Here is a 124,714-nt window from a genome sequence, read left to right as displayed (position 1 = left end):
CAGCAGCATGGGAAGAGCTACTTGTAAAGGTCTCTGCGGGTCTGCAGTACCAGCTGCTCTCAGTCCAGGATAGCCCTTCGCCCTTCAGCCCTGGGCAGAGTGGCACCCCTGCAGAGGACTTCCAAGCTCTGCCAAGGAAGCCTGACTTCCAATCTTGCTGCTCCACTTCTTAGGTGGGTAGCCATGGACACATCACTTGGCCTCTCTCTCCTTGTTTTTCTCATTTATAAAATGGAAAAGACAAAAAGAGCATCTCCTCCACTGGATCGTCATGAGGGATAGGCAAGTCAGCACATACAGAGTGCTTGGAGTTGGGCCTGGCCCCATGGCAGGAGCAAGGTCCCTGCTAGCTGGTTATTAGGTAGAGTTACACCCTCCACATCCCAGGGGTTCAGATGAGCGGAAGCCAGGTAGTGATGGTTCAGTACCCCCTGAGGCTTCCTGGTGATTCCAGGACATTATGTTTATTATTCTGAGCAGAATTATATTTTCCTGCTGGATACACAAATGTAATGGTGCATCTGGAAGAGCAGAGTGGTCAACAGGGACAGATTTATGGTGGATCACTCATGGGGTACCCTGCAGGTCAAAGCCATTTCCTTTCCTCCCTGTAGCAGTGCCCAGAACCCCACCATTAGGCAAGCATTACCTTTGAAAAGCAGATTTATCCCCAGGGAGGTAGCACATGGTGTCAGCACACTGGGGGGGTGGGGGATGGGACTTGAATGAACAGATCATTCATTGATCCTGAGCATCCTAAATGGAATCAAGGATGGAGAATAAAGTTGTAATCTGTCCATGTGGACCAGGGCCAGGCTTGGCCTAAGCCCTTGTGACCAGACAGCCATGCCATGGGCCTCCTGGCAAGCTGCTGTCCCCAACAGCCATACCTACCTTCCTGCAGCAAGAAAGCCAGGGAAGTGCTGGGATGGAGTCCCACACTGGCAGGGGGAGGTGTCTGCCTGTGGACTCTGGAGAGGAGGAGAGCCTCCTGAGGAGCTGCAGGCCCATCTCCTGGGGCAGACCAGGAACAAGTGCAGGGGCAAGTGAAGTGAACTCTTTGTCCTCAGCTCCCCTGGAGCTTCTTCAGGAGCCTCAGTTCCTCTTGTGATGCCCCCTGATTCCTGGTCTTGCCCTAGCCCACCACAGCCTCAAATCACCCTCTCCTTTGTTCTTCAAGAAAACCTTTGTGAATGAGATCCATCTGAAAGCCCATTGGGGACTAGCTATAAAGCCTGCTGTCCATGGCAGGGGTTCTAATAATAGGTAACTTCTGAGCCTTGGTTTTGCAAAGTGTATTCCAGGGGATGTTAGCCAACCACCACCACCTCCACCCATGATTCTGTGAAAAGGTTCCTGGTCAAATGAACTTTGGAAATGCTGAGAACTATATCGCCTTCTTAGAAATGCATAACAACAACAACAATAAAAAATAAAATAAAAAAAGAAATGCATAAAAAGAATTCCTGTTTTTAAAGCTCTGAAAAGTCCTGCAGCAAAGAAGCTGGACCTTAAACCCTGGGACCCTTTTACCCACAGCATTTCACTCCGGCACAGTGTTTTGGGAACGCTGACTTGTTGCCATACGTGTGCAGAGCATTTTTTCAATTACAGATAACAAACAATATAATTTAAAACTCCCATTTCCGAGCGGGATTTCTCGGTATATTTTTTCCACAAATGAAGAGTAACTGAATGGATTAGTTTACATGTGGCGTGCAAGACTGATAGTGACTATATTCATTCTACTGATCCTTCTTTTTCAACGAAGATGCACCTGTACTCAGAGGCTATTGAATTTGAGGTGCTCATTTCCAAACCCAGCAGATATTCTGGGCCAGGGCCTGTCTCCCGGGCCTGCACTCAGTGTGGGTGTGATGGGGCAAGTCGCCTGCTTCATATTTCTGTTCCCTCGGCCTATTTCAAGGCTAAGCCATGACAGGAATGTTACCCCCCAGCATGGACGAGGCTGTTTGGGAGCAGAATGGAAGAAAACTGATCTTACACAGAGGAGGGGTGGAGTTGCTGGGAAAGACTCTCAGAACCTCAGAAGGCAGCTTCTAGAGGTGTCATGAGAGAGGGCTGGCTAAGCTGTGAAGCGGGGAGGGGGCTGATCTTGAAACTTAAGGAAAGCTTGCCCTGTGAGAAATCCCAGTTCATAAATGGGAAGCATCGTGCAGTCACTCCAGCGGGGGCTTTGGCCTCAGTCCTTGGTTCAAATCCTGCTCCACCACACCCCAGCTGTGCGACTGTGCAGCCTCTATTTCTTCTTCTGCAAAGTGAGGAATGAGGGCTGTGAACCGGCGTCACAAGGAGTAGCTAGATGGAGCAGGATCTTAGCACAGGGCCTAACACCATAGGCAGTACTCGTTCTCCTCCCTAATTCCACGTATTTATACCTGCGTGTATGACGAGGTAATGATCCCTTCATTAAAACTCTTGCTTTCTAAGAGCTTGAACACTGACATCCCTCACACAGCCCTCAGATTTGAAGATCACAGGAGGACTGATTAAAAAATACAGATTCCCGGCCCCTCCCCCTTCAAGATTCTGGCTCCGAGGCCATGGGCAGGGCCAAGGAATCTGTATCGTTACAAGGTCCCCGGGTGAGTCACCTGCAGGTGTTTGGCAGGCACAGTGACAAGCCCTGCTTCTTTCATTTGAAGCAGGATCCATTTTAAATGTGTGTTCACCCACGTAGCCACACCTGCACACTCTCATGCAAAGCCCAATCCATCTCCACAGGTGGTCAAAGTGCAGGCGAACCACCTACACATCTCTCTGTGAGGCTGTGTTGGCCCATGCGTGCTGAGCCCTGTAAGAGAGGTGTCATGTTCTCTGGAGCAGCTTCGTGGCAGCAGAGGCATTTGGGCTAAAAGATGGTAGGGAGTGAAGTGGGGGCGGGGGGGGAGCATAACAGAGAAGTGACTGCCATGAGCAAAGGCGCTAGGCAGAAAATGGTACAGAAGGTTGGAGAAAGTGCCTGCTGACAGTGGAAGGGAGGAGGCCAGGGAGGGAAGGTTGCTAGCTCAGACTAGAGTCTGTTGTGAATGCCTGGAAGGGCCCCAGCAAGAGGATCATGGGAGCCAGTGCAGGTTTCTGAGCACAGAGTGATGTGGCCTGAGACATGGGCCGGGAAAAATTCAACAATACAGCTATTGTTGGCAGGACAGATGGAGGTGGGGAGGAGGACGCAGGTTCACCTGTTCAGAGGCTATTGTAATAAGGAGTTCTGGGGAGAAGCAGTGAGGGATGCGTGTCAGGGCCAGCGAGTGGCCATGGGATGGAAGGGGAGAATGTGAGAGGCACTTAAATTTAGGAGACCTTGCACTAGACAATGGTCGCGTGACACTCACAGAGGAGGTGAGGCAACAAAGATGGAAGTTTGGGGAAATGGGGGAAGGATGATCCTCAGCAGGGCTGGATGGAAGATTGTGGATTTGGCTTAGGCCTGTTGCATGTGAGGTGGCAATGCAATGACAGCCAAGGCCAGCAGGCCCTCTCCCCAGTTGCCCGCTGCCACCCTGCAATGGCTCGATGTTATCCGCTTCGTGAACCTACTAGCCCCCAGGTGCTGGGGAGGGAGGAAGGCCTGGGCTGGGGCTGGGACTTAAGGAGCACCAGGCTGCCACAGAAGCTTTTGAAGCAGGGAGTGCTGGTGCCCCCAGGAGGGAGGGGAGAGGAGGGGAGGGAGGGGGTTCTCTCTAGTTTATCCTCCACCCCACACACTCCCCAAAGCACAGGAAGGTCTACATAAATACAGCTAGGCAAGTCAACACAGAGGAAGCGTACTTCCCGCCACTCATGAGGCCAGGCCTGGGTCTTGAATCAAAGAGAGGATAATAGGCCTTTTGTCAAGTACCTCCTCTGTCCTGGAGCTCTTTCCAGTCTATGATGGAGAAACCCTTTATACACATGAGGAAACTGAGGTTTAGACCTGGTCAAACACTCAGCCAACCCCCTAGGGCTGGTATGAGCCCAGGAAGACTGAACCCGGGGAGGTCTGTCTCCAGAGTCTGAGACCTTCCAGCCAGGAGGTGGTTCCTGGTAGGGACCAGTGGCCCTCCCCATTCCTGGATGTCCAAACCTACCCAGCAGCCCCCAGACACCCAGTATATTTGGGAAACCTCTAATGCCATTTCTTCCCAGTCATCTGAAATCAGGCTTCATTTTTTTTCTCAATTCAGCATTCACCCTAAGTTTCTCCCACTGCAGAGTGGATGTCACTGGAGGTGACTTGTTCCCATCCTCCCTGGCTGGGTGTGGGGCAGGGTGGTTAGTCCCATCTTTGTACAGAGCAGGACAGAACTGATGGACAGAGCAGACCTCCCAGCGCCAAATCTCCCTCTTGAACAAGCTCTTTTCACTCACAATTTGTGATTGATTAGAAATGCAGAAGTCGGGGTATTTAATTTTGGCTCACTGGGATGACACTTGTTATGTAAATGGACCCAACTGGAAGCTGGGGCTTGAGAAGATGAAATAGAATTGAACTGGACACAATTTGCAAGAACTTTAAAGATCTGGGTATAGATTTTCTGGGGTTGGCCCTCACTTTAGCTGTCTCCTCGTGCTTCTGGATCACTAAGGGTTTGGAGGGTGAGGGGGAAGCACTAGCAAGACCTGGGAAGGTGAACAAAAACCCCACCTTCTTTAGGATGTGACAACAGAAAATGCACTCGGCCAATCAGAGCTCCTGTCAAGGCTGGGGACACGGAATGCATCAGTCTGCTCCTGTCTGGAAACAACCGTGCTAGACATTTCATACGGAGGGAATTCAGTCCAGGGAACTGCTTATGCAGAAGCTGGGAGAGCCCAGAAGCCTGGTAGGGGATGGGGAAGCAACTTGGAGCTCAGCAACAGCAGGAAGCCGCCTGTACCACCTGGGATTCGGGAAGGACAATGGTGTTATCAGAAGCCAGGAGCCCGGATGGCCAGGTAGGGCGGGACCATGGCAGGAGATGCTATCAGAGGAGATGCAGGCCCCAAACAACCCCAAAATAGAAGAGGGAGGATGAGACAGAGAAGCACCCTGGCTCCTCCTTTCTTCCCACTTTCTGACCTCCGTCAGTGTTCCCACGGGTAGAAACTAGCTCGAGTCCTGCTGCCAGGGAGGCTGGGAAATGTTCCCTGCAGTGCAGCAGAACAGAGAAGGGTGAGGAGGGTGTCCCATAGCAATCGGGCCCTGAGGGGCACTCAGTCCCTGTGCTCCAGGAGCTCCTGGTCACACTCATATGGTTGCAAGGATGCATGAGAGTGAGAGTGCAGAGACTGAGGAAGCCCAGAGGAGGGCCCAACGGCAAGGTCTCCTGACCTCAGTGTGAAAGGCTGAATCTAAATTTGGAAAGGCTGGCTCTGAAGTGAAGGGAAGGGAGGGGGTCACCCTGAGCCAGCCCCCCTTGTACCCCACGGTGTACCAGGTGTACCTTTCCACAAGTGCCTTAGTTGCCTTCATCTCTAACCCAACCTTACACGGTAGTACCACCTCATCTTCACACATGAGGAAACTGAGTCTTGGTAGAATAGGGAGGCCGAACAGGTCTGGGGGGACAGCCAGGCCATGGCAGGGCCAGTGCTCGGGGCGCCTCGCAGAGCCCTGTCTCTTCCAGGCGCTCCCACTGCAAGTGGGTGCCTTCCTCCGCTCCTCCAGCCCTTGGGCAAATGTGGCCTCTTCCAGATGCAGACAAACCTGAATCCCAATCTTAACGGACAATGAAGTTAATAAAAGAAAGTGCTAATTGAATTGGAACAGAACAGACTATTTGATTAGTTTTAATTACTTTTAACTCCTATTAAGTGTTTAAAAGGTCAATGGAAATGTTTTCTTTTATTAAGGTTTATTGTTTTAAGCTTCAAAAGCAGTGAAAACCTCTCTAAAACTTCTCGATCCTTGGCTAACCACAAGCCCACAGGCTGGAGCACCGGGCACTTGCTCTCACCTGCCCATAGTTGGGTGTGCTTGGGTGTGAGTGTGTCTGGGTGAGTGTGTGGGTGACTCTGAACCTCCACTTCACAATAGTTTTGTGCCTTCAATTATTTAATAATTGTAATTCTTGTTCTTTGCTGTTCCCATCCTCCTAGATCACCAACTCCTCAGGGCAGAGGCGGTTCTGGGTTTTGTCCTGCTCATAGCATCTGATGCCTGCTGGTGCCTCTGACACACAGTCAGACAGGAAGTATTTATGGGACACACATCAGTACCAGTGCCTGTGATAGATGCCAGGCATTTTTCTTCATTGACCTATGCATTCAAGGAGCATTCATTGATCATCTACTATCTACGCACCAGGTCCAGTGGCCTGGCATTGAAGAGAGAGTGGTAAGCAAAGCAGGCATGCTCCTCCTCCTCACAAATTTGTTTCTGAGCCTCACAGCCTTGTAAGGCCTGTATTATTACCCTCATTTTGTAAATGAGGTTCCAAAAGAGTGACAGGGATATCTAAAAGCAGAACTGATACGTCCAGGACTCTACTCTTTTTCCCCAGCCCGACACTGCATAGGGCCGGAGGCAGAGTGAGAACCCATGAATTAACTAGAAAACCCAGACCTTGCTGCTTCATGTGTTTCTCATGATAAAAGAAGAAAATAAAAGGCCCTGTAACCCAGGAGCCACAGATAAACAGGATCCTGTCTCACCAAAGCCCTTAACACAGTGCCTGGCATGTAGCAGTCCACAGTAAAGACTGGCCAAAATGACAGTCTATGATTACTTTTTTTTCAAACCAAAATGGGATCATTTTGCCCCCTAGGGATATTTGGCAATGTCTAGAGACATTTTTGGTTTGGTAACTAGGGGTGGGGTGCTAGTGATGGTCGGAAACCAGAGGGGCTGCTAAATGACCTACAACACACAGGACAGCCCCACAACAAAGGGTAACCCAGCCCCAAATGTCAGTGGTGCAGAAGGTAGGAAACTCATCTAGTGGGAACTTTTCTTGTGTCATTAACATTTTCAGTGGATACAGAGCAATTGATGACATAGTTGATGATCTAGAATAAATTAGAAGACTCTTTTCTTCTTGTGACCCAAGTATAGGATTGATTTGCTTTACCCTGCCCCCCTGCCTTCCAGACTTCAGAAGATTTTCATTTGCCTGTGAGGTTTCCTTCATAGATCAGCTATGAGGTGTTGCCATATTGACTCATTCCACATCCCTCCCCATCACACTAGTTCTCTCAGGAAGCATGGAAGAGTTGAACAAAGCCTACATCTTTACAGAAAAAGTCAAAATTCCAGAGATTTAGTGAATATTTTTAAGTGATCATCCTCTCAAAGTTCCTTCTCTCTCCACCACAAGCCTGGAGTCTTCTTATGACCTTTGGGGAATGTTAACGCACTTCAGTAATGGGAGCCCTGGAAGCCAGTGCCATGTGACATGAGCCCAGCCAGATTAGAGCTACTTCAAGTCCTTTTAGACCTAAGGAACAACGGCCTTGTTGGAAATATCAGGATAATTAGGAAATAATTAGGGATAATTAGGGAAAAAAATGCAAAGTAAAAAAATAATTGTTTGGAATCTTTTATTTCTGTTCTCTTATTCTACTTAATAAGGTCACACTGTACCTTTTCTCTACAATGTGAGGATATAGAGGACCTACAAGAATCAAGGCTATTCCTTATTACTCCATCTTGACCAGAAGTGGATGTCCCAAGTTTATTGTTTGTGCCAGTTACACCTCCATAAACCCTTTTTCTTTTTTTTTTTTTAAGTCAAGACTCCATAGTGGGAACCTGATTATAACTCAATAAAACTCATATATAACTGGACACATGAGGGGCCTTAGTAGTTATCCGAGCTGTTACTCAGCCACAGTACTCCTATTATGTTCCAGAGCTTTCTCCACTCCTCTGGCTCCCACATTTATTGCAGACACAGAAATTCTAAAAGGCAGGAAAAACCCCAGGTTCCCCAGATATCCCTGATGGGGCTTCTCCAAGTTTGGGAGACTCCCTATAAAAAAGATTAGAGGGGACCCTGGCAAAGAGTGGCAGATGCTGATGCCACTTGTGACATGTTGGCCTGGAGGGTGGGTATTTCAATGGCTAGAGGAGCCCATGGCCTCTTGCTGGCACCTAGGAAGGGAAGCCTCCTTGTCAAAGGCACGAGGGTAGGATGGATATTCCTTGGCTCTAGTTCTCTCATTAAAATAGAATAAGAATGAGAAAAAGTCCACTTCTTCCTACAACCCCTGTTTCCAATCTCTTATTTTGTACCAAACATCAGCAGGGAAACTTAGAAGGAACCACATCTTCCAATGGACAAACACTTGCCTTAGGAGTCAACATTCTAGCAGGCAGCCGCTGGGCCCGTCTGCCCAGATCTGCTCAGATGGCCTTTGCCAAGGAGGGGAGCTGCCCCAGCCTCTCTGCCCAGAAATGTCCTTTCTCTCTCCCTTCTCCTTGTCCCCTGCCTGTCACACCCACACTGGAAGGATATTGTCATTAGCTGATAGTAAGTAATCTTGGTACAAAGGGCACTAGAGGTGGGAAGGCAAAACATGAAAAAGCACAGCTTGTGGGTAGGAAGCAGGGATGGTGGCAGGGAAAAGCTGGGAGCCAGAGAGCAGTCAGTTGGCAGCTAAGAGCTGGGGGTGGGGAGGAGTCAAGCACCAAAGTCCTAGGATGCACAGGTTATGGAATTCTCTCTGAGAGAGTTGTTACATACCAGTAGTACACACAACAAACTTGCTCTCAGGCCATAGGATTCCAGACCATAAACAAGTGCTGAGTGGGCAGGGAAGGTAAAGAAAGTCCTGCTGCTGTTCCAACACCTGTGTGACCTTGTATTAGCTTATTAACCCCTCGGAGCCCTTTTCTGGCAAGTAGGTAGACAAATCCTTGCTCACCTCTCAAGTTTGCCATGGATGTTTATAAACCTAGAGGACATCACAAGTCCTGAAAACCTGAGAATGCTTCCCGAATGCCAGTGTGAGGTATTTATTTGTTAGAAGATGTTAAGAAGTTGCTCGCCTATACCCAACCCATAGGTCCCCCCTGCCCCCTTTCCAAATGAGTCTCAGATTTGTTCTGGGATCTACCCATCTCTGGAGAGAAACTATTATTGGTTTGGGGCACCCTACATTGCCCAGTCAGGCTAAATGGAAAGGTTTACATTTCATAGTCAGGGGAGACTGAGCACTGGCCCCCACCCTCATGAGGAGGCAGGTACTTGTCGGTTCCCCTGGCAACCATCTTGAGACTCTGAAGGAAACCATCTTAGGAGGACGTCCATGCAAGGATGGCAAAGCTGAGACATAAAGACAGCCTGCATTCTTGATAACATCATTGCACCACCAGTAGTCTCTCACCAGAGCCTGCCTTACCTTTGGACTTCTAGAAGGATAAGAAACACACCTGTTCGGGGGGTGGGAGTGAATGGGTGACAGGCACTGGGGGTTATTCTGTATGTTAGTAAATTGAACACCAATAAAAATACATTAAAAAAAAAAAAAAGAAACACACCTGTTGCTTGCAGCTTAAAGTGTCTTAACTGCCCATGGTGAGTTACCAGCTCACTTGGCTCTCTTACCAGCCACTGAATCCATCATGGAAGCTGCCACATTTGTCCTGATACACTAGGAAGCAAGACATACATACAAACAATGTCCTCTCACCACCCCAGGATCAACGGACACTCTCCAGCCCGGCTGTCATTATGTTGGATTCTTTCCAACATTTCCTACTGGCATCCAGAAATTCAAAAAGAGGACAGAGCCAGAGTACTCTTATTCCTCCTCTTCATTTTCATGGTATCTGGTTTCACGGGCTGACTCGCATGCCCACCCAGGGGCCATCTCTAGGGCATAGAAGAACCTTGGTTTTGGTCCTGAAATGCTGCCTCAAATCTGTTTCCATTCTGCTCCTGAGTCTTCCCTACACATGGACTGAACCCTGGGCCCTAGCCCATGCAAGCCCTCAGAGCCTTCCCTGAGGGACAGAGTCCTCAGTTGGCCTGCTCACTTTGCCTCCGCTCAGACCTCTGCCCAGGCCCCCAGTGATTCAAAGGGACCCTCTGTCATGCAGGAAGCCCTGCCTATCTTCTGTGGTCAGCAGCAAACACTGAAGGGCTTCAAGTAGTACAAGAGATATGCCATAAAGCTCCATTTTTAGAAAGACTCTACTGGAGGCTGTGTGGAGAGTGGGCCCAGTCAGTCGGAGCCTTGGCTCCAGATTCTAGAGTCTGCACAAGACTGAGGGGTTGATGCATCCTCTCTGAGGTCCCAGCTTTGACAGTGAGCCACCATTTTGAAAGAAATTATAAGTATATAGTAACAAAGATTACCATTTTGGAGTATTTAGCAATGCTAGGCCCCTCTCATGCATTGGCTTATTTAGTCTTCATAGTAACTCAATAGGATAGGTACTGTTTTTCTCCCCATTTTACAGACAAGGCATCCTGACACTAAGTAACCTAAGTCCCCCTAGCTGAGAAGCAACAGAACCCACAGTAAACCTAGGTCCAAAAGCCCACCTTTCTCGGAAGTAAGTGCTGGTCCATGTCCTATAATATGACCATTATGAACACTACACTGTGCGGGAGAGCAGAAGTGCTGACTAGTGGGGCTTTCTCAGGAACTCCATGTCAAACAAGCTTGCATTTGTTCAGTGCTCACCGAGTGCAAAGCTATCCCTGTACTCTGGGATCTGAGCTGCCACCCAAGGTAAAAGAGGCCTATCCACGAGGAGGTCTCAGTGGCCTTCAAATTCTGATTCCCCTTGGGCCCTTCTTTCTGAACTCAGGGCAATGAAAAGGATACATGTGGGAACCATAGGTCCCCTTGTATTCAAGTCTGTGCTCTTTTTTCTGGGTGGGCAGTGGGCGGGGGTGCGGGGGGAGGGGAGGACGGGAGGACCGTAGACGTCATGATGTCAAAGAAAACTGAGGTCCTTATGTGACCTAGAGACAGTCCCTGGGAGGGCTTGGAGATCAGTCCATGAGACCAGATGCCATGAAAACAAATGGGAGGAAGAAGAGCATTCTGGTTCTGTCCCCTTCTTGCATTTCTGGAAGCCAGTAGGAAATGTTGGAAAAGAATCCAGCTGGACTTTGATCAGTCATGTTGAATCTCTAGATTCTGAGATTTTGCTCACATTCAGTTGTCTTTCATTTTGGCCCACACTGCTTTGGAAAGAGACCTTTAACTGATTGCACAATGCCTCTAATCAGCCAGTCTTCCCAGTCCTGCCCTGCATCACCACCCCCCACAACAATATTTCCTCAGATGCAAAGTTCAGACAGGCCACCCTCCAGCCTGAGAAATCACTGGAAAGGGAGTCTCGCCAAGCCGCCAGTTCCCAACCACAACCTTTCCCCTCCCTGGTTTCAATGTTGTTAATTAAGAAAGCAGACTGGGCTGGGTGTGAGGGAGACTATTATGCCTGCCTCTCCAAAGCAATGGCACCACTGTGAGAACCAGTTGGCATGGCGACTGAGCCAGGAGGACCCTTTCAAAATGGGCAATTTAATTTAAAATGATCATTGCGTTTTTCACTAAATGTCACATTCCCATAATTGTGAGGACAGCTAATTGGGCAGTTAATTGTTTGGAATCTTTTATTTCTGTTCTCTTATTCTACTTAATGTGTGAGCATGCATGCACACACGTGCACACACACACACACACTTGTCTCTCTCTCTCTCTCTCTCACTCACAATATGGGGCAATTTACTAATCCCATGGCTACCAATGACGAAAATTATGAATAACTTGGTCTCAATGCTTGAATGTTTAGTGGTTGTGGATTAATTAGCGTCATCACTTCCTAACTGTGTTCAACCCAACACATAGCCCCTGGAAGCTCCCTCAGTCCTCTCCCTCCCACACGTGAGGGTCAAGTGAGGGTCAAGTAGTCCCATGCAAGTGCATGCCCGCTCTGCAGGTAAGATTTACATGATGAGGGGTTTCTGACTTGGGAAAGTTATGACATGGATCCTCATGCATTTTTCAATTCTGAAGCCCCTGGCTTAAGCACACACCTAGGTTCACTTGTATATCCATCTTTCCTAAACTTTAACCTCAGTATAAAATACAGACATTGTCATCTGAGGCAGAAATTGCCTGGAATGCATGCAGATGTGTTATTTGCTCTGATTAATCCTGAATTCCATGGCCACATGCTTGATGTAGGAACTGGAACTCAGCTCTTTGATTTCACTGCTTTGACATGCTAGTTGCCATAAAATATTTTCTGTTTTAAACATTTTTTCCAAAACCAGGATCTAGTGAGCAATCCCATTTTGCTGGCTTCCTGTATTAAGCTGACTTCAGAGCGAATGTTTTCGCTGCACCCTAGGACAGTCTGTCCCTCTAAAGACAACATGTAAGCCTGGTTAACTCATCTTAATTATTTTTAAAATCCAAATTACTGTTCTGAATAAACTAGAAGTAACCAAATGTACTCCACTTGTGTGTCAGCCCAGGGCAACAGGCTGACTCTGCTGTTTAATTGAGCCGAAAGCCAGAGATGAAAAGCTGGAGACCCAGGGCCCCTCACCCTGCAGGGGGTGATGGAAACCTTATGTCCATCTCAGATGCCATTTTGACCTTTCGTTACTGATTGCAAGCCTTTTGAGCGCAAAGCCTTCCCTTTTGTTCTGATTTCCTGACAACTGTTTAATCATGTTCTATTCATAGATATTACAGTAAAATTCTCTTGTTTCCCACATATCAAAGAAGAGAACGCACAGGGAAGTCAAGTTCTGGAAACAAATAATTGAGTTGTAAGACTCCCACCAGTAGTGAAATCCGAAAAGTATATTGAAGGCTAGATTGCAGGTATAGACTAGAGGGCAGGGAGGGTGTTTATCCTTACATAAACATTTCCAAATAAATTGGCCCTCAATCCAAGATCCAATCATCAATAAAATGGAACATCTAATTTTAACAGCACCATGAAAAAACTTTCAAAAGGGAAATGGAAATGTATGGAGTAGCTTTCACATATATTCTTTTATCTGATGCCTACAATGACCATATAAGATAGGTTCCATTAACCCCATTTTATACAAGGAAACTGAGGATGGAGGGGAGAAATAAGATTGCCTGGCCAATAAGTTGGGGGTTCTCACTCTTTCATGGCTCCATTCTGCTTTCCAAAGCAATTTTTCTGCCACAAGTCTGGTGCTCCAGCAGGTATCTACTCAGCTGGTCATGGGGAACTCCAGGTCAAGCAGCTAATGCTAAGACACCCCAAGGGCCTGGGGCTGCAGAACCATCCAGAGGCCAGGCCAGCTACTCGTTACAAAGCAAATGTGACCTGGCCACATTCTATCTGGTCTATTTCCTCCCAGAGTACTTCAGGTAACTTGAAAGGCCCCTGAGCTCAAGAAAAGCAAAAGAGGGTATAGTTTAAAAAAAATAATAAAATAAAATCAATACATGTATTATGTGAAAGGAAAAGGTAAACTCAATAAAGAAAAGTGCAGAGAACAGGGAAAAATTAGAAATCCCACCGTGAGACATGAAAGCTATTGATAACATCTTGGGAAAACACCCTTGTGGGCACTTTTATGAACAGAAGCCCATGATCACAGGTTTGCAGAGCATCAAAGAGATTTTCCTTTATGTGTTGCTCCATAACCTAATTATTTTTACTCAGAAATAGGAAACATGGATCTCAGTCTCAATTCTCAACACTCCATGCAAATTCTATGGTATCAATTTCTACCATTTACTTAACCAATTTATGACTATATGAATCATTTTTGTTTACTCTTATAAACAGTAGTAGAACAAATATCCCTATTATATATGTTGTTTTGTTTGTTTGGGGCAGTTCTTTGATTTTTGCCTTGAGCATGAATTCCCCAAAGTAGAGAGTTAATCAGAAATCTAAGCCTTTTCTTTCTTTTCTTTTTCTTCCATTCCTATAAAAATCTGGTGAACAGCCAGCTGGACAGAAACAGCTGCCTCAAAATGACCAGAGGGAATTTTCTTTCATTTCTTGGGTTTTCTTCTAGCTAAGATTCTTCATCTATCCTTTGCCTTCTACATATTGCTTGCTTTCATACTTGTGATGCATTCTTTTTTTATTTTGCTCATTATAATGGAGGTAACTCTGAAAAGGCTTTCTTTATGAACTCTCACCTTCCATACCCAAAGCCATTTTTCTTCTCTAAGTTCCAGAGGCTAGGGTGATGCAAGTCTCTCCACTTTTTTATATCCTGATGGTGCAGTAGGGAGGAGAATTCATGTAGAAGTCATGTGGAACCCAGAGCCCATGTGGACTTTGGCTCTCTCTCTGCGGGGATTTTATTAAAGCCAGAGGCAGCTCCCAGAGTTGTTACAGCGGTATCCCTATTCAGAAAGGAGCCCATGAAATGGTGAGTCCAACTGTCAGTGAGACTCTAGAGTTGTTAGGGACTTCTGCTTGAGGGGTTTTTTGTTTGTTTTTCTAGTTTTGTCTTCGTGTTTGTTTGTTTTTAGTCTTCTACAGAATATCTGTTCATTACCTCAGTCTAGCATCGCCAGATTTAATCAAAATAATAATAACAATACAATACCAGGACTCCCAGTCAAATCTGAATTTCAGCAAATCAGTTTTAGTATAGGTATATCCTCCATATTGCATGGGGTGTGCACTAAAGAATTATTTATCATTTATCTGAAATTCAAATGTAACTAAGTATCCTGTATTTAAGCTGGCAGTCCTCCCTTAGTTCCTCTTGCTCTAGTCTGGGGCATAGTTTTGTGAGTTCTCGGAATTTTTTTCACTCACTTCCATCTGAGTGGCTTATGGGGAAAGTTTACAAGTCATGACACATCTAGTCAGACTTCTCAGTCTCATTTCCTGACCACTGTGTTTTGAACTGTATGGCACAAAGTTGCATCCTTTTCCTTGACTGGCTGCCACTAGGAGTGTCTGTTCCCTTGTTTGCTTTTGTTTTTGTTTTTGTTTTGGCAGAAGGAAGCTTGCTTTAGTTTTGTGATTCTTTCATTAACTATTCCAGGATGGTGAGTTAGTGATCCCACTTTATTCTCTCTCTAGAGCTCAGGAATTGCATTCTTACTTGAAGCTTTTGAAAAACATAAAGATAGATCTAATCTATACCACTAGTAAATCTCCTTGGAAGTTTCTTTTCTCTCTTGCCTAATTCTCTTACACTCTACTTGCTCTGAAGCCCCTCACCAGCCAAAAGGTCCTCAAAATTATGTCTCTCTACCTTCAGCCTTCTCAACCTTTTTTTTTCTCTCTCCTCTCTTCTTTCTCTGAACGCTTTATTCTGCAGACTGACCTCCTCCCCCAGAGGCCAAGTTCTCCCTCTCTTTCTCCCCCCCCCCCCCCCCCCCCCCCCGCCATTGTCTTCTTTTGTCCTTCTCTACCCAATTAGTTCTACAGAAACAGTTTCAAACTCTCCTGGAGTGGAGGTGGGGTGGAGAAGGATTGAGGTAGGGACAGACTGGAGCCAAGTAGAGAATTAAGAGGAAGGGAGGGTATTCTCTTTGGTGGGCTGGGAAATGGGAATGTCTGAATATTTCCATGCCAACAATGGATATCCCATGATATAATTCAGTGGTGGACTTTACAGTTTAGTGATTCAGAGAGTCAGAGAGCCTGACCTTGCCCAAGGTCACATAGCTAGCTGGGGATACAGTTAAAGCTCAATCTTTGGATCCCAAAGCCTGGGCACTTTCTAGCTCATGGAACTGCTTGTCTCACATTTTAGGTGTATTTGAGGTAGAGATATTAGTACAACATTCCTTACCCGCAGGCGTAGTAGTGGTCATGGCAATTGACTCCCCAACACCTGGTCCACCACTTTTTTGGTTTGCTAGGGCTGCCATGACAAAGCACCACAAAGCAGGAGGCCTAAACAAAAGAAATGTATTGTCTCACAGTTCTAGAGTGTAGGAGTCTCACATCAAGGTGTCTGCACGGTCAGTCCTTCTAAGGGTTGTAGGAAGAATCTGTTCCCTGCCTGTCTCTTAGATTCTGGTAGTTTGCTGGTGATTTTTTGGCATCCCTTGGCTTCTGCTGCATCACCCTGGTCTCTGCCTTCAGCTTCACATGGCATTCACCATGTGTCCCTTTTTATAAGGACACCATTCGTATTGGACTAGGGGCCCTCCCTACTCCAGAAAGACCTCATCTTAACTAATTATGTCTCTGGTGACCCTATTTCCAAGTAAAGTCACATTCTGAAGTAATGGAAGTTAGGGCTTGAACAAGGAAATTTGATGGGCGGGGAGTGGGGACAATTCAACCAATAACAACACTCAAAGGTTGCTATAAACCAATTATTTTCTTCCCACCTTGTGGGTATGGGTTTAGAAGTGGCTGTATAGTTTAGGAATAGCCCATGAGATGAGGGGAAACCTTCCAGAATCTTGTAGGAAAGGCTTCTGGGTTCCTAAATAAAGATCCCAAGAATAGGCCCCTTCCTTGCAGTGTTGACAAGTCTTGAGTGTGACATCTAGGACTGCTGCATTCATAATACCCCTATCCTGGAGGCAAACCAACACATAGGGGCATGCAAACAGAATCGAAGAGCAGCCACATGACCCTGATGAACTGTTCCCAGATGTACCCACCTGCGGAATTCTTGTCATGTGAATGAATACATTTTCCTATTTCTAAAATCCATTTTAGTCAGGATTTTCTACTGCTGACAGCATCCTAAATGATACCAACTAAGATGGCACTACCAAGTATATATAGTATAAATGCTGTTCAAAATTCATTCACTTGCCAGCTTTGAAATGATGCAAATTGTGATGATATATTTATTCGGGGGGATTTGTATTATTTCAAACTTGATGCATAAAGTAAGACCACTTAATATATTGTATGACGCTATTTTAAATTCTCTATGCTCAAATTTGCAAAAAAAAAAAAACAAAAAACAAAAAAAAGTACAACTGTTCTCAAACTTGAGCAGGCATCAGAATCACCTAGAGGGCTTATTAAAACAGCTCACTGGGCCTTTCTCTAGAGTTTCTGATTCAGAAGATCTGAGGTGAAGTCTGGAAATTTGCATTTCTAACTAGTTCTCAGATACTGCTGGTCAGGGTGCCACACCCTGAGAGCTACTGGCCTAGTAAAATAAACTAAGTTGTATCCAAAACACTCTGGGATATGTGATCTTTTCCTGTGCATGAGGTCCTAAAAACAACTGTAAGAATAATCATTATTTATGGAGCATCCACCATGTACAGAGCACTGCACTGGATGTTTTGCATTCCTGCTTATCCCCTTCCCCCATGACTCCACCAGGTAGGTTTATTAATCTCATTATTCAGATGAGAAAGTAAGAAACACAGAAGCTAAGTCACTTGTCTGAAGGAGAAGAACTGGGGTTTGAACCCAGGCCTAGGTGACTACATGGCTTGGGGGCTCTTTGCTTTTCGTTTTTTTTTTTGGAGTTTTTTTAGATTTTATTTATTTATTCATGAGAGACACAGAGAGGGAGGCAGAGGAAGAAGCAGGCTCCCCACAGGGAGCCCAATGCAAGACTGGATCCCAGGACCCCAGGATCATGACCTGAGCCAAAGGCAGACGTTTAACTGCTGAGCCAGCCAGGCATCCCCACTACATGGTTTTTTAACAAAGTATGTGACCATCAGAGACAAAATACTGGCCTACCTACAGCTCAGGGCTGATGCAGCTGGCCAATCTGGAAGCTACTATGTAGCAGGGCTTGAAAACAAGGGACTTGTCTGGTGGGATCAATCACCTTCAGCCCAGGGAACTCAATGGCTCTCATTTGGCTCTTTTCTCTGAGGCCACTCAGCACCTTAATTGAAGGATGGCTTCTCAGAGGCTGAGGTCACAAGCTCAATGGTGGTGTCTACCATTTACTCTTCATGCAGTGGGTGCTGCTGAGCTATGGGGGGCAGGAGCTGTATTGAACCTGTGCAACCAGTGACACCTCCTGAGCTAGCCTCACCCCTCACTTCCACAGGAGTAAGGGCTGGTGCCTCATTTTTCACTGCAGTGATCAGACTCAGTGCTGGAATCTACCGAGTCTGCTGTGCCAAGGAAGAGAACAGGCCAGCACCTCTGGTTTAGAACACTCAGTGACCCTGTTCTGAGAAATGATCTTCCTCCAAGAAAGGACAGTGCCTCCACCCACCTCATAACACTTTGCTGGATAGAGAGCTGAGCAGGAGGGGAAATAGGAACCACTCTGAACTTACCATCCTTCTCTAGACTCTAGACTGACTCTTCCCAAAGGCCCCCTTTCCACTCACAGCTGAACCACAAGCCCAGGCCCAACACCAAAAGAATCTCGCTGTTCCCTGAGACTTTCATAAGCAACTGCTTCTTGAGCTCTGCCGTTTCTTCATTCCTGGTCTAGAACCCTTAGAGTGAAGGAGCAGAAACTGGAGCCCAGAGCAATCACCTGGCCTAAGCCCTTCATTCTGAAGAAGACGTCCAGAGAAGGAAGGTGACTTGCCCAGGTCACGTAGGATGTCCGTGGCCAAGGTGTGCTGAACTGAGGGCTGGTGCTGGGGTGAAGCTGGCCAAAAGACACATTTTGACCCACCTTAGACACATTTGTGCTTACATTTCTTATATAAAAGCAGCAGAGAGAAGGGGCAAGACACATATCAATGAGAGGCAAAGGGAAAGAAACCAAGAGGGAAGGAAATTAATCTTCAAAGAGCTATGCTTCTATTCTGAGTATGAGACACTTTACCTATAACTCTAACTTCCAACTTTCCTTGGGAGTAGATTTTTAATCCCTGTTTTACAGATGAAAAAAAAAAAAAAAAAAAACAAGGCCCAGAGAGGTTAAATGACATGCCCAATGGCACACAGCTCATCCCTAGCAGACCTAAGATGTGAAGCCAAGCCTCTGTTCATACTTGATGTTTATACTTTGTCTCTAATACCCCTGGCCCAGGGTCCCACAAGGTCAGGTCAAGGTTATAGCACCCACCTTCTTTTTTTTTTTCTTTTAAGATTTTTTTTATTATTATTCATAGAGACACAGAGAGAGAGAGAGGCAGAGACACAGGCAGAGGGAGAAGCAGGCTCCATGCAGGGAGCCTGATGTGGGACTCGATCCAAGGTCTCCAGGATCATACCCTGGGCTGCAGGCGGCGCTAAACCGCTGCGCCACCGGGGCTGCCCAGCACCCACCTTCTAACATGTATACCACCCTGGGGATCTCTGCAAGTCAAGTCACCTCCACATCACCACTAGATTATCTTTCCCAGAACACCTCTTATGTGCCAAAATGCCATATAAGTGCAGTTACGTAATTATGTGTCTACCTTCTTTCACTTCACATGTTTTTGGGATTCACCTATGTTTTCCATATTTATTCCTTTTTTAATTGCAGCATAGCAGTGCATTATGTGGACATACCATAGTGTTTCATCCACTCACCAGCTAATAGGCATTTGGATTGCTGCTAGCTTGGGGCTATTATGAGTGAAGCTCAATGAACATTCACATACAAGCCTCTATGGAAACATATGCTTTCATTTCTCTTGGGTAAATACTTAGGGGTAGAATTTCCAGAATTTTGGGCAGCCCAGGTGGCTCAGTGGTTTAGCGCCACCTTTGGCCCAGGGTGTCATCCTGGAGACCCGGGTTCGAGTCCCATGTTGGGCTCCCTGTGTGGAGCCTGCTTCTCCCTCTGCCTGTCTCTCTCTCTGCATCTGTCATGAGTAAATAAATAAAATCTTTTAAGGGATCCCTGGGTGGCGCAGCGGTTTGGCGGGCAGGCGCCATCCTGGAGACCCGGGATCGAGTCCCACATGGGGCTCCCTGTGTGGGGCCTGCTTCTCCCTCTGCCTGTGTCTCTGCCTCTCTCTCTCTCTCTCTGTGTGACTATCATGAATAAATAAATAAAATCTTTAAAAAAAAATTTCCAGGAGTTCTGTTAAGTGTATGTTTCAGTTTATAAAAAATTGCCAACTGTTTTCCAAAGTAACCTTACTGTTTTGCATCAGCAGTGTATAAAGGTTTTAGTTGCTCCATATCCTTACCAACCAGCTCTTGGTACTGTCTCTTTAATTTTGGTCATCTAGTGGGCATGTGGTAGCAGCTCATTGTGTTTTTGACTGATGATGTTGAGCATCTTTTCATGTGCTTATTTGCCATCTGCTTAGCTTCTTTAGTAAAGTGTTCAAGTCTTTTGCCCATTTTTTTAAAGATTCCTTTATTTGAGAGAGAGAGAGAGAGAGAGAGAACGAGCAGGGGCAGGGGAAGAGGGAGAGAATCTCATGCAGAGTCCGCCCCTGAGCACAGAGTCCGACACAGGGCTCGATCCCATGACTCTGAGATCATGACCTGAGCCAAAACCAGGAGTTGGATGCTCAAGTGACTAGACTACCTAGGTGCCCCTCTTTTGTCCATTTTTTAAATTGGGTTGTTTATCTTCTCATTATTGAGTTGTAAGAAATCTGCCATGTATTCTAAATATAAGTCCTTTGTTAGACATGTGTTTTAAAAGCATTTTCTACCAATCAGGGGCTTGCTGTTTTACTTTTTTAATGGTGGCTTTTGAAGACACTGTCTTTTGATGAAGTCCAATTTAATACTTTTTCTTTTATGACTCATGCTTTTTGTGTCCTATTTAAGAAATCTTTGCCTAACCAAAGATTACTAAGGTTTTATTCTATATTTTCTTCTAGAAGATTTTTAGTTGGCTCTTACATTTAAGTCTATGATCTATTCAATTCCAATTCCTTTCATGTAGCATCACGTTAACAGTCAAGAATCATGTTTTTGCATAAAGATACCCAATTGTCAGCCCTCCTATTATCGAGGCTTCTGTATTCAAAAAAAAGAAAAAGCAGCAGCAGCAGCTATGTCAAACCAGAATTTTAAAATATTGTCAGATACTTTAAATGTTCGCATTTAATAAGCTAATCCCCCTAACCCAAAGGTACACTGTTTTGAAGGCACAGTGATTGCATACATAATCCCATTTGCTCAAATGATCTTGAGGTCCCTAAAGACAGACCCCTTTGCTATCTCGTCCCCAGTCCTGCTTTTATCAGCCAACATCTGATTCTCAGGGCCTGAGCTATCATCTTCACATTCCCTGCCTACCCCTGGAGGACTGGACAGCCTGCAAAGCCTCACAAAATGGCCCTAACACAACAGCTGCTGTTTATGGTGGGTCTTACACTCTCCACTGTTGGTGGTGATACCCATACCCATATGATATGACATGCACAAATGGAACCCTTGGTTCTCGAAACAAATAATACATTACTATCCTCATTTTACAGTTGTGGAAACTGAGGCTCAGAAGTGTTATGTTCCTTAGCCTAGGTCACTGACCAAACAGCAGAGTAGCTGGGGTTTAAGACTAGATATGCAGAGACCAGAACTCTACTCCTCATTGCAACCATCTCTCCACAGATCCAGGCTTGATACCGGATCCTGTTAATGTGAGTTCCTGAATCCCTGGTTATACGATCATTTCAGCAGGATGGAACTTACTTTTGTCATTTTAATGGGAATAGAAGGGAAGAGATGTTTTCTTAATAAACGGAGGATATAAAACAAGATTATAGGAGTAGTTTATCTTCAGGCTCTATTTTGAAAAAATTCAAGCATACAGAATACTGAAAGAGGAACACTGCTGTATTATACACCGACATTTGACAACTGGTAACATTTTGCCACATTTGCTTTACTCTGTGAATGTTTCTTTAGAATTATTTGAAATAAGGTACAGGTATCAAGACATTTCACCCCTAATACTTCAGTGCCTATAGAATGATACTACCATTATTACACCTAAGAGAAGTAATAATTTCCTGGTGTCTAATATCCAGTCCAAATTCAAATTTCAAGTGTCTCCAAATGATTTTCACAAACTTTTAACGTCAAGACCCCCACCGGAGATTGACACATTGTATTGGCTCTTATGTCTCTTTAGCTTCTTTTAAACTACAAAACTCCCACCACTTCTGTGTTATGACACTGCCTTTGTAAAAAATCCAGGCCAGGGATGCCTGGGTGGCTCAGTGGTTGACTGTTTGCCTTCGGTTCAGGTCGTAATCCTGGGGTCCTTGGATAGAGTCCTGCATCAGGTTCCCCGCATGGAGCCTGCTTCTCCCTCTGCCTGTGTCTCTGCCTCTCTCTGTGTGTCTCTCATGAATAAATAAATAAAAATCTTAAAAAAAAAAAAAGATTCCAAGCCAATTTTCTGGTAGAGCATCCACATTCTGGATATGTCTTGAAGTTTCCTAATGATATCCTTTTACTTATTCCTCTCTCTGTAGAGGAAACCATTCTCTACCTAACTGTCCTGGCGCCTTTTAACAAGTCTTGTTTGCATTCATTACTGTGGGAAGGAGAAATAAGTTGTGCCTACACTTTGGTAAAAAGCTCTGGATGACCACACTAGCTGAAAAGTGAGATGCTTTACTTTTAACAGTAGTAAAACTATAGCAGTAATCATAACCTAAAGATTTACCTTCCCAAACTAATCCTGACTGCCTGTAAGGGTGTTGGTGGCAGAGAGGTGACACAGAAGGCCACCCCTCCAAGACACGTGTCAGAAGCCTGGCCTCCCGCCCCACTTCCAGTGACTGGATGAGCCCCAGGAATCAGAGGGGGAAGGAAGGGTGGGGTTATGGGAATTTCATGGTAAACAAAGACCGAGAAGTGTGGAGAGACAGCCTGGTGCCTTGGCAGAGAGCAGGATAGGCATTCAAGAGAACTGGCTTCTAAGTCCAGCCAGCCCTAACAGTGGTTTGCCTCCTTGGACCTCATCCCCAGGGTACAATGGGGATAGTCTATGCCCAGGTGGTCTCTACAGTTACCAGATACGACCTCCTGGGAGGGTTCGAACAAGGATGGGGCATGTGACAAGACACACAGCCAAACTGAAGGCAACCCCCATGGCCAACACTGGAACAAATTGATAAATAAATAAACAAACATTGGATCATTATCCATAAAATAAAGTAAATATCCATGATTCCATACCAATAAACATTTTAATTGCATAAATAAATAAATGGGGAAGAAGGGACAGCCCTTCCTTGCAGAAGAATTCCAATAAATAAATGCAAAAGAAAGGAGGAAGATTTAAAAAAAAATCACCATTTGGCAAACACTATAGTAATAATTATGGGCCAATCTACCAATGATGCTCAAATTAGTGTGGGAAAGTTTGAGGAGAAAGAGTATTTGCATAGTCTCCCTCAAGACATTTATTAATTTTAAAGGGAGAAATAACAATTTTACAGTGGAGAAACTCAGCAGACACCACCTTAACCAAGTGATCAAGGTTAATTATCACCAATAATAAGACATATTGACATCATGTACCCCCCGATATATATGCTGAGAAGGTCACATCACTCTGTGGTATTCCTGAAAAAAATCCATAACCTCAATCTAATAGTGAAAAACATCCAACAAACCCCAACTGACAGATATTCTACAATATAAGTGACCGGTATTTTTTCAAAATGGCAAGGTCACCAAAGACAAGGAAAGACTGAGGAACTGTCACAGATTGGAGGAGACTGGGAAGGCGTAGCAAGTAAATGCAATATGAGAGCCACATAAGTGGAAGAACTGGTGAAACTCAAATTAGGCCTATAGTTGCGTTCATGATAATTCACAGCACAGATAGTTACATTAACAGTGCCAACATTAATTTCATGGTTTTTATCACTGCACTATGTAAGATGTTAACATTCAGGATAAGCTGAGAAATAGGTACCCTTTTTTTTTTTTTTTTGCAACTTTTCTGTAAGTCAAAATTCATTTCAAAATAAAAAGTAGGGGCACCTGGGTGGCTCAGTGGTTGAGCATCTGTCTTCAGCTCAAGTCATGATCCCTCACAGCAGCCCTATCAGGTAAGGTGCTATTACTATCTTCTTTTACAGATAAAGAAACTGAGGCACTGAGGGTTTTTTTTAAAGATTTATTTAGAGAGAAACAGAGAGAATGAGCAGGAGGGGCAGAGGGAGAGGGAGAGAGAATCTCAAGCAGACTCCAAGCACTGAGCACAAAGCCGGACACTGGGCTTGAGAAGACCCTGAGATCATGATCTGAGCTGAAATCAAGAGCTGGGCACTTAACTGATTGAGCCAGCAAGGCACCCCAAGGAGGCACTGAGCATGTAAGATGCTTTCCCAAGTTTGTACAGCTGGTATGCACTAGAGCTGAGCCATGCACCAGGGCACCTTGGCTCCTGAGTCTGTGTACTTAACACCCACACTCTCGGGCTTCTCCTGGAGCCAAGGGAGAGCACCACAGAGCCAGGACCAAGGCCACCTTTGGGTCTAAACAAACCTTGACTCTCGTTTTCTATGAGTGCCTACTATGTGTCAGGCACGACGCTCAGTGATTTCCACATCTCAGTCACATGAAATTTATGCTTCTAAGGTACTATCATTCCCTTTTAAAGATGAGGAAGCTGAGACTTGGAGAGGTTAAGTATTTTGCCCAAGGTCACATAATTCTGGCAATAGCAAAGCCAGGGTTGAGCCAATTTGTGGAAAGCTTTGGACTTGGCTCCTGTCAGTCTCACCCCTGGCCAAGCACTAAATAAGGCTCCCCCCTCTCCCACTTTCTCACCTTCATCTCTCTCTCCCTCCCTGTCTCCCTTTCTCTCACACTAAATTTAATTATTTAATGCCCATAATATATATCTTGAGTATGGCATTTTGCAGCACTGAGCTTTAAACAGTGCATGTTTAAATACATTTAATCCAATGAATATTTCAAGGTAATTAATCTCCACAGGGTGAGAGAATGCTCAGGTTTCCCAGCACATCATAATACATCTGAATCAGCTGAGGAAATGATTTGCACACTCTGCAGTAGGTTGAGAAAGAAAGATTCGCTTAGACTTTTAGAGCTGACTCCCTGGTGGGAAATGCTGCGCTGAGAAGAATTGAGACACCACCTAGTGGCCGAAAGTATTTATGCAAGGAGAGGCTATGGCCACCCCATGAAGGGCAAGATACGTGTTTCTTTTGGATTTGGAGGAAGGGGTGCCCTGCAGATGTGTGTAGTGTGTGCAAAACATATATACATATACACACATATATACGATTTTATGTATAAAATGCACACCACTATTTTTATGAGGATCATAGAAGAGTAAGAATAAGTGGATGACATGGGGATATACCCAAATGCCCCTGCCTGGACCCTCTAACCCTTCTACGAGGTGTTGAAATGACTGTGGAAGGATTCGTTTAAGGCCATGGGGCTCCATGGAGTTAATAGACCTTCAATGATTTCTAATCCATGACATGACGTTCATAGTAGTAATAGCTGCCATTAACTGAAGGTTTATGGCTGTGACCAGGGGTATATATAAGTATGTTATGTGCCAGAGGGAGATCGATCGATTTAATCCTCTTGTCGGTTTTAGGAGAATTATCATCATCCCATATTGCAGATAAGGAGACCGAGGCTCAAAACTGAAGTGCCTTAGGGAACAAACCAGAGGGGGAGTCGGGGGGAATGGGTGAAATAGGTGATGGGGATTAAGGAGAGCACTTGAGATGAGCACCGGGTGTTGTTTGGAAGTGCTGAATCACTATATTGTACACTTGAAACTAATATGACACTAACTGGGTATGTTAACTAACTGAAATTTAAATGAAAACTTAAAAAGCCAAACAAAACAAAACCCTAAAGCAAACCTGCCCAAGTTTGGCAGCTTGCCAAAGATGGGCCTACTGACTCTTGAATCCATATTATTAGCCTTCATACAACACTCTTTTGTGTCACATAGTACACTGCAGGGAGCTTACGCTAGCAGCATCAAATCCACCAATGCTTATGATGTATCCACTTGATGCAAGCTACCATGCTGGTACTGTTGCAGGAACATACACGCAAACAAAATATGAAGCCTATGCTCAGGAATGAAATAGTTTTATTGGATAAGGTAATGTACAAAGGCTTAAAAAGTCAAGCAACAGCAAAAACAAAAAAAAAAAACAATAAAAACAATATTTAAGCTGACAGAGCAACCTTAGAAGACATTAAGATAATACTTATTTAATTGTCAACTACTAGTATTGACAAGAATTGCCATGGGGGAGTCCAGTTCATGAGATACGATGGGTAGGGGAGTTGAAAGCCGGATAGGAGTTAGGTGGGCCAGAGAGGCAGGTAATAGTTTCCTGGGGGGAGGCCATGAAACATGGTAAAGTAGGGACCCCTGGGTGGCTCAGAAGCTAAGCACCTGCCTTTGGCTCAGGTCGTGATCCTGGGGTCTTGGGACCGAGTCCCACATCAGGCTCCCCACGGGGAGCCTGTTTCTCCCTCTGCCTATGTCTCTGCCTCTGTGTGTGTGTGTCTCTCACAAATAAATAAATAAAATCTTTAAAAAAAAAAAAAAAAGAAACATGGTAAAGTAGCCACAAACACTGGCCTGGGAACCTGGAGCCCAAAGGCTCCGTTACTGGCTTACTGGGCATGTTTACACAAGCAACCCTTCCCTCTTTGCAATTCACTCCCTTCTTTTGTAAATGAAGGGAGCTGGACCCTCTAGGAACCTCATTGGTCTAACATCCCATCATTCTGTAAGTCTAGAAATATGAACAGATTCAGTCCTTAAAGGACTGCAGTGTGTTGGGGAGTTTTATTGGTGGTGGAATTGGTTGAGCTCTCACTTCACCTGCTTATCACCTGGAAGAAGAGGCAAGTCTTCCCACTTACACATGTAAACGTGCCATGGGCTCCCCTTCATGGCCAATGTCAGTACACCCTCTGGGGTGGCCTGGAGAACCAAAGGCATATGACCACCATGACTCCAAGGGTGGTTATGGCATTTCATAAATAGATGTTTTTATGGCGTCACAACTTGGTACATTACACAGGTCACTGTGTAATAGAAGGAATGCAACACAGTATGGATGGGAACCCCCCTACCCCCATCCTGACAAGGAGAGCCAATTGGTTACTTTCCCATGAATGATCTGCAGTTCCCAAAGCACACATGCCAACTTCTATTTCTATACTTTTGAACATGCTGCTCTTCTCGAAACAAACACACACTCATACTCATCCACACATTTCTGTGCATATATACCATTATTCACAATATTCACTGTCATTTATTCAATTTTTACCAATGGGTATAAATTCCAGGCCACAGCTCAGAGGCTTAAGAAATGTGGTCTTTATTTTTGTAAAATCCAAAATACATTCTAGTCTGAGCTCCTATTCTACTAAGTGAAAAACCAGTTTGGAGGGTCTATCCAGCCTCTTGATTGCATCTAGATGTGGTGGCAGAATGAGGAGGATTCATGTAATACCTTTGATATTTCCTGTCCTTGCTGGGTGAGAGGTCCCCCGACCTGTCTGTCCAGGAAAGGGACACAGGTTCCTTTCACTCTTGAGCTGTCAGGTCTATTTGGGACTTCTGTGGTCTTTCTCCCAGGGACACATCAAAAAGTTCAGAAGAGAAAGGATCTTTTTTTCTTAGGACTTCTTCCCAACCCCTCCCTTTCCCTAGGAATCCTTCCTAATTTTAGAAGCTTTCAGATGGTTTCATAACACAAGAGCTCAGTCCAGTCACAAGAAGACACCAGACAGGTCGGTAATGAGAAACATTCAGCAAAACAACTAGTCTTTGGCAATGTCAAAGTTGTGAAAGACAAGTAAAGACTGAGTAACAGTTGGGCTGGTCACCAAACATGGGTAAATGATAACGAAATGCAATGTAGGATCCTGAGTGGGACACTGGAACACCAAGAAAAATCGAACATTAATGGAAAAACTGGTGAGGTTTGGAGTCTTGAATTTGGTTAATGATGTTAATGATATTGTATCAATATGAATTTCCTAGTTCTGATATTATACTATGTTTATATATGATGTTAACAATTGGGAGTGTATATGTGAAGGATATATGGAAACTCTGTTCTATTTTGCAATTTTTCTTTAAGTCTAAAAGTAGTTCAAAATAAAAAGTTCGATAAATACTTGTTTAAACGCCTAGGACAATAGTTCACAACACAAGTTGTGTTATAAATAATAAAATACATTATTTGAACAAAGTATTGATATTCTTAATTGAATTTTTAATTATGATATCATTGTGAATTCATATGCAGTTGTAAGAAAGAATACAGAGATCTCATATACACTTTGACAGTTTTCCCAATGGTTATATCTTGCAAGACTATAGTGTAATATCACAACTAGGATATTAGCATTGATACAGTCAAGATACAGGACTTCACCACACCCAAACATTCATGATGCTGCTCTTTTAGCCACATCTACTTCCCTCTCAAGTAGATGTGGCATCTTGCCCTTGGCATCCTTAACCCCTTAACCCCTGGCAACTACTACTTTATTCTCCGTTTCTATAATCTTGTCATTTAATCCATGCATGCTGTATGAAGTCAAACAGTCTGTAACCTTTTGGAATTGGCTTTTTTCACTCAGCATCATCCTCTGAAGATTCATCCAGGTTGTCACATATATCAATTGTTCATCCTTTTTCAGTATTGAATAGTATTCCGCGGTGTATGTGCACCACAAATTCTTTAGCCATTCACCTGTCGAAGGACAACGGGATGGTTTCCAGTTTGGGCTATTACAAATAAAGCTGCTGTAAACATTTGTGTACAGACTTTTTTTTGTAGATATAAATTTCGTTTTCTAGGATAGAAGCCTAGTACAATGGCTAAGTTGTATAGTAGATGCAAGTTCCATTTTTTTTTTTTTTTGAGAAACTGCCAAACCATTTTCCTAAGTGGTCTTTCTATTTTACATTCCCACCAGCAATGTATGAGTAGTCTATTTGTCCTGCATTCTCATCAGCATTTTAGCCATTCTGATTAGCGCATAGTGATCTCATGTGGTTTTAATTTGCATTTCCCTAATGTCTAATGATGAACATCTTTTTATGTGTTTATTTGCTTTCTGTATATTCTTTTTGGTGAAATCTCCATGCTGTTTGCTCATGTTATAATTGAACTGTTTGTTTTACTGTTCAGTTTCGAGCAATCTTTATAAATCCTAGATAGTAGTCCTTTGTCAGATAATGTGATATATGAATATTTCTCCCAGTCTGTAGCTTGTCTTTTTTATTCTCTTATAGGGTTTTTCAGAGACCGAAAGTTTTCAGTTTTGATAAAGTCCCATTTGTCAACTTTTTCCTTTCATGGATTATGCTTTTGGTGTCAAGTCTAAGAATTCTTTGCCTACCTCTAGGTATGAAGGTTTTCTCCTATTTTTTCTGTAAAAACTACAGTTTTATGTTTTACTTTTAAGTCCATGATATACTTTGACTTTATTTTTTTAAAAAGAATGAGACTTAGAGTGAGGTTCTCTTCATTTTCTCCCATAAATATCCAACTGCTCCAGTATCATTTGCATTTCTTCTGTAGAATTATTCTTGCACTTTTATTACAATCAGATATATTTGTGTGCATCTATTTCTGGGTTCTCTATGCTGTTCCATTGACCTATGGGGATATCTCTCTTCCAATACCACAGTCTTTATTACTATAGCTATATATCAAGCTTCAACATGAAATATCTTATGTATGGATGAATTACATGTGCCATAATATATAATTATAATGAGGATTTTTGTGTCTCTAAGTTCATGAGGGATATTAGTCTATAGGGTGAGGGTTTTTTTTGTTTTTGTTTAGTTTTGGTATTAGGGTAATACTAGCTTTATAAAGTGAAGTGGAAAGTCTTCTCTTCTTTTTCCTAGAAGAGATTATGTAGCATTATTAATTCCTTTCTAATATTTGATAGAACTTTCCAGTGAAACCATTTGGGCCTAGAGATTTCCTTTATGGGAGTTTCAAAACTATGAACTCAATTTCCTTAATAGTCATAAAGCTATTCAAATAGTCTATTCCATATTAGTTGCGAGACATGGTAATTTGTGTTTCTTTTAGAAATTGATCATTTCACCTAAGTGGTCATATTTATGCAAGTTTTTTGTAATATTCTTTATTATCCTTTTGATTTCTGAAAAGTCTGTAATGATAGCCCCTGTTCATTTTTAATATTGGTAATTTGTGTCCACCCTCTTTTCTGTAAGTCTTACTAGAGATTTGTCTATTTTATTGAAATTTTCTAAGAATTAGCCCTTTATTTCTTTAATTTTTCTCTAGTATTTTTCTGTTTCAAATTCACAATCAGTTTTTACAGAACAGATTTTTTTTTTTGCCTTTCTGCTTGTTTTGGATTTATAATGTTCTTCATTTTCTAGGTTCTTGAGGTGAGAGCTTATATTATTGATTTGAGACTTTTCCCCTTTGCTAATGTAGGCATTTGGTGCTATAAATTTCCCTGTCAGCAATGCTTCCAAATTTTTGATACATTTTTTAATTTTCATTCCATTCAATGGATTTCTTTTCCCTTGAAACTTCCGTTGTGACTCATTGATTATTTGGATGTGTACTGTTTAGTTTTCAAGTGTTTGGAGATTTTCCTGTTATCTTTCAGTTATTGATTTCTAGTTTGATTCAATTGTTATCAGAGAACACACTGTATTATTTCAAATTCTTTTATATTTTTTTTAAATTTATTCTATGGCCCAATATGCAGTTTATCTTGGTATATATTTTGTGGACATTTGGAAAGAATATGTATTCTAGAGTTGTTTGGTGGCATGGTCCATATTGATTAGATCCTGTTTGTTGTTGGTGGTGTTGAGTTCAGAGCTCTTTTATGGCCTTGGTGACATTCTGTCTAGTTGCTTCATCAATTATTGAGAAAGGGGTGTTGAAGTCTCCAACTATAATTGTGGATTTGTCTTATTCTCCTTTTAGTTCTATCACTTTTTGCTTCACATGTTGTGGCTCTATTTTTGGTGTATACCTATGTAGGATTGCTCTTTTTAGTGGATTGATCCTGTTAGCATCATATAATGTCTGTCTATCTCTGGAAATTTTCTTTGCTCTGGTCTATTTATCTGAAATAATATAACTACCTCTGCTTTCTTTTGACTTATGTGTATATAATATCCTTTTACTTTCAATCTGCCTATATCGTTTGAAATGAGTTTCTTCTAGATAACATATACTGGGTCAGTTTTTAACCCACTCTGCCAATCCTTGTCTTTTAATTCGTGTATTTAGATCATTTATATTTAATGTAACTATCTTTCCAATTTTAAGTTTGCCATTTTATTTTTTGTTTTCTGTTTGTTCTGTTTTTCACTTTTCTGTTTCCTTTTCCCTGCCTTCCTGTGGGTTAATTGAACTTTTTTAAGAATTCCATTTTGAGGGTGCCTGGCTGGCTCAGGCAGTAGAGCATGCAGCTCTTGATTTCAGGGTCATGAGTTCAAACCCCACTTTGAGCATACAGCTTACTTTGAAAAAAAAAAAAAAAGGAATTTCATTTTGATTTAGCCATAATGATGGTTTTTTTTTTTTTTTATTTCCAAACTGTAGAATTTTATTTCTGTTCTTGAGAATTTCCTTGGCAATATTCCCCATATAATGCTGGATAGAGTGCAAATTAAATATGCTTATATTGTTCCTAAACATTCATACTTCACCATTAAGTGGGAATTTATTTATGAGTTTTTTCATAGGTGCTCTTAAGTAGGTCTCAGAAATTTTTATTTACTAAAAACTTATTTGAGGTTTTTATCACAAACAGATTTTGGATTTGACAAATGTTTTCCTGGGTCTATAGAAATGATATTTTGGTTCTTTATTCTACTGTGTATTGCACTGATTGATTTTGGATATTAAGCAATCATTGCATTTATGAAATAATCCCACTTGGTCATAGTCTAATCATTTTTATATGTTGCTCAAATCGGTTTGCTAGTATATTTTGAGGATTTCTGTATCAATATTCATTAGTTATATTGGTCCATAATCTTCTTTACTTGTGATAGTTTTCCCTGGCTTTGATATTAAGATAATGCTGGCCAAATTGGATGAATTAGCAAATATTTCCTTTTTCATTTTTTTTTCAAGGTGTCAGTGAAATTTTCATTTTCTTCTCATTAGATATTTGGTAAAATTTACCAGTTAAATTGTTTGGTCCAGGACTTATCTTTATGGAAAGATTTTTTAATTATTATTATTGAAGTATAGTTGATATGCAATGTCACATTAGTTTCAGGTGTACAAAATAGTGATTTGAAAACTCTGTTCATTATGGTATGCTCACCACAAGTGTAGCTACCATCTGTCACCATACAGCACTATTGCAATGCCATTTACTATATTCCCTATGCTGTACTTTTCATTCCAGTGACTCATACATTTGAGAAGCTTTTATCTCCCACTAGCCATCACCCATTTTGCCCATCCCTTACTTGCCTTCCCTTGAGTTGTTTCTATGTCTTAGCTATTATAAATAATATGGCAATAAACAGAGGTGCATATATCTTTTCATTTTCTTTGGTTAAATAGCCATTAGTGGATTGCTGGATCATGTAGTATTTCTATTTTTAATTTTGTGAGGAACCTCCATACCATTCTCCATAGTGGTTGCATCATTTTACATTCCTACCAACAGAGCATGAGGGTTCCTTTTTCTTTACACTCTCATCAACATTTGTTATTTCTTGACCTTATGATATTAGTCATTCTGAAAGGTGTGAGGTGATATCTCATGGTGGTTTTGATTTGTATTTCCCTGAAAACTTGTGATGATGAGCATCCTTTCATGTGTCTGTTGGCCATCTGTATGTCTTTGAAAAAAATGTCTGTTCAGGTCCTCCACTAATTTTTAATCAGATTATTTGTTTCTTTGGTGTTGAACTTTGTAAGTTCTTTATACACATTAGATATTAACCTCTTATCAGATATATTATATGCAAATATCTTCTCCCATTGAGTAGGTTGCTTTTTCATCTTGTTATGTTTCCTTTGCTGTGCAAAAGATTGTTTTATTTTGATGTAGTCTCAAAAGTATTTTTGCTTTTGTTTCCCTTGTATAAGGAGACATATCTAGAAAAATATTGCTATGATTGATGTCAAAGGGATTACTGCCTATGTTTTCTTCTAGGAGTTTTATGCTTTCACAGTTAGGTCTTTAATCCATTTTGAGCTTATCTTTGTGCATGGCATAAAAAATGGTTTGCTTTCATTCTTTTTGCAAATAGCTGTCCAGTTTTCCCAGAACCATTTATTGAAGCAACTGTCTTTTCCCCTCATTGTATATTCCCACCTTCTTTGTCATAGATTAATTGACCAAATTAGCTGGCTCTCTATTATGTCACACCAATCTATGTGTCTATTTTTGTGCAAGTATCATACAATTTTGATTACTATAGCTTTGTAGTATATCTTGAAATCTGGCGGTACGATACTTCCAGCTTTGTTCTTTATCAAGGTTGCTATAGCTTCTATTATGTTTTTTTAGTATATCTCCTTGTATAGCTTTTTTAGTGGTTAATCTAGGTGTTATGCTATAAAAACATAACACCATGATCAACTGATATCACTTTACCAGTTCATGTGAAGTATAGAAACTTTATCTCCCTTCACATATTTTTACCCTCTCCCACCTATGATAAAGTTGCCTTAAATATTTCCTCCACATACATTTAGAACTATATAAGTGGTATAATTTTTACTTTAATTATCAAACATAATACAGAAAATATAGGAGAAAAGGAAAGTCTATTGTATTTACTCATATTTTTGCTTACCATGCTTTTTCACCCACTTCCTGATGTTTCACCTTTCCTTCTTTTATCATTGCCTTTCTGTTGTGAGAAATTCCTTTAGTCATTCTTATAGAGTAGGTCTGTTGGTGACAAATTTTCTAATTTTCCTTGTTCTGAGAATGTCTTGATTTTTCTCTTCAATTCTGAAGGTTATTTTTGCTAGATATAGGATTTGGAGTTGATAGTCTTTCTTTCAGCATATGAAAAATGTGCCTTCATTACCTCCATGGTTTCTGATGAGAAATCTGTCATTGAAATTTCTTTCCAGGGATGCCTGAGTGGCTCAGTGGTTGAGGGTCTGCCTTCAGCTCAAGGCATGATCCTGGAATCCAGGATCAAATCCCACATTGGGCTCCCTGCAAGGAGCCTGCTTCTCCCTCTGCCCATGTCTCTGCCTCGCTCTTTCTTTGTGTCTCTTGTGAATAAATAAATAAAATCTTTTTTAAAAAATTGTCTTTCCGCATAAGTATCATTTCTCTCTTACTGGTCTCAATTTTTTTTTCTTTGTCTTTAATTTTCCAAAGTTTGACTATAATGTACTCTTGGTATGGATTTCTTTTGGTCTATCATGTTGGGAGTTCTCTCAGCATCTCAAATCCGTTTATGTTTTATGTCTTTTGGCAAATTTGAGCCGTTGCCAGTCGTCATTTCTTTAAATTCTTTATCAGTCTCGTTCTGTTTTTCCTCTCCTTCCATAGGTGGGAGAGGGTAAAACAGAACAGGACACTGATGATGTGAATATTCTTCTTTTATTTCTTTGCTGAGACTTTCTTTTTACTTTTTACTTTTCATTTATTTCCAGTATGTTCATAATTGCTCATGAAACATTTTTATCATGGCTGCTTAAACTCTTTGTCACATAATTTCAACATTTCAGGCATCTTTGTGTTGACATCTATTGTCTTTTCCTTCATTTTGAAATGTTCCTTGTTCATAGTATGACAAGTGATTTCTTTTTTTATAAATAATTTTTATTTATTTTATTTTTTTAAGATTTTATTTATTTATTCATGAGATACACAGAGAGAGAGAGGCAGAGACATAGGCAGAGGGAGAAGCAGGCTCCCAGAGGGGAGACTGATGTGGGACTTGATCCCAGGACCCCAGGATCACACCCTGAGCTGAAGGCAGACACTCAGTCACTAAGCACCCAGGTTCCATGATGAGTGATTTTCAATTGAAATATGGACACTTTGGGTAGTAAATTTGACTCTTGATCTTATTTGAACCTTTTGTCTTAGCTGACTTCCTCTAATACTTCTCTAGTGGCGGGGGTCAGAGGGAGAAGGGAATCTCATTATTGCCAGATACCACTAGAAGCCTGGTTCCCCACTTAACCTCCACTGATATCTGAAAGCAGGGTGGGAGGAGGTCCTTGTTACTGTTAGGTAGAGGTAGGAGTTCTAGTTTGCCTCTAGGCCTCTTCTAATACCTCTCTTGCTGGGAGGGGTAGGAGTGTCTCATTGGTATTCCCTACATGGCCTCCAATAAATTCATAAGGACGGAAGAGAGGGTGGCTTCCTTATTGCTAACTCTCCACTAGGCCTCCTCTGCTACCACCCCAGTGGGTAGGAGGAGTACTTCATTACTGATAGATCAAGGTGGAAGCCCAGGCTCCCATATGGTCTCTGCTGACACTGTGGAAGGGTGAGCCTCCTTATTATCCAGTGAGGATAAAGGTTCTAGCTCTCTACTGACCTTCTTTTGACACCACTTTAGCGAGAGAGTTGGGACATCTCATTACAGCTTGATGAAGGTGAAAGTCTAGAGAATCTACTTCATTTTTAAAGGGCATATTCAATATGCTTCCATGTTGAAAACTTCAAAAAATTGTAAGTTTAAAGAAAGTTAAACTTAACATCTACTCATGAAAGATATAATGTTTGAGGTGAAATGGTGTAATGGGGTGAAAGAATATTTTATCTTTAACCAAAGGGGGTATGAATGAATTGAAACAGATTGAAAAGCATGGTATCAGGAAGGGAGCACCTTGGGCACTCATAAGAGACACGATCTGTATCAGTCATGGTTCTTTAGAGAAACAAAACCAATAGGAGAGGGAGAGTGAGAAAGAGAGAGAGATAAAGAGATTTATTATAGGGAATTGGCTCATTTGATTATGGAGGCTGAGAAGTCCCACAACCAGCCATCTGCAAGCCAGAGACCCAAGAAAGCCAGTGGTGTGATTTAATCCAAGTCCAAAGGCCTAAGAACCAGGGGAACTGATGGTGTAAGTCTCAGCCTGAGGGAGAAGAAGATGGATGTCTCTGCCCAAGCAGTCAGGCAGAAAGCAAATTTTCTTTTCCTCCACTTTTTTGTTTTATTCAGACTCAACAGATTGGATGGTACCCACCCATGTTGGTAAGGGAAATCTGTTTTACTTGATCCAATTCAAATGCTAATCTTATCTGGAAAAACCCTGTCTGGAGACACCCCCAGAAATAACATTTAGCCAAATAGCTGGGTATCTGTGATCTCATCAAGTTGACAGATAAAATGAATCATCACACTATCCAATACCCTGAAAGCTATTGGAATGCTAATAGCAACATACAGAGATGGGCTAGCCATCCTTTTTGTCAGCTTCAACTCATCTATGGAAAAAGTCCTGTTTAGAGTCAAGTTGCAAGGTCTAGAGTCAAGTTGCAAGCAGTCAGTAGTTTGGTAACAGTGTTATCTTTTCCTAAAGTGCAAGTTGCAAGGTGTCAGGAGTTTGGTGTCAGTGTTGTCTTTTCCTAAAGTGCAAGGGAGATTCATAGGGAGAGGGGGAAAGGGAGACAAATGCTGCCAACGACAGCCAGGGCTAGCTGACTTGCCTGGGCATGTTTTCCCGCAGGGTCACTTGGCATACAGAGTAGTCAAGCTCAGGTAATTTGAGGAAAAGATCTTCCACTCCACATGATTGCTAATTGCCCAAGGAGCAAAGCACAGTAGAAATAACAGGGAGATATGAAACTCCAAATGTTGGTGATAACTGTTTTTAACCTTTCCTAAAGGAACATTAAGGAGGCTTTAATACTCTGGTAGGGGGAACACCAATGTGTGAAAAACGAAACAGCAGTTGCTGACAGAGTCACTTTCCACCTGAAGGAGCTGTGCCAGAATCAATTTCTAATAGGAGGGAAGGGTAATGAGAGTGCATTGTGGATTACAGTCACATTCTACATCACATTCTACATCTCTAAAAGCTTCTCTGGACAGATTGTAAATTACACTGACCTTAAAGAAAATGTTCACACTAAGGTTTTGGTTTTTATGAACATTCCACCTGGACAGTCTGACCTGGCTTTGGATAAAATAAGAAATGACCCAAGAAACCAACTGTACCACATAGAGTCAAGGGTCAGGCCTAGTTTTATGATTGACTCTGGTTGTTTTGTTTTGTTTTTTTTTCTTGCTACCCATACATCTAGGGAGAAGGCAGTATTACTTCTATAAATGGTAACCTAACTGAAGGCCAATTTGGAATGGTTATTTGCTATTCCAAACTTGCTTTGGCTATTGTTAAAATCACTGTGATATTTGGAGGCTTTCTTTCAGGTTTCAAAAATTACTGTTGCGACCGTCATACCATCTTTTGTTTGTGGACAGGGTATTGAATACCACACTAAGCAGGGCTCTTTGTTGAAAACAATTCTAGGCATGTATCAGAAGTACATTGGCCAGGAAAGAAGGTCTAAACCACAACAGAATCTGTTTGCTCAACACAGTACCATAGCCTCTGCAGGTGCCATGATTATTAGGCCTCTGCATCCTCTCCATGGGCTCTGCTGCACTGGTCATGCCCTCTATGCTACTGGACTCCACCATGAATTATCACCAGCTGACCAGCCTCTCAAGATTTGGCATAGACAGGAGCACTGTATAAGTTGTACATGGCCATGCTTGAGCTCAGGCTGTCAGGGGATGGGGAATTCTCTCAAATAGAAAAGGTATACAGACAGCCAAAACAATGCCCACTGTACATGAGTTAGGGAAAAAAATGAAAGTAACTACTCCCATGTGGTATCCAAATTTAAATATATATATACACACACACACACACATATATTAATATATACTATATCATATAATACCATATGTGTATATGAGTATTTTTTGGAAGTCAATCAACAAATATATACATATGGTAGGTTTGGATGTCCCAGCAAAGATCTTATTTTCAACTCTTCAGTAATAGAAGACTAGCTGGAAATCCTTTTTTCCCCCAAGCTTTCACTCCTTTTTATTGAGGTATAATTTATATACATTATATTAGTTTCAGGTGTATAACATAATGATACAATATCCATATATATTGTGAAATGATCACCACAGTAAGTCTAGTTAACATCCATTACTATACATAGTTACAGAATTTTTTCTTGTGATGAGAACTTTTAAGATCTACTTCCTTAGTAACTTTCAAATATATAATAGAGTATTATTAACTCTGGTCATGATGATACACATTAGAACCCCAAAATTTACTTATTTTATAACTGTAAGTTTGTACCTTTTTTTTTTTTAAAGATTTTATTTATTTATTCATAGAGACACAGCTAGAGAGAGAGAGGCAAAGACACAGGCAGAGGGAGAAGCAGGCTCCATGCAAGGAGCCCGACGTGGGACTCGATCCCGGGTCCCCAAGATCACACCCTGGGCTGCAGGCAGTGCTAAACCGCTGCGCCACTGGGGCTGCCCAAGTTTGTACCTTTTGATCCCCTTCACCATTTCTACACCCCACCCCATTCCCTGCCTCTGACAACCACCAATCTGTTCTCTGTATCTATGAGATTGAGCTGCTTTTTTTTTTTAATTCAACCTATAAGTGAGATCATATGGTATTTGTCTTTCTCTGACTTATTTCACTTAGCATAATCCTTTCAAGGTGCATCCATGCATACATGTTTTTTTTTTTTAAGATTTTATTTATTTATTCATGACAGACACAGAGAGAGAGGCAGAGACACAGGCAGAGGGAGAAGCAGGCTCCATGCAGGGAGCCTGACATGGGACTCGATCCTGGGGCTCCAGGATCACGCCCTGGGCCAAAGGCAGGCACTAAACCGCTGAGCCACCTGGGCTGCCCATACGTGTTATCGTAAATGGCAAGATTTTATTCTTTTTATGGTTGAATAATATTTCATTTTATATATACACACACATACACACCACAATCTTTTCATCCATTCATTTATTGTTGGACATTTGGGTTGTTTCCTTACCTTGGCTATTGTAAATAATGCTGCAATGAACATGGGGATGCATACATCTTTTTGAGTTAGTGTTTTCATTTTCTTTTTTTTTTTTTTTAATTTTTTTTTAACTTTTATTTATTTATGATAGTCACAGAGAGAGAGAGAGAGGCAGAGACACAGGCAGAGGGAGAAGCAGGCTCCATGCACCGGGAGCCCGACGTGGGATTCGATCCTGGGTCTCCAGGATCGTGCCCCGGGCCAAAGGCAGGCGCCAAACCGCTGCGCCACCCAGGGATCCCAGTGTTTTCATTTTCTTTGGATAAATACTCAGCAGTGGAATTGCTGGATCATATGGTATTTATATTTTTAATTTTTTGAGGAATCTTCATACTATTTTCTATAGTGGCTTCACCAAACTATGTTCCCACCAATAATGCAAAGGGTTTCTTTTTCTCCACATCCTCACCAATGCTGATAGTTTAATAATAGCCATTCTAAGAGGTGGAAGGTGGCATCTCATTATAGTTTTTGTTTGTGATGATTAGTAATGCTGAGCATCTTTTCATGTACCTGCTGGTCATCTGCATGTTGTCTTTGGAAAACTGGCTATTCATATCCTCTGCCCATTTTTAAATTGGATTGGGTTTTTTGTTTTTGTTTTGCTATTAAGTGGTATGGTTTGTTTATATATTTTGGATATTAACCTCTAATCGGATAGACGATTTGCAAATATTTTCTCCCATTTGGTAAGTTAACCTTTCAGTTTGTTGATGGTTTCCTTTGCTGTGCAGAAGGTTTTCAGTAGGATATAGTCCCACTTGTTCATTTTTGCTTTTGTTGCCTTTGCTTTTGGAGTCAAATCCAAAAAATTATCACCAAGATCAATGTCAAAGAGGTTATAGCCTGTGTTTTCTTCTAGGAGTTTCACGATTTCAGGTCTTACATTCAAGTCTTGAATCCATTTTGAATTATTTTGTGTGTGTGGTATAAGATGGTGGTCCAGTTTCATGGTTTTGCATGTGACCAGTTTGCTCAACAGCATTTATTAAAGAGATTGCCCTTTCTCCATTGTATGTTCTTGGCTCCTTTTTCATAAATTAATGTGTGGGTTTATTTCTGGGATTTCTATCCTGTTCCATTGATCTATGGCTCTGTTTTTATGCTAATACCATACTATTTTGATTAGTATAGCTTTGTAATATAGTTTCAAATTATTGTGATGTGATGCTTCAGCTTTGTTCTTCTTTCTCAATATTGCTTTGGTTAGTCAGGGTCTTTTGTTGTTCCATGAAAATTTTTGGATTATTCTATTTCTGTGAAAAGTGACACTGGAATTTTGATAGGGATTGCACTGAGCCTATAGATTGTTTTGGGTATTCTGGACATTTTGACAATATTAATTCTTCCAAATCATGAACACAGAATATCTTTCCATTTATTTGTGTCTTCTTCAATTTCTCTCACCAATGTCTTATAGTTTTCAGTGTGTAGGTCTTCCATCTTCTTGATTAAATTTATCCCTATGTATTTTATTCTTTTTGATGCAACTGTAGGTGGGATTGTTTCCTTAACTTCTCTTTGAATTTGTTATTACTGTATAGAAATGCAGATTTCTGTATATTGATTTTATTATATCCTTAGAAATCTTTACATGGGATTTGCCCTGGGTCCAGTGACAAGCCCCAGTGATTTGTATAATTTTTCCTGCTCTCACATCTCAACCCATCCTCCACCCCACTTTCTCTTGGCCCTTTTATTAAACATTTGCTTCTGAGCTAGGTGCTATAGAGGGATACAATATGGGCAGAAGGACAGATAATTAATATTTACTGAGTGTTCACTTATTATTAAGAGTTCTAAGAACCTCATCAACTTAACATTATCCTTATAACAGGTAGGAATGTTACCTTACTGTATCCACCTGGTTTGGGGCCCAGCTCTACCACATATTGTGTGACCTTAAGCAAGTTATGTAGCCTTTGTGACTGCCAGATTTTTCACTTACAAAATAGAGTTGCTCTCAGAGTTGTTGGATGGAAGGCATCAAATTCTCTGTGATAGATGGTCAACTGTGAAATAATCTGGCTCATTCTTAAGTGTCTCCTTCTCCAGGAAGGCTTTTTAATCTCCCAAAGCTGATGGTATGCCACCTCCATCTTTTGTCTTAGTGCTCCTTTTGTCTTTGGTTTTCACTTTCTTCCTGGAGCTCAATGCAGGTAGTGAAGCCTATTGGACATCAAGGATCTTTACTGTATCAGTAGCAGCACCTAATAACCCAACATAGCCATTTTTCCCTTTGATCAGTGTTTCCTGGATTAGCTCTAGATAATAGATGGATCGTATTTAGAGGTGTGATATAGGAAATTACCTAGACTCATTCACTGAGGGAATGGTTCTCATCATGGGAGATACAGAGGAACTCGATGCTATTGAAGAAATAGCAGATTCACTTCTGGTTTGTGTTCTTTCCAGGAGAAAGAGAGAGGTACTGCTAGTATTATTTAAGCTATCTTTATTTCTGAGCCCAAATACCTGAATTTGCATAAATTGAAGTGTATGATGCAATTCCACTAGGTAGTTACAGGCTAACGAACTTACCCCATCATAGCTCTTTGGTGAATCTCACTGAGGGTGGGTACCATACGCCCTAACTTTTCAGTGAATTGCAAATGAGATCATTAGGGGATAAGACAAATGGAATATATCTGATCCGTGGAAAACATTCTAATGCTGCATTAAAATATTAAGAGCTCTATTCACAATGATCTTGACTGTTGGAAGATGTGGCTACATTTCTGGTGTTTCTGCCTACTTTCCTAATGCTGAAAGCAAAATTTATGTTCCTCCTTATCCAGGCAATGTGCCTGGTGGCAATGTGCGTTTGCATTTCTCCTTGGCATCCCATGAATGCTCTCTTACCACTGCCATTGGCCCCAGCTTCTCATGGGAACATATCTTTCCATTCCAAGGGTGTAAGTGCTGCAGACACCTGCAGAATGATCGTTATATTGTGTCATTGATTGTTCACTTGTTTTACCATGTGGCTATAGGCGCTAAGATATTTGGCTAGGTCCCTGCTCCTTTTGCTGCAAATGGAATTTACAGTGCATCCAATCTTCCTGTTTTTTTTTTTTTTTTTTAAGCAGGCAAAATAATTTTATAAAGCCCCTTTGAAGAGAACTCACCCTGGAGATGTTTGTGAGGACAATGTTTTTATTGTATTATAATAAACTTAAGCAACTTTAGGGTAGGGATGGTGTCTTTTTTTATCTAGCTCTAGAACTCTTCATAATTCCAAATATATAAAAGATCATCAGGAAATGTTTGTTGAATTTAATTGCAATGTCTACATCATAGACTTGGAGCTTGGGTTTTAACATAGATTCCATTAAGTGTTGAAATTGTATGAAAAAGTATATGTGTATGTACTTTTTTTTTGCCCTTGAGAGATCCAAGATCCTGCTTTAACCTGGGAATACTGGTGACTGATGTGAATCTTTCTCTCATATTCTCCAGGTAAAGGAGATAGCAGTGGTGGAGAGAATGGAAGGAGAATTTGAGACAGATGATTGAACAGAGCCTGTAGAAGAGTCAAAGCTGAGAGATGCTGAGAGAAAATAGGCATATGAAGAAATATGAGGGAAATTCTTGCCAAATATGTCAATATGTTACCCTGTCACATCATGCATAGATGAGGTCAATTTTCAGAGGCTCTGGGAAAGGCTCTGTCTCACCACCTTTAAAAATGTAGCTTTGGATGTGATGTGATGATCACTGGGTGTTATACACAACTGATGAATTACTGAAATTTAAAAAAGGAAAAATAAAATAAAATTGCCCTCCTGTCAAAAAAACGTAGCTTTGGGGGGCACCTGGGTGGCTCAGTCAGTTGAGCGTCTGTGGACTCTTGATTTCCACTCAGGTCATGATCTCAGAATCATGAGATCAAGCCCTGATTCAAGTTCTGCATGAGCAGGGAACCTGCTTAGGATTCTCTCTCTCCCTCTACCTCTCCCCAAACCTCCCTCTACCCATCCCCACTCACACGCACACGCACACTCTCTGTCTAAAAAAAATTAAAATGGAAGAAAGAAAGAAGAAAGAAAAAGAAAGAAGAAAAAGAAAGAAAGAAAGAAAGAAAGAAAGAAAGAAAGAAAGAAAGAAAGAAAGAAAGAAAGAAAGAGAAAGAAAGGTAGGTTGGTTTTGGTTGCTTTGGTGTTACTGTCTATATAGGTTTCAGGTAATAGCGAGCTAGGTTATTCAGATCAGCACTCTTACTGAGAACACAAACAAAAAATACTGCTCAAATGGATTTAAACAAACACTACAACCTTAAAATAGCTAAAGACCTGAAAACACAATAAGGTATTTTCATGTCAATATCTGTTCAATAGCATCCAGGCCAATATCTGGATGTTACCAAACAGTGAGAAGACTACTGGATAATCAAAACCCCTAAGAGTGTCTGCCAACACTGCTGTGGCCACTAGGGACTGGATGGATACCAGGTAAGACCTAGGGCCCTGCAGCAACTGGAGAGTATTGTAGGACAACTACCCCAAATTAATACATATGCAGATTAAGGATAAACCACATCTCAATCTGCTTCCCCTGCCCCTCAACCTCAGGAGGCTGCAGAAAAGCTTGCCTTGGCAATTAATAAGACAGGAGAATTTAAAAAGAAAAGGAACAAAAAGTCTTCGAGAAGTTATGGCCACAGACCACCCTCCTGTGGGTTTGTACAGTGTGGACACTCAGCCTGGATAAGCCAGAGACTCTGAAGCCATGAATTTTGTGTGAAGAGATCTCAGTTGTTATTGCTCCCAGGTGCCTGGTGAAACCAATATAAAGGTTCTAGGGGTGGAGGAGAGGCATATCCAAACTAGACTTCAGAGTACCCCCATAAATAATTTAGGATAGTGACCAGGTAATTCTCCAATCAAAGGTAACCAAGCAACTAAGGAATAAGAAACAGCAAAACAAAAGAGAAGAAATAGACAATACAGAATTCAGCTGTTAGACTCAGGTTTAAAAACAATTATACCTATATGTTTCTGGAAATAAATAACAACCTTGAAATTAACTATAAGGAGGCAATAAAAAGTGACACCCCATATCTGAAAAAGAACCAAACTAAAAAAGATAGTAATTGAAATGAAAAACTCAATGATCACATTTGAAACATATTGACAATATAAGGGAGAAATAATGAACTGGAAGGTCAAGCAGAAGACCTTATATGGAAGGCAGTACTGAAAGAATGAAAAAGAAATCCATAAAAGCATATAGCAGACGTGGAGAATATGGTACAAAGTTCGAATGCTGCCATGCCAGGAACAGATGAAAGAGAAACTAGCATAGAAATTGAGAATTTCTCAGAACTGAGGAGAGATGCCTATTCACAGATTTAAGAAACTCAATGGATTCCAAGCAGAATAGAACAAAACCCATGCCTAGACAACTCATAATGAAACTGCAGAAAACCAAGACATAGAGAAAATCTGAAAGCAACCAGAGAAAGAAGTTATCTTCAAAAGAGCAACTGAAAAAAAAAAAAAAAAAAAGAGCAACTGATAATGGACTTTTCTTAAACAGCATATTAGAAAAGGGTAGATTGATCCAGTTTTGATGTGCTCAAGGAAAATTAGTGCTACTTGGAATTCAACCACCATTCAAAAGTGAATTTGATCCCTTTTCTTAGCCTATGGTCTCTTCTAAAATTCTGGACACTCTGGGAGGGGCATGAAAACCTGTGTTGATCCATTGCACTTTAAAGTGAAGGACTAGGAGAGAAGTTTGTCAGACTGGTGTTTGAGAAAGTTACAGAACAAGGTCTGTAGTGGCCCACAGACTTGATGGAAAAGCAAGAAGGGGTACCTGAGAGGTTGAAAACAGCTATCAAAGATCAACCAAGCTTGCCTTATAATTTGCCCTACCATGAATTTAGCTTGTTGGTGGAAAACCACTCTTTCTCCTTTCAGTGATTCCTCATTTACTGATGCATCAAGGACCAGTTCTTTACCTTATCCTTACCTTACAGGCAGGATTGATACTTAAAATATGTGACAGGACTCAAAAGCACTGGTGCTCATCAAACAGAAAAGATTCCCAATATCAGACCAGGTGGTGGCTGTTGCACAAGACCAGGGTTCTGGTACAAGTTGTTACCCCTTAAGTGGCTAGAACATGGAGAAGCCCAAAGGAGGGGCCTGATGAGCTATGGCAGTGGAAACATTCAAAGTAGCAGCTATCTAGCAACTGTACTTTAACACACGTATTGGGAGTACTAATACGTACCAGCTGAATACAAGCCCTGCTTACACCCCTTCCACTGGGCTACCATAAGCAGACCTTCCTCCCTCTTGATCCCTGCCTCATCTTACCCCCTTGCACAATTTATTTAAAAAAAAAAAAAACCTTTATTTTGAGAGAGAGAGACAGAGAGCATGAGCAGGAGGAGGGACAGAGGGACAAGCAGACTCCCCACTGAGGGAGCCTGATGCAGGGAGCCTGATGCAGGGTTCAATCCCAGGAACCTGGGATTATGGCCTGAGCAGACATCAGATGCTTAACCGACTGAGCCACCAAGCCCACCCTCCTCGCACGTTTAAATCTTCCAACACAGCTGCTGCTTGTCTAGTTCTATCAGGAATACATCTTAACAAAAAATCTATAGTATAACTTCCTTTGGCAAAGCCTGGTTCTTACGTTCCTTGGAACACTCAAACAGGAATTTCATATTCTCTTTTGGCAAACTGTTCATTCCTGATATAACTATATCATTTTGTTGCACCTTAAATGGGCTTTATAAAATGAAAATCCAGGCTTATGCAGAAAATAAGAGGTATTTCTTTGCTTTATAGTCAGATTCAAAATAAGTTTCCCTTAAATGACAAGCTCCTTTGCTATATATTTGCATACAAATCTTATTACACGGTATGTTTATAACAGAAAAAAGTTAGAAAATATAAACCACCTGTAATATATATGTATGTGTGCAAATAAAATGTATATATGATCCAATTAGCTAACATTCACTTTATAAACTTTTTCAAGATAAAGTTATATCTGCATTCTTTGCCAGTGTAAGATATGCCAAGGCATAGCCATATTTAAGCAAAAGAAAAAATTTCTTCTTCCTAGCAACAGTACCTTTATTTGGATTTTAGTGATGGATCAAGCACTATCAATGTGAAGTTGTTTTGACATCAAATGAAAAGTCCTGTAGTAGTGCAGCTCAATATGATTTGGATTATCATCTTCAGGTACAAAAGCATATCAGGAGCTCAGAGCCCAAGGACTTCATTTTTTAAACTTGGGCTTGAACTACATTTGAATTCAAATTCAGTAATGCCCTTAGATCAACTTGAGCTGACAAATTCTTTAGAAGAAAGTGGAATAAGGCAATTTGATGGAAATTATACTGTGCAGTGCCTTGTCACTCCAGATATTTCACTTTTACATTAAATTTTTTTCAATTAATTTAAAGGTAACTGCTACATGCCAGATATCCAGGCTATTTGTCATTATTATTCATTTATTTATATGCAGCACTGTCACTTACAAGGACATAATTCTTAAGGAAACATAATTGCTCTAAACCTATCAACGTGCTTATGTAAAACTTTGTAAAATCTTTTCTCTGGAAAGAAAGTTAAGCATCGGTTGTCAGAAAATGTTCACCAAGGACCTCTGCATACAATGTACACTTGGGCTTCTGCCCCTGGTCCCCTCACATGCATCAGGTTCCTTGCCCTAAGCCCTAGGACCCTCAGGTTTGTGCAGTATTGTTTAAAGGATAATGAACTTTCACCCAAAATTTGCTGATCAAAGATGGCTTCCAGAGAAAAAGAGCGATGCATGCTGTGAAATATGTGGGTAGAACTGCAGCATTGACATACGAAGTGAAAACAAAAGTCTACTAATACATGCTACATCCCTTTGCCCTCTTTATTTGACAAGCACACAGAATCACACTCAAAAGTTGAAAGAAACTTGGGGTAGGAAGGGATTTCAGAGTCATCTTGTCCAACATTTTTTTTGCAGGTAATGTAACTGAGACCAGGAAAAGTCACCCCACAAGACAACCCTGAGACAGAGAAGTCCTCAGAGCCTGTTAGTCAAGACCTAACATGGTGGTCTTAGCACTCCACCTGTGAAGAGTGGGGTATGGAATGCTCTGGCATGTGGAACACTATGGAGTTTACTAAATGACAAATTCCCAGAATTCTACTACTATACTTTCAATGTCTAGCAATTCCAATCTGTGCCATCACTTCCTCTAGTCTGTTCAAAGCTCACTTTAAACCCTGCCTCCTCTAAAAATTTGTATTAAACATGAAGTTAATGCAGTCTTTTAAATGGCAAAATTTATACCCATACCAAAAACGGGACTAAAAATTTAGATTTTTATGCCTTCAGGTAAACAAAAGTGAACATTCTCTCATCCTAAGCCCCACATCACATGTAATAAATTTATTTTAACAACTTTTAAATTCTTAGAAGGTAATCAGATGAAATGCACAGCACACTGTAGTTAATCAAATGCTTTCGCAATCAAAGCTTTCGCCTCTAGTGTCGGCATCCAAAAGCTTCATTCTTGGAAGACAGCTCAGTGGTTCTTCAACTCAATTTAGTCTGCTCATGGTTGGTATGTGATTATGTGGTCAAAACTCTCCTTATTCATTTCATGTAGAAATCTAGCTGATAACCTTAACATTTCCTCTAATAGGGAAAGTTACTGACATGAAATGATGAATCAGTAATGGAGCATGAAGATTACCCTACTTAACATTCTTCAATGGTTCCCTAGAGCCTTCTTGATAAAGTCCAGACTCCTTAAATTGGCAATCATGGACCTGCAAGATCTGAGCTTCACCTATCTTTCTACTCCCATTCTCAGTCCTCCCCCTTCTTACTACCTGCCCCAGACATACTAAACCACTTTTAGTTCTCTGGAAAAATCAAAGTTCTCTCTCTTCCCTTCATTTAAAATGCTCTGCATATGTCTTTTTGACATTTGTCTGGCTAGTTCCTTCTCACACTTCAAAGGTCTGTTTACTTGCATACACCCATTTAGAGTGTTATTATGAAGTAATGTCAACTACACCCTAAATACAGAAACAATCGATTCACTTTCAGCGAGACATCAACATTTGCCTTTCCATACTACTCTTTCGATAAAATAGATTATTCTTACTTCCACTTCCTTATCATCCAATCATTTCTTAATCCCTTGCAAACCTGCTTCCCTTAGCATTACTTAACTGAAAACACTTTTTTGAAGGCTGCTAGTGTCCTCATAATCATTTAATTCATTGGCAAGAGGTTTTTTTCCAAATACTAAACCTCTTTAAGTTTTCTAAAGTCATCTAAACTGCTGTTCACTTTATTAGTCTCCTTCTCTTTTCCTTTTAGGCATACAGTTTTCCTAGATGTCTTATTCTGTTTCTTCTCTGTGTCATTTACTAGCTCCATTTCTCCTCTAATTAAAGGTGTTCCTCTAGGTTCATTAGATTCAAAACATTAGCATTAGGATGCCTCCCAACCCCTTAACTCATAACAAATGCAAATCATTTGTGTATCTTGTTCATTATAGCTTCTTAGTGAAAAAAAGGAAAAAACAGTCCAGTAAAAAAAAAAAAAAAAAAGCATTTGTTTTGGAGATAAACTTGGATTCACATCCCAAGTCTGTCATTCATTCTTGAGCACTGGGGCATGGAGATTACTTAAGCAATTGGACCTCAGTTTCTCATCTATAAATTGGAGAAAATAATGTCTTTTAGTGTGGCTGTAGGAATTGCAGTAAGCAAAGTGCATATTCCAATGCTAGGTACACGATGGGCGCTCAAAATATATTCATAATTAATGTAATTTCCACACTTCCCTTAAACTTGTGCAGTATTTCACTGTCCCAATCCATTTCCTCATACACCTTAACAAAAGGTAAACCTTACAGAGTGCATATATGAACAGGGTTTTTTTCTGGCCAGATGGTTCCAAATTGCTTACTAAATCAAAGCCCAATGCCTCCCTACTTAAGAATATTCATGTTCTAGCTCCATCCTTCCTCTCTAGCCTTCTCCCTCAATGCCCTTCTAAACATGCAAACTGGACTTTTTTGTGGTTCTCAAACATGTCACATACTCTTTACCTTAAAGTCCTGCTCAAGTTATGCCTCCTTTAGGAAACTGATACCCCTGGCTGAAAACTTTATTCTCATTGTACTTGATTAGTACAGGGTACTCCTATTCGGTATGATCTCCCTTTGAAGAGACAAACTAGGTTATGATTCATTTGCCTACTCACGACTTTGCTAAGTGATCTCACACACACAGAGGGGAGGAAGGAGGGAGAGAGATAGAGAGAGAGGGAGGCAGGCTTATTTATTTTTTAAAATATCAACTAGACTTTTCCTCAAGGAATTATTTTCATTTCCTCAATTGTTTATGAAGGGGTGGGAATCGAATAGGGAGAACAAGGTGTATACAGAGTACTGAAGGAGGCATTGCTGGCTGAACTACCATTTGGAATTCTCCCCCACAGCAGAAAAAAGGCAGGGTTGAAACAGTCATCCTAGAAACTGACCAGGTAAGACTTTAAGATCTGTTGATCAATTGCAATCAACCTCTTGGGAAACCCCTTACCAATTTGCTAGGCTTGTCCATATTTCTTTTCTTCCCCAGAGCTATTTTCCTAACCTTCCAGGCTCCTCTAAACTACAGAGTAAACAAAAGATTTTAAACCTGCAGTTGAAAACATAGAATATACACATATATATTTAATGTTATTTTATGCATTAGTTCATATGTGACAATTTTCTTTAAAATGTAATTTCTTTCAACCAAATCCAAGACTAAATTTTTATAGGTATAATTTTCAGGCAGCACCTGGTATAGTGCTTTGGGTATAGTACAAATTCAGTATATAATGGTTGAAAGAAAAATGAATTTATAGTATACAACAACTGCAGTGGGAAAAATGAGAAAAGATATAGTCAAAGTGAGTATGACACTTGGGGGCTCAACCCTCATCAATATCAGCTCAATAGGTCCTGGGTGCCTACTGGTATATAAGGATTTAAGTATCCCCCAACCGAGTGCCTTGAGAATAGAGATGATGTCATTTTATTTTGCATTACTTGGTAATGTACCAAGTCTGAAGATACTTTCCTCAACTGCAAGAGTACCCAGGAATCAGAAATATTGGTAGTTCCATGATTCAAACAAATTAGGTATGCCCTATATTTGTAAAATTTACAACTAAATCCTGTGATCCTCAATCACTCCACGGAGTAAGCAAAGTATTCAATTATTAGTCTCAATTTACATTTTTAAAAAGATTTTGCTTATTTATTCATGAGAGACAGAGAGAGAGAGAGACACGCAGAGACACAGGCAGAGGGAGAAGCAGGCTCCCCATGGGGAACCTGATGTGAGACTGGATCCCAGGACCCAGGGATCACGCCCTGAGCCCAAGGCAAATGCTCAACCACTGAGCCACCCAGGCGTCCCTCAATATACACTTCATAAGATAAAACTGCTGGCCTCAAAATCCAGTTCCAGGTCTGCTCTTCTACTATTAAATACCACAGAAACACAGAATAGTAGAAATGGAAAGATCTTTAGAAATCACCCAACCTCATTTTTTTTAAATATGAGGAACATGGGGATCCCTGGGTGGCTCGGCGGTTTGGCGCCTGCCTTCTGCCCAGGGTGTGATCCTGGAGTCCCGGGATCCAGTCCCGCGTCAGGCTCCTTGCATGGGGCCTGCTTCTCCAACTGAGCCACCCAGGTGCCCCCAGGGCCCTTCTTTGAGCCTTCGTTTTCTTATTAGCATCATAGAGAGAATTCAGATTTGATGTGGGGATTTGAAACTAGTTTGGCACAGAGCCAAAGATCCATAAATATTTGTTAAGTAAGTGAATGAGACCGGCGATGCTCAGTGATCACTTGGCGGGGTAGTCCTCATCTCCCGCGGCGGGCGGGGCTCCAGGCTGAAGGCTCTCGGCCTCCTTCCAACTCACAGGCCTGAAGCCCGAGCCGGGCCAGTTCTTCCCTGCCTCCCTCGGTGCTCCGGTGCTCCACAGCCTTCGCTCCGCAGCCTCCACAGCTCGGGTGCTCCAGGCCTCGCACAGAGCTCGCTGGGCCTCGTTCTCTAGCCCATGCGAGTACTGAGGCCTCGGAGCCTTGCTTCACCTCCCCTCATCCCTCCTCCCTGCATCTCTCCTCTCTCCATCATCCCTCCCCTCCTCGTCATCCCTCCCCTCCCCATCCTCCCTATCATCCCTCCCCTCCTCGTCATCCCTCCCCTCCCCATCATCCCTCCCCTCCCCATCATCCCTCCCTCCCCATCCTCCCTCTTCTCCCCCATCCCTCCTCTCCCCATCCCTCCCCCCACCCCGAGCCCGACCGCGCTCCTCAAGCCACAACTCCACCAAGGGGGCCCTCCCCCCACCGCCGTCGGCGTCCAAGGGGACCAAGCATTCCGTTTTTCTCATCCTTTTTTCCTCCTTAGTTTTCCAGTTTTCTTCCACTTTCGGGAGCCGCAAGCCATTCCGCTCGGCGGTAAAGCCCACGCCCCACCTTCTTTAGCTGCCGGGGCGGGGAGAGGCGGGGAGGGGCGGGGGGGGGCGGGGCAAGCTCCCGGCGGCTTAGATGGCCGCGTCGCCTAGGAAACTGGGGAGGGCGTCGGAATACGGCGGGCCGTGTCGTGTCTGCGCAGGCGCCCCGGCCCCGGCCCCGGCCCCGCCCCGGCCCCGGCCTGCACTCTCGCGAGAACTGCCTCCCGGAAGTTCCACGTCAGTCAGTCGGCTGGGCTGCGGGTCGCTGGGTCTCTCGGGGTGTGTGTCGCCGGTGGCAAGCAAGTAAGGGCTCCCGGGCTCGCACCGACGGAGCGATGGTAGGTCCAGACCCTGCCGGAGGGAGCGGGGCCTGGTTGTGTGAGGCCCGCTCTTGGGCCTCTCCCCTGGGGGCCGCGGTAAGCAGCGGCCCGGGCTCCTGCTTGGGCCGCCCGCCGCCTCAGGCCTGGTGGGCTCCTGGTCCGGTTTGAGTTCTATTGAGCGAGGCGGTGTGGAGAGGCGGTGCCTGGGCTTGGCCAGACCTAACTCATTCTGCTCTTAGAGCAGGGGCAGCCGATTTTACACTCCTGTTGGGCTTGTCCCTGCTCCCGCGGTGTGTGCTCCCCGCACGCTGCGGCCTTAGAGCAGAGAAGCTCCCCCTCTCAAATGAGGTGACATGTACGTGGAGTCAGAAGTGCAATTTCAGATGCTTTGGGAATCCCACATTAAGTTTCTAGGGGCCCAAGGAAGGGCTAGGATGCTGCTTCTAAAACTGACGTGCTTTTCTTTTTTTCAAAGATTTTATTTATTTATTCGTGAGAGACACAGGCAGAGGGAGAAGCAGGCTCCACGCAGGGAGCCCGACGTGGGACTCGATCCCGGGTCTCCAGGGTCACGCCCCGGGCCGAAGGCCGGTGCTAAACCGCTGGGCCACCCGGGCTGCCCTTGACGTTTTTTTCTGCATTTGCAAATATAGGGGCTGATAAGAATGGCAGTCGCGACAGGCAACACTTTTTTTTATTATCATTCTCACCTCCCTCCGCCTCCCCCAAATACCCTAAAGTTCTTTTGCTCGAGTGTTATAATAATAATTTTTAAAAAATACAATAGTATGAGAATATCCTTTATGAGGAAAAAATAATGTAAGAAAGTCAGTATTTTATGTTTAAACGTTTTCCCGCCCACTCCTTCTTTTTTACTTGTTAGGAAGCGTAGGTTCAAAGATTTTGGAGCTGGAAGACCTTCCGGGATGAGTAAGTCCCAAGTTCTGAATGTAGTCGTCTCAAACTTTTTAAGGCAGAGGTGGAATTAACAACCGAGGTTGAGTCCTTGGGGGAAACTGGTAAAAGTTATGGATACTTCTAGAAAAACGAGCAGAGAAGCACACAGTGTCGCAGGAACTTGGGTGGGTTCGCTCACAGGCACCACACCTTCCCTCCCATGAAGAAGTTCATGGGTAAGGATGTTGAGCTCCTCAGCAGGATCTAGGGTCTCTTAGTTGTACATCTCATGTTACCAGTGTTCTTTTCTGGTCTGGGATCTGTTGTGCTCTGAGTAATGGACATTTCGTAATGAAATGTCCTTCATTCTTTAATGCATTTAAGATTTTTTTGTATAAGATACAAAACATGAATTTACTTATTCACTTCTTTACCACACAGTGTCTACTGTGTGTGCACTTTGCTAAACATTTGCTTCCTAATTCTTAACAGCTGGGAGAATGAGTTATAAATAATGTTTATAGAGTGATTTTGATAGGCCAGGCACTATTGTAACTGCTTAACTTTTTTTTTTTTTTAAGATTTTATTTATTTATTCATGAGAGACACAGAGAGAGAGAGAGAGAGGCAGAAGTACAGGCAGAGGGAGAAGCAGGCTCCATGCAGGGAGCCCAACGTGGGACTCGACCCCAGGACTCCAGGATCACACCCTGGGCAGAAGGCAGGCGCCAAACCGCTGAGCCACCCAGGCATCCCATAACTGCTTAACTTTGAATTTAATTCTCATAACACTGGAACGTACATACAAATATTACCCCTCTTTTACTTATGTTGAATCTCAGAGAAGTTAGGTAACCTTGTCCAATATTGCATACTTAAAATGGGTGGTGGAACTGAAATTTGAATTCAGCATAATTCTGTAGACCTCAGTTACACCATCTGTCCTTAAACCCCCATATCCAAATATATAAGATGCTGTGGAGATAAAGACACAAGTAAGCAGTGACCCTGCCCTGAAGGAGCATCTACTCTATAAAGCAAAAAGAGACAATGATACAAATATGAGGAGTTAAAATTCACTTCTTTAAGATCCCTTAGGAAAAAAAAAAAAAAAGATCCCTTAGGAAAAGATAGTTCTGGCTAGGGTAATCCAAAAGATGATATTGGTGACAGTGGCATTGAAGCTGAAACCTAAATGCCCCCAGCTTTTGGAAGATGAAGGAAGACATTTAGAATTAAGGGTACAATATAAATAATCTCACTCATAGTTGTATTCCAGAGGTGTCCTATACAATGTCTCATTCAAAGTAATCACACGTTGGGAGAAATATAGCAAAAGATCTTGGCTGTGCTTTTTAAAACTGGGATTTGTGAATTGAGGGTATTTGGAGCTACACTAGAATTGCTTAGTCTCCCAGCTCACCTTTCCATAGCATCACTTTTACTTAGTAATCATTAAACATCCATATGGTAAGTGATAGATTTTCTCATTTGCCAGAGGAAAAAAGATGAGATGTGTTGACCTTTTTGAAAGCTCCCACTGTGGTCCCTGGCACACAAAAGACACTTCATGTTTGTTCATGCTAAAGAGACCAGTTATAGGAGTTGAAATTTGTCAGCAAAATTAAGGATGAAGTAAAAGGCCCTGCTTCCCTGAATGGTCAAGGAATGTGACGATGATCGTTTGAAAGTAGGAAGTTTGAGGGGCTCCTGGGTGGCTCAGTTCATGATCCTGGGATTGAGCCCTGCATTGGGCTCTCTGCTCAATGGAGAGTGTGTTTCTTGTTTCTCCCTTTTCTTCTGCCTGCCCCTCTGCCTACTATGCTGTCTCTCTCTCTCTTTCTCTCTGTCAAATAAGTAAATGAAATCTTAAAAAAAAAAGAAAAAAGAAAAGAAAGTAAAGACTTTGGGATGGAGAGGAATGGCAGTAGAAATGTGGTTTTTTTTTTTTTTTTTTTTTTGATAATTATAGAGAAGAACCAAAGATCTTTGATCTTTTAAAGTCAAGAGACCTAGGTTATTGTTAAAAGCAGAGGAGGCATGTATAGCAGTAATAACAAGGTTGAAAGTAGTAAATGAATAAAAACCTTGTGAGATGTTTGCTTTGTCTCAGGATATTTTCTCTGCTGAAATTATCTAGTGAAGACAGTAAGTCTTCATTTTGTGTTGAAAAGTAACCTTAAATTTCTATTCCATTCATGATCATAATGGAAGATCACAAAAATAAAAGATCCAGTGGTAACTTGTCAAATAAACTTTTAAGTTGTATTTAAAACCTTTTCAAAGGGGAAACATAGTTTAAATCCATTTTACCCAGTCTCTGTCCAAGAGGAAATTAAGACTACTGAACTAAGGCATAATTTTTTATAATGAATTGGCTTTTCTCCAATTCATTGGTATGCTTGGGAGAATTGAGAAAATACTTATTCACGTCATTTTCTTGTCTGTTTAGATGAATCCAGGTTGAAAACTCCTCTTTTAAACGATTAGCATTGTCTGACTGGAGAGTTGTTTTTTTTTTTTTTAATTTTTAAAAAGATTTTATTTTTTTCATGAGAGATACAGAGAGAGAGGCATAGGCGGAGGGGGAAGTAGGCTTTGCTCTCCCTGGGGAGTCCGATGGGAAACTGGATCCTGGGACTCCGAGATCACTCCCTGATCCGAAGGCAGACGCTTAACCACTAAGCCACTCAGGCGTCCCTGGAGAGTATTTTAATTTTTGTTTAAAATTGTTCTAATTAAAGATGTCTGGATGGCTCAGTGGTTGAGCGTCTGCTTTGGCTCAGGGCATGATCCCAGAGTCCCAGGATTGAGTCCCACATCGGGCTCCCTGTATGGAGCTTTCTTCTCCCTCTCCTGCCTGTGTCTCTGCCTCTCTCTCTCTCCGTGTCTCTCATGAGTAAATAAAATCTTCTAAAAAATTAAAAAATAAAATTGTTCTGATTAGAATTAGGTTCTGATATTAGATTACTAAGTAACTAGTTAGATTCCAGTAAAGTTACATTAGGTTCCTGTAACTTAAATCCATTAAAATGCTGTAAACATTCCCTTTTGTCTACAAAGACCTTCATGGACATGGATATAACCTGTATTGATCACACATCACATTCACCTACCATTTACTAATATTATTGCCAAAATACTTTTCTCCAAAGAAATCAATTTTTTTATTGAGGTGTAATTGACATGATGTTATATTAATAATGATTTAGTATTTGTAAATATTGTGAAAGGATCACAACAGTAAGTCTAGTTAACATCTATCACCATACATCGTTACAGTAATTTTTTTCTTGCATAACTTATAAGATCTACTCTTAGCAACTTTCAAATATGCAACACAGTATTAACTATACATTATATCCCCCATGACTTAATTATTTTATTGCTGGAAGTTTGTACCCTTTGACCTCTTTAATCCATTTTGCCCAGCCCCTGCTCCTGACAACCACCAGTCTGTTTTCTGCATGTATGAGCTTGAGCTGTTTTAAGATTCTACACATAAGTGAGGTCATGCAGTATTTGTCTTTCTCCAACTTATTTCACTTAGCATAATACCATCAAGGTCCATTCATGTTGTCACAAGTAGTAAGTTCATTCTTTTTTATGTCTGAATAATATTCATGTATGTGTGAGTATTTTTGTGATCTTCCACAATGATCATGAATGGAATAGAAATTTAAGGTTACTTTTCAACACAAGATGAAGATTACTAAATAATTTCAGCAGAGATAATTTCCTGAGACAAAGCAAACACTTCACAAGGCTTTTTTTTATCTTTTTCCACTGTGTATATAATAATACATATGCAAATAATGTGTATTATATGCATATATATGTATATAAAACATGTACAATGAAATATTGTGTAAAATGTATAATATGTATAATATACATTTTCTTTATGCATACATCTATCAGTGGACCTTTAGGTTGTTTTGATGTCTTGGCTATTGTCAATAATGCTGCAGTGATCATGGAGGTGCATATATCTTTTCAAGTTGTTGCTTTTGTTTTTCTTCAGATAAATACCCAGAAGTGGAATTGCTAGATTATATGCTAGTTCTGTTTTTAATTTTGAGGGGAACCTTCACACTGTTTTCTATAGTGGCTGCACCAATTTACATTCCAAACAATAGTGCACAAGGGTTCCCTTTTCTCCACATCCTCACTTGTTACTTCCTGTATTTATTTATTTATTTATTTGAAGATTTTATTTATTCACAAGAGAGACACACACAGAGAGAGAGAGGGAGGCAGAGACAGGCAGAGGGAGAAGCAGGCTCCATGCAGGGAGCCTGACATGGGACTCGATCCTGGGTCCCCAGGATCATGCCCTGGGCTGAAGGCAGTGCTAAACTGCTGCGCCACCTGGGCTGCCCCCTGTCTTTTTAATAATAGCCATTCTAACAGGTGTGAGGTGATATCTCGTTGCGGTTTTGATTTGTGATGATTAGTGACATTGAACATTTTTCATCTATCTATTGGTCATCTGTAATCTTCTTTGAGAAAATGTCTGTTGAGAACTTCTGCCTATTTTTAAAATTGGATTAATTTCTTTTGCTATTGAGTTGTATGGGTTTTTTATATATTTTGAATATTATATATATATTTATATATTATACATTTTGAATATTAATTCCTTATCCAGATAGATGTTTTGCAGATATTTTCTCCCATTCAGTAGTTGCCTTTTCATTTTGTTGATAGTTTCCTTTTCTGTGCAGAAGCTTTTTATTTGATGTAGACCCACTTGGTAATTGTCTTTACTTTTGGTGTCAATTCCAAAAACTCATCAAGACCAGTGTCAGTGAGTTTATTGCCTATGTTTTCTTTTAGGAGTTTTATGGTTTCAGGTTTTACATTCAAGTCTTTAATCCATTTTGAATTAATTTTTGTATAATTAACTATGGTGTAAGATAGTGGTCCAGTTTCATTGTCTTTCTGTCTTTTCTTTTTCTTTTTTCTTTTTGTTTTAGAGAAGGAGAGGGGTGGAAAGAGGGGAAAAGGGAGAGAGAATCTTAAGCAGGCTCCACACCCAGTACAAAGCCCAAGAAAGAGCTTGATCGGACAACCATGAGATCATGACTTGAGCTAAAATCAAGAGTCAAGACACTTAACTGAGCTGCCCAGGCACCCCTCATTTGCATATCATTGTCCAGTTGCCCAACACCATTTATTGAAAAGACCATCTGCTCCTCACTGTATATTCTTGGCTCCTTTTTTGTAGGCTAACTGACCATATATGCATGGGTTTATTTCTGGGTTTTCTATTGTGTTTCATTGATCTGTGTGTTTTTATGCCAATACCATACTGTTTTGTTTGATATTATAGTTTAGGATTACTAAGACTTCATGAATAACACGTCTTCAGAATATTTTCTCATAGGGCACTAATGACACGGACAGAACATTGTGATTTAGAAGATATTTTTTATTTAGTGACTAGATACTCTATAAACCAAGGATTCTCAAAGTGTGATCTCTAGTCTCCTAGGAGTCCCCCATACTGTTCCAGGAAGTGCGCTGTGTCGATCATTTGCACTGTTGCTGTAAAAGTAATGGAATGTAAAACAACTGCTGGTGGAAGGTCACCAGGTTGTACTGATGATATATTCTTTATTACCACACAATTTTTTTTAAAGCCAGTCTCACTTAAGAATGTCATTTGTGAAGCAGGAAAAAATATTAGTTTTATTACATCTCGATACTTGAGTATACATCTTTTAAATATTCTATGTAATGACAGAAGTATGCACAAAATACTTTTGTTGCAAGCTTACATGAAACGGTGACAAACTATGTTTATTTAGCAGACATTTTCTAAAAACTGAAAGAAGCTATCTGGTGCCTGACAGTATTTGTTTTCGATAATAAAATTGGTGCTTTTAAGTGAAAATTAGGATTTTAGAAAACTTCTGTCATTGAACTAGATAGATTTCTAATACTTGAAGACTTAGCAGTTGAGGTAGCTGGTGATATTAATGAATATGACTTTTTGCCACCATGTAATGAAATGTGTCAAATTTTGGAAATTCTGCTTTAGTCAGTAAACCAAAATTTTCCAGATGACCAATGCATGATGTTACAAAAGATGGTGAGTGAAAGATCCATTCAAAATACATAATAGACCAATATGTAACAAAGTACAAAAAGTTCATTTATGTAGTTTCAGATTTTACATTGCAGCTAAACTTTAAAAAACTACCACTTGTCAAGTTTTGGTGTGTATGAAAGAATAATATTCACAGCTATTTGAAAAAAGTTATTAAAATATTTTTCTCTTTCCAACTACCTGTGAGGCCAAGTTTGTTGTTTTTTTTTTTTTTTTATGTACATTAACCAGAAAAACATCACAACATATTGAAGGCCAAAGCAGATATGAGAAACCAGCTATCTCCTATTAAGACAGAATGTGAAAGAGTTTTGCAAAAAATGTGAAACAGAGGGGTGCCTGGGTGGCTCAGTCTATTGGGCATCTGCCTTTGGCTCAGGTCATGGTCCTGGGATCTAGCCCTACATCAGGCTCCTTGCTTCGTAGAGAGCCTGCTTTTCCCTCTCCCTCTGCCTGCTGCTCCCCTGCTTGTGCTCTCTCTTCTCTGTCAAATGAGTAAAATCTTTAAAAAAAAAAAAAAAGTGTTGCCACTCTTCTCACTAAATTTCTTTTGAAAATTTACTTATTTTTCATAAAATATTATTTAAGTCCACGTATAATGGGCTTATTTTTGTTATTTGAAGATGAATTAATACATAAATATTTTAAAGTCATTTCAGTTTTAATGTTTCACATTATAAATATCAATAAATATAACCTACATAAGCAAAAGCTTTTTAGGAAATTTTTTTGAGTGGAAATTTTTGGTCCTGAGACCAAAAAGTTGGACAACCACTACTGTAAATTTAAATTTAAATACTCCTCTGGAGGGTATTATGCTGAGTGAAGTAAGTCAGTCGGAGAAGGACAAACATTATATGTTCTCATTCATGTGGGGAATATAAATAATAGTGAAAGGGAATATAAGGGAAGGGAGAAGAAATGTGTGGGAAATATCAGAAAGGGAGACAGAATGTAAAGACTGCGAACTCTGGGAAATGAACTAGGGGTGGTAGAAAGGGAGAAGGGCAGGGGGGGTGGGAGTGAATGGGTGACGGGCATTGGGGGTTATTCTGTATGTTGGTAAATTGAACACCAATAAAAAATAAATTTAAAAAAATTAAATAAATTTAAATACTCCTATGTTTGTATGAGTGAAGTAGGTGCCTTAGGCTTGAAATTATGTCTACAGGTTAGCAAAGTAAAAACTGAATTGTTTTGTAGGCCTGTTAATGCATTGTTTTTTGTTAAGATCTCAAACATGTTTTATTTGGCGTAGCAATTTAATGTTATGAGGGTTTTTTATGTTGTTTCTCCTTAGCCTCTGCGACTTGATATAAAGAGAAAGTTAACTGCTCGATCGGATCGAGTTAAGAGTGTGGATTTGCATCCTACAGAGCCATGGATGTTGGCAAGTCTTTACAATGGCAGTGTGTGCGTTTGGAATCATGAAACACAGGTAGGACTTTTTAAGGACTTTTTAGAAACAATGTGTTAGACTGTGTTTATAATGAAAGAGAAGACACAGAGTCTGGTAGATATGCAGATTGCTTTCTTACTTGGTCCAAAACATTTTCAGTAAAGAGGAACTAACATTTATGGGGTTATAGCTTGTGGTGGGAGAAAACATTTGGGTCTTGCTATGTACAATAATTAAATGTTAAATTCTGATATAGGTAGTGTTACTCTTTCTTTGAAGTGAAGGAAACTGCCACCAATATAAGGTCACTTGCTCTAGATAAAGTATTTAATAGTACTTAATTTTTCATTCAGTGAATATTCTAATGGACTTAGGAATGGGATTTTTAATTTTATTTATTTTTTCCCAAGTGCTTGATAGGATGATATGTAGATAACTTTCAACCAACCATACAAATTATAGAGTATGTCAGAGAAATATTTGTAGTCACCTTTTGATTATACATACAAGAATGTGCTTTCTACAGATTATCTGTCTTAAATGCTTGTTTTGTTCTTTTCACCTGAGTAATTTATCCTTCAAATTGGTTTATCTCATATTTTACGGTTTTTCTTGATGGTTCTTAATCTTTTTTCCTTCAAAATACAGAACGTATAGTCAACACTATTCCATACAGTTACATGTCTATTTACACAATCAATATCTTCAACATCAGGGTTAAGTTCTTAATATCCAGACAAAATTCACATTGAGTAATTTAAGATGGCAAAAATAGGCTTAGGGAACCAAGGTCAGGAATAAACCTAAAAACAACCTTACAGTCTTAGGTCACTATAATGGCACCGAATGCACACTACACCAGGACTGCATCAGTGACATTTTATACACATTAACTCTTTGTTCTCTGGTTTATGCCAGTGCTGATAACATTGTCTGACACATAAGGCAATTATTTTTTGAGCTAATGAATAATATTCCATTTATCACTGTTGGACTGTATCAGGATTTCTGACCTCTGCAGTTTCACATCTTCATCTTATGAATCCATTTGTCTTAATGCAGATAGTATGCATTAATATGCATGCTAACTCCTCTTTTTTTTTTTTTTTTTTTTGGATCTACTTCTGCTTTCACAGGTTTAAAATCTTTGTGCTTTTATGCTTAACAGATACGTTGATGCCTTCTCCAACTCCCACCACACGGCCTAATTCTTCCTAGGGATCTCTTCTATCAACTCCATTTAGCCATTTCTCAGCACTACCATTTCACTATAGTATACTCTAAATCCCAGCTGTAGTTGCCTTACCTTTCTATGGGTTTTTCGTAACATAACTCTATTTTATCTGGTTTATCCACTTTGCCTGGTGTTTCTCTTTTGTTCCCTCCTGTGCCCTCTGGCAGGGCCATCTGCTTCTACTTTTATAATATATCTTGTTGGTGACTTCTAATTCTTTCTTTCCCTCAAGAATGGAGGTCCTGGGATGGACGGGGATTATCCTAGTCTAATTTTCCACTGTTTTTCCAACTGCATATCTGACAGCCAGACTTAGAGTAGATATTGAGTAAGTCTTTATTGAATCTTTGTTCTATTTTTGGTTCTCCCTCTTTTTTTCTCTCCATTTATCACCAACAGAAGTTACTTGCCATTCATGTATATTGAGAACAAAATTCTCAAAAAAGGCAAAAAGTTTTTGAAAGTAATTCAAATGTACTTGAATTTCAAATAAGTCTTCGAAGTGTGAGTTCAATGGTGAAAAATCAGTATGTTAGAATTTGAGGCCATTCTGCTAATTACATGATGTGGGCAAGCCTCTTAACCATGTTAAGGATCAGTTTACTTATTTAAAATGAAGATGGTATTGTTGCCTCCCTATATCATGAGATTGTCAAAAGGATTAAATCAAACTAGATAATATTAGGAGATCTATAAGGTACCATACAAGTGTTAGTCATTATCTTTCTAACTTAAGTGCATGCTGAGTGTGTAGCATTTCCTCCTCTTTAGATTGTTTAGCTTCTAGAATGTGGAGACATCTATCATGTCATTTCTATCAGCCACAGTACTTAACATGGACCTGAACTCTGTTCTGCAGCTGCTTTATTTGTACTGCTCAGCAGCCCACTGGATTTGTTGGCCCCTCAAGAGCTTTCATGGATTTGTCTGTCATCCTATAGATTGTTTGTTCTGTTTTCAGTGTCTGTATTGTAGTCAGCTGGGAGTGGTCTTATAAGTCGAGCTGATGTGCCCATTTATTCTGTTTGTGTGAAAAATCTCTTGAGGCCTGGCTTCAGAAACCACAGTAGGCTCAGCGGTTCTTATGAACCAGTCCCTTCTTTTTTTTTTTCTTTCTTTTATCCCCTTTTTTTTTTTTTTTTTTTTAGTATGGTTGACATACAATATAACATAGTTTCAGGTGTAAGTTTCTTTTATTTAGTGCATGTGGTTAATCGGTTAGTAAGATTGTGCTGTTTATCATTATTCTCTGGTACAAAAAGAGATTGCAAAATGATAGTTTGATTTTCAGAATTTTAAAAAAATAAGGCATCAAAGTGGGAGGACAAAGAGATGCATTTATCTGTTCTTCCTAGGATGGTCTCCTAGTTTTCTACTTTTATCCTGTATGTATTATTATTCCATTCTGAGCACCTTGAAGAGACATCTAAAATCACTGTGTTTCATGCTTCACTAAAGAGAGGTAAATAGGATTTATATGGAAACATATTGCTAAAGTGTACAAAAAAATTGTATCTTGTTTGTGAGTTAATAGGTTTAGTTTTAAAAAGAAAAAAACTAAGAACCAATTCATTCAACAGATAGTTATTACAAATCAGTTGTTTGCCGGATACTGTTCTAGGCTTTGGGAACGCGGTGAACAAGATTCTTGCCTTTGGGGAGCTTAGCAGGAAAGATTGACATTAAACACAGAGTCATGAAGGTACTATATTATGGAAGGGGAGTATAAGGTTCTGTGCACCCAGGCTTATCAGTCAGAGAGAACAGGAGGAGCAAAGGTAAGGCTGGGAGTAGCCAAAGGTGAGGCTAGAGAGATAGGAAGGGCAGGCTGGAGCACAGAGGATCTGGAATTCCATCTTGTGGACATTTGCTGTCATTTATCCTTTATAATACTTTAATTTTGAAACTAGTAAAGAAAAGATAATCATCTTTTTTTCATTTGGTGGTTGAGCTTTCATGCTTCAGCCTGAGAATAGTTTTAAATTAGGAGTGACCTAAATAATTGGATGTTTTAAATATAAAACAATGGATTTTTCAGTTATTTTCTCATAACTAAAAGTGTATATTCTTATTAAATTTTAAAGACATTGGTGAAAACATTTGAAGTGTGTGATCTTCCTGTTCGAGCTGCAAAGTTTGTTGCAAGAAAGAATTGGGTTGTGACAGGAGCGGTAAGTAATTATATGAATTTCTAATCCTTTCTTAATTGGTCAGTGATTATGTGAATAATTTTGATTCTTGATTTGCTAATTAGTGTACTGTTTTGAGGCATGTACTTAATACCTGGAGCCCCTAATACACTTGTTTTTCAAGATTTATTTATTTATTTTTAAAGAGAACGAGGGAGAGGGAGCCGAGGGAGGTGGGGTGGAGGGGGAGAGCTAGAGAAGGAGGCTCCTCACTGAGCAGGCCCGAGGCCGGGGTTGATCCCAGGACCTTGAGGTCATGACCTGAGCGGAAATCAAGAGTCAGACACTTAACCCACTGAGCCACCCAGGTACCCCTACATATTTTGCATAGTTTACTTCATAACAATAATAATGATTTCTAAATTTCCATTTCTAGGATGACATGCAGATTAGAGTGTTCAATTACAATACTTTGGAGAGAGTTCATATGTTTGAAGCACACTCAGACTATATTCGTTGTATTGCTGTTCATCCAACCCAGCCTTTCATTCTGACTAGCAGCGGTAAGAGAGGACTCCTTTTGGTCATGTGCATCTCTTTGAGTAATTAATTTTCATTCAGTGAGACATGCAATTTTTTCACTGCTGTTACATTTAGAGTTCTAATTCCAAGCAGCCTTTAAACTATTTAAATCCATTAACGTGCTATCAGTGCCGCTTGCTTTTGTATTTAATGAAATATCAACTCTACTTAGGATTTGTGTAGCAATTGCTCTGGTTCCTGTCAGGGAAGGCCTGAAGGTCTAGATGATTAAACATCTGCTGAACAGAAAGCTAATTTACATGCTGGTGGGTGAGTTTTTGCCAGATTGCCATATACCCTCGTCAGTTTTATCTTCATATTCAGACTGGTTTGCTCTCAGTATTAAATCTAAAACAGTAGACTTTTGGAGGCTAATTAAAACAAATTGCACTGATTTGGTAATGCTCTTTGAAACATTTTTAGGTTAAAACTGAGAAGTAATTCAAAGCTTTTTTTCACCATTCTTAGAAGAATGTTTATTCCCTAGTCACTGCCATCATTATTCAGTCATAATTAGATTCTAATCAAACTTGTATTACTCTTCTGTCATTCTGTAAAGCCCAGAGTCTTTCTAAATTTTTTCGTGAATTTTTTTTTTTTTTAATTTTTATTTATTTATGATAGTCACACAGAGAGAGAGAGAGGCGCAGAGACACAGGCAGAGGGAGAAGCAGGCTCCATGCACCGGGAGCCCGACGTGGGATTCGATCCCGGGTCTCCAGGATTGCGCCCTGGGCCAAAGGCAGGCGCCAAACCGCTGCGCCACCCAGGGATCCCTGAAATTTTTGTTTGTTAGTAGTTTTTCTCTCTTATCGCCACTCTTCCATAGAGAATTAAGTTTATTTATAGGATAAATAAGGATTTTGAAAAATGTGTTCAGTTCTGATTCTGTTTCTTTAAATCATGGAATGTATGATTTCTCTTAGATTTCCTGCCTTAAAAGGAACAAAGACTGCATCTTCTGAATGAAAGAAATATAAATTGCAACTAACTTGAGACTTTCTTTTGGCCTAGATGACATGCTTATTAAGCTCTGGGACTGGGATAAAAAATGGTCCTGCTCACAAGTGTTTGAAGGACACACTCATTATGTCATGCAGATTGTGATCAATCCCAAAGATAACAATCAGTTTGCCAGTGCATCTTTGGACAGGACCATCAAGGTAGGGTGTCTATTATTTATATCCATTATGATGGTGAAATATCATTGTTTTAGGTATTGTGTTCCTGGCTGTCCAGAAAATTATTCCTGCTTAGAAGTTTCTCTCAAGAGCTCATATTGAAGTCAAAATAGGACTTCTCACTTTGGTCCGGAGGGACATAATTCTGTTTAGAAAAATATTATGACAACTTGTGCTCAGTGGGAGGAGTGTTTTTCCATGTCAAAGCAATCTATTATAAAACTTGTAAACCATTGCAAACCTAGAATAAGAAATATGCCAGTATCTCTTATTTCCTATTTCTTCTCCTTTTCGTGTATTCTGTTTCCTATTTCCTTTCAGTGTATTTGTTGTTGACCTCAGCTGAGTATTAATCTATTTTACTTTAAAATTTCATCTGCCTCCATTCTCTTTTTCTTATTTCTCCCTACTGCTGCCAAGTCTTTCTAAAACATGGGTTTGACCTTTCTGCTCCCAATCTAAGGATAAAGTCCCAGTACCTTAATGTGGAATACAAGGGTTTCCAGACTAGCCACAGCTAATATTATGAGACATCTCCTATAACCCTGACCTACCCACCATTTTCTAGAGAACTTTATTCAGCTGTTACCTCTACTTATGATACTCTTTATTTTTCCCTTTTGACTTTTTTTCCTCTGGAGAACTACTCATCTTTCAAGGCTTAGCACCGTTATTTACTCTGAGAGGCTCTCTTCAGACTTCCATTACATCCCCAGACAGAGCCAGCCATGCTCATCCCATTCCTTCCATTCCTTTTTGTTTCTATTATGGCCCTTATTTTGAATGATAACTAATGTGTCTTCAGAAATCTTTATCCTCCAAAATGTTGATGTTTGGGGTAGGAACTGGTATCACCCCCACTCCCTCAAACAGACACTCAGTAGCCAGCAACACAGTGCTTTGCTTGTACCAGACACTTAATACATGTTGCATGAGAGTAGTCATACTCCTTTTTCCATTACAGTATTTAAAATCTCTATATGCATAGATTTAAAATGATAATTGCATTAATTTTTGCTTTCATGTGTGCATGTATGTTTATATCCACGTAACATTTTTATTAATTTTCCTTTAACTTAGGTAAAATATTATGTTATTTGATGATAATTTATTATTAAATGATATCTGTCCAAATATCTTAGGGTTTTGACCTTTTTCCCCCTTTTGCTGGATTGTCCTTGTTTTTGACATAGGTTGGAAACTTTGAGAAATTAGTTTCAAATTTTCTTCAATAAAAGGTATATCTTGAGAACATAAACTGTCTTATCTTTGGTTCTAACAAAGTTTATTAAATGTATTCAGTGGTAAACATTTGTTTACGCATCTTTTATACCTCCTAGAGGGCCACTTATGTAGGAGGCTCTCAGTAATTATTTGTAAAGATAAAGCTCAATAGTAGTGCTATGGTAATGTTTGACTACTTTTCCATACTCTAAATTTTTTAGTTAAGTGGTAATTTTCTCTTTTTAATAAACCTTACTAAATTAAATCCACTTTTATTATCTTTATATTGAAATTCTCATAAAAACCACATCTTACCTTTAAAGAATTGTTCTTCAGACACAGCCTGTGGATTACTGGGGTATCTGTTAAAAAAAAAAAAATCTAGATTCCTGAAGAATCTGTAGGGATAGGGAAAAACTCTCTAGGGATAAAGCCTGGAAATTGGCATTTTCAGAGAACGCTGTAGTTATTCTGCCCCCCCTGGAAATTCAAGTAAGGTGAGAAAGAATGGAAACAAATGGATGAAAAAAAATACATACATTCTTTAGTTTTTAGTTTTCCTCTCCTGGGCTTTGACACTTTATCTAATGTATTAGAAGTGTGGTGGAACTGCCTTCTGAAAAGCAAGGCCTCTTATTGACTGGCAGATGCTGTTGCTCTCTAAAGGTTTGGCAATTGGGTTCTTCCTCACCAAACTTCACTCTGGAAGGACATGAGAAAGGCGTGAATTGCATCGATTACTACAGTGGTGGTGATAAACCATACCTCATTTCAGGTGCAGATGACCGTCTTGTTAAAATATGGGACTATCAGGTACAGTTTTTTCATAATCTTGCTTTGCTGTATATTAGACATGGATTTCACTGTTTTCTTCAGAACGCTTAAAACTTTATTATTGAACTCCATTCATAGTAATAATGCTTCAGTATGTGCATCTAAATAGTGGTCTCAGAGTTCTCCATAAAAATGAAAACAAATACCTATCGAGATTTTAAAATAAAATGCCATTATGTTTACTTTTCATTCAACAGTAGAAATTATAATCATTTTGGTTAAAATGAAGTATTACATCCTCTAGTATCCTCACTGGTAGACTTCTGTTCATATTTGAAAACTAGCAGATCAACAAATAATACTATGACATAGCCATGGTATAGCCAGTTGTCACATAGGCTTTGTAAACCTAATTACGACTTCTTGTTACTATGCTTTTTATCTCTAAGAGACAGATTTTCTGTTTCTTAGATCAAAATTTCCATAAACAGTTATTAATAAAATGAGGCTTAGAAAGCCAGTGTTACTCAGCACCTTATTCAGATTTGTGTTTAAGTACAGAATAAAAATATTAAAGATATTATCTTAGAAGTTGCGGGGGGCGGAGGATATTCAGATGAAAATCAGATCTCTTCTTTAAATGTGATAGTTGCAATTACATTTCCCTATATTGTCAAAGAATTAGAAAAAAATATGCACATAAGATAATTGTGTTTCAAAAATTTCTATATATAAAAACTATTTAAATTGTCACAACCATTATCACTTCTGTATCTGTGCACTGGAAAAATTAAGGATGAGTTATTTTTCATTAAAAAAATAGATATATTTAAAATATTTTTTTTTTTCTGTGTCTTGATTACAGAATAAGACATGTGTACAGACACTGGAGGGACATGCTCAAAATGTGTCTTGTGCCAGTTTTCATCCTGAGTTGCCAATCATCATCACAGGTTCAGAAGACGGTAAGTTAGAAATGTACGTTTGTTCCTGTGCTTATAATTACTAAGTGCATGGTTTTTGTTTTTTTTTTTTAAGATTTTATTTTATTTTTTTATTTATTCATGAGAGACAGAGAGAGAGGCCAAGCTACAGGTAGAGGGAGAAGCAGGCTCCACGCGGGGAGCCTGATGTGGGACTTGATCCCAGGACTCCAGGACCAGGGCCCTGGGCTGAAGGCAGGCGCTAAACTGCTGAGGCACCCAGGGATCCCTAAGTGCATGTTTAAGCCAGGTAGTGCCCTGCATTGTAACTGGATGTTTCTGATAACTTCACTGTTTTTTATTAGAGAATACTTGAGCTTTAGGAGAGTGAAGGGACATTGTTGTCTTCACTCTCCTCCTCCTCCTAGTGTGTTTTGGCTCTCTTACTTAAGTAAAAGGATGCCCAGAAGTCCTAAAGAAAAACTGTGAAAAAGCCTGTCAGTACTTTGGAGTCTAAAAACCTGGGATCAAATTCAGGTGCTGCCACTTCATAGATAGTGGTTTGAATAGATTATGAAATGAGAACAGACATATCTGCCCCATAGGATTATAGTGAAAAGAAAAGATCACATGTGTGTAAAGCATCTGCAGGTATATAGTAGGCAGTGTACCTAGGAAATTCATTATTTTACATGGAAAATCACATTTCTTAGTTTCTTAAAATTTTCTTCACTTATGTTGCTTTATAAAATCACCTACAGACTAGACTATAGGTCAAAAAATTAAGCTACCAGGAAACTAATAAAGACTTCCCTGTGGCCGGTTCACCCAACACAGTTCATTGTTAGATGTTCAGATTAAAAGGGAGCATTCACATTGTTCTTTTTAGGAACCGTGCGTATTTGGCATTCCAGCACGTACCGCCTTGAGAGCACATTGAATTATGGAATGGAGAGGGTGTGGTGTGTGGCCAGTCTGAGAGGGTCCAACAATGTTGCTTTGGGCTATGATGAAGGGAGCATCATTGTGAAGGTAATCTCTAATTATACTCTCTGAATAAATGAACATAGTGGAAGAAGTTTTCCTTGTATTTTAGTACAATCATCTTCTAAGCCACCACTTTTATTAAACTGGCTCTTCTTTCATTAAGCATAAGAGAGTAAGTACTGGAGATTTATTTATTTATTTTTTTTTAATTTTTAAGGTATTTATTTATTTATTTATGATAGTCACAGAGAGAGAGAGAGAGAGGCAGAGACACAGGCAGAGGGAGAAGCAGGCTCCATGCACCGGGAGCCCGACGTGGGATTCGATCCCGGGTCTCCAGGATCGCGCCCTGGGCCAAAGGCAGGCGCCAAACCGCTGCGCCATCCAGGGATCCCAGTACTGGAGATTTAAAGTGGAAAAAAGAAGCCTTCTGTTAAGTGAAAATAGAAATGTTTATTTTGTGGTTTTATCATTCTTCCAGCTTGGTCGGGAGGAACCTGCCATGTCCATGGATGCCAATGGAAAGATAATTTGGGCCAAGCATTCAGAAGTCCAGCAGGCCAACCTAAAAGCAATGGGAGATGCTGAAATTAAAGATGGAGAAAGACTGCCATTAGCAGTCAAGGACATGGGCAGTTGTGAAATATATCCCCAGACTATTCAGCACAATCCTAATGGACGGTAAGCCATAACCGGAATCTCCCTCTGAGCTTCTGTGTATGTTAGAGCAGTGTTTGCATATCCATAGTGTATACCACTCTTACTCTGTGGTGGGCATTCCTGATGAGCTTTGCCCTACCTAGCCTAACAATCCTCAACCCTCAACCCAGTTGGCAGGGAGCATGTCCATCGATCAAGTTGGCATGCAGGATGTAAGCATATTTACCTTCCTGGCTCTGTCCCACCACACAATTTTGAACAGTTAAATACTTTGTATTTATTCATTTTAAATGTGTGGGGTTTGTGTCTTTGTGCTCCTTCAAGGGCAGATACCATGTCTTCTCCTGAGACTCCTTAGGTGCTCTAAAAATTTGCTAACTTAGGAAGAAAAGCTGACTCTGAAGTATGTGTCCTTTGAAAAAATTGAGGGAATGGTAATAATTCTGCTTCTTATCTATACTTGAACCATCATTTTCATTTCTTATGATTTAGAAAGCACCGAACATCTTGTAAAAGAGTTTGAAGCATAGGTTTAAACCTGTGCGCCTTTAAAAGTTACTTTACAATAGATCTGGGTGTCTTATAATTCTGTGCTGGGTATTGAAAAAGATGAACTGTAAACCAAGTGTGCTGCCTTGTTCAGTAAATGGTATCCATCGTTACTTGTAATATAATTTTCTTAGGAAGATGAAAAACGCATTAAATTTTTTTCCCTTGATATCATAAAAAACACTTTTTTTTGTTCTAAGTTTTGCATTTTACCATTGGCAGTCTAATAGCAGCTAATACAATATTTTACAGAGAGTTTTATATCTTGAGAAAATTTCACTTGACTATATACAATATTCTATTTTCACTAATTAAATGTTAAAATATTCTGTTTATTTTGATGAACTTAACAGTCATTAAAAATGAGTATTTTTATTCATTCCAGTGATATGCTTTAAAATTAAGATAATCTTGCAACAAAGTAGCACCTTCTTATGGTATAAATGTAATGAATAAAGTGCTACTCATCTTGGTGCTCAACAAATATCAGTTGAGGGGTGACTGGGTGGCTCGGTCAGTTAAGTGTCTGACTTTGGACTTTGGCTCAGGTCACGATCTCAGGGTTGTGAGACTGGGCCCAAGTCGGGCTCTATATTGGGCATGGAGTCTGCTGAAGATTCTCCCTCTCCTGCCCTCCTGCCTCCCACCCCCAAATCTGCTGAATTATTAGAATCCTGGCCCCTGTGCATCTCCAGCCATTCTTTCTGCCTCAAGTCTCTTTTGTCTATATGAGAAGGCCACTGCAAGAAAGTTTTTAGTAAAACCTCATCTTCATAGTATGTTTTTGGATAGAATATGTATGGGTAGCTCTGTATTTGAAGAAATGCATAACTTTAAAAGATACCAGATTCAATAATAACAGTCAGCTGAAGTAGCATTTGTTATTAGAAGTATTTTATTATGAAGATGAAGCATTGTTTCATAACTTCCACATGTCACTGATCCTACTTCTCTCCCTGTCTTCCATAATTTGCAGGTTTGTTGTGGTGTGTGGCGATGGTGAGTATATTATCTACACAGCAATGGCGTTGAGAAACAAGAGCTTTGGATCTGCCCAGGAGTTTGCATGGGCCCATGATTCTTCAGAGTAAGTTTTGGCTTGGGGCTGTCCAGCTGGCACTGATTGCAGATGGGTGATTTGTGTGCGGCTATATGAAACATGTTCCAAAGCCTCGGTGTTGGCTATGCTTTTCCGTGTTCAAGGACAATTCTCATCAGAGCTGCCTTTGCCCTTTCTGTATTTGGTATTCAGCAAGCTAAACTGGGGGCCCAGCACCCGTTTCCTTAATAGAGCCTGTGGCAGGGCTTGGTGCTTCTGGGCTCAAGACAAACTAGTCTCTCCTTGTGACCTGGCATCCTCAGGTACTGACTGTTAGGGTCCAGAGCTAGTTGGGAGAGACTACAATCTGATGTCATCTTGATGAGAACTTCATTGAATCTTTTTTCTGTGATGTTATCCAACCGCTGTTCTTAAAACAAATTCTGCCTGAATTTAGAGTACTTATAAAATATTCCCATTAAAAGCAGGAAAAATCTCTGAATTATCACATTAGGTACTAGTTATTTATAATTCTTTTTTTTTTTTTTTTTTTTTTATTTATGATAGTCACACACAGAGAGAGAGAGAGAGAGAGAGAGAGAGAGGCAGAAACACAGGCAGAAGGAGAAGCAGGCTCCATGCAGGGAGCCCAACGTGGGACTCGATCCCTGGTCCAGGATTTGGCCCAGGCTGAAGGCAGCGCTAAACCGCTGAGCCAACTGGGCCACCCGTGGCTTTGTTTTTTTCTGACGACACAACTGAATTACATCTTCAGTTTTCTTAGCTTTGTTTCCTCCATATTTTGTATTGCCCCTGTCCTCAACACCAAGTAACCTGAGCCTTAGTTTTACATATGAAGATATGTGTTTTTAAATTTTTTAACAATAAGATATACTGAGAAGTATGAATTTATTGTGCTCTTTTCATCAATTTCCTAAATATATTCATACACGCACAGTCCCATATACTAAAATGTACTTTGTTATCATCTTTAAAAAAAATACTTACAGTTCATGGATTGCTTTATCTCTCTTTATATATCTCTTTTTTTTAAGGTTTATTTATTTATTTATTTATTTATGATAGACATAGAGAGAGGGAGAGAGAGGCAGAGACACAGGAGGAGGGAGAAGCAGGCTCCATGCCAGGAGCCTGACATGGGACTCGATCCCGGGACCCCAGGATCGTGCCCTGGGCCAGGCAGGCGCCCTCAGCCAGACAGGCACCAAACCGCTGAGCCACCAGGGATCCCCTCTGTTTTGATAGTTTGCTTTTTGCCTTTTTTTTTTTTTTTTTAATTAGCTTTATCCAGCCAAGGCCCTACTTAACATCTTTCCTCTCTTGATAGGAATGCTTATCAGATCACTTCCTTCAGTACTCTTGAATATCCAGCAACAGCCACAGCCCCATCCCCTCTTTTCAAGAGGCTGGAATATACACACTGTTCTAAGTTGCCAAAAATGTCTACACCACTTATAAAAATTTTTCTTTATTTTTTAAGTCACCTTTATTGAGGTATAATTTATACAAAATTAAATGCACTATTTTAAATGTACATTTCAGTGAATTTAGACAAATGTATATAATCTAACCACCAGCACAATGAAAACATAGAACATTTCTATCATTCCCAAATAATCCCCTTGTTTTCCCTTAACAGTCATTTCCCTGGCCCCAGAAAACACTGATTTGCTTTTTGTCACCATGTGGATTAGATTTGTCTTTTGTTTCATATAAATGGAATCATACAGTATCCACTCTTACATTTGGCTTCTTTTGCTCAGCATAATGTTTTTGAGATTCATCCAGGTTGTTGCATGAATTGGTTCCCATTTTTGCAGTGTTCCATTGCAGGAATATACCAGTTTAATCACTCACTTAGCGAGTGATGTTGGGTCTTAGTTTCTGAAATAGTCTGTATACCCTAATAATGTGTGTATTAGTGTAAAACCCATAATCATTACTCAAATATATCTGAAAAAATTTCTAACATTTGATGGAAGTATGATTGGGTATATAATATGCTATGTTTTTCTTCCTTTCTCCCTAAGATATGCAATAAGAGAGAGCAACAGTGTTGTAAAGATATTTAAGAACTTTAAGGAAAAAAAATCATTTAAACCAGATTTTGGAGCTGAAAGTGAGTGCTATTTCTATATGACACATTTTTGAAGCTTTGCAATGGCTCAGAAACAGCTAAACAAAAGTCTTTTTTCTTTTCAGGTATCTATGGAGGCTTCTTATTGGGAGTCAGATCTGTAAATGGCTTAGCTTTCTATGACTGGGACAATACAGAACTCATACGCAGAATTGAAATTCAGCCCAAACACGTGAGTTTTCCCTCAGTTGTTACTTCTGGAACGTGTAGCTTTGTGAGGAGCTCTGGGTCCCTGAGGCAAAGAAATGTCCTTATACCCAGCTGTCCTGGTTCCATTGTGTTGGACTCAGTACCATTTACTTCAAAATTGCTTAGAAAATCAGAATTGTGGTATATGAATGAGGTAGTAGACAGTGGGTATTTTGAAAAGCATCAAAAGTTATACAAATGCCAAGTGCCATTCATATTTTAAATGGATTTGACAGTATAAAAAGCATGCTTTAAAGATAAGAAGTCAGGGAGCTCTTGACTTGGAAAGGCCTAGGAGCTCCCGTACCATTCAGGAAGCCTTTTCATACTTTACCTGATGATGGCTGTTTAAACTTCAGGTAAATGTCTCCAGTGGCAAAGTTTTCTGGAACTACCTGCTTCTTTGACACCTTTCATTGTCAGATAAAAATCTTTGGAGACAAATCCACCTCCCTAGGGTTCTGGTTGTGTCTTTTATAGCCTGCATTCTGAGTGGGCACTAGCACCCTGGTGGGGAAAAATTGGTTCTTGAGGGTGAAGAAAATTTGCACTTTATCTATAAAGGGTAGATACTTAGATGTATATATATGTTATGTGTGTGTATATATATATACACACACCATGTATGTATGTATATGCATTATATATGTATAAGCATATATAGTATCCGTGGTATTTTGTAGGGGGAGGTGAGGGAAAAAAATGTCTAAAAAGATTCCTGGGTATGTGGGTGAGGGTGATAATGGAAAAAAAAAAAGGCTGAAAAACACTTTTTTAGAGCAATAGGGAATGGGCTGCTGCTTCTAAATGACAGCGTGTCCAGTGCTTCCTAACAGCTTTCCTTCCTGTCTCCCCTTGGTCTTTCCATTTCTCAGCTAAATAGCAAGGCACTATAAGAAAAATAAATAAATAAATAAACAAACAAACAAATAAATAAATAAATAGCAAGGCACTGCCCCATCTACCCTCCAAATATGGATATACACATGTACGTATATGTATATATGTGGTATATGTATCTGTACATATATGTACACACCATGCACTATATAAACTTGTCAAATGCGTATTTATTATCCTGATGTAAGAAAAACAAATCTTGTTAGAAACTAAGTGTATGCAGTTAGTCATACCACACAGAAATCCGAAACTGTCCATGTGTCTGCTTGCCATGTTACAGATTTTCTGGTCTGACTCTGGAGAGCTGGTCTGTATTGCCACCGAGGAGTCATTTTTTATCTTGAAGTATCTGTCTGAAAAAGTCTTGGCTGCACAGGAAACACATGAGGGAGTTACTGAAGATGGCATTGAAGACGCCTTTGAGGTAATTCACCAACACAACTTTAGCTTTGTTTTTAAGTGATTTATATTTGTATAAACTTCACTGAGTTTGATATTTTATTAAGTTTTGGAGAAAGTGAACATATAAGGAATTCCAGTGAAATGTGAAAATTAAAGTCTTGACTCAAAGATCAGAGTTTGAAAGTATGTATGTTTAAAAGAAATTTGTACTTTGATTTTAGAAAATCATTAGATTCACTTTGATATCTTTCAGTAAGGAAATTAGAAGGTGTTTTGGTCTTAAGACAGTTCACCCAGAGTGATTTAAATGAGCTCTCAAATGGTAAAATTAAGTCATCTATTGTGGAGATGGTCCTGGAAGATTTTATGAAATACTTCCTTTTCCAGTTTCATGTGTGTGAGTTTAGATCACAGCTCTGATGCAGCAGTGAGATTCTGCGTTACAAATACTCATCCAGGAATCTGTTTTTAAATGGAGAAAGAAGATAGAAATTCCAAGAAAATATTTTCTTTCTTGAAGTAGGATTTTACTTTGCGTCCTTACTGTACCTTATCACCCCAGTCATACTCAGTTTTTATGATTGACAGGACTTCTAATTCTCAATAAGGTAATAATAGACTATTTTTCTCTCTGCAGGTTCTTGGTGAGATTCAGGAAATTGTGAAAACAGGGCTGTGGGTAGGCGATTGCTTCATTTACACAAGTTCTGTGAACAGATTAAATTATTATGTTGGAGGAGAAATAGTCACCATTGCCCACTTGGACAGGTAACTGAATATTGTTTTACTTTTGTGTCAAGCATTCTAAATCCAGAATTATGTTTTTTAAACAAAACCTATTGCTGGTTTGTAGCAGTGATAGGCTTGATTTTTCAGTGTGTAGCAGTTTTAGTAGGTTGGCTCTTGTTTATCAAAATTGCATCAGTCGAAGTGAAAAGATTCTGAGCAAGAGGCAGGTTGTGTGTGTGTGTGTGTGTGTGTGTGTGTGTGTGTATCATTCTACTGATTTGGGCCTACTCCTAATTAGTTTCTGTGTCTGTTACAGGACAATGTATCTCCTGGGCTATATTCCTAAAGACAACAGGCTTTATCTGGGTGATAAAGAACTGAACATTGTTAGCTATTCTCTGCTGGTTTCCGTGCTGGAATACCAGACAGCTGTCATGAGAAGGGACTTTAGCATGGCTGATAAGGTTCTTCCTACCATTCCAAAAGAACAGAGGACCAGAGTTGCACACTTTCTGGAAAAGCAAGTAAGAGGGATTTTTTTTTGTTTGTTTGCTGGTTTTCTTTTTGGGTGTTTTTTTGTTTTGTTTTGTTTTTTTTTAAAGATTTTATTTATTTATACGTGAAAGACACAGAGAGAGAGGGAGAGGGGGCAGTTTGTGTAGTCTGGGAAGTTAAAACATTTTAAACATAATGATACAGCCTTCCTGGAGATCCAGCTGGACAGAACTTGGATAGCTGTCCAGCAACTCCCTCTTGGCCACCCCATAACCGAGCATTCTTCCTCATTCCAGGGGAGTCTCTTGAAGTCTCAGCTTGGTCTAATGCACCACATCCATAGAGCTGATGAACTTGCCCACAGTGCATACTCCCATCAGTACTCCTTGTCTTAGGGGAGAAGCTAATTTGATAATTACAGTAGTTGGTTTAAAAGCCTGTTTTGATGACTCTGTGGAATATGGAAGACAGTTTTAGATTTCCTGCCCTTTGATGAATCAAGTAGACATAAGACCAGCAGTCAAGTCCTGTAACCATACCCTATCAGTGTCAGGACCTGCAAGCAAAACGTTTGCTAAATGACCCACAGATTAGGAAAAATTGGAAGGAAGCTTTTACATTTAACTGCTTTTCTTTGAGGGACTGGATTACATGATCTCTGAGCCCAGCTTAGTGAGTAGGTTGTGAACAGCTAGGTCTATACCACTGAGCCTCTCTTTGTTCACTCAGCTTTCCAGAATCTTTGTCTTTTTGACATTTGCTTGCTTTTGCATTTTTAATTTACTAGTTTTACATGAGTTTGTTCAGCATCAGTCACCTTCCAGTGCTTAGAAAATAGCATTGCGGGACTGCATTTTGTCTGCTGGTTTGTTCTTAGCAATTAATTTAATGATTCCTTTGTTTTTCTGTCTTCTCATTAAAGAGTATTATTTATTATGTTTAGGCAGTGGGGTTTGTGTGTTAGCAAGGTAGCCTTAGTTCAAGAGAGAGCTAAATGGCTGACTTGCTGTGTGTGATATACACATATAGACTGCACACACAGTTACATATGTTCTCTGTTTAGGGCTTCAAGCAGCAAGCTCTTACAGTATCCACAGATCCGGAGCATCGCTTTGAACTTGCTCTACAGCTTGGAGAACTGAAAATCGCATACCAATTAGCAGTAGAAGCAGAGGTATGTACTAAGTCATGATTTTCTGTAATTGATTCAAAGGTTAGTAGCTACTTCTTTGTGTTTAGTTTAAGTTCTCTTGTTAAATTTTTCTGAAATGCAAATTAGTAAATCTCTTTGGATGATTGCCTCTATTTGTTCACTTAAAAAATGCATTTTGTTAGTCTTTACATGAATGAATTTTATTGGAGATCTATTTTTAGCATTGTGAATTTGTTTAAGAAAAAGTGTTTTCAGTAGCTTATAGGAGATCTGTTTTGCAAAAGAAGATGTAAGATATTAGATATTGTAGTCTGGGAACTTAGAGTACAGACAGACAAAGCAGTAATTTGCCATTATCCCAAACTAGTGAGAAAGTTGTTGGTTTTAAAGATTTTAATATTTTGACACAATTTAATGATTTTAATGAACTGCTATGTATTAAGGGCCCCCAATTGTGGTTTAAGTCTAGCATTTATTGGTAAATTCATTTCAGATGTGCTAAATAAATTTCAACTACATTGAGATCATCCAAATGTGTAGCATTTTGATTTTTGAGAAGCTACAAATAACAGATAACATCATTGTTAAATATTTAAGAATATAAAAAACAATGCTCTAGACTTTCCAGAAATGGTACTAAATCACTCATTAAAATAACTGCAATCTAATTACCTTAAAACTCCAATTAGATAGTATTACTTTTAGTTTTACTGTGTAATTACAAAATTATAATGGGTTGATGATTATTCATGCATCATTAAAATTGATTTGTTTGAATTCATTTTGTATATGCGAATAACTTCCATTTTCTCATTATACATTTTGTCATTCCATTCTTACTTTGATTGATAGAACCAGCTTAATAAGCACAGCTCAGTATATGTATGAAATATCTCCCATTGGCAGCCCAGTAATAGGTTAACAGAAGACTGTTATGTTGAAAATTCAAATGTTTATTTCCATAGATGTTTTAACTTGGAAACTCTTTTTTTACAGTCAGAACAAAAGTGGAAACAACTTGCCGAACTTGCCATTAGTAAATGTCAGTTTGGCCTTGCCCAGGAGTGCCTGCACCATGCACAGGATTATGGAGGCCTGTTGCTCTTGGCCACTGCCTCTGGAAATGCTAGTATGGTGAACAAACTAGCAGAGGGTGCAGAGAGAGATGGCAAGAATAACGTGGCATTCATGAGCTACTTTTTACAGGGCAAGTAAGTATTAATCCAAGGTCTAAGAGTGGTGGGCATAGTAATTTAAAGCACTGGTTTCTGCAGTGACTATGAGGGTGGTTTACAGAGGAAGAATGAACCCTGGAGAGAGAACGGACAGGCACCTGGCCTAGCCCTGGCTAGTAGGGGTAGTCCTAGGAAGGACAGTGCTACCGTGGTGGTGTCCACCTTCAGCAAGGGATGCTCTTGACACATTTGGTCGAAATAAGCAAAATGTGCTGTTTAAGGAGGCTTGGACTGAGAGAAATGTTAAACACCTTTCTCAAAAGCCTGGCCTCTCCCTGGCTGAGCCATTTTATTTTACCACAGCAGGAAGCTATTGTGCTGTTCCTGTAGTACCCAAATGGCCAATAGTTTTACCCAAATTGGGTAATTCTGACCTGTCCATGGCAAGAATAAAGGGGGTTGAGGATGTCAGGTACTTCTAGAATTGAGTCCAGTTGTAAAGCATAAAAATACCATATACTTCTCAAAGTCTAGCAGTTAGTGCAAACCAAATCATCTCATCATTAGTTGACCATATTATGAAATAAAACACAAAATATTCAGTAACCTTGCCCTCCATAGTGACTTTTTTAAACCTCACACTTTATTATCAAAGCTTAGTGTATCCCAATGTGTTTTTATAATATATGTATTTATAAATTTGTATACCTGTAGGAATAGGTCCATAATTCAAAAACCAAAAACTGTCCTGAAAATAGTTTCCTATAATTTATTTGATGGCAAAACCTTAACTCTGAAGTATATTATTTTATGCTTTTATGCTACTTGTTCTTATTATCACATTTAGTATTCATGTGTTATTGCAGAATGTTGTTTGACTTTCATTTGATGCCGAGGATATTAGGTAATATATATGTAGTGTATTACATTTCTAAAAGCCAAAAAACCCTTTTTCCCCCCCAAAACCTGTGACTTCTACACATTGTCTACTTTACCAAACTTCGAAAAAAATTGAAATTAAAAAAGTAGACACTAGGACATTTTCCTGCTAGAGACCACTGGATTGTCCAGCACAGCCCACGTTGGAGACACTGCCCTCAATGTTCCCACTTGTGAAACCAAGTTTCTGCTCCTGTATCTCCTGAAAGCCTTTGAAAATGTGCTTGTCTAAGCTGCCTTAGCTGGCCTTGAAAAGCCCCCTTAGATTCTTCTTAGGAGTTGTTAAAACAGGTTGTCGAGAGAGCGAAAATGGTCACAAATCTGTCCTACCCTTCATGCTCTTGGAGTCCATTGATTATGTAAACACACTGATGATAAGTGCATGACTCAGTGACAGAAATGAGGTGTGAGGTATATGTGTGGAAGTTGGGGAGAGAATGCTGACCTTGCAACACTACATTTGTCTCTTCTTGGTAATAGTGCCTCTCCTTTTTCATCTTTAGGCTAGATGCCTGCCTGGAACTCTTGATTAGAACAGGTCGATTGCCTGAAGCCGCCTTCCTAGCCCGGACTTACTTACCCAGTCAGGTTTCAAGGTACAGACTTTTAATTTTAGGAACAAATGTTTCAGATAAAAACTAGAGCACGCTTACTCAAGTTTCCCTTTGGTTCCTTGATCTGTACAATAGGGTGGTGAAACTCTGGAGAGAAAATCTTTCAAAAGTCAATCAGAAAGCAGCAGAATCCCTTGCAGATCCAACAGAATATGAAAACCTTTTTCCTGGATTAAAAGAAGCCTTTGTTGTAGAAGAATGGGTGAAGGAAACACATGCTGATCTGTGGCCAGCCAAGCAGTACCCACTTGTCACGGTGAGTCGCCAGGGAGCAGACCTCATTTAGTGTGACTAGAGTGTAGAAGTGTGTTCATACTTTACATACTTTATTGTTGGATTGAGAGCTGATAATTGAGATTTGGATCAAATTCATAAATGAATTATGACTTCAGAATATTTCATTATTACTTTATTCTGATAGCCAAATGAAGAAAGAAATGTTATGGAAGAGGCAAAAGGCTTTCAGCCCTCAAGATCTGCAGCTCAACAGGTCAGAATACTGCCTGAGATAATCTGGTTAAGATTTGTTCATTTTAAGTGTCATCTCCTATTTCCTAATCCTGAACAGCCTTCCACTGGGGGAAAATTACCTGAACAAATTCTCCATTTTTATATATGTATCTCCACTTGGCCTTTCAGGAACTTGATGGGAAACCTGCTTCTCCTACTCCAGTAATTGTCACCTCCCACACAGCCAACAAAGAAGAAAAGGTACAGACACCATACCCAGACTTTGCATGGGAACCCCAGGTGCACTCCTTTCTCCCCATGAACGGCTGCAGGATGGGCAGGCCTCTGCATTTCAAGTGACGTAATCACTTTCAGAGCAGGGGCTCTGAAATGAGAGAATGTCCCTTTTGACTATTGCTTTGGTTCTCTTTGGATCATGAATCAGAGGTAGCTTCAAAAGTTTATCAGAGATAACAAAGTGCTATATAACTCTTTTCTTTGCAGAGTTTAGTCGAACTGGAAGTAGATCTGGATAATTTAGAATTAGAAGATATTGACACAACAGACATCAACCTGGATGAAGATATTTTGGATGATTGAGTGTAATGTTTCTTGAGAACCCCACTACACAGATCATTATGATGGACAGGTATCGATCGCCACCCTGACCACAGTGCTTTAGACTCTTGAGAACCTCCTTAGATTTTATATGGAAAGGCTGTTTGTGGCCCACTGGGAGCACACTGCTCTTCTCATCTTAGGAGTCATTTATGTGCAGCATCTAAATCATTGTTTCCTCATTAAGTAAACTAAGTGTGGGCTTTGATTTTTTTTTCATACTGTCATTAGACTGTTATCTCATAAAATCTTTTGAATTAACAAAAATACTTGAAAGTTTCCTTTCTAAATAATGAAAATAAGCTCCTTGTTTTAGAAGGCTGAACCAAACTACACCTCCCCTAGGGATCAGCCCACATTCTCTTAACCCTTTTTCTTGATCATGTTCCCACCAAGTTGGTATGCTTGGGTTTTTATGCCTCAACCCTAATTTTGTCTTGTAGTTAATTATCTGTTTCTCAAATCAGGATCTGAAACCCAGCTCCTCTGACCTCTTTAAGCTGGGCTCTGTTTAAACTATTTAGTGATATAGAGAGATAGAAGTGCTTTTTTGTTGTTTACACTGCACAGGATTAGAGAAATTCTAACCAGACACTCAAATATACTTCTCAATTATCATCCCCTCATAACCTAGGAAAATGAGTGGAGTATCAAAGATTTCTTTGTATTTCAGTAGAGGCACTGTTAAAAACATCAACAGAGAAAGCGAGTTACAATTAGTAAAATGAAATTTATTTTAAAAATGTTTTCAGGAAGCTGCAGAATGGCTAATGACGGTTTCTTGATAAGCCTGTAGTGTTAATTCTATATATGCTCCTTTCTGTGCTTCTGTTTTTGCAAAGACCTGTTTAAAAAAAAAAAAAACAAAAAAAACTCTTTTAAGCAACATACACTAAAGTTTCCCATTCCTGCATTAGCAACGGTCCAGTTTAAAAAGTCTTCCAAGGTTCACAATTGTTTTTCTGACTATGAAACAATAAGCCTACTACTACATGGACCAGACAAGCTACAGTAATTCTAAACACCAGAAGAATCCTGATATGGCTGCCATCTCCCTTAGCTTGTTTCCAGAAAAAAATTAAAACCTGACATTGTACTTCTTGCCAGATCATCAAGATAAATTTAGAGGATGAAAGTCAGCAAACTAATTTTTCACTTTAAAGAATATTTTCCCAAATATCACAGAAAACCAGAATTAGTACCACAGTTTCTCTCTGCTCCTCCTAGGGGGTGGGCTCATCACTGGTCATTTGTATCCTTAGAAATGTTTTTGCAGTATGCATAAAATAAGATTGGGAGAGAAGCCAGACCCACAAAACTATGTCTGTTCTGAGCATTAGGCAAAAATTATACAATGACAGAGAAATATATGTAGTAAACCCGTGGTTCTGCGAGGTATGCAGTTCAAGATGATAATGCAACCAAGGCTTAGTAATATACAAGCACCACCTTCTCCCATTCAGGACAGGAATGTGATCAGGAACATGGGCTGCCTTGTACTCCACCCTGCCCTCTGGTGACCTGATCACAAGGGAGCTGCTGCTCTACTATCTGAACTGCTTGGACTCCAGCTGCAGCTCCCACACCCCCATCCCATCTGTTTCTATTATCAGATGAAGAAATATGGGGCTCTAGTTACTATTTTAAGATCACAGATTTTCTGTATGTGTCAATCTGTTTAGTTACCATTAAATATGACCCACTTCAGAATCTTCCCAACTCCATTATCACCACAAAACAGCCAGTGTGGGAAAAATCCCTTTACCTTAATTAAATGTAATCCCTCAGCAGCCTGCTCCTTGGCCTCCTGAGCAGACTGGCCATCTGGATGGAGGATGTGATATAGCTGGACCAAGCTGGTGGCATCATCGACTCTAGAGTGAAAGGGTTTACTGCTATCAGTGGGTTTTCTTCATTTGCTTCACAGTCCTATAAATGTGTGCCAACTTTAAGTTACACTTGAGACTTTCCTCAGGCCAGAAATTTTTTAAGCCTTTAGTTTGATATTTTCAAACTTATTTTCAAAGGCATTTTCAGTAAACTGGCCAGTTTAATCTTTATATGTACTCTAAGGTAGGCAGGGCAGGAATCTGTACAGGCAGTGCCCAATTTATGAACCTGAATATAGTCTAAATGTGACTATATTCTTTTGGAAATGGAGCATCATTTCTCATAGAAACAGCATTCTTAATGGTAGATGGGTGGGTGCCAGGCCAACCCACCTCACCAGCAAATAATGTAATCTAACTCTGAGGGCAGGAATATCACCTTCATCCCACATAAGCTGGTGTGCAGGGGATGCTCAAAGCCACTAGCCTTCAAGTTCATTAGCATTGACCTCTCCTAACAAATTTTCATTAAGACTCCAAATTAATGAATAAATGCCTCTATGAAATGCCTGAGAATCCAAGGAAAGACTCCCAGGCCCCAGTCTATTCATAGAAACCCACTGGTTATAAAAATGAGTGTCCTAGTGAAGCAAATCTAAAATTTTGCTTCCTGCATCAGAAGCAATGTCAGGTTCTGCTTCAGCAAGCTAGAATTCAGTTCTTCTGGCTTGTACTTACCTTTCTAGAAACTCTAAACAATTTTAATTAGCATAAGAATCTCCTTCACCTTCCCCCAAACCAATCACTATCTTCTCACATATCTTCTCACTATCTTCTCAACACAGGCAAGTGTTGACTAACACTTCTTCTTCTTCTTCTTCTCACATATCTTCTCACTATCTTCTCAACACAGGCAAGTGTTGACTAACACTTCTTCTTCTTCTTCTTCTTCTTCTCACATATCTTCTCACTATCTTCTCAACACAGGCAAGTGTTGACTAACACTTGCCTGCCATCTGCCATCTCAAAGCTGAGGGGTAAATAAACTTTCTAAAATGCTTGTGCTGGGATCCCTGGGTGGCGCAGCGGTTTGGCGCCTGCCTTTGGCCCAGGGCGCGATCCTGGAGACCCGGGATCGAATCCCACGTCGGGCTCCCGGTGCATGGAGCCTGCTTCTCCCTCTGCCTATGTCTCTGCCTCTCTCTCTCTCTCTCTCTCTCTCTCTGTATGACTATCATAAATAAAATAAAAAAAAAATAAAAATAAAAAAATAAATAAAAAAATAAAATGCTTGTGCTTTTGAGGTTGTGATATGTATACTGAGTTTACTGGCTTCCAGTTGGGGTTGGAGCGGTGAAGATATCCTAATTCAGTGTTCCCCCAGCTAACTCACTAATTTTCCCCGTTTTCCTATTATATCTGCGCTGGGGGATAAAGAGTGGCCTGAGAGTGTGGAAAGAGGTAAATAATTTTTCAAGCCATGGTGGCCTGAGAGAAATCCTCTAGGCTTATCCCAAGGTCTGTCCACTCTCAAGGCCATCTTCTGGGAGAACTGAGAAACCAGCGCTGTTCATATAGTAAAATGTTTCAGGTAAAAAAAAAAAAAAACATATTCATTACAAATGCACTGTGCTTGTTATAATCTAACAGATTCTAATAAACATGGCAGCAAAATTCCCCAAATGATAACATTCTCTTTGGAGCGTAGGCATGTGGTCCTGTAAAGAGCTTAACTGGGTTTCTATATTTAGATTCCTCTTTAGGGCTTCATTACATTCATGCTAAAGTATAATGCCTGCATCTTACTGAACAAGTTAGCTTAAAATCCAGCCTGTATTTGAAAATAAGAGCAAATCAATTTACATGTTCAAAAAAATTTTTAAAGACTCTCAAAACCAATAGTGGGACTTGAGTCTGAAATAAACTGCAGAATCCCGGTTCTGCCTTGGGTTCCATTCAGGAGGACGTGCACCCTCTACTGTCTAGTCTGGGGTTTGCAGCATGCTGTCCTGGGCAGAAAGCCCACAGGAATGGTTAAGTACTCAAAACTCACTCCCAGTATACAAGTAAACTGCTTCAGATGTAAAAGCTCATATGTGGTAATGAGTATTACTATAATAGCCTATATTAGTACACTTTAATAAAGAACTTTAATGTTCAATTACACATTTCTTACTCTAATTATCTACAAAAATATTACATGTCTTTATAATAAAATAATTTCAGAATGATTTGATCCAAAAAACTTCATAAGAAAATTCATTCACAGATGTCACTGCCGACTCACTTGAAAGTAGATCCCTTTTGAGTATCATCGTGAGTGCCAACCAGCCCCCTATTTATGTGGGATGAAGGTCTATTTCTGCCCACTGAATTGGATTATACTACACTTGCTGAAGTGGGCTGGCCTGAAGACATCTACCATTAAGAATGCTGCTTCTAGGCCGACCTCGTGGCGCAACGGTAGCGCGTCTGACTCCAAGAATGCTGCTTCTATGAGAAATGGTGCTGTTTCCAAATATGGGCTGTATTTCTTAGATAATACCTGTGGAACCTTCTATTTCCAAATGCCTTAGGACCTTTATGTGAATGGCTTTGATTAGATGACAGGGAGGATAAGCTGAGTCACAGCCCCCTATAGTCTGAAGGCAGCCATAATCACTAAACCCTCTTGCAGTTCAGACTTCTGAGTCAGTCAAGGACTTTCCATAGAAAGTTGACTTCCTTAGAGCTGTGCTGGTTTCTTTTCCTTGTCATTTTGGGATTTCTAATCCAACTGATACTCAAAAACAATTTTCTTTTCAGTTTCATCACAAGCTGTAAAATACACTATTGTTTCAGATAGAAACCCGGAAGCACACCAGTTAAAATACAGTAGACGTTCCATGATTCATGCGACTTTGGAAAAAAAAATTGTAATTCTGTCAGTGCCTTAAAAATCTTGCAAAAGCAAGGAATATCAAAAACTGTAGTGTTTTCATAAATAATGACTTTTACTGAAAAGCCCCAGTTCCACTGGAAAACAAGCACCTGCCAGGGCTTATGTCTTACGTTGCCCATTTAATTCCCTTTGAGCGTCTGGAAAGTTCACGGATACCAAGGAACACCAGTGAGGCCAAGGTAAGTCAGTATTCAAGATCTATAATACAGAGCCACAGCCACTTACTCTTAAAGAATCTAGCCCTGTTTAACACAGAAGCAAAGGCTGAGAAAACTGGGTTACGCTGGAAGAACAAACACATAAATAAGTGAAGGGTATTTATCACTGGACAATACCCTGTCATCACTGGGAGAAAATAGCTTAAATACAGATTTACTGTAATAGTAAGAATTTCTTTTACTTACTAAGATCATACTTACAGATCTCTCTGAATCTGGTCAATCAGTAAACCATCAATCTTTTTCTTATTTACAAAATACCAAGCCATTCCACCAAAGTGTCTTGTTGAACGTAAAAGGTCATACTTCCCATGTTTATCTATGTCTTCGTAGGTCTGATGATGAATCTACCCACATAAAATGCAATTTTTTTCATAAACATGAAAATAAAAAGTGAGCATTACTGGATACACAATTATTTGACTAAGTGTTGCCCAAGAAAGTATCACTAAACCAGGTCTACGTATACCTGCTTCTACTCTCTTTAACCAACAGGTATGGTTTAGATCAGCCCTCTACTGTAGAAGTGTGTGCAGCCTGGAACAAGTCTGCTGCACATTTACAGTCAAACCAATTACTTTTCAGCAGCCAAGCACTATTATGCAGCACCTATTACATATATGTAGACCACTAGAAATAATGGATCACCATTATCTTGGTCATTAGAGGATTTTAAAAAATCAGGTATTTTTTCACTCCTCCCTTTTCTCCTTATCCCATCAATTACCCCGTTCCACCTTATTAACTAACATTCCTTCAGTTCTTCCAGATTGATCTTGCAAACTGAGGACTAAGATAAGGGCATTCCTGTGTTCAAAAGGTTTCAAAGGCCTGACTGAAGTCCAGATTCTTGAGCCTCGCATCTGAAGTCACCTGTCACATGGCCCCATTTACTTTTCTAGCTTAACCTTGAACACCTCCCATACATTTATATTGCATGTAAAAGCAAACCAGATAACTGGCCATTTGCAAGCACACTTTGTTTCCTCTCCCTGCCTGAAACACCTCTTCTCACCCAACTTCACAATGTTCCTTGCCCTTCTAGAACCCTGTTCAAGACCCATATGAAACCTACACTGAGAGCACTTTCTAATCTTCTCTTAGCACCTAACATCTTAAACCTAAGGTGATAGTTATCTGCATACTTATCTAGCACCCTTCTCAATCATTTCTGGACTGCAAGCTTTGATAGTACATCCTATGCTAGTTCATGTCATCACCTATGCTATCCACAATACTATCTTATACATAGAGAGCACTACATGATTACTTATTAAATTGAATTGTAAAACAGATTTTGGCAAATTTTAGTAAATGACTGTTCCTGTATGATAAAATGAAAAGAGAAGCAGCTCTGCTATAAAGTTTGGATCCTTAATGCTATCACCTACTAGCTATGCAACTTGTACCAAGCTCCATAACTCTCCAAGCTTAAATTCTCCCATCTCTAATTCAAGGGCTGTTGTAAGGATAAAATATCTGGTATACATCAGGTAATCAACAGATGTTCAGTTATGATAGATGTTCTTCCCTTCTGCAAAAATCCTACTCATAACCATACTTAAGCCCATACTTTAGAAACTATAAAATATACTCACTTTGATATATTCAGCAGAATCTGGCTCAAACTGGGCAACACAGAGATTGAGGACATCAACATGTCGGTCCTGGCTGTACATGTTCTAAAACCACGAAGCATAGTTGGAATTAGATGAGAAAAATCAACACCTGCCCTGATGCCATGACAGATGTGCCCATCCACTTCTGTGCCCAGTAAGAGGCAGGCAGAAATCATACAGGCTTCATAATTGTTGTCACACCAAATTCAAATCCCAGCTAAGCCAATTGCAAGATAACAGTAGAGGAGTCATTAGAAACATGTATCTGTGTTTATCAAAGCAGAATGCCCTGCAGCACCAGAGCCAACTTGTTCCACAAAGAAACCATCACTACTGACTCTATGAAACTAAAATCACCTTACCCTAAGATTTTCTTCCTTGAAAATTACTGGTGTTAAAACTCTACGGCCTTCTTTTGGAAAATAAATTTGTATCATCCTGTCCCGTTCTTCCCAAGAAGCTTTGCGTAGTGTGCCACTTGGTTCTCTGACAACAATAAAACGCTCCTGAAATAGAACACAATTGAGGGTAAGTTTGTGGAGACTTATTTCTAGTTCCAATGTTCCACTAAGCACCATTATAATTTGCAATCAAAATATAAAATGTATCTGGGAGATAGAAAATGCAATCATATATGATAATTTTAAACCTCAAAGACTTGGCAAGATTTGATACTTCTTTCACTAATCACTGCCGTGCCTCTGACAATCAGAAATCTAAAATGAAAGTATTTACTAACTGCCAACTATGGTCCTATAGTGGGTTTAATACATAAAATGGTTCAAGGGAAAAAAGCTGGTCAGATTCATCTAAATCCATTTCAGAGGAAAGAAGTGCTATGAGATCTTTTAAATTGCTTCACTTTCCCATCCTATCCTAAAGTCTCACTGAAACAGACTTTACGACTTTGTGATCTACTTCTAAAGTCCCTGGGATAAAAGGAAAAAACCCAAGAATGTGGAGTCTTAATTCCACATCTCTATAATTCCTCGAATTGACATGAGACATAAATGTGTAAGAGACTGACTAGTCCACCTGCCTCTGGTCTCTTCACTCTTCCAACTACCAAGTCCTAGGCTATGAGATCACTTCCCTCAGAATTCTACCCACTGTTTGTGCCAGTTGACTGGCAATTTATCATGTGTAAGATTTTTTAAATTTTACTTATTTGACAGAGTGTGCAAACACAGGCAAGAAAGTGGCAGAGGGAGAGGAGAAGCAGCTCTGCCGAGGAGGGAGCCTGATGCAGGGCTCGATCATGGGATCCTGGGATCATGACCTGAGCTGAAGTCAGACGCTCAACCAGCTGAGCCACCCAGGTGCCCCCATGTGCAAGATTCTTGACACTGCTCAGATACTGTCAGAGAGCTGAAAAGGGGCAGGAACTGCATATTACAATTCATTGCGATACCCAGTGATTACACAGAATTTTGCACATAGCAGGTAACTGATACACATCTGATTAACGTTTAAATTAACCAAATGGTACTTTCAAGTTTTCAGGTGTAAGAGTCTCTGAATGTGTTCTCAGGATAATATAATTAAAACTATCATCAAGTACTACAAATAAAACATAACAGATGTCTAAATAACATTCCTCAAAAGGAGTGTGGTAATTTGAATTCTAAGTCCTTTCTCCATTTCAGGTTATAAAATGTTCCATAAACAGCCTTCAAAGCACCCCAAAGCAAAAATTTTAATTAAAATGAAACTCTGTGATCTCTGTTCATCATGTCAGGTGTACAGGTGGCTGATATACAGACGTGGACATCGCTCAAATCATGTCTTCTAACCATAATCATAGATGACAAAAAGACTAATGTGGGGTGGCCCTTCTCCCAACCACAGCATTACACACTATTCTGCATTTTGTGGGCTACCTTGTAAATTGCTTGTTTCACCCTCAGTTGAAAAAATTCAATACAAAAGTGATCTATTTTATAAGTGCCGGAGTGTTCTTTTGGAACTGGCCATCAAGGGAAGAGGATCTAGAGAATAAAATCCACAACAGAAGCAGCAGTGGTGTCTGAAAATTAGGGAAAACCTGTCATTCTTGCTGCAAATTCTAAAAAGTGAAATTCCTTTGGGAAGTCTGGGTATCAAGAATTTACAGGAAAGAAACCACTTTCTCAAAATGTTTCAGCTAAGGGGGTTAGCCTAACTTGGGTAGAAAGAATCCCCTTCTCCCATTGCCTTGAAGATTTCTGCCTATTTGTGGTCTGGAGATGGGTTTCTGTCTGTAAACCCCGAGTTCTGTCTTAGCACACCTGTCTCTGTCTCTGCAGTCAGTCTGGAATAAAGTGGGTCCATAATCTGTAAGGAAATGGTAACATGCTGATGTAGGGCTGGTCTGCATTTCTCTTCTTCCTTATGCTGGGCTGGATCTTCCAGAAGGGTCTCACCCAGTCACAGGAATTCTGGTTTGGAAGATTCAGAGATACCGGGTCACAATAATGTTGACCCTCATCCCTCGGGCCCATCTCCACATATTTCAAATAAAGATCATTTTGCAATTAGACATGTACTCACCCGGTGTGGTATGCTATATGATATATCAGTAAATACGTATTTGGCTGTTTCTGTTCCTTCCAATATCTTATCTTCAGCTAACACATCATTTATTGGCACTCGTTCTTCCAGAACTGGTGGCATTTTTAATCGTACTTTAGCTGCCTCAATTGCTTTTCTTGTAGCCTAAAAAAATAAAATATTTCTTAAGGAGAGCCACAGGGTTACAAACCAAAAGGATCTTTTGACAAAAGCAGATGCTGATTTAAAAAATGCCAAGAACTAAAGAGAGAAGAAGCTGTAGCCACTAAGTGAAAAGGCTCCCGGGCCCTGGCCTTTGCAAACTCTGTGGTGTGGCGGAGAGTACCACCTGCAGGTTCAACCATTCTCAACGTAGCAAAGGAATACTCTGAGACAGACCGAGGGCAACAAAAGCTGCCTGAAATAGAATAAAGGATTTCATTTATTGTGCATGTACTATGCACCATATATTGTTCAAATACTCTGAATGTATCCGCCTCATTTAATGCCTACAACTACCTTCTGAGCTAGGTGACACTTCATGGAAGAGAAAACTGAGGCATACACATGAGGTTAAGTAAACTGCTACAAAGTTGCAGCACTGGGATTTGAGCCCTGGCAACCCAACTCCTGAGCCCATGTTCTTAACCACTGACCACACTGCTCCATGCCATACTGTTAGCAGTGATTACCTCTGAGAAGTGAAAATGGGACTTTTACTCTTCTTGGGATGTACTATTAGATATCTGAAATTTTTGCTATGACTATAACTTACTTTTGAATTAGAAAAAGGAGAAATAATGCTTCACAGATTCATACATCAAAGCATGTTCCATAAACCACTCAAACCCATGACTCCAGGAGGACCCTGGTACCTAGAGTAGGATGTGGTTCAGCAATATCTCATAATCACACCAAAGCATTCAGCCTCAAAGAAGCTCACAGAAGAGGTTTCTTAGGAAGGAAGCTGAGCCAGGCAGGACAAAGGAAGGATGCTCAGCCAGGTTTGGGAGCAAAGGAGACTCTATGTGGACACATAGGCCTGACCCACATCCTCCAATCTGCCTATTTTCAGCCATGCTCCCTGCTTCTCCCTGCCTGCTCCCATTTCTTCTCTCAATCTGTGCCTGGAAGTCCCATCATGAGTGCTTATGGAAGAGCAGCTATCGCTCTGGAGGGGCCTCTGGAAATCTTGTGTATTAACCCTTTCAAGAAAGGCATTCTACCAATATTTCTACATTTACATACCTCCTCCAACTGTGCCTGGGTCATTAGCTTATAGGTTGGTGGCTTCAGTTCTTGTATAGCTGGCTTAAAAACCTTCTGCAAATTCAAGCCTGTCATCTTGATGAGTAGATTTTGGACTTCCTCATCCATAAATGTAGGTTTCTTGATCTCTGAACTACCAGATTCTGTTAACATGGATTTTAGTAAATAAGAAGATGATAAAAATGATAAGCCAATAAGATCTCTGAACAGAAAAGCTAACAACAGAAATGATTAACAAAATGTCTACCTCAATATGTATAATGTTAATACCTATAAAATCCATTCATTCATTCCTTGATAAAATTTACTGCACATTTACAAAAATAGTAATGAGAATACTACCAAAAAAGGCACTCAAAATCTAGTGCAGAAAGCAACACAAAAAAGTAATTAAGGGTTGTCAGGTGGCTCAGTTGGTTATGCGTCCACTCTTGGTTTCAGTTCAGGTTGTGATCTCAGAGTCATGAGACCAAGCTCCACATTGGGCTCAGCACTCAGCACAGAGGCAGCTTGAGACTCTCCTCCTTCTGCCCCTCTTGCTTTGCGGGTTTCTCTCTCTCTCTCTCTAAAATAAAAATTTTTAAAGTAATTAATGTGGGGCACCTGGAGTCAGTAGAGCATGTGGCTCTTGATCTCGAGGTGGTAAGTCTGAGCCCCATGTTGGATGTGGAGATTACTTAAAAACAAAATCTTAAAAATAAATTAATAAGGGGTGCCCCGGTGGCTCAGTCAGTAAGTATACACTCTTGGTTTCGGCTTGGGTGATGATCTCATGGGTTGTGGGATTGAGCCCCACGTTGGGCTGTAATCTTGGCAGGGAATCTGCTTGAGGACTGTTTCCCTCTCAAATACATAAATCAATCTTTAAAATAAAAAAGTAATGTAATAACGTTAATAATATTTACAGAGTTGTCTCCTAGATGCTAGGCATTACATACATTTTCAGGAAATGTTCTCAGGAGTATTTACAACTCACAAAATAAGATAAATAAGGATATTGAAGCCTGCCTAAAGACAACTAGCTGTTAAGTCACAGAGTCAGGATTTAAACCAAAGTTTGTTTCTAGAAACTAGAACAACTCTAGTCTATCTTGGTGCTCCCCAGTGCAAGTGCTACATACATATTCTCAGAGAAGAGAAGGCCATGGCAGGTCAAAGGTAGCTTCTCCAGGGGCCTGAACAGGACAGAGAAAAAAAGGGGAAGGAAATTCCAGATTAAGGGGCTGCAACTAGGAAACACAGGCTTGGATCACTGGACGTGAGACTGAAAAGGCCATGCGGTGTCACAGAAGAGCCATGGGCAGGAGAGGAGACCCGGATATCACTGCTGCCTTACACAGTTTACCCATTCGTTTATCTAACTTCCTCTATTTCTATCAGGAAAAAAAAATGGGGGAAAAATACCATTCCTTCCCAGCCACTTCTTCCTCTGCTAGTCCTATAAATGTTGATGGCCCTAAAAATTCTGAACTATACTCTTCTCCTTTCTTACATTCTTGCTGTATGATATCCTCGCAACCTATAACTTTAATTACTTCTATATGCTGGGGACCCTAAAATCTGAATCTTCTTCCAGTCAAGATCATCTTCAATCCACCTACCCCGTGGACATCTCATGTGTACTTCAGTATTTCTTCTGTCTCAAATCTGCTTTTCCTATTTTTCCCTATTTTAGTAGCATCCAACAGGTCATGTGGGCCAGAAACCTTACAGACATTCCTGACTTTTCCTTTACCCTCCACATCTGGCCAACAGCAGTAGTAACAGTAACAGCAATGATCACTAACATTAGCAATGATATCTAATATAGTAGATATCTACTATATGTCACAACTTACTGAGCTAAATACCTTACATATTAAGCACATCAAATCCTCAAAACCACCCTGGAAATACTACAGTTATCCCCATTTTATAAAAAACATAAAACACTAATACAGAACATACTGCCTATTATACCTCATAAATCTCTCTTTAATCTTCTATTTCCCACTGCCATTACTCTGATCGAGGCCATCCTCATCTCTTGGCTTAACCTCCTAACCAGTCTCCCTGGTCCATGGAACAACCAGAATAATCTCTTAAAAATGTAGCCAAAACAATAGAAAAAGTTAACAAAACTAAGAACTGGTTCTTTGAAAAGATAACAAAATTGACAAACTTTTAGCTAGGCTAAGCAAGAAAAGAGAGAGGACCCAAATCAAGAAAATTATAAATGAAAAAGGAAACAATACAACTCACGATACAGAAATACAAAGGATCCTAAGAAGCTAACGTGAATAATTATATAGCAACAAACTGGACAGCCTAGAAGAAACAGGAAAATTCTTAAAAACATGCAACCTATCAAGACTGAGAAAGAAACAAAAAATCTGAACACACCTATTACTACTAAGGAGTTTCAATTAGCAATAGTAAATCTCCCAACAAAGAAAACCAGCAGCAGATGACTTTACAGGTTAATTCTACCAAACATGTGAAGAAGAATTAATGCCAATCCTTTTTAAACTCCTCCAAAAAACTGAACAGGAGGGAACATCCCCGAACTCATTTTACTAGACTAGCATTATCTTGATACAAAAGCCAGATTCTACAGCCATACCACTTTGAATGCACCCAATCTAGTCTAATACTAAAGCTAAAAAAGGACACTATCAGAAACTATAGGCCAATAACCCTGATAACTATAGATGTAAAAGTTCTTAATAAAATACTTGTAAACCAAATTCAGCAGCACATTGAAAAGATCATTCACCATGATCAAGTGGAATTTATCCCTGGGATTCAAGGATAGTTTGACATATACAAGTCAATGTGATACATCACAATGAACAGAATGATAGAAAAATCATATATCATTTGAATAGATGCAGAAGAAGCATTTGACAAAGTTCTCCGTCAGTTCATGATAAAAGCTCTTAACAAATCAGGTACAGAAGAAACATACCTCAACATAATATATACCAAACCCACAGACTAAAGCCTTTCCTCTAAGTTTGGGAATAAGACAAGGATGTCTCCTATTGAAATAATGCTGCAAGGCTGCAAGTCCTAGCCAATCAATTAGGCAAGAAAAATAAATAAAAGATATCAGAATTTGGGAAGGAATAAGTAAAACTGTCTCCAATTAGTTGCAAACAATAGGATTTTATATGCAGAAAATGCTAAAAACTCCACCAAAAAACTCCCAGATCTAATCAACAAATTCAGTAAAGTTGCAGGATATAAAATAAACATTTAAAAATTGGTAGCATTTCTTTTTTTTTTTTTTTTTTGGTAGCATTTCTATAGTAATAAGTTCTGTGACAAAGAAAGCAAGCAATCTCACTGAGAGTTGCATCAAAAACAATAAAATACTAAGGAATAAATTTAGCCAAGGAGGTAAAAGATCTCTATATACTAAAAACTAAAAGACACTGATGAAAATCAAAGAAGAGGAATGCAGGAAGGATGGTGGAGTGCGAGGATCCTGAGCTTACCTCATCCCATGGCACACTGAGGTAATAATTACATGCGTGGCAATTATGAAAATGAACTGAACACTGGCTAAACGGATCTTCCACAGCTAATTATAGAATTAAGGCCATAGTCAGGAACCAAACCCCTGGTTCAACAAAACAAAGAAAAGAACAGAGGAGCAAGATCAGACCTCAAGATGTAACTCCCCCAGCCCTGGGAGACCCATACTGGAAAAAGGAGCTCCGTTGAAAATGAGTGGGGCTGATTTTAAACTCTGGGAGAGCCAGAAGTTAAAAAACTGAAACAATGCCCATAAAGACCCAGCATGCTAAATAACTCACCTCAGACACAGCAAAAAAATGTAGCAGTCTGAAAAGTGCCTGGGGCATATGTGAAAGAGACTTCCTGCCTAACCTAAGGACCTATGCCAAAAAGACAGGAATCTGCAGGAACTTCCAGGAACAAAACTGATGGTGGGCACCATTCTTCTTGCCCTCCCCAAGACTACACAGCCAGACACTTTTGGGAACCAGTTCTAACATACTCTCCATCTACCTTGCTAGCACCGAGTGCCTTGCTGTGGTGTTGCCCTGTGGACCTGTCCCACCCAACCCACCTACATTGACAGGCACCCTGCCAAAGAAACTCCTGTCATGGAGAGAGTAGGGGAGATAATACCACACACCAGCATGTGCTTGATTCCTGCAGCTAGGCCTCTTACCTGCCTACACAGGGAGCAAATCCCACCCTCTTCAGTGGGCCCACAGCTGTCACAGCAGCTAACTGCAGACAGCCAGACCACTTACCAGCAAGTCCACAGCAGCAGCAGCCAGACCTCTCAACAGTAAAGATAGCAAACGTTGTCCAGTGTACTTGCAGTTAACAAAGCAGGATACTGAGCCAGCTGAGCTCAGGTCCAGCCCCGACCACCAGTACAGCATGCCCACAACAATCAATATGAAGGTGCATACAGCTCACACAGCTGGTCTCGTGACAAGAGGGGATTGTGGTACAGGACACCACAGGACCTCTTCTACACAAAAACACTACTTTTGAAAAGTCTTGAAAGAATGAGACAAAATCACAGAAAAAGATCTAAACAAAATAGAGATAAAGAATATCCCTAATAAAAAGGTCAAAGTAACATTTATAAAGATACTCAACTGGACTTGAGAAAAGAACAGATGAATTCATAACTTTGACAAAGATAGAAAATATAATAAAATAGCCAGTCAGTGCTCAAGAATACAAAACTGGGAGGTCAAATATGCTAGAGGGAATCAACAGCAGATTACAAAATGCAGAAGAATGGATCAATGAGCTGGAATACAGTGTAATGGAAAGCAGCCAAGCTGAACAACAGGAAAAAAAAAAAAGTGAGAATAGGGATCCCAGAAGAAAAAGTGAGAGACAAGGGGGCAGAAAACTTATTTGAAGAAATAATAGCTAAAATTCAGGAAACACAAAAATCCCAAAAAGGTCCATGCTCTGACACATAATAATTTAAAGTATTTAAAATTCAGAATTTAAGATAAAGAGAAAATATTACAAGCAGCAAGAGAAAAGCAAGCAGTTACACACAAGGGAAACCATGTAACGCTGTCACCTAATTTTTCAGCAAAAACTGAAGGTGAGAAAGGAATGGCAGAACATATTCAAAGTGCTGAAAGGAAAAAACTTACAACCAAGAATACTCTCCCCTGCAAGATTATCCACCATTCAGTATTGGAGAGACAGAGATACCTGGACAAACAAAAATTAAAGTTCATTACCACTAAACCATCCTTTAAAAAAAATGTTAAAGGAAATTCTTTAAGCAGGGAGAAAAAACTACAAGTCAGAAAATTGTGAAAGGAAAAAATTTCACTAGTAAAAGCAAACATATAATAAAAGTAGTAGGTTAATCACTTTATAAAGTCAGTATGGATGTTAAAACACAAAAGCAGTAAAATCAATTATACCTACTAAAATTAGGAAAAAATAGGAGATATACTGAAATAAAAAGATGTAAAATATGACATCATATATATAAAAGATAAAGTAAATAGTAACCTAGTACTTTTATAATGTATTCAAGCTTAAGCAGCCATCAACTTAAAAGGGACTGCTATACCCCCATGATGTTATATATGAAACCCATGGTAACCACAAATCAAAAACCTATAGTACACAAAAGATAAAAAGAAAACCAAACATGACACTAAAGAAAGCCACCAAACAAGTGAAGAGAGCCAAAGAACAAAGGAACAGAGAACTACAGAGACCACCAGAAAACAACTAATGAAATAGCAATAAGTACAATACCTATCAATAATTACTTTAAATGTAAACGGAATAAATGCTCCAAACAAGAGACATAAGGTGGCAGAATAGATTTAAAAAACCACAAACACCCAAGACCTATCTATGTGTTGCCTACAAGAGACTCATGGCAGAACTAAAGACACACAGACACTGAAAGTGAAATGATGGGAAAAGATATTCCATGTAAATGGAAGGGGGGAAGAAAGCCAGAGTAGCAATACATGTATCAGACAAAACAGATTTGAAAACTAAGACTGCAGGGGTGCCTGGGTGATTCCGTCAGTTGAGCATCCAACTCTTGGTTTTGGCTCAGATTGTGGTTTTGCAGTCAAGGGATCAAGCCCCATATCCGGCTCCATATTCAGCAGGGAGTCTGCTTCAGATTCTCTCTCCCTCTCCTTCTGCCCCATGTAGTACATGCAAATGTGTGCAGAGGCTCTCTCAAATAAATGAATGAATGAATGAATGAATGAATGAACAAATAAATAAAATCTTTAAAAAAAATAAAAAACTGTAGCAAGAAATAAAGAATGGTATTACATAATGATAAAGGTATTCAATCCAACAAGATGATATAACAATTGTAAATATCTATGTACCCAACAATGAGGCACCTAAATACATATAGCAAATATTATCAGACATAAGGGGAGAAACTGACAGCAATAAAAAAATAACAGGGCACTTTAACACCCTTACTCAAAGGATGGACCATCCAGGCAGAAAATCAATAAGGAAACAATGTCTTTGAATGACACATTAGATTAGATGAACTTAGTAGATATATACAGAACATCCCATCCAAAAACAAAAGAATACACACTATTTTCAAGTGTTCATGAAGAATCTCCAGGATAGATCACATATTAGACCATTTAGACACAAGTCTCAATAAATTTAAGAAGACTGAATCATGTCATACATCTTTCCCAACCATAACAGTACAAAACTAGAAATCAATTACAAGGAAAAAGAAAGAAAAAACACAAACACATGGAGGCTAAACAACATGCTACTAAACAATCAATGGGCCAACAGAGAAATCAAAAGGGAAATAAAAAAATATTATGAGAACAAATGAAAATGGTAACACAACAGCCCCAAGTCTTTGGAGCACAGCAAAAAGTAGTTCTACGAGGGAAATTTATAGCAATACAGGCCTACCAAAGAATCAAAAAAACCTCAAATAAACAACCTAATCTTATATCTGAAGGAACTAGAAAAAGAACAACGCCCGACATCAGATAGAATAAAATAATAAAGTTTAGAGCAGAAATACATGAGACAATTTTAAAAAATGGAAAAGGTCATTGAAACCAAGATCTGGTTAGCTGATAAGATAAACAAAATTGATAAACCTATAGCCTGACTCATCAAGAAAAAGAGTACTCAAAATCAGAGATAAAAGAGGAGAGGTAACAACCAATATCACAGAAACATAAAGGATTATATGAGACTACTATAAAGAATTATATGACAACCTAGAAGAAATGGATAAATTCCCAGAAATATACAACGTTACAAAACTGAAGCAGGAAGAAACAGAAAATCTAAATAAACTCTTTATGAGTAATAAGGTTAAGTCAGTAATTTAAAAAATTCCCAACAAACACAAGTCAAGACTAGATGGATTCACAGGCTAAAACCCACCAAAAATGTAAAGAGTTAATACGTATTCTCCTCAAACTATTCTAAAAAGATAGAAGCAAGCTTCCAAATACATTCTATGAGGCCAGTATTACCCTGATACCAAAACCAGAAAGACACTTTAAAAAAGCAAGCAAGCAAGCAAACACAGGACCAGTATCCCTGATGAATCCACATTCAATTAATCTAAGATAGAGGAGGCAAGAATATACGACAGAGAAAAAACAGTCTCTTCAATAAATGGTGCTGGAAAAACTGAACACCTACATGCAAAAGAATAAAGGGGGACCACTTTCTTACACTATACACAGAAATTCAAAATGGATTGAAGACCTAAAATATGAGATCCAAAACCGTAAAACTCAGAGAAAAAAAACTGGCAGTAACTTCTCTGACATCAACCATGGCAACATTTGTCTAGATATATCTTCTCAGGAAAGGGAAACAAAAGCAAACATAAATTATTGGAACTACATCAAAATAAAAATTTTGCACAACAAACAAAACCATCAACAAACTGAAAAGGCAACCTACTAAATGGGAGAAGATATTTGCAAATGATGTATCAGATTAAGGATTAATATCCAAAATATATATAAACGTAATACAACTCAACACCAAAAAAACCCCAAACGGTCTGATTAAAAATGGACTAAAGACCTAAACAGACATTTTTCCAAAGACATACAGATGGCAACAGACAACAGACACAAGAGAAGATGCTCAATATCACTCACTAATCATCAGGGAAATGCAAATCAAAACCACAGAATGGCAAAAAGACAAACCAGTGTTGGCAAGGACATGGAGGAAAAGAAACTCTAGTGCACTGCTGATGGGAATGTAAATTGGTGCAGTCACTGTGAAAACCAGTATGGAGGTTCCTCAAAAAACGAAAAACAGAAATATCATATAACTCAGTAATTCTACTCTACCGGGCATTTACCCTCTCCAAAACAAAAATACTGATTTGAGAAAATATATGCACCCTTATGTTCACTGCAGCATAATTTACAATAGGCAAGATATAAAAGCAACCCAAGTGTCCACTGATAGATGAATGAATAAAGAGGATGTGGTATGTGTATACTCTCTCTCTCTCTCTCTCTCTCACACACACACACACACACACAAACACACAATGGAATATTACTCACCCCCCCCAAAAAAAAAGAACGAGAGCTTGCCATTTGCAATAACATGGTTGGACCTAGAGAGTACAATACTAATTAAAATAAGTCAGAGAAAGACAAACGCTGTATATTTTCCCCATATGTGGAATCTAAAAATCAAAACAAATGAACAGGGGCACCTGAGTGGCTCTGTTGATTAAGCAACTGCCTTCAGCTCAGGTCTTGTGATCAAGCCCCACATCAGGCTCCCTGCTCAGCAGGGAGTCTGCTTCTCCCTCTCCTTCTGCCTCTCCCACCCCTCCCCACCTCTACCTCTCCCCCTGCTGGTGCACACTCTCTCTCTTTCTTAAATAAATAGAGGTAGATAACTATGCAATGATATTAAAACAAAAAAACCCAGAACAAATGATTAAACAAAGAGAAAGCAGAATCAGAGCCATGAATACAGAGAACAAACTGATGGTTGCCAGAGGGAAGATGGGTGCGTGGTCAAATGGGCCAAGGCCAGTGGGAGATACAGACTTCCAGTTATGGAAAGAATAAGTCTCAGGTATAAAAGGTACAGCCTAGGGAATATACTCAAAGGAACTGTAATAGCACTGTATGGTGACAGATGGTAGCTGAACTTGTGAGCACAGCATAAGGCACAGACTTATTGAATTACTATGCTATACACCTGAAATGTAACACCGTGTCAAGTATACTTCAATTAAAAAAAAAAGAGAGAGGGAGGGGGAGGAGCAAGATGGCGGAAGAGTAAGGTCTGCAAATCACCTGTCTCCACCAAATTACCTAGAAAACCTTCCAATCATCCTGAAAATCTATGAATTCGGCCTGAGAATTAAAGAGAGAACACCTGGAATGCAACAGTGAGAAGAGTTCGCGCTTCTATCAAGGTAGGAAGACGGGGAAAAAGAAGTAAAGAAACAAAGGCCCCAAGGGGGAGGGGCCCCGCGAGGAGCCGGGCTGAGGCCGGGGCGAGTGTCCCCAGGACAGGAGAGCCCCGTCCCGGAGGAGCAGGAGCTGCACCGACCTTCCCGGGCGGAAAGGGGCTCGCAGGGAGTTAGAGCAGGACCCAGGAGGGCGGGGATGCCCACGGGATCCCCGGGACAGTAACAGAGCAACTGCGCGCCCAGGAGAGTGCGCCGAGCTCCCTAAGGGCTGCAGCGCACGGCGGGACCCGGCGGGACCCGGAGCAGCTCGGAGGGGCTCGGGCGGCGGCTCCGCGGAGGGGGCTGCGCGGCCCCGGGAGCAGCTTGGAGGGGCTCGGGCAGAGGAAGAGGCTCCGTGCGGAGGGGGCTGCGCGGTTCCAGGAGCAGCTCGGAGGGGCTCGGGCAGAGGAAGAGGCTCCGTGCGGAGGGGGCTGCGCGGTTCCAGGAGCAGCTCGGAGGGGCTCGGGCGGCAGCTCCGCGGAGGGGGTTGCGCGGCCCGGGAGCGCGAATCCACCAGCGCAGGCCCCGGAGCACAGCGCGCCCGGACACAGCCCAGGATCCGGCCTCCCCCGGGACAGGCAGAGGCCGGGAGGGCCCAGGACAGCAAGGACGCTCCTGCCCCGAGCTGAGCAGATCAGCGGCCCCGCCCCGGAGCCTCCAGGCCCTGCAGACGGAGAGCTCAGGAGTTCCTGCCGGAGCTGAATCCAGGTTTCCAGAACTGGCCCCGCCACTGGGGCTGTTCCTCCTGCGGCCTCACGGGGCAAACAACCCCCACTGAGCCCTGCACCAGGCAGGGGCACAGCAGCTCCCCCAACTGCTAACACCTGAAAATCAGCACAACAGGCCCCTCCCCCAGAACACCAGCTAGACGGACAACTTCCAGGAGAAGCCAAGGGACTTAAAGTACACAGAATCAGAAGATACTCCCGGTGGTTCTTTTTTTTTTTTTTTTTTTTGTTTTTGTTTTGTTTTGTTTTGCTTTTTGATTTGCTTCCTTCCCCCACCCCCCTTTTTTTTCTCCTTTTTCTTTCTCTTTTTCTTCTCTTTTTTTTTTGTTTTTATTTTCTTCCCTTTTTTTTCTCTTTCTCTTTTCTTTCCTTCTTTCTCTCCTCTCTTTTTCTCTTTTTCCCAATACAACTTGCTATTGGCCACTCTGCACTGAGCAAAATGACTAGAAGGAAAACCTCACCTCAAAAGAAAGAATCAGAAACAGTCCTCTCTCCCACAGAGTTACAAAATCTGGATTACAATACAATGTCAGAAAGCCAATTCAGAAGCACTATTATACAGCTACTGGTGGCTCTAGAAAAAAGTATAAAGGACTCAAGAGACTTCATGACTGCAGAATTTAGAGCTAATCAGGCAGAAATTAAAAATCAATTGAATGAGATGCAATCCAAACGAAGTCCTAACGACGAGGGTTAACGAGGTGGAAGAACGAGTGAGTGACATAGAAGACAAGTTGATAGCAAAGAGGGAAACTGAGGAAAAAAGAGACAAACAATTAAAAGACCATGAGGATAGATTAAGGGAAATAAACGACAACCTGAGAAAGAAAAACCTACGTTTAATTGGGGTTCCCGAGGGCGCCGAAAGGGACAGAGGGCCAGAATATGTATTTGAACAAATTCTAGCTGAAAACTTTCCTAATCTGGGAAGGGAAACAGGCATTCAGATCCAGGAAATAGAGATCCCCCCCTAAAATCAATAAAAACCGTTCAACACCTCGACATTTAATAGTGAAGCTTGCAAATTCCAAAGATAAAGAGAAGATCCTTAAAGCAGCAAGAGACAAGAAATCCCTGACTTTTATGGGGAGGAGTATTAGGGTAACAGCAGACCTCTCCACAGAGACCTGGCAGGCCAGAAAGGGCTGGCAGGATATATTCAGGGTCCTAAATGAAAAGAACATGCAACCAAGAATACTTTATCCAGCAAGGCTCTCATTCAAAATGGAAGGAGAGATAAAGAGCTTCCAAGACAGGCAGCAACTAAAAGAATATGTGACCTCCAAACCAGCTCTGCAAGAAATTTTAAGGGGGACTCTTAAAATTCCCCTTTAAGAAGAAGTTCAGTGGAACAGTCCACAAAAACAAGGACTGAATAGATATCATGATGACACTAAACTCATATCTCTCAATAGTAACTCTGAATGTGAACGGGCTTAATGACCCCATCAAAAGGCGCAGGGTTTCAGACTGGATAAAAAAGCAGGACCCATCTATTTGCTGTCTACAAGAGACTCATTTTAGACAGAAGGACACCTACAGCCTGAAAATAAAAGGTTGGAGAACCATTTACCATTCGAATGGTCCTCAAAAGAAAGCAGGGGTAGCCATCCTTATATCAGATAAACTAAAATTTACCCCAAAGACTGTAGTGAGAGATGAAGAGGGACACTATATCATACTTAAAGGATCTATTCAACAAGAGGACTTAACAATCCTCAATATATATGCCCCGAATGTGGGAGCTGCCAAATATATCAATCAATTATTAACCAAAGTGAAGAAATACTTAGATAATAATACACTTATACTTGGTGACTTCAATCTAGCGCTTTCTATACTCGATAGGTCTTCTAAGCACAACATCTCCAAAGAAACGAGAGCTTTAAATGATACACTGGACCAGATGGATTTCACAGATATCTACAGAACTTTACATCCAAACTCAACTGAATACACATTCTTCTCAAGCGCACATGGAACTTTCTCCAGAATAGACCACATATTGGGTCACAAAGCGGGTCTGAACCGATACCAAAAGATTGGGATTGTCCCCTGCATATTCTCAGACCATAATGCCTTGAAATTAGAACTAAATCACAACAAGAAGTTTGGAAGGACCTCAAACACGTGGAGGTTAAGGACCATCCTGCTAAAAGATAAAAGGGTCAACCAGGAAATTAAGGAAGAATTAAAAAGATTCATGGAAACTAATGAGAATGAAGATACAACTGTTCAAAATCTTTGGGATGCAGCAAAAGCAGTCCTAAGGGGGAAATACATCGCAATACAAGCATCCATTCAAAAACTGGAAAGAACTCAAATACAAAAGCTAACCTTACACATAAAGGAGCTAGAGAAAAAACAGCAAATAGATCCTACACCCAAGAGAAGAAGGGAGTTAATAAAGATTCTAGCAGAACTCAACGAAATCGAGACCAGAAGAACTGTGGAACAGATCAACAAAACCAGGAGTTGGTTCTTTGAAAGAATTAATAAGATAGATAAACCATTAGCCAGCCTTATTAAAAAGAAGAGAGAGAAGACTCAAATTAATAAAATCATGAATGAGAAAGGAGAGATCACTACCAACACCAAGGAAATACAAACGATTTTAAAAACATATTATGAACAGCTATACGCCAATAAATTAGGCAATCTAGAAGAAATGGACGCATTCCTGGAAAGCCACAAACTACCAAAACTGGAACAGGAAGAAATAGAAAACCTGAACAGGCCAATAACCAGGGAGGAAATTGAAGCAGTCATCAAAAACCTCCCAAGGCACAAGAGTCCCGGGCCAGATGGCTTCCCAGGGGAATTTTATCAAACATTTAAAGAAGAAACCATACCTATTCTCCTAAAGCTGTTTGGAAAGATAGAAAGAGATGGAGTACTTCCAAATTCGTTCTATGAGGCCAGCATCACCTAATTCCAAAACCAGACAAAGTCCCCACCAAAAAGGAGAATTACAGACCAATATCCCTGATGAACATGGATGCAAAAATTCTCAACAAGATACTGGCCAATAGGATCCAACAATACATTAAGAAAATTATTCACCATGACCAAGTAGGATTTATCCCTGGGACACAAGGCTGGTTCAACACCCGTAAAACAATCAATGTGATTCATCATATCAGCAAGAGAAAAACCAAGAACCATATGATCCTCTCATTAGATGCAGAGAAAGCATTTGACAAAATACAGCATCCATTCCTGATCAAAACTCTTCAGAGTGTAGGGATAGAGGGAACATTCCTCGACATCTTAAAAGCCATCTATGAAAAGCCCACAGCAAATATCATTCTCAATGGGGAAGCACTGGGAGCCTTTCCCCTAAGATCAGGAACAAGACAGGGATGTCCACTCTCACCACTGCTGTTCAACATAGTACTGGAAGTCCTAGCCTCAGCAATCAGACAACAAAAAGACATTAAAGGCATTCAAATTGGCAAAGAAGAAGTCAAACTCTCCCTCTTCGCCGATGACATGATACTCTACATAGAAAACCCAAAAGTCTCCACCCCAAGATTGCTAGAACTCATACAGCAATTCGGTAGCATGGCAGGATACAAAATCAATGCCCAGAAATCAGTGGCAGTTCTATACACTAACAATGAGACTGAAGAAAGAGAAATTAAGGAGTCAATCCCATTTACAATTGCACCCAAAAGCATAAGATACCTAGGAATAAACCTCACCAAAGATGTAAAGGATCTATACCCTCAAAACTATAGAACACTTCTGAAAGAAATTGAGGAAGACACAAAGAGATGGAAAAATATTCCATGCTCATGGATTGGCAGAATTAATATTGTGAAAATGTCAATGTTACCCAGGGCAATATACACGTTTAATGCAATCCCTATCAAAATACCATGGACTTTCTTCAGAGAGTTAGAACAAATTATTTTAAGATTTGTGTGGAATCAGAAAAGACCCCGAATAGCCAGGGGAATTTTAAAAAAGAAAACCATAGCTGGGGGCATCACAATGCCAGATTTCAGGTTGTACTACAAAGCTGTGGTCATCAAGACAGTGTGGTACTGGCACAAAAACAGACACATAGATCAGTGGAACAGAATAGAGAATCCAGAAGTGGACCCTGAACTTTATGGGCAACTAATATTCGATAAAGGAGGAAAGACTATCCATTGGAAGAAAGACAGTCTCTTCAATAAATGGTGCTGGGAAAATTGGACATCCACATGCAGAAGAATGAAACTAGACCACTCTCTTGCACCATACACAAAGATAAACTCAAAATGGATGAAAGATCTAAATGTGAGACAAGATTCCATCAAAATCCTAGAGAAGAACACAGGCAACACCCTTTTTGAACTCGGCCACAGGAACTTCTTGCAAGATACATCCACGAAGGCAAAAGAAACAAAAGCAAAAATGAACTATTGGGACTTCATCAAGATAAGAAGCTTTTGCACAGCAAAGGATACAGTCAACAAAACTCAAAGACAACCTACAGAATGGGAGAAGATATTTGCAAATGACATATCAGATAAAGGGCTAGTTTCCAAGATCTATAAAGAACTTATCAAACTCAACACCAAAGAAACAAACAATCCAATCATGAAATGGGCAAAAGACATGAAGAGAAATCTCACAGAGGAAGACATAGACATGGCCAACATGCACATGAGAAAATGCTCTGCATCACTTGCCATCAGGGAAATACAAATCAAAACCACAATGAGATACCACCTCACACCAGTGAGAATGGGGAAAATTAACAAGGCAGGAAACAACAAATGTTGGAGAGGATGCGGAGAAAAGGGAACCCTCTTACACTGTTGGTGGGAATGTGAACTGGTGCAGCCACTCTGGAAAACTGTGTGGAGGTTCCTCAAACAGTTAAAAATAGACCTGCCCTACGACCCAGCAATTGCACTGTTGGGGATCTACCCCAAAGATACAAATGCAATGAAACGCCGGGACACCTGCACCCCAATGTTTCTAGCAGCAATGGCCACGATAGCCAAACTGTGGAAGGAGCCTCGGTGTCCATCGAAAGATGAGTGGATAAAGAAGATGTGGTTTATGTATACAATGGAATATTACTCAGCTATTAGAAATGACAAATACCCACCATTTGCTTCAACGTGGATGGAACTGGAGGGTATTATGCTGAGTGAAGTAAGCCAGTCGGAGAAGGACAAACATTATATGTTCTCATTCATTTGGGGAATATAAATAATAGTGAAAAGGAATATAAGGGAAGGGGAAGAAATGTGTGGGAAATATCAGAAAGGGAGACAGAACGTAAAGACTGCTAACTCTGGGAAACGAACTAGGGGTGGTAGAAGGGGAGGAGGGCGGGGGGTGGAAGTGAATGGGTGACGGGCACTGGGGGTTATTCTGTATGTTAGTAAATTGAACACCAATAAAAAATAAATTAAAAAAAAAAAAAAAGAGAGAAAGATCTTGCAATTTGTGACAACGTGGATGGACCATGGGGGCATTAAGTAAAATAAACCAAGAGAAAGACAAATATTGTATGATCTCAACTATATGTGGAATCTTAAAACAAACAAACAAGAACTCACAGAAAAAGAGATCAGACTTGTGGTCTTCTAGTTACCAGAGAATAGGGTATGAGGGGGAACTGGATCAAGGTGGTCAAAAGGTACAAACTTCCAGTTAAAAGAAGAACTAGGATGTAATATATTACATGATGGATACAGTTAACACTGCTGAATGATATCTATGAAAGTTGTTAAAGTAAATCCTAAGGGTTCTCATCACAGGAAAATTTTTTTTCTTTGTATCTACATGAGAGGAAAGATGTAAACTAAACTTATAGTGGTAATAATTTCATGATATATGAAGTCAAGTCATTGTGTTGCACACTGTGAACTTATACAGTACTGTATGTTAAATATGTCTCAGTAAAACTGAAAATTAAAAAAAATGTAATCAAGATTCATGTTTAAAACTCATCAATGAAAAAATAAATAAATAAAATAAATAAAACTCACCAATGACTTCCAACTTCATTTAGAAAAAAAAACTAAGGTAGTCTGCTTACTTCACGTGCTCCCCACTAAGCAATGTGCTCCTCCAAAGGCCAGACGTGGTCTTGAACTCACCTCTGGAACCCAGCGCTTCACAGACAGTATGTGCTCAGCACTGCTCTTTCCTCAATCTCACCATTTCCCCAGCTTGAATTACCACTTTTATTTAATTTTTAGATTTTATTTATTTATTCACGAGAGACACAGAGAGAGAGAAAGAGAGAGAGAGAGAGAGAGAGGCAGAGACAGGCGTTGGGAGAAGCAGGCTCCATGCGGGGAGCCGGATGTGGGACTGGATCCTGGGACTCCAGGGTCATGCCCTGAGCCGAAGACAGATGCTTAATTGCTGAGCCACCCAGGCGTTCCACTTTTACTTTAAAATAGGAAAAATTAGATTTTTTAGATTTAAATCTAAAATTAGATTTTTAAAAAAGATTTTATTTATTTATGTATTCATGAGAGACAGAGAGAGAGAGGCAGAGACACAGGCAGAGGGAGAAGCAGGCTCCATGCAGGGAGCGCGACGTGGGAGTCGATCCTGGGTCTCCAGGATCCCGCCCTGGGCCGACGGCATGAGCCACCCGGGCGTCCCAGAGTTACCACTCTGACCCGACGCTTCTCACTTTAGATACAACCGTGTTTTGGGTCATACAGTGTACCTACACTCAAATTTCAAAAGTACCTCAAATTTAATATGTGTAAATACAGACGCTTAATTCTGCCTCCTTTCCAGTCTCACCTCACCTACTGCCTTTGCATCCCTCACCCCTTCATTCCTCCCGCCAAAAAAAAATAAAATTAAATTAAAAAATCTTTCAATTAACGTTCTCTGTCTTGGTATAAATGGGAATACTTTGCACTCAAACGTTCAAGCCAGAAAGCTGAGACGCAAGGCTGACTTCTCCTTTCAGACCCGGAGCCACGCCACACCCAAGCCTTACCGATCAAGGAATCCCACCTCAAACACGGGTTTCCAGACTCCCTGTGTTCAGTCTCACGCCAGGACTTTGGCCTAGGCTGTCCCCGCTGCTTGAAATGCTTCCCCGGCACGGTCAGCCAGGTCTCAGCTCTGGTCCCAAGGTCCAGGGACCCCTCCCGGTCCTTCCGACCAAGCCCGCGCGCCGCTCTGGGTCGCGCTGCACTGCCCCTTCCCCACGGCGCCAGCGGCTCCCTCGAGGGCAGACTCGCGGGGTCGGCCGTGCCCCCTACGTGCAGCACGGCGCGCGCAGACCTCCGAGCTCGGCACTGCCGGCCGCCACAGACCCAGCCCCTACAAGGTGCAGGAGCCTGCAGGGCCTGCGCGCGCAGCTGGAAGAGCCGGCACGGAGGGAGGGGCCGGCGGCCGCGTGCTGTCGCCAGCCGGAAGCGAGCCTCCCGCGGACATCTGGCCGGTCACTTACCCGCCTCGGAAGCAAGCCGACGGCATGGCGGCCCCACCCCGCAGGGCCCGGGCGGCGGCTGGAGCAGGGCGCCGAGCTGGGGCCGAATTCGGGCCCGGAAGCAGCCCCGCTCCGAGTTCCGAGAACCTGTCAGGAGGCTCCACAGCGCCACAGACGTTCTGAGAGCCGCCATGACTATCCGGAGGTGGGGTGGGGAGGGGCACCTGCGCCGGAAGCAGCTGGAAGCAACCGGGCCTCGCGAGGTTCGCGCGGCATTCTGGGAAATGTAGTCTGGTTGAGGGAGGCGGGAGGCAAAACTGAGCAACTTTACGATTTCTTGTAAACCTCTCCTGCGCCTGTGGAAAAGATTAGTGTCCTCTGTCTTGTTGATTTTCACCATTCTCACTGATGTGAGGTGGTATCTCATTGTGGTTTTTTTTTTTCTTTTTTCATTGTGGTTTTGATTTGTATTTCCCAGGTGGCCAGTGATGCGGAGCATTTTCTCCTGCGCTTGTTGGCCATGTGTATGCACAAGGCAGGGAACAACAAATGTTGGAGAGGATGTGGAGAAAGGGGACCCTCTAGCACTGTTGGTGGGACTGTGAACTGGTGCAGCCACTCTGGAAAACTGTGTGGAGGTTCCTCAAACAGTTAAAAATAGACCTGCCCTACGACCCAGCAATTGCACTGTTGGGGATTTACCCCAAAGATACAAATGCAATGAAACGCCGGGACACCTGCACCCCGATGTTTATAGCAGCAATGGCCACGATAGCCAAACTGTGGAAGGAGCCTCGGTGTCCAACGAAAGATGAATGGATAAAGAAGATGTGGTTTATGTATACAATGGAATATTCCTCAGCCATTAGAAATGACAAATACCCACCATTTGCTTCGACGTGGATGGAACTGGAGGGTATTATGCTGAGTGAAATAAGTCAATCCGAGAAGGACAAACATTATATGGTCTCATTCATTTGGGGAATATAAAAATTAGTGAAAGAGAATGAAGGGAAAGGAGAGAAAATGAGTGAAAATATCAGTGAGGAGGACAGAATATGAGAGAGTCCTAACTCTGGGAAACAAACAAGGGGTAGTGGAAAGGGAGGTGGGCAGGGGGTGGGGGTGACTGGGTGATGGACACTGGCGGGATGAGCACTGGGTGTTATGCTAAATGTTGGCAAATTGAACTCCAATAAGAAAAAAAAAAAAAGATTAGTGCCCTCTGTATGCATAGAACCAAAGGTAAAACCTACACCATCTCCCCCTCTTTTTCCTGGACCTTTCCTTCGTTTCCATGGCTCTAAAAAATTTCCATTTCCTGCCCAAACCTTTTTTCCCAGCTTCAGGTTTAAATCCAACTGCCTATTCGACTTATCCATTCAAACTTATCACAGTCCCTCCTGCACGCCAAATAAAGCTCCTGATTCCAAGGCCTGATTGCCGCCACCACCTTCATCCCCACCAACTCATACACCTCATTCTGTTTCAGAACCTTACTCCTTTACTGCATCACTCTTTTCTCATTTTATGATTATTTTCTTATTTTTTTCTCATCCCATGAAGATGATCGCTCTATATATTTTATTATACTGTGGCCTAACCTGGTATATCTCTATGCACAGCAGACATTTGTTGAATAAATGACAAAATGAATGACTTAATAATCCTATTGTTTTCTTACCAGCTGTCCAGGATGTGTTTCTCTTCCCTATAGTCTGGTGCCTGTGCTAAGAACTCATCTCAAGGCCTGGGTAAAAGAGGATGTTAATACTTGTCAAACAAACAAACGAAAAAAAAACAAAAAAATTTTTAAAAATTTAAAAAATTGTCAAGTATCCACACGCACTGAGAAAGAAATGGGAAAAGGTGTATCTTGGCTGGGGACCCTCCCCATTTCCTTTCATTTAATGTCCTTTACTTAGGCCACACTAAGTTTTACTGACATGTATCAACCACAATGCCTGGTTCTAGCTGTAACCTTGGACAGATGTCCACATCTTTCAGAGTCTCAGTTCCTCGCCTACAAAAGAGGTTTGATGAGGGCACTTATCTTGCAGACTTTGAGGATAAAGGATTCTCAGGATTTGATGCCTGGTATTTCACAAATGGGATGGACGCAAGACAGTTGGGTGGCAGCAAGTCAGTTCCTTTCTGAACATCTTAAGAGAGAAAGTTATAGAGTTACTTTTTATCAATTAAGTTTATCTGGTTATAAGTGACAGAAATCTTTCCTGTCTAAAACTGAGATGGAAGTGATGGGAAGGATGTTGAATATCTCACAGAGTTAAAGGGAACGCTGAGCAGCCAAACCGCAGGAAGGCCTTGAACAGTGGAAGCTCCAGGGTCCCCAGAGGCAGGAACTCAAGAGAAATCTCTCCAGGAGGCTGCTGTCAGAATGCCTGGGTTCCAACTATATCCTTTCCATGAAATTCAAGTTCCTGGTGAGAGAAACTGATTGGCCTGGTAAGAGCAACTGAGGTCGTATTCACCAGTGCAATATTCTAACTGAGAGTCCCACAACACCCTGGATGCCTCTAGTGGTAGGATTCATCAGGTCAAATCTGGGATCTTCAGTTCTGTGGAGCAAGAATTGGTCTTATTAGTATTTTTTAAAGATCTTATTTATTTATTCATGAGAGACACACAGAGAGAAGAGAAGCTGAGACACAGACAGAGGGAGAAGCAGGCTCCATGCAAGGAGCCTGATGTGGGACTTGATCCCGGGTCCCCAGGATCACACCCTGGGCTGCAGGTGGCACTAAACCGCTTCGCCACTGCCACCAGGGCTGCCCATTCTTATTATTTGTAAAACAAAAGTGTAGCAACATTTCAAAGACTCAACTATCAGTGGTTTTACAGGGTCTAAACTTTTCATTGTTTTCCTAAAGGGATTGGGATTTTGCCCTGGGATTTTAAGAATTCTTCAAGATGAGGATCTGGGGGCAGAGGTCAGGAAGAGGGATGGAGAGAACAAAGACAGGGCCTGAGAAAGAAGAGTGACAGTCTGGAAAATTTAACCTCCAGCAACACCCTTGAAACTTCTACATAGTTTTCAAAACACCATCTTCCCCAAGGACCACATGTGCCCCATTTTTGTCTTCACCCAGAGTGGTTTTTCCATGCCTGTTTTAGCTCCAAATTCCCAACATGTTCCCACAGACACAAATTCCATGGCCAAAGCCTCTTTGTGCACTGAGAAGAGATGGGTAACGAGGCAAATAGTAAAATGAGAAGGGACAAGTAATGATGGGAGGTTCCCAAGGAAGCTGCAGAGTAAGAGGCCCTAAGTGGGAACACTGGCCACTGATGAAAAGCAGTCTTTGTACTAGGAAGCAAGAAGTGAAAAATGGGTTGAGTATGTATAGGTTTTTTTTTTTTTTTTAGATTTTATTTAATCTTATGAAAAGAGAAAGAGAGAGAGCACACAAGAGGAGCAGAGGGAGAAGCAGACTCCACATCCAGCAGGGAGCCCAATGTGGGGCTCAATTCCAGGACTGGAGCGGAAGGCAGATCCTTAACCAACTGAGCCACCCAAGTGCCTGAGTGTGGATGGGTTTTGAGGAAGGAATCAGAAGACCTTCCTGCCTCTCTGCCTCTTTTCTCCAAGCAACAGAAAGCAAAGCCATTGGCCGAGAAGAAGCAGGGTTGTGTTGGCAGCTGCAGGAACACGAAGTCTGATGGTGCTGCTGGGGGGTGGGATGGGGTTATGCACTTGGCTGTGATGCCAGAACCCGAAGAAACAGCACCCCTCTAGTGGTAGGGCACTCACAGCAGTGCAGGAGAAAAGGAACCAGGATCTGGAAGCCAGGAAGTTATTCTTGATAGTTCTAGAGGAAGATGGAAAACATTTGCCTGGAAGCCTGTGCAAGTCTAGATCTGAGCAGAGATACCCTGAGCAATGGTGAGCATGTTGAAAGATGTGACAAAGCACAGCCACTGTCCCTGTCCCTTGGAGTACACTCTTTTCATCAGTCCTGCTGGTCATGGCAAATTGGTGAAGCAGACAGGAGAGGCATCAATATGACCATCTTCTCTAGTGTCAGCTGGGGCTCCGAAGTTAAAGGTGTTACCCAAGGCCATCCAATTTATTCAAAGCAAAGGCGGGGCTACACTCTGGGGTCCCTGGCAACATTATGGTGGAAAAGCTGTTTCACATGTGTTTCATGGGGTAAGGAAAAACACTGAGACTTCCAGAAATGATACAGATTGTCTTCTGAGCCCAGAAAGGGGCCCAAAAAGAGCAAGCAAGAGGATTGTCCTCCACCGTGAGACAGTGGGGGCGGATGAGTCACTTCCTCCAACCCTGGAGTTAATCTGTTTATCTCCAATTTTCCGCATGACACTCTGGTCTCTTTATTTCTGACAGCACCCACTGAACTATAGTTCTACCCCAAACTGAACACTAGAAACAGAAAATGATAGCCAGAGGCCAAGGCTACATCTATCTCTGATGACAGGCAGACTCTCCGTCCGACAGCACAGGGACATAAATGTTAAAGGCACTTAGACTGGCTCCTCCCCACTATCCCAGGTGCCCCCACAATGACGGAGGCCCAGAGCCCAGGGCCCAGAGGCCCACAATGACGGATCACCCCATGTCACAGCCATCATGGATATGATCTATAATAGCTGACACTTGGCTCCCTTGCTCCCGAGAGCCGGCTGCTGTCAGGTTTGGTATGTGGAACATTTTGTCAGAGGGACATGCTGGCCTGGGTTGAAAGTAATTCCCATCAGCTCAGAACCGGGTGGTCTGTCACAAGATTATTTTTCAGTTCGATCTGGACTCCGGAAGTCCTTTGGACAGAGAGCTGGTATTTTCAAAGGTTAATAAGCCTGTCAGAAATTTCTTTTATGAGAAAATGTGACGCATCTGATTGCCCTGACTTGCAGGCAGTCGCCAGATCAGGGACCTGAACATAATTTCACTTTTGATTCAGAACTGCAGCGTCCTGAAGATACCTGGGGCCTGGACTGGGAGAGGCTGGCAGTGGGATGCAGTGGTTGCTGCTGATGGGAAGCCAGAACCAAAAGACCAGAATATAAATTCTTAGGGTGTTCTAAGTGTGTGTGCCTATGTGTATGCGTACGCGCAAATGTGTATGTGTCTTCAGGGGATCTATATATGTGCACGTGTATATGCATGGGTGGCCATGAATGTGCATATGTATTCAAATATGTATGGACATGCACATAAGCAAATATTTTCTCCGTGCTTGCAGCTTGGCATTGTATTCTTTTAAAAACATCTTTAAGGGAAGTTTTTAATTTTGATGTTCAATTTATCAGTGTGTTCTTTCATGGGCCGTGCTTTGCCTAACCCAAGGTAACAGCTTTCTTCTATGTTCTCTTCTAGAAGTTTCACAGTTTTACATTGCACATTTAGGTATATGGTACATTTTGAGTTAATTTTTTATATTAACAGTATATTACTGTGAGGTATGGATTGAAGTATATTTTTGCAAATTTTTTTTTATACTTTTGCAAATTTATGCCAATCGTTCCAGAATCAGCCATCTATATCTGTGTGGGCACACTTTTGAAGTCTCTATTCTATTCTAGTGACCTATTTTTATATGTTTATGCCAATACTAGATTGCTTGTTTTATTATGTGGTTTTATAATAAATCTTGAAATCAGGTAGTGTTAGTTCTCCAATTTAGTTCTCTTTTCCTTTTTTTTCAAAGTTGTTTTGGCTATTTTATGTTCTTTGCATTTCCATTTAAATTTTAGAATCTGGTTTTCAGTTTCTATAAAAATCCTGCTGGAGGGGATCCCTGGGTGGCGCAGCGGTTTGGCGCCTGCCTTTGGCCCAGGGCGCGATCCTGGAGACCCAGGATCGAATCCCACGTCGGGCTCCCGGTGCAGGGAGCCTGCTTCTCCCTCTGCCTATGTCTCTGCCTCTCTCTCTCTCTCTCTCTCTCTCTCTCTCTCTCTCTCTGTGACTATCATAAATAAATAAAAATTTAAAAAAAATCCTGCTGGAGGGGCATGTCCAGCATGCTGGGTGGCTTAGTTGGTTAAGCATCTGACTCTTGGTTTCCACTCAGGTCATGATCTCACAGATTGTGGGATCAGCCTTCGTGAGTGCCTCCTCCCCATGTTGGGCTTCCCACTCAGCAGGGATTCTCTTTCTCTGCCCCTCCCCACACTGGTACTTGTGTGCATGCATGTTTACTTGTGCTCTCTTTCTCTCTCAAATAAATAATCTTTTTAAAAAATTCTTTTGGAGTTTTGATTAAAATTATGTCAAATCTCAGATGAAATCTAAGATCTCTGACCAAATCAAATGGATTTATTTGGAGAGAATAGATATCTTTACAATACTGAGTCTTCTGACCCATGAACCCATGAATCTGTCCATTTATTTAGGTCTACTTTAGCTTCCCTAAGCAATGTTTGGTATATTTCAATGTACAGATCATATCTTTGGTCATATTTATTCCTAAGTGTTTCATATTCTTGATGCTATTATAAATGTTATTTTAGTTTTAATGTAAGATTGTTGCTAGTTTAGAGATAGAACTGATTTTTGTGTATTGCTCTTGTATCCTATAAACTTGTTATACTGGCTTTTTAGTTCTAGTAGCTTCTTTGTAGATTCTATCAGATGTTTTACATAAATAATCACATTGTGAATAAAGATAGCTTTTAGTTCTTCAATCTGGATGACTTTTCCCCCCTTTTTTTCTTGCCTAATTATACTTGCTAGAACCTCCAGTACAATGTTGGAGAGCAGTGTCTTGTTCCTGATCTTAGAGGAGAGGCATTCAGTCTTTCACACTGTGATGCTGGCTGTAGATTTTTCATAGATGTCCTTTATCAGGTTGCAGAAATTCATTTTATTCCTAGTTTCCTGAGAAATTTCTCTCAGGAATGGATGTTTGATTTTCATCAAATGCTTTCTAAGAATCTGTTGAGATGATGATAGGGTTTTTCTTTTGCAGTTTGTTAATATAGTGAATTACACTGATTGCTTTTCATATGTTTAACCAATCCCATATGCCTGTAATAAACCCCATCTGATAAGCATGTCTCTTTTTAAAATACATATTGTTGGATTGATTTGGTAACATTTTTAGAAATTTTACTCTATCTTCATGAAGGATTTATCTGTAGTTACTTTTTCTGTAGTCTTTGTCCGGTTTTAGAATCAGAGTATTGTTGCTACATAGAGTCAGTTGGGAAATCTTTCATCCTCTTCCATTTTCTGAAAGAGTTTATGTAAAACTGGTATTGCTTCTCCCATAAATGTTTGGAAGAATTCACCCATCAAGCCATCTGAGCCTTGAGTTTTCACTGTGGGAAAGTTTTTAACTGAAGTTCGATTTCTTTAATAGATATAGGGCTATTCAGATTACCTTTTTATTTTTATTTTTAAGTGACCTTTCATAGTATCTTCTAAGGAATTTGTCCATTTAATCTAAGTTATTAAATTTATTGGCACATTGTTTATAATATTAACTAATTAGCCTTTTAAATCTGTATATTCTATAAATATATCACTTCTCTTATTCCTGATATTAATAATCTGTATATTCTCTTTTCTTTCTAATGAGTCTAACTAGAGGTTTATCAATTTGATTGATCATCTCAAAGAACCAGTTTTTTTCTCTGTTCTTGTGTTTTCTATTGATTTCTGTTTTGATCTTTATTATTTATTCCCTTTATTCTGCTTATTTTTCTAGTTTCTTTTTTTTAAGATTTTATTTATTTATTCATGAAAGAAAGAGAGAGAGAGAGGCAGAGGCACAGGCAGAGGGAGAAGCAGGCTCCATGCAGGGAGCCCGACGTGGGACTTGATCCTGGGTCTCTAGGATCACACCCCGGGCTGAAGGCAGCGCTAGACCACTGGGCCACCGGGGCTGCCCTTTTTCTAGTTTCTTAAGGTGAAAGCTGAGGTTATTGTTTTGGGATCTTTTGTTTCTCCAGTATAGGTGTTTCATGGTATAAATTTCCCCTTAAGATTTGCTTTAGCAACATCCCACAAATTTTCACATGTTGTGTTCTCATTTTCATTCAGATCATAATACTTTCAAATTTTCTTTGTTACTCCTTTTTTTAACCCATGGGCTATTTAATTCCTCCATATTTGAGGGTTTTCCAGACATCTTTGTTAATCACCTCTAATTTAATTCCATTTCAGTCAGAGACATACTTTGCATAACTTAAATGAGACTTGTATTATGGGCCAAAGTATAGTCTACCTTAGTAAATGTTCAGTGTGCACTTGGATATCTTCCTGTTATTGTTTTCTAGCTTAATTCCACTATGATCTGAGGGCAGACACTGTATGAGTTCTGTTCTTTCAAATTTGCTAATGTCTGTTTTATAATCCAGAACATAGTCTATCTTGGTGAATGTTCCATGTGAGCTTGAGAAGAATATATACTCTGATGTTATGGGATGAAGTGGTTGACAGATGTCAATCGTACTAGCTGATTGATGATGGTATTGAGTTCAACTGTCTCCTTACTGATTTTTTTTGCCTGATAAATCTGTCCATTTCTGTTAAAGGGCTGCTGAATTCTTCAACTATAATCACAGATTCATCTAGTCTCCTTGGAGTTCTAAGATGTTTTGCTTCACATATTTGATGTGCTTGTTAGGTACATACACATAAGGATTGTTATGTCTTCCTGGAGAACTGACCTCTTTGTTATTGTGTAATGTGCCTTTATCACTGATAACATCCCTGCTCTAAGGTCTGCTCTGTCTGAATACAGTAACTCTCTTTCTTTTGATTAGTAATGGTATTGTACGTTTTTCTCCATCCTTTTACTTTTAATATGTATGTGTCTTCCTATACTCAGAGATACTATCCTCAATCATGTCTAGACTACTAATGAGCCCATCAAAGGCATTCTTCATTCTCTTGATGTCAAATTTTTACATCTTTTTTTTTGTCTGAAAAAAATATTTATTTTGCTTTCATTTTTTGAAAGATATTTTTTGCAAGGTATAAAATCCTAAATTGTCAATTTTTTCTTTTGGTACTTAAAGATGTGGCTCTAATGTATTCCATATTATGTTTTTATGACAAGAAATCTTCACTCATTTTTTTGTACCTCTGCACATAATGTGTCTTTTTATCTCTGGCAGTTAAGATTTTTCTCATTATCTTAGGTTTTGAATACTTTATGATGTGCTTTAGTGTAATTTTATTCCCATATCTTATGCTCTAGCTCTATTGAACTTCTTGGATCAGTAGGTGTATAGTTCTCAGTGAATGTGGAAAATTTTTGTCCATAACTTCTACAAATATTTTCCTGTCCACTCCCTAACCCCTCACTCTCCTTCAGGGACTCCATTTACATATTTATAAGGCCACTTAAAGTTGTCACTCAGTTTACTCTATCCTTTTAAAAAATCCTCTATCCTTTTAAAAAAATCTTTTTCTCTGTTTCATTATGAATAATTTCTATTGATGTGACTACAAGTTCACTAATCTTTTCTTCTGCTGAGTCTAATCTGCTGTTACTCTAACTCAGTCTATTTTTTTTAGTCTACTTTTAATTTCAGACATTGTACACTTCATCTCCAGAAGTTTGATTCAGGCCTTTTTTGGTTATGTTCTATGTCTCCACTTAACTTTTTGAATAGATGAACTAGTTATCATCACTGTTAATGTCTTTTTTCTGCTAATTCTAATATTTGTGTCAGTTCTGCATCAGTTTAGATTTATTATTCTTGTTATTAATCATGTTTTCATGCTTTTTTATGACAGTTAATATTTGTTAGATTGCTACAGTTTGTGAATTTTACTTTGTTGGGTGCTGGATATTTCAGTATTCCTATACATATTCTTGTGCCTTGGTCTGGGATTCTGTTAAGTGAGTTGAAAACATCCTATCTTTTTGGATATTCTTTTATGATTTGTTAGGTGGGTTGGGAACAGTGCTCCACATAAGGCTAATTATTTCCATTACTCAGACAAGACCTTTCCAAATATTCTACATGATATCCCATAATTTATGAATTTTTCTTGCTGGTGGAAACTCACTATTTCCAGCCCTTTGTGTGTGCTGTCCACTGTTCTCTATTTCTTTCTGATGTCGCCTTTGCCTAAGCTTCAGGTAGTATCTCCATATACATTCTCTGACTAGTACTCTGCTGAAGGGAACACTTTGTGGATCTTCAGAGGTCCACATGTATCCCTCTGCTTCTTTGGTACTATACTTGGCAAACTCTAGCCACCTTGGTCTCCCTGGACTTTCAACTCCATCTCCTGAGCTCAGGGAGTTTTCTGGTCTCTGGATGGGTTCCCCTTCTCTGTGCTATAGCCTGAAGAACTTCTCAAGTTAGTAACGTAAAAATTGTAGGACTCACCTCATTTGCTTCCTATCTCAGGCATCATTGCCCTTCAGAGCCTGGTGTCTAGTATTCTGAAAATCATCATTTTATATATTTTATATATTTTTTGTTTATTTCCTTCAGGTATATCTTAGTCCTTGTTCCTCTATCTCCAGTGGAAGGGGAGGTCCCCCTCAATGGAATTTGAAGAACACGAACGCATATATGATACCATTAGGGAGTAATTAGAACATGAATTTTCTAAACCTGGACTTTCAAGGAACATTTTTCTTCTGATTTAAAAATTATAATTCATGAAGACTCACAAGGTAATACAAACTCTGAGGCAACTCAAAGAAAGCAATGAAATCCCATGGAACTAGAAATGTCACTGAGTATCCAGGATGCAGGGCCCTGAGGCTGGAGGATTTCCTCTAGTGCAGTTAGTGTGGGCTGGAGCATATGAGGCTGGCTGCAGGGAAGGGAGCCTCTAGACTAAGGCAGGGTTCCATGACATGCTGTCATAGTATCCCAGTCCTGCCTTCAGAGCATTTATGAAGATTGTGGTCAAATGCTTGTTAGTTTACTTGGTTATTATCTATTTATCTTCCAGACTGCAGGCTTTGTGAGGGCAGGGCCTTTTGGCACTATTTCTTCAGTATTCATCACAACGCCTAACACATAATAGGATCTCATTAAATATATGAATGAATAAGCACATGAATAACAATAAGCAGAATTGAAGAGAAGAGTCCAGGCCTCCAGGCAGTTATGAGAAGAGCCCACCCCAATCAGAACCAGAGAATGGCAATCATGGTGACTTTGAGGGCACATAAGGGTCATGATTCACGCTGGCCTCCTGCAGTGACAGTGACAGCATTCATTATGTTTGTGGAATATGTGATGTCGATGATGGTGACAATAATGGTGCTCATTTTTATTAAGCCATGAAGAGAAAATGGATCTGAATTTGTAGAAAAATCACTACTGTTTTATTTTTTTTTCTTGTTGCCAATTTTTTCTTCCACCACAGCAAATTCCACCAATTTTGTAAGACAATGATGATAAGAGCAAGAGGTCCTTCCAGGGAACCAGGGATCTAAGGGCTTAAAGGTGTAAGTCTCAGTTTTGTTTTGTACAGCAGGATGAATTTGTGTGCATTACTCTGCTACGCTGAGATTCAGTCTCTCTTCTATAAAATAGGATTGATAATCCCTGCCTTTCAGTATGGCTATGGGACTTAGTGAGAATACTCAAAAAAGTATAAGCAGCCTCAGGCACAGGGCAGGTACTCAATGAGTGACACTTACTACTTCTCTTAAGACATTTTATATTTGCCCCCAAAATGACTTGGTGGGAGAAGGGTGCAGATAATCAATCATCCAGGAGGCAAGAGAGAATTCGGGGCACAGGTGGGACACAGGCGGTTGCAGGCTAAGGGCACTGGAGGGGGACATGAGCCACTGCTGGAAGTAGCTCTGACTTGTCCCAGCAAGGAACCAAGTTTTTCTAGGGCCACCTACTCTCTCTGAGCCTCGTCCCTTTCTCCTGCCAGGCAGAGTTGATGGGAGGATTAACAAGGTGATCCAGCCACTTACTGTGCAAAATTTCCTAGCCCAGGTTGTGGCACTTAGGAGGTGTTCTGGGTTCCTGCATAGAGCCCCACTCTGTGTGAGGACACGCGTGTACTCACTGGCTGCCACTAGATGGCGCTGTGGGACCGCCGTCGGGACCCAGACACTAGCGCCTGGACCTAGTCCTCCCAGATGATGTAGTCCTGGGGTGCCTTTCCCCTCCCCTGCCTCCCCCCCCAACCCTCCATGGTCAACATCACTGGAAAGGGAGAGTGTGTCCTCCCCTTTCATGCAGCCTTTTGGTTCCTTAAAAAGGACAGAGAACCAAAGAGACAGGGGATCTCCCAGGATGCAGGGGCAGTGGGGAGCAGAAGGCTGACAATAGGGGGAGAGAGAGTGACCTTGCTGCAAAGACCCCATCTACCTTGTAACTGCCAATAACCCACATCCAGGCACACAAACCCCTCTCATTCTGGAAGCTTGATGATAAAGTTCTGTAAACCCTGTCTTTGGGGAGACTTGCTTTAATAAAAGGGATTAATAGAGCCAGAAAGCCGAGTCCTCCTCCCATCTGGTACTGAGGAGCCCCATTTTTTGCCCACAGTCCTTTGCTGTGGAATTTTCAACGTGTGCAGAGGAGAGAGCACGAGTCAGGAAGAATCAGGCCTGGAAAGCAAGCCCATTTTTCACAAACAGATTTAGAATCAGAGTTCGCAGGTAACTTTTCTGAGGCTTATTTGCAAAGCAGGGTGAACGATCCCCGCTTTAGAGGGTTGCCATGAAGAATACATGAGTGTATCTTGTGAAAGTGCTTTGTCTGTTGGAAAGTTCTAGGCACCTGTGAGATGTGATTATCACAAAAAGATAATAAACTTGGACAGCCTTGGGACATGTACAAAATGGCTGTTATGGGCAGGGTCAGGGAAGCCAGAAGGGGGTGGAAGGGAGAGGGACCTTGAGCCAGGCCAACAGGATTAAGGGTGGAGGGGGAGTGGGTTTCACAGGCACACAGGGACTGGAAAGTGTCGGGTGAGTGGAGCCGGGAGCACAGGCTGGAATGAGAGGACATAGGCAGATGGGGGTGGGGAGGACGGGGCAGTAGGATGGTTTTAGTGCCTGGCTGCTGAATCTGAACTTGGTACCCCAGCCATCAGAGAAATTCCACCCACAAGGGGCAGCCCTTGGAGAGATCCCTCTAGTAGCAGTGAGAATGAAACAGTGAGAATCCAGCCTGGAGGCTGTTGTAATCAACGTGCATTTTACCCTGGTTTATTTTTTCTAAGATGTTTAAACAGCAACTATTTTATTACTTCTCACAATTTTGTAAGTTAGGAATTCAAGTAGGGCTCAGCTGGGTGATCCTTCTTTTCTATATGGCATCAGTTGAGATTCCTTGTGGTATTCAGCTGGTGCATAAGCTGGGTCTGAGGGATATACGGTGACTTTCCTTACATGCTGGCACCTTGGAGGTGATGTCCAGGCAGTGGGCTTAGCTGTCGATCAACACACCTACAGGCGGCCTTGTCATTGTGGTGGTTCTTAATGGTGACTCTGGATGGCTGCTCCTTCTCTAACTTTTCCTGACTACTGAAATGGGCCCAAGAGCAGAGGCTCACTTGTCCTTTCTGTCTCAGGGGGACAGGACTGTCTAGGTCACTGCATGCACGCGTGCACGCGCTCACAGACACACACACAGATGTGTTCCCATCTGCACTGATACCACAAATTGTGTTTCTGAGGCTTCACTTCCCACTTCCCAGGAAGGCAAGGAGCCCAGCTGAGGCCCGTCTCAAGGAGAGAAGCTGGTTACAGCACCCACGGCAGCACCACCCCCAACACACACACAGATATACTTGAGGAATGAAATGTGTGGAAGTCAGGACCCACCTCTGCTCTAGCCACAGGTTGTGACACATGGCCACGTGGGATGCTGATGGGGTTTATCCCCTCTGCCACACACCAGAAGAGAAGGTGCTGCAGCTGGGGGGCCCCTCCCATACAGCATGGTGCCTCCCCCCACAGCAATCTGATCACCAAGCCTTGGTTGGGACTGTCTGCCAGGAGACTCTGGTCGGCCAGAGGGTGGGGCAGGGGGTGCTTCTGTTAGGGAATAAAGTAGCACCCAAAATTGCTTCCCTTTCTCTGCCTGTGGCTGATAATCTCTCTGAAATATCAGTGTACACAGTTCCCACCACTGTTGGTGGCTTTGAATGTTAACTCTGAACCCCAGCAACAGAAAGCCCACAGGAGGAGGAGAAGAGCCAGACATTAGTGGGGGTTGACCTGTCCTGAAGACCTATGTGGGGACCACTTCTTCGGAGGAACATTCAAATCTTAGTTTATTTCCATGCCTCCTGAGACCGCCTCCTTCCCAGAAAAGGCAGAAGAAGAAGGCAAAATCTGGGATGACTTGGTTTGTTGGGTTCTGGCTCAGTGAGATTTACATTCTGAGACCCGGGAGCAAATCCACCTATCACATAATTTTCCCCTCCCTGTGGTGGCCTCACAAGACCTTTGAACCAGAGCCAGCCCTGTTCTGTGTGTCCTGGACAGCCCCCAGAGTGCTTCCTGTTCAATTACCCCATCTGTAATATGGGGACAACAGTCCATGAAGGCACTTCATAGGGTTGACGTGAGGATTAATGGATCCCTGTAAAAGGATTTGGAAAATGGCCACGTACCATTTAGTGAAGGTGGTATTTCCCCCCCAGTGGAAAAAAAAAAAAAAAAAAAGAAGCAGCAATCTCTTCTCGGTACATACAAGTACAACCTCAGTCCCCAGAGCCAAGTGAGTCCAAGAAATGAAGCCAAATGCAAACCTGGAAGGCTGTAGCTGGAATCCTCAGCGACACGGCCTTTGAAGTTCCAGCTCTCCCTCCCTCCAAGGGCTCCGGCAGCTCCCCCGGCCCGGCCTGATGAAAGGGAAGACAGGCTCTGTTGTGGTCTGACACATGCCCCAGATGTCAGGTTGCAACTCTGTTCAGCAATTAGCTCTCAGAGGTGGCAGCTGCGTGCAGTGGAAAGGGCCTGGGCTTGGGATCGGGGTGCACGGTGCGGGTCCCAGCCATGCCCCACCCAACTTATCTGTGCCTCCCTTCCTTTCCAGGTGAAATGGGGATACCAGTCCAGGCCTCCTTCTTAAGGTTGCCAAACTTAGCAAAATGAAAATACAGGATGCCCAGATCGATTTGAATTTCAGATCATCAGCAAAGAGTCTTTTCCTACACGTATATTCCAGGCAATACTTGGGACACATTTCTACTAAAACATTATTTGACGCTTATCTGAAATTCAAATTTAACGGGCATCTTGTGTTTTATGTGGCAACTCTACTCCCTCAGACTTTATGAGGGGTCGTCTGGGTGAAAGGGCTTCAAAATGGTCCATACTTTGAAAAAGACTGGAAGGTATTCTAGAAAGATGGTGGACAGTAGCCTTAGCAACCAAAATGGTCTTTCACTTTGAATCCCCAAATGTCCCCCACTCTCATAGAGTCTTCTCATCTCTCAAGGGCTCCCCTGCTCTTCCAACCCCACCCGCTGCATTCACACCTGTCCCCCCACACACACACCACCTACCTCCAAGCTCTGGAGAGGTTTGCTTGGTTCTTGGAGGCTGCTGGAGCCACTCTCTGTTCTGGGTCCTGCCCTCCATGGTTCACGAGGCTTAGGTTTGTTGTAGCTTT

General features: G+C 40.8%; 2 protein-coding genes across 5 annotated transcripts; one reads left to right on the top strand and one right to left on the bottom strand.

Moving 5' to 3' along the window:
• The first annotated feature begins 14,305 nt into the window (after nt 1-14,305).
• On the top strand, nt 14,306-81,407 carry COPB2 (COPI coat complex subunit beta 2). Of its 2 annotated transcripts, none has more exons than XM_025449134.3 (22): nt 14,306-14,324; nt 59,938-60,075; nt 63,355-63,441; nt 63,836-63,962; nt 64,996-65,144; nt 67,053-67,199; nt 68,026-68,125; nt 68,973-69,115; nt 69,552-69,751; nt 71,256-71,366; nt 73,370-73,458; nt 73,542-73,648; nt 74,846-74,989; nt 75,605-75,735; nt 76,013-76,220; nt 77,255-77,365; nt 78,341-78,555; nt 79,962-80,054; nt 80,148-80,328; nt 80,494-80,562; nt 80,712-80,783; nt 81,027-81,407. In XM_025449134.3, exons 1-22 carry the CDS (start codon nt 14,322-14,324, stop codon nt 81,120-81,122), a joined length of 2,721 nt encoding a protein of 906 aa, XP_025304919.1. In that variant the 5' UTR covers nt 14,306-14,321; the 3' UTR covers nt 81,123-81,407. The 2 variants fall into 2 exon arrangements, with proteins under 2 accessions (XP_025304919.1, XP_025304918.1); XM_025449133.3 differs by lacking the exon at nt 14,306-14,324 and adding an exon at nt 51,358-51,643.
• A 443-nt stretch (nt 81,408-81,850) lies between these two features.
• Nucleotides 81,851-109,387, bottom strand: MRPS22 (mitochondrial ribosomal protein S22). 3 transcript variants are annotated; one of them, XM_035704768.2, is made up of 9 exons: nt 109,181-109,267; nt 92,667-92,720; nt 91,525-91,688; nt 90,277-90,441; nt 88,110-88,253; nt 87,727-87,810; nt 86,330-86,475; nt 82,906-83,014; nt 81,851-81,984 (listed from the first exon to the last, which is right to left on the bottom strand). In XM_035704768.2, exons 3-9 carry the CDS (start codon nt 91,651-91,653, stop codon nt 81,889-81,891), a joined length of 873 nt encoding a protein of 290 aa, XP_035560661.1. In that variant the 5' UTR covers nt 91,654-91,688; nt 92,667-92,720; nt 109,181-109,267; the 3' UTR covers nt 81,851-81,888. The 3 variants fall into 3 exon arrangements, with proteins under 3 accessions (XP_035560661.1, XP_025304920.2, XP_035560662.1); XM_025449135.3 differs by lacking the exon at nt 92,667-92,720 and having other exon boundaries at nt 109,181-109,387; XM_035704769.2 differs by lacking the exons at nt 92,667-92,720; nt 109,181-109,267 and adding an exon at nt 108,739-108,879.
• Between the last annotated feature and the right edge of the window lie 15,327 nt (nt 109,388-124,714).

This window comes from Canis lupus, chromosome 23 (genome assembly GCF_003254725.2).
Source record: "Canis lupus dingo isolate Sandy chromosome 23, ASM325472v2, whole genome shotgun sequence".
Lineage (NCBI taxonomy): Eukaryota > Metazoa > Chordata > Mammalia > Carnivora > Canidae > Canis > Canis lupus.
The sequence above is the reverse complement of the archived record's forward strand: the minus strand, read 5'-3'. Positions and strand labels throughout refer to the sequence as shown.

Bases quoted from the DNA above. Each gene is read 5' to 3' on its own strand.
- MRPS22 (XM_025449135.3), bottom strand. From the start codon at position 109,352: ATGGCGGCTCTCAGAACGTCTGTGGCGCTGTGGAGCCTCCTGACAGGT. The intron at 86,476-87,726 runs GTGAGTATATTT...TTATGTGGGTAG, and splicing joins ATTCTGCTGAATATATCAAA to ATTCATCATCAGACCTACGA. The intron at 83,015-86,329 runs GTAAGTATGATC...CTTTCACTCTAG, and splicing joins GACCAGATTCAGAGAGATCT to AGTCGATGATGCCACCAGCT.
- COPB2 (XM_025449134.3), top strand. The intron at 75,736-76,012 runs GTAACTGAATAT...TGTCTGTTACAG, and splicing joins ACCATTGCCCACTTGGACAG to GACAATGTATCTCCTGGGCT. The intron at 80,055-80,147 runs GTACAGACTTTT...TCTGTACAATAG, and splicing joins TTACCCAGTCAGGTTTCAAG to GGTGGTGAAACTCTGGAGAG.